At 44.6% G+C, this 140,259-nt stretch overlaps 1 protein-coding gene and 1 non-coding gene across 3 annotated transcripts; one reads left to right on the top strand and one right to left on the bottom strand.

The window, feature by feature from the left end:
• Positions 1-14,789: 14,789 nt before the first annotated feature.
• Positions 14,790-14,861, bottom strand: TRNAG-UCC (transfer RNA glycine (anticodon UCC)). Its single transcript has one exon. It is a non-coding gene; the product is annotated as a tRNA-Gly (tRNA).
• Positions 14,862-46,656: 31,795 nt separating this feature from the next.
• On the top strand, positions 46,657-132,786 carry LOC141129245 (interferon alpha/beta receptor 1-like). 2 transcript variants are annotated; one of them, XM_073617155.1, is made up of 9 exons: positions 46,657-46,844; positions 82,651-82,771; positions 85,278-85,450; positions 95,388-95,493; positions 97,804-97,979; positions 110,000-110,157; positions 116,606-116,747; positions 120,173-120,327; positions 122,867-132,786. In XM_073617155.1, the coding sequence occupies exons 1-9, from the start codon at positions 46,781-46,783 to the stop codon at positions 123,074-123,076; spliced, it is 1,305 nt and encodes a 434-aa protein (XP_073473256.1). In that variant the 5' UTR covers positions 46,657-46,780; the 3' UTR covers positions 123,077-132,786. The 2 variants fall into 2 exon arrangements, with proteins under 2 accessions (XP_073473256.1, XP_073473257.1); XM_073617156.1 differs by lacking the exons at positions 46,657-46,844; positions 82,651-82,771; positions 85,278-85,450 and adding an exon at positions 93,263-93,660.
• Positions 132,787-140,259: the final 7,473 nt, after the last annotated feature.

Genomic DNA, 140,259 nt, shown 5'->3' with positions numbered 1-140,259 from the left:
GGGAGTGTGTGTGGTGTTTTTTGTTTTTTTTTTTTTTTGTTTTTTTTATTGATGATTTTGGGCTTTTCCTAATTACTGTAGTTTGAATTTTGGACTAAATAAAGGGAAGCTCCAACTTGTTTTCAAACAATACGTTTGTGCATGAACTACCACACAGTGCCAAATTTTCAGTAACTGGTTATACATGCAGAATTATGTGACTGTAAGTCCTACTCACCTAGAGAGAGCTACCGCCCACGTCGTTTTTTTTTTTTTTTTAATTCCTTCAAATACTTTATTGTAACATGAATCCATTTACAATATCAAGTTAAAGCATGAAAAAGGAAAAGGTGAACCGACTCCAAATATCTTGGCTGCACCTCTGGATCCCGCTGCGCATAGGGGCTGTGATGCCCCGTGTTGCTGGTGTAGTGGTCCATATGACATACACCGCAATACACATCTCCATGGTGAGTACCCATCATAGTCATGAAAAATAAAGGAGAAACATTTTGGGACTTTGAGTGAGGCGATGACCTGGTAAGGTCCAGTGCCTCTTCCCTATCTAATAAAAAAGTAGGGACGGGGAAGTGGGACTTTATTTAAAGTCCCACTTCCCCATCCCTGCTTTTTTTATAGTCATGAAAAACACATCAACAGCATCCATTTAGACATGCATGTTTCTCCCTGTTGCAGATTTTAGCTGTGCAATCTGCTGATTAGTTGCTTGAGCATGCATGTCTAAAGGGATGCCAGGTACTGTATGTCTTCTTTCATATATAACGCTCAGAAAAAAAATGATTGGTGGCAGTGAAAGACAACAGCTGCGAGAGGTGGACAATGACAGTATAGATCATGATGATTGAATTTGTTCAGACAGGAAAAAAAGGTGGGTCTAAACTGCAACAGCTTTAAAGGGTTTTATTGTGGAGATGCAATTTCAAAGAATTGAGAGCAATCCGTTGCAGCAAAGAAGAGGACTTGCTACAAATGTGGAAGAAAAAAGTAAGGTTGGAGTTCAGCTTTCATATGAATTTTCAGTACTGGGTGGGCTTATCATTTAAATTATTCCACCCAAACACAGAAAAGGACTGAAATATGTCCAAGAATATTGAGAACCTTGCCTTCTGGTGATTTTGGTTGGGTGTACTGATAAACATTGGTCGTAGATATTATGTGTCATATCTGAACATACATTATTTATTCCGGTTTTTGCCACATGGAGGATTCTTGGTATCAGAAGGGAAGTGGTGAGCAGATTTTGTAGACCCTGCATGAAGAAGGAAGTAAAGTGACAATATTATTGCCTAAGTTTAAAAACGATGCTACATTATAATATGCATAAGAAACACCCATTATCTACATACCTAATAAAGGAATAGAGGGTTGGGTGCCAAGTATAACATCAAATACCAAAAAAAAAAAGGCAGGATAAAGGTTCCTGTCACAAAATCAATGTCCCCTGATGTAAAGCCAATGTCAATCACATCGTTGAGTCTTGTAGATCCACGTCAATCACCTGCTGCCCAGCGATATTTACACACCACTACTCCCATAACCAATAACAGATCCCCAGTCATCGAACCAGACAGGGGTGCTGCTTGACATCATTGACTTTATTGTGAATTAAGAAATGAATAACAAGACTCGGATTTGGAACCTTCTGAGCATCAGTATCTGTATTGGACCGTTCACTCACTGAAGTTCCGAACATTTCATATTTACATTAGTATGAATGGATTTTTAGGTCATTAACAGTATGCCTTCGATTTCTGCATGGCAATCTATTACAAGAGAATTTTTTTCTTTTGGTATTTGTAGATTTAGAACTTGTGTCAGGTTTGTATTGCTGGCTGTTTCACTACTAGAGATATTTACCCTCTCTTTTTGCTGGGACGTTTGTTTCTGGGACTGAAAATCTCAAAATGTGGTGCAAAGTTGAAAGCTCCCCAATGAGACACTTTTGGCAAATAAACTGAAGGGGGTTTTATCCAATCTCAACTACATCCATCAGTTCAAAAAAAATAGTTTGTTCTTTAGATGTACACTTGAAAGAGACCAGCTTAAATTATTTTTAGAACACTGAAAAGACTAAGGTTTCAACATGGATTTCTGAAAATTGTCTAATCTATCTGTTTAGGTGGGTTGAAAGAAATCTGCAAAGCTCTGCAATATGTTTCCAAAACAGAGCAGCCTTATTGAACCTTTTTACCATGGAGGGACACTTGAAATAATTATTTGCACATTGTGGTACGTTAGCCCTGCCACATTGGTGGTCAATGAGAGACAATCCACTTAAGCTTGGTGGTCAATGGAAAGAATGCCCTGTTATTATGGTGGTTGTTGAAAAGAATGGCCAGGTGGGACATTGGGGAGAATGTGCTTTTCATTGGTGATCAGAATAAAGGAGGAAAGGATGCTCCTTACAATGGTGGTCAGTGGAAAGGATGTTCCTCACATTGGTGGTCAGTGGAAAGGATGCTGCTTACATTGATGGTCAATGGAAAGGAAGCACCTTACATTGGTGATCAGTGGAAAGGATGCTCTTTATATTGGTGGCCAGTGGAAAGGGTGCTCCTAATGCCGCATACACACGAGCGGACTTTACGGCAGACTTTGTCCGGCAGACTTTTCGACGGACTTTACGACGGACTTTCCGAATGAACGGACTTGCCTACACACGATCAACCAAAGTCCGATGGATTCGTACGTGATGACGTTCGACCGGACTAAAACAAGGAAGTTCATAGCCAGTAGCCAATAGCTGCCCTAGCGTCGGTTTTTGTCCGTTGGACTAGCATACAGACAAGCGGACTTTTCGACTGGACTCGAGTCCGTCGAAAAGATTTGAAACTTGTTTCATTTCTAGGTCCGTCGAACTTTTGGGGAAAAAAAGTCAGCTGGAGCCCACACACGATCGAATTGTCCGACGGACTCCAGTCCGCAGGACCAAGTATGCCGTAAAGTCCAGTCGTGTGTACGCGGCATTACATTGCTTGTCAGTGGAAAGGATGCTCCTTACATTGATGGTCAGTGGAAAGAATGTTCCTTACATTGGTGGCCAGTGGAAAGGGTGCTCCTTACATTGGTGGCCAGTAGAAAGGATGTTCCTTACGTTGGTGAGAAGTGGAAAGGTTGCTCCTTACATTGGTGGCCAACAGTAAGGATGTTCCTTACATTGGTGGCCAGTGGAAAGGATGCCCCTTACATTGGTGATAAGTGGAAAGGATGCCCCCTTACATTGGTGATAAGTGGAAAGGATGCTCCTTGCATTGGTGGCCAGTGGAAAGGATGCTCCTTACATTGGTGATAAGTGGAAAGGATGCTCTTTACATTGGTGAAAAGGGAAAGGATGCTCCTTGCATTGGTGGTCAGTGGAAAGGATGCTCCTTACATTGATGGTCAGTGGAAAGGAAGCCCTCCCTTACATGATCATTGGTGTCAATGGTTTCCTACTGGAGAAAAAAAAAGAGGAGAAGCTCCAATGGACCTGTGCCACTGGCTTTGTCAAGCATTATTGGTGCCAGAACTAGGCAGGCGCCGTCAGGTGGGAGTTTGATCCACCACTGCTCAAGGAACCCCTAACAATCTCTAGAGGAACCCTAATTGAGAAAGTCTGCAAAAGAGAGTAAAGCTGGCTATAGGCCTTCAAGGCAGTCCACTGCTATAACAGCGTTCCCATAAAATATAAATATATACATTTTTTTTCTTTACATTTTTATTAAAAAGATAAATGTGATTGATGGACTGTCTGCTTCACTATACAGTAGCAGAATATACAGTGAATACATTATGGGGGAGATTTACTAAAACTGCAAAGTGCAAAATCTGGTGCAGCTGTGCATAAAAACCAATCAGCTTTCACTTTTTATTGTCAAAGACCAGGACCGTTTCACCAGGCTACGTGGAAAGTGAACTGTATCATCCATAGAGGTAAGTGCAGCAGGAACCAGGGGTGGGGTGGGGGCACGGTGGCGAGTTTGTAAGGTGTTAGTTCACCTTTTCATTTTTTTATGAAAAGGTGAGCAATCACTTTAACAGTTTAAAAAGAGCAAATAACAGTTTCCATACACATACGACCTGTCATTGGCTACAGCAGAATAAAGTGAAGGTTCTGGAGTGGCCATCCCAGTCTCCTGACCTCAATATCATTGAGCCACTCTGGGGAGATCTCAAATGTGCAGTTCATGCAAGACAGCCCAAGAATTTACAGGAACTGGAGGCTTTTTGCCAAGAGGAATGGGCAGCTTTACCATCTGAGAAGATAAAGAGCCTCGTCCACAAATACCACAAAATACTTCAAGCTGTCTTGATGTTAAAGGGGGCAATACACGGTATTAAGAACTGGGGTATGTAAACTTTTGATCAGGGTCATTTGGGTAGTTTCTATTGTCATTATGATTTAAAAAGAGTAAACACAGTTGATTGATAATAAATGGCTTCAGCCAAACACTAACCATGAGTGAAATAAATGTTTTTGTGTTATCATTTATATTCTCTGAAAAATGGCCAAGAAATCATAAATTCTGCCAGGGTATGTAAACTTATGAGCACAACTGTAACTACTTGCCGACCAGCCGCCGCAGATGTACTGCGGCAGGTAGGCATGGCTGCGGGAATCACCGTCATTGTACGTCGGCCGCTTTAGGGAGCAATAGGGGGTGCGCACGTTCTGACAGGGGAGTAGAGAGAGATCTGCTGTTCCTAGTGATCAGAAACAGCAATCTCTCTCCTCCTCCAGTCTGTACACTCCCCCTACAGTTAGAAACACCTTCCAAGGGAACACTAAACTCCTTGAGCGCCCCTAGTGTTAACCCCTTCCCTGCCAGTGACATACAGTAATCAGTGGCTATTTTTAGCTCTGATCACTGTATAAATGCCACTGGTTCCAAAAAAGTGTCAAAAGTGTCCGATCTGTCCGATGCTGGAGTCCGCGCTAAAAATCTTTGATTACTAGTAAAAAAAAAAATATATATTATAAAAATGCCATAAATCTATCCCCTATTTTGTAGACGCTATAACGTTTGCACAAACCAATCAATATATGCTTATTGCGATTTTTTTACCAAAAATATGTAGAGGAATATATATTGGCCTAAACTGATGAAGAAATTCATTTTTTTAAATTTTTGGGGGGATATTTGTTATAGCAAACAGTAAGAAATAATGTTTTTTTTTCAAAATTTTTGGTCTTTTTTTGTTTAAAGCGTAAAAAATATAAACCGCAGAAGTGATCAAATACCACCAAAAGAAAATGATATTTGTGGGAAAAAAAAGGAACATACATTTTGTTTGTGTACACCGTCGCATGACTGTGCAATTGTCAGTTAAAGCGACTCAGTGCCGTATTGCAAAAATGGCTTGGTCAGGAAGTGGGTAAATCCTTTCGGTCTGTGTGTGGTTAAATATACTGCCTGGGGGGGTCCCCTTAGGCCCCCTTCACACGGGGCTGTCCATTTTTGACTGGCTCTGCTTGCAGGGATCGATCCGTTGATCTCCGCTGAGCCAGCGGATGACAGATCCGTCTCTGCTCACTGTGCAGAGACAAAGCTGTCAGAGCCCCGCTCTCCTCTATGGGGGATCGGATGAAAACGGACTGCTTGTCAGTTTTCATCTGAACCGATCCCCAAGACGGATGGAAAATAGGGTTTCCACCTGTCTGCATTTAGTGGATCGGAGCGGATTGGATTTCAGCGGACATGTCACCGCTGATATCCATCGCTCTATAGAGGTGAATGAAGCGTCCATTCAGGTCTGCCTGAAAAACTGACAGGCAGACCTGAATGGTCTGTATGTGTGAAAGGGGCCTTAGTCTGCCTGTAAAGTTACCCATCTGTACCATGTATAGAACCTGCTGCAGCAAAACTGCCATTTCTAAAGAAAAAAAAAGAAATTTAAATAGATTTTCCTGGCTGCAAGCCATTGCCGGCAATAGAATTTTTTTTTTTTTTTTAAATGGCGTGGGGGTCCCCCTCCAGGCCACATACCCCTACTCATTCACCAAAAAGAGTGTCAAACATAAATGAAGACATGAGCCAGTTTTTTACCATTCCTTTATTAAAAAATAAATAAAATGACAGTGTCCCCCCATGTAGATCCATCGTCAATCACGCCGCCTGCCGCCGGACACGAAAAAAAAACAAAAAAAACGCTCAGCCTACGAGGAAGGCTGGCCACCGAATGCCAGCTCTGACAGGTGACAGTTCTTAAATAGGCAAGGACATCACCTGGTGGCCCCACCCCCTTGTGATGTGACCGACCCAGCATGCACTCTTACCTAATTAGGAACCATCAGATCCACATTGAAAGACATGCTAGCACAGAATCTAACAATCATTGAGGAGGAAAGAACCTACAGTGCATCTAGAAAGGATTCACAGCGCTTCACTTTTTCCACATTTCGTTATGTTACAGCCTTATTCCAAAATGGATTAAATTAATTATTTTCCTCAAAATTCTACAAACAATAGATCATTATGACAACATGAAAGAAGTTTGTTTGAAATCTTTGCAAATTTATTAAAAATAAAAAAATGAAAAAAATCACTGTGGGTGACCCATGGGTGACAGAGTCTCATTTGGCAGCAATTATCAAAACTAAAAGTGACCTGACCCTTTAAATAAAAAAATAACGTGTATTTTCAGTAAGTACACTTTTTTATTTATACATTTATCTAATAGCAATTTTTTACACATTGTTGCATGCTGTAGTTTGGTCATTGTAGTGGTTCATATATAAATGCTCGCTCTAGAGGTCATCTGTATATCAAAGCATGTGTTCTGCATACCTCTGCTGGGTTAGCCCCCCCATATCAAAATTTTTGAAAAAATCTTATGCAGTTTGTTAGATCTTTGTTAGATCAGGTTAGATCAACCGTTGTTTGCGTTAGATCTCACACAGAAGAAGCAATATTAACAGTTATTTGCTGGGGGGGGGGCTAACCCATCATCAGCCCCCCCCTTATCAAAAAATTGACCAAACAGTTAGCTATTTTGGAAGCAATTTGTTAGATCCGGTAAGATCAAGTGGTTTTAACGTTAGATCTCACATAATTAGAGACTTATTAAGTGATTAATGAGGGGGGGCTGGCCCCACCTTATCAAATATTCTGGCCAAAAATCATTCAGGCTAAAAGATATTAGTTAGATCCGGTAAGATCAAGTGGTTTTAACGTTAGATCTCACATCATTTCAGAGATATTCCACATCAAAATAGAGATATTAGGTGGTACATATGGACGGGCTGGCCCCTCCTTATCAAATTTTCTGGCCAAAAAATCACCCCAGCTAATTGATATTCATTAGCTCCGATAAGATCAAGTGATTTTAATGTTTGATTATCCATAATTACATGGAGGCGCTGATGAGCATTTTCATGTGTGCCATTGAGCATACCGAGGTATGCTGAAATTATGTGGGACATTAATCAACGGGTGTGTCCAAGCCCAGTGAAGCCTGAAGCACAGTGCCAGAAGCCAGAGGGAAACTTAGGAGGGCTCTGGTGAAGGAGCCAACCGGGTGACCATCTACGGTAGCTGGCTCAAAACCAATGACACGAAGAGACAGCAGCAAAAGTCCAAAACTTTGCAGAGGGCCCCCCATTGTTGCCTCCAAGCAGCCCAGTGTCCTGTTTCTTTTGACAAATGCTGCCTGGTGTCGCAGAGTCAATGCACACCAGACTCCCAGAACTTAGCACAGACTTAAGCCCAATCAGAACCTCGCAGAGAGGAGTGCAGATACAAACCACCGAACAGGCCAGGGCCACCACTTCCTCCATGCTCCCTGACAACCTGGTGGGACCTTCTCCTGTTGTTCCCATCCAAGTAAAGGAAGTCTACACCAAGGCCCTTCTGGATACTGGAGCTTAAGTGACCCTTCTCTACAGAGACTTCTATGACAGGCACCTCAAGCACCTGCCTTTGCAGAAGTTGGAAGAGCTGCAGATATGGGGATTTGTGACTCAGAATTTCCCCTATGATGGCTATCTACCGGTCAAGCTGACCTTCGATCCCTCCATGGCTGGGAAAGCCGAGACTTTTGAAACTCAGACAGTGGTCTGTCCTCGCCCACCAGGGGCCAGTAAGAGTTCTCTCATGATAGGGACCAATACTGATCTTGTCAGAAGGCTGTTGACACCGCTTGTTCTGGAGCCGGGCACTTCAGCTACAAGTGTGCACCCCATGCTGAGACAAGCCTACCAGCACCTGGTACAAAAACAGAAGGGAAAGATCTGGCGTTTGGACCAGTGTGAGAAGGTGTTAACAGCCTGATAAAGTGGCCTATTTACGAGCATCTGTCAAGCTAAATTGGAAGCAAGCAGGCCCTTTCATTGTTCTTGAATCAGACGGACAGAGAGAAGACATGGGAGTGGAGATAATTCCTGAGGTGGTTTCAACCAAAGGGTTGCAAAGAAGTCACGGGAAGATCTTGGTTAGTGTCCGCAACATAACAGCCTCGCCAGTGAAGATGCCGGCTCAGATGTTGCTGGGACAAGTGAATCTGGCCACCCCAGTCCGGCTATCTGATTTGGTGGGGGAAGCAAAGGATGGGATCTCTGTGGAGGAGCTCTATCCGAAAAATTCTCCCCTTTTGCCTGAATGGAAAGAAAGGGCCAAGACTCAGCTCCTGAGATGGCAGGCTGCATTCTCCAAGAGTGAATTTGATGTGGGGTGTGCAAAAAGTGCCCAATACCGGATCCATCTCTTCGAGTGCATAAGCCGTTCAGGGAAAGAGTTTGATGGATTCCTTTAGGGGACTTGGAGGATCTGCATGAACAACTGGCAGAGTTGAAGAGGGCAGGTATCATCTGAGAGTCCCAGAGTCTATACGCTTCCCCAATAGTGGTGGTACGGAAGAAAAATGGGTCACTGAGGCTGGGTATTGACTACTGGACGCTGAACTGAAGGACAATTCCCGACCAATATACCACCCCAAGGATAGAAGATGCCTTGCAGAGCCTGTCAGGAGCGAAGTGGTTCAGCATGCTGGATTTAAAGAGTGGGTATTACCAAATCACCATGCACCCTGAGGATTGGGAGAAGACCATTTTTATTACCCCGCAGGGGATCTTTGGACTTGACCGTATGCATCAAGGCCTGTCTGGTGCCCCACCTTCCAAAGACTAATGGAGAAGACCGTGGGTGACATGAAACTGATCGAGGTGTTGGTGTTCTTAGACGACATCATCGTTTTCAGCAAAACCCTGGAAGAGCACGAAGAGTTTCTGCAGAAGGTCCTTAAGAGACTCCATGGTGAGGGGGTTGAAGCTGTCTCTGGAAAAGTGCAAGTTTTATCAACCCTCGGTCAACTACCTTGGTCACATTGTGTCTGCTGATGAAGTGGCCTCTGACCTCCTGGCCAAGGCCTACCAACGTGACTGAACTTAGGTCATTTCTGGGATTCTGCTCTTATTACAGAAGATTTGTCAAGGGATTCGCTAAGACGCTGACCCTGATCTGGCGAAGCCTGTCAGACCAGCTGGAGGGCCCAGAAAACCCAGAGAGTCTATTCAGGAACAATGGACTCTGAAGTGTGAAGAGGTTTTAGGCAGCTGAAGTGAAGCCTAACAACCGCTCCAGTCGTGGCCTATGCAGATCCAACCAAGCCATACGAGCTACACTTTGACGCCAGAGATGGGTTAGGTGGGGTGCTATATCAAGAGCATGACTGCCATCTACGGCCTGTTGCCTACGTGAGTCGGAACTTGGCCCCTGCTGAGAAGAACTATCCCATGCACAAACTTGAGTTCCTGGCCTTGAAGTGGGTGGATAAGCTGAGGGATTACCTGTATGGAGCGGAGTTTGTGATCAAGACCGACAACAATGCTCTCACCTACATCCTCACTACCACCAAGTTGGACGCCACGGGTCACAGATGGTTGGCTGCTCTGTCAGGGTTTATTTTCAGCTTGAAGTGTCGACCGGGGTCAGGAAATAAGACGCTGATGCTTTGTGAAGAAGGCCCCATTGACCCTCCAGAAGAATAGGCCCAACTGACACCTGAAGGGTACGAGCCTTATGTCAAGGAGCAGAACATCAACCTGGAGTAGGATCCAGGACCGAAGAGGTTGGAGTGTTAGGTGTCCCCAGATGTTAGTGCAATGTCGCCCAAGTCGGGGATGAAGGTCTGCCCAAGCTGTCAAAGACCTGCGCAGGGACCAGTTGGAGGACCCTCCCTGTAGCTTGGCATTGAAGGCCTTGAAGAGCCAATACCCTGACCTGCTCCTCACTGACTCCCCGAAGGAAACCCATCTGCTGCACCGAGAGTGGGATCGGTTTCAGGTGCACAGAGGGTTGGTCTACCGAAATGGACCCTCTGACGATTCTGAAGAAAAATGGCAGCTATTCCTACCTAAAAAACATACGAAGACAGTATTAACTGCCCTACTATTAGGCACCATGAATCAGACCGAGACAGAAGTATAGTTAAATCACACTTGTTTAATAATAATAAGGGTAAACAACCCCTCCCCCACCTCTGTACACAACCCCTCCCCCACCCCTGTACACAACCCCTCCCCCACCTCTCTACACAACTATACAACCAATCACCTGTCCAAGATCTACAGGTTACTGACCCCCCAATCTATGGATTGGTGATTGTCCATCCAGTCCTGAGATTTACACAGCTCTGTCATACAGCACACAGACTCTGAAAATCACACCCAACTTTTTCTGCGGCATATGCATCCCATACATCCCATACAAGCATGTGGGCTGGATGCGAGAGTTGGATCAGCAGGATGAGTGTGCCAGGACAGGTAGATGTGTCTCATCTCTGCTTCCTTTCACCACTCTGCATATCACGAATATCTTAGATGAGAAGAGGGTACAGCGGTGGGGAAAATGAGCAGGAGGGTACAGCGGTGGGACAGATGAGAAGAGGGTTACAGTGGTGGGACAGAAAAGGAGGAGGGTAGAGCAGTGAGGCAGATGTGAAAAGAGGTGAATTGGTGGGACAGATGAGCAGGGGGTTACAGTGGTGGGGCAGGAGAGCAGGGGGTACAGAGTTGAGACAGATATGCAGGAGGTACATTGATGGGGCAGATGAGAAAGCTGGTTACTGTGGTGGGGTAGATGAGCAGATGGGTTCAGATGAGAAGGTGATTCAGTAGTGAGACAGAAGGTGATGGGGATATGGCGGCGGAGCAGATGTACAGGGAGGTACAGTGGTGGGGCAGATGAGAAAAGGGGTACATTGATGGGGCAGATGAGCAGAGGTGTTACAGTGGTGGGACAGAAGAGCAAGGGGGTATAGTGGTGGGAGGAATGAGAAGGGGGTTCAGTGATGGGACAGAAGAGCAAGGAGGTACAGTGATGGGGCAGATGAGCAGGGGGTTACAGTGGTGGGACAGATGAGTGGGGGGGGGGTTTAGTGTTGGGCCGGATGTTAAGAGGGTTACAGTGGTGGGAATGTTGAGCAGGGGGGTTCAGTGTTGAGACAGATGAGAAGGGGGATCAGCGGTAGGACAGAAGAGCAGGGGGGTACAGCGGTGAGGCAAATGTGAAAGGAGGTGCATTGGTGGGACAGATGAGCAGGGGGTTACAGTAGTGGAGCAGAAGAGCAGGGGGAACAGAGGTGGAACAGATGTGCAGGAGGTACAGTGTTGGGGCAGATGAGAAAGGGGGTTACAGTGGTGGGGCAGATGAGCAGGGGGTACAGAGGTGGGGCAGATGTACAGGGGGGAACAGTGAAAGGGCAAAGGAGAAAGGAGGTAAATTAGTGGGACAGATGAACAGGGGGTTGCAGTAGTGGGGCAGATGAGCAGGGGAACAGAGGTGGGACAGATGTGCAGGAGGTACAGTGCTGGGGCAGATGAGAAGTCTAACACATAAAATCCCAACAAAATGCATTTATGTTTTTGGTTGTAACATGAAAAAATTTGGAAATTGAATGGGGTGTGAATACTTTTTCAATGCAATGTATTAAGCTTATGATCTACCACAACCTCCAAATCCTTCTCTACTATGGATCCCCCACATAGCCAGGAAGGGAATCACATGGTTCCTATCATAGGTTCATAGTGATCGTGGACCAGGACATAACCATGCAGGGACTACATGGCCCCTATAGTAGGTTCATATTAATCTACAACTAGGACATAGCCAGGAAGGGATCACATGGCCCCTATGATTAGTTCATAGTGATCTCCGACCAGGACATAGACAGGAAAGGATCACATGGCCCCTATGGTAGGTTCATAGTGATCTCCAACCAGGACATAGCCAGGAAGGGATCACATGGCCCCGTTGGTTACAGCATTTGTTCACACCTGGCTAAAACCTTTGCACAGGGACAAAAGTAGGGGGGCCAACTATAAAATGCAATTCTATATCCATACCCATACCCAGGGTGTGCTACGTGCAGAGTACTGAGTTCAGGGTGTGCTAGGTGCAGAGTACAGGGTCCAGGGTGTGCTATGTGCAGAGTACAGGGTCCAGGGTGTGCTACGTGCAGAGTACAGGGTCCAGGGTGTGCTACGTGCAGAGTACAGGGTCCAGGGTGTGCTACGTGCAGAGTACAGGGTCCAGGGTGTGCTACGTGCAGAGTACTGAGTTCAGGGTGTGCTACTTGCAGAGTACTGAGTTCAGGGTGTGCTACTTGCAGAGTACTGAGTTCAGGGTGTGCTACTTGCAGAGTACTGAGTTCAGGGTGTACTACTTGCAGAGTACTGAGTTCAGGGTGTGCTACGTGTAGAGTACTGAGTTCAGGGTATGCTATGTGCAGAGTACAGGGTCCATGGTGTGCTACGTGCAGAGTACAGGGTCCATGGTGTGCTACGTGCAGAGTACAGGGTCCAGGGTGTGCTACGTGCAGAGTACAGGGTCCATTGTGTGCTACGTGCAGAGTACAGGGTCCGTGGTGTGCTACGTGCAGAGTACAGGGTCCGTGGTGTGCTACGTGCAGAGTACAGGGTCCGTGGTGTGCTACGTGCAGAGTACAGGGTCCGTGGTGTGCTACGTGCAGAGTACAGGGTCCGTTGTGTGCTACGTGCAGAGTACAGGGTCCGTTGTGTGCTACGTGCAGAGTACAGGGTCCGTGGTGTGCTACGTGCAGAGTACAGGGTCCGTGTTGTGCTACGTGTAGAGTACAGGGTCCGTGGTGTGCTACGTGCAGAGTACAGGGTGTGTTACATACAGAGTCCTGGGTGTGCTACGTAAAGAGTCCAGATTTCAGGAGTGCCAAACTTCAGCTGAAAAAAAGCCTGGAGTAAAAGTATACGGTGCAAACACTGTCTGCAGCCATGAAAGATACAGCCACAGCACCTGTGATCATCATTATCATGCTGATGATCACACTGTACAGCCTATATACAGTACAGTCACATGAAGTACAGTGTAATCATCAGCATGATAATGATGATCACAGGTGCTGTGGCTGTATCTTTCATGGCTGCAGACAGTGTTTGCACTCTATACTTTTACTATTCTCGTCAAAAGTAGTAACAGCAGTATATTGTAGCAACATCCGCAGTCTGAGTCTTACTCTAGTACTATACTAGCCTGCTGGCTGAAAGAAAAAAATATATTTAAGGATTGTAAAGAATGTATGAGGCTGCAGAAGAGTTGGAAGTAAGCTGGGAATGAAAGGATGTCACGCACACAGTGTGTGGACTCCTAGTTTGGAATGCCCAAATCTGAGACTGGAGGCTGCAGGATGTGTTCAGTGCAGATTTATGGGAGTGGAGACCAGAAAGTAACAGCAGATAGTGAAGTGGAAAGGGGAGGGGGATGAAGATCGGTGTGTCTGATCACTGCATACTGCATAGTCTTATCAGGAGAATGTGGAGCCATGTAGTACACAGAGGGAAGGAAAGTAAAGCTGGGGGTGAAAGATGTCCATGTATCAGGAGAAAGTGAAAGTAACTTTTCTCCTCTCTCACCTTGATCATTGCAGGAATTTCTGCAGCTTCTGGAAGCCCGTGGGATGAATTTGCAGTGAAGGACAATGCACTGTGTGTACCCATTGGCTGAGGAGGCAGAAGCACTGCCCCCTGCTGCCTTCCCAGCCAATAGGTAGCCTAAGCTCATATAAGTGCCTTCCTCCCTCCCAACATCATATGGGACCTCTCAAGAACCGACCTGCTTTACAATGCAGGCAGATCGGGGACAAATGTATTTTGAGCCGGTATCCAGTGTCTGCAGTTCGGCTCCTGCAGCTGATAGGTTACACTAGCCTGGCTGCTTTGAAACTGACTGATGCTCGGGGGGGGGGGGGGGGCGGTTTGTCCCTGCATGGAGCAGCTAAGAGCCCGAGAGCCGGCATTGATGTCTCTCTCTCCCCTCCTTCCTCTCCCGCCTGAAGCCTGAAGGCTCTAAAGAAGGGACACCATCGAAACGCGTTAGCCAGCGGCGGTTCGTGCGTCCTCCTCCTAGGACCTGGAGACTGCTACCAGCGGATTTTTCACTTTGTGACTGCTTACAGTGCGATTATTTCTTTCTACCTTTTGTGAGTAGTTTTTAATCTTGTTTTTAATAAATCATTTTCCTAAGGATAATGCACTAGGCCGGTGCGCTCTTTTTCTTTCCTATCATTTACTACTAGGATAATCCCATCCTGGAGAGCAGCAAGGCTGAAATTCACTGTCCTTTTTGAAACCTTGAGATCTTCTAGCCTATACACCTGTGCGCAAAAGTATTTGCTTCTGTAGTTCCATTTTTTTAGTTGGGGGGGCACATAGGGGGGCACAGTATAATGTTGGGGGGGGGCATGCCCCATCTGGCCTCCCTAGTGACGCCACTGATTGTATATACAGCTATTATGAGAAGGGGGGTAACACTTACCAGGTGAGAGCAGCCATCTTGTGAGATTGCGTTGGCCAGGAATCGAACCTGGGTCAGCTGCTTGGAAAGCAGCTATGCTTACCACTGCACCACCAACGCGAGGTAGCATGTCTTTAGGGTGTGGGAGGAAACCGGAGTACCCGGAGGAAACCCACGCAAACACAGGGAGAACATGCAGACTCCATGCAGACAGTGTCCTGGTCAGGATATGATCCAAATACCCCAGTGCTGCAAGGCAGAAGTGCTAACTACTAAGCCTCTGTGCTGCCCGATCTTAAAGTAGAACTTCACCTATAAAGGGAAGTTCCGTTTTTCATCCTCTTCCTCTTTCGTTGGCCGGGAATCAAACCCAGGTCAGCTGCTTAGAAAGCAGCTATGCTTACCACTGCATCACCAATGCGAGGTAGCATGTCTTTGGAGTGTGGGAGGAAACCGGAGTACCCGGAGGAAACCCACGCAAACACAGGGAGAACATGCAGACTCCATGCAGACAGTGTCCTGGTCAGGATATGAACCAAACACCCCAGTGCTGCAAGGCAGAAGTACTAACTACTAAGCCTCTGTGCTGCCCAATCTTAAAGCAGAACTTCACCTATCAAGGGAAGTTCCACTTTTCATCCTCTTCCTCATTCGGCTTTAAATTTCCTAAAGGAACTGGAGATACAGGTCCATATTGTAGTGTTATGAATCTTTCATATTCTGTCCTGTACGGAGGGACTCTGAATGGTTCTCATTCCATTCACCCTACCCATTGAGCCGTCCATATTTCCCCTTGGGTTATAATATTCTTAAGGCGGAGGTTCACACAAAAATGGAACCTCCGCTTTTCGGAACCCCCCCCCCCCCCCGTCCGGTGTCACATTTGGCACCTTTCAGGGGGGAGGGGGGTGCAGATACCTGTATAACAAGGCTTCACTTCCAGATTCCCTTGCCGACATCGCGGGCGCCCTGGACAGGTAAGTGTCCATATTTTAAAAGTCAGCAGCTGCAGTATTTGTAGCTGCTGACTTTTAAAAAAAAAAATTTGGCGGAACTCCGCTTTAAGTGACCTAGAGATGCAGATCCATTTTGTAGAGTGACCTAGAGCTGCAGATCCTTTTTGTAGAGTGACCTAGAGCTACAGAGTCCTTCAGCTGTTGTAGGCCTCAGTGGTCACTTCTCCAATATTGGTGATGTCCTTTGTGTGGAATGGGACAAATACATGTCCTCTGGTCTCTACTCCATGGATAAGCTCTGTCTTATATAAGAGGGCATGAGCTAGCCATGGGTGTAACCTGAAATGTAGACAGGCAGGGACAGGACAACTCACTTGAATGTGGAAGCCTGGCTCTTCATAGATGGTAGAGAGTCCATTCCCAGTATGGTGGATTGGGCAACAAGGATGCCCTGATAGTCCATCATCATTGTCTATGATTGTCTGTCAGTGGAGCTGCTACCACTAGTAGCTCCACCTACTGTGCCCAGCCTCTGCTGTTTTTATGGGCGTCTGAATGGTGACCACTTGAATGGGGCACCAGCGCTACTTCTTTGATGCTCACCTAAAAGGTATTTCTACTTTTGAAGCCATATTGGGATAATACCTACTTTATATCTGTTACATGTTCTCATTCACAGAATAAAACTTAATAAAAATAGTAAAGTTTGCTGCTCAACTTTAAAGAGGGAATCACGTGTGAAAAATTACAAACAAAACATGGCTCCTACAAATCTGATACCAGAACCCCAGCCAAGCATGCAGCCCGGCAGGTCAGGAAAGGGGGGGGATAAGCGTGCACCCCCTCCACTCCTGAGCCATACCAGGCCACGTGCCCTCAACATGGGAAGTGGACCTTGCAAAGGGGGACCCCCCTCCCCCCTGACAAGGCACCTCTTTATTTTGAGGTCATGCGGCCTGGTATGGGCGAGGAGAGGAGGGCGCGGTGTATGCTCACCCCCCTCCCCCCCTTTCCTGGCCTGTCAGGATGTGTGCTTAGGAGGGGGTCTGGATTTTGGGAGGCCATGCTTTTTTTTTTTTCCATGGGGTTCCGGCTTTAATTGTGATCAGCTATTTTTACAATGTTCTTAAAGTTATGCTATGTGAATGGGAACAAGTAAAAAATATAAAGTAGGTGTAAAAAATGTGGCTGAAAAATTGGAAATAGGTGATCTCAGTAGAAGCGTTGGTGCAGAGATCTGTCTTGGTACAGTCGTACCTGGTCCCTGGGAGGGCCGATTACCATTTCCTCAAGATAGCTGAGATGGCAGATGCCAAAAGGTCATGGATGTTTCTTCGAGCCGCACCTGGTCCTTGGGGGGGCTGATGGTAAGATCCTCTGTTTACTGAAGTGGCAGCTGCCACCGGTGTGGGGACCTGTGTCGGTACAGCTGTACCTGGCCCTTGGGAGGGCTGATGGGAAGACCATCTGTTTACTGGATAGGCAGGCGCCACCAGTGTGGGGACCTGTGTTGGTACAGAGGTACTGGGTTCCTGGGAGGGCTGATGGGAAGACTCTTCAGTTGCTGGAGTGGCAGCCACCACCAGTGTAGGAACCTGTATTGGTACAGCCGTCTGGTCCCTGGGAGGGTTCCTTAGACTTTTTGTTGAGTCTTCTAGGAACAGCCAATTGTCTTGTTTGTCCAACTATATTGATAGTGATTCAGAAGCTGCAGAAAGGGAAATAGAGGGCTGATGGAAATCCCCTCTGGTTACTGGAGTGGCAGTCGCCACCAGTGTAGTAACCTGTGTTGGTACAGCCGTACCTGGTCCCTGGGAGGGTTCCTCAGACTTTCCACTGAGTCTTCTAACACTATCCCCACACAGAAAACTTGAACTATGCAGAAGAGAGAATGTGGCACTCTTGTTGGTAAAGATAGCTGGTGGTATTGCTCTCTTGAAGAAAGGAGCTGATGAGAATCTTTCAAGAGAGTGATGATGTAGTGGACTCCGGTGATGATGGCTTGACTTGAAGATCTTCTCCCTCATGTTCACTAGCAAATCATCTTCTGATCCCTCCTCCTCATCTCCTAGTTTAAAATTTCTTCCAACGTTTTGGCCATCTTCATTCTCAAAAAAGCTGCACCCCTCCTATTTAGGTGCAATCCATCAATGCTATAAAGATGGTAACCGACTGAAAAGTCAGCCCAGTTCGCCATGAAGCCAAACCCCTCCTCCCTGCAATAGTTCCTCAGCCACATGTTAAGCTCCCTAAGCTCCTGCTGCCTCTCTGGTGTGGCTCGAGGTACAGGCAGTATTTCTGAAAATACTGCCTTGGAGGTCCTTTTCTTCAATATAGCCCCTAAGTCCCTGAAATCATTTTTTAGGGTGCCCCATCTTCCTCTAACTTTGTCGTTAGTTCCAATATGTATCATGACAGCTGGTTTCTCCCCAGCCCCATCCAACAGTTTGTCCATTAGATGTGCAATGTCCCGAACACAAGCACCCGGTAAACAGCATACTGTTCGGTAACAATAGTCTTTGTGACAGATTTCCCTCTCTGTCCCTCTAATTATTGAGTCCCCTACCACCAGTATCTTCCTGTTCTTTGCTGTAACTTTGCGCCCATCTTCACTGGAGGAGATGTTCCCAATGTTCCTCTGGCATTTTGGTGGAGTCTCATCTTGAACGGCACATTCTGGGTTAGTCTGAGCGTTAGAGTCACATTCTGGTGGGTTCTCAATGTGAGCTTCACATTCTGGTGGAGCATCAACCAGAATTTCTTCCAGCTTTTTGGTCACCTTCTCTCCCAATAGAGCGGCACCCTGCTCATTTAAGTGCAGTCCGTCCCTGCTATAGAGACGGTAATTTACAGAAAAGTCAGTCCAGTTCTCCATGAACCCGAACCCCTCCTCCCTGCACCAGTTCCTCAGCCATTTGTTAAGTACCATAAGCTCCTGCTGCCTCTCTGGTGTGGCTCGAGGTACAGGCAGTATTTCTGAAAATATTGCCTTGGGGGTCCTTTTCTTCAATATAGCCCCTAAGTCCCTAAAATCATTTTGTAGGGCGCTCCATCTTTCTCGAACTTTGTCATTGGTACCGATATATACCATGACAGCTGGGTCCACTCCAGCCCCATCCAACAATCTGTCCATGCAATCTACGATGTTCCGAACCCGAGCACCGGGTAAACAACATACTGTTCGGAGATACCAGTCTTTGTGACCGATAGACCTCTCTATCCTTCCAATAACTGAATCCCCTACCACTAATATCTGCCTATCTTTTCTTGTAACCTTGCCCCCATCTTCACTGGAGACATTCCCCTGGAATTTTGGTGGAGTATCAACGTGAATGTTGCATGCTGCTGGATTCTCCGTGTGGAAGTCGCACTCTGGTGGAGTGGCCATGTCACGGTCGTCCTCTGGTGGAGTGGCCATGTCACGGTCGCCCTCTGGTGGAGTGGCCATGTCACGGTCGCCCTCTGGTGGAGTGGCCATGTCACGGTCGCACTCTGGTGGAGTGGCCATGTCACGGTCGCACTCTGGTGGAGTGGCCATGTCACGATCGCACTCTGGTGGAGTGGCCATGTCACGGCTGCTCTCTGGTGGAGTGGCCATGTCACGGCCACTCTCTGGTGGAGTGGCCATGTCACGGTCGCACTCTGGTGGAGTGGCCATGTCACGGCCGCTCTCTGGTGGAGTGGCCATGTCACGGTCGCACTCTGGTGGAGTGGACATGTCACGGTCGCACTCTGGTGGAGTGGCCATGTCACGGTCGCACTCTGGTGGAGTGGCCATGTCACGGTCGCACTCTGGTGGAGTGGACATGTCACGGTCACACTCTGGTGGAGTGGACATGTCACGGTCGCACTCTGGTGGAGTGACCATGTCACGGTCGCACTCTGGTGGAGTGGCCATGTCTACGTCGCACTCTGGTGGAGTGGCCATATCTACGTCACACTCTGGTGGAGTGGCCATGTCTATGTCGCACTCTGGTGGAGTGGCCATGTCACGGTCGCACTCTGATGGAGTGGCCATGTCACGGTCGCACTCTGGTGGAGTGGCCATGTCACGGTCGCCCTCTGGTGGAGTGGCCATGTCACGGTCACACTCTGGTGGAGTGGCCATGTCACGGTCGCACTCTGGTGGAGTGGCCATGTCACGGTCGCACTCTGGTGGAGTGGCCATGTCACGGTCGCACTCTGGTGGAGTGGCCATGTCACGATCGCACTCTGGTGGAGTGGCCATGTCACGGCCGCTCTCTGGTGGAGTGGCCATGTCACGGCCACTCTCTGGTGGAGTGGCCATGTCACGGTCGCACTCTGGTGGAGTGGCCATGTCACGGCCGCTCTCTGGTGGAGTGGCCATGTCACGGTCGCACTCTGGTGGAGTGGACATGTCACGGTCGCACTCTGGTGGAGTGGCCATGTCACGGTCGCACTCTGGTGGAGTGGACATGTCACGGTCACACTCTGGTGGAGTGGACATGTCACGGTCGCACTCTGGTGGAGTGACCATGTCACGGTCGCACTCTGGTGGAGTGGCCATGTCTACGTCGCACTCTGGTGGAGTGGCCATATCTACGTCACACTCTGGTGGAGTGGCCATGTCTATGTCGCACTCTGGTGGAGTGGCCATGTCACGGTCGCACTCTGATGGAGTGGCCATGTCACGGTCGCACTCTGGTGGAGTGGCCATGTCACGGTCGCACTCTGGTGGAGTGGCCATGTCACGGTCACACTCTGGTGGAGTGGCCATGTCACAGTCGCACTCTGGTGGAGTGGCCATGTCTACGTCGCACTCTGGTGGAGTGGCCATGTCTACATCGCACTCTGGTGGAGTGGCCATGTCTATGTCGCACTCTGGTGGAGTGGCCATGTCTACGTCGCACTCTGGTGGAGTGGCCATGTCATGGTCGCACTCTGGTGAAGTCTTAATTTGAATGTCACTTTTTGGCGGCGTCTCAATGTGATGATCGACAGGCCTGCCGTGTGAGCCTTGTCTGCAGTAAATACTGGAAACATCTTAAAAAAAAAAAAAAAAGAGAGAGAAATTTAGATTTAGCACCTTCAACTACATTTCATATATTTTTCTTTGTACAACATCAAATTATAGAGAGAAAAGTTCAAAACTCTTGTGCCAGAGACAAAGAATAAACTTGACATGACAGGGACACAAGGATGACTCTTGTTGGCCTTCGTATAAAAATGGTTGTTGCCTGCCACTCAAAACTGCCACCGAAAACGGCGATCTGAATACTTTGAAGTGCAAAGGAGGGATCGGGGGTCTTTTAGACCCCCGATCCCTCCATAAAGAGTACCTGTCACCACCTATTACTGTCACAAGGGATGTTTACATTCCTTGTGACAGCAATAAAAGTGATCAAAAAAATATTTTTTTTAAAAACACAATTTATTAATATAAAAATAAATAAAATAAATAAGAAAAAAATGTAAATTTTTTAAAGCGACCCCATCCCCGCGAGCTCACGCAGCGAAGTAAACGCATACAGAAGTCGCGCCCGCATATGTAAACGGTGTTCAAATCACACATGTGAGGTATCATCGCAATCGTCAGAGCAAGAGCAATAATTCTAGCACTAGACCTCCTCTGTAACTGTAACCTGGTAACCGTAAAAAAAATTTAAAGCGTCGCCTATGGAGATTTTTAGGTACCGTAGTTTGTCGCCATTCTACGAGTGTGTGCAATTATAAAGCGTGACATGTTTGGTATCTATTTACTCGGCGTAACATCATCTTTCACATTATACAAAAAAATTGGGCTAATTTTACTGTTTGTTATTTTTTTTTAATTCATGAAAGTGTCCCTTTTCCCAAAAAGTTGCGTTTAAAACACCGCTGCACAAATACAGTGTGATATAAAATATTGCAACAATCACCATTTTATTCTCTAGATTCTCTGCTAAAAAATATATATATAATGTTTGGGGGCTCTAAGTAATTTTCTAGCAAAAAATAAGGATTTTAACTTGTAAACACTTAGTAAAATGTCAAAAAAAGGCTTAGTCGTGAAAGGGTTAAGGTTAAGTATAAAAATGGAGAAATAATGCACTGGACTGCATCAAAAACACATCAAAAACATGCATGCAGAAAAGCACCTGGAACTCATTCCGGACTGCGTTTCTATGGTGTGAATCGGCCCCTAATGTACACGGGATGTTTTAAAACCTTGACAGATAGTAACCGACATTTAAAAAAAAGTACCTTTTGCCGCGCAAACGCCTGTAAACGCATCACAGCAAAACACAAGTTACCGCAATTACAAGCTGTTACAGGCATTTGGCGTTTCAAATAGCTCTGAACATCGCATTTTTTTTTTTTTTGCTTTCCAAAATGCTTCAAAACTCAACTGTTTAGAAAGGACTATACATGTACTGATAAGATAAGATGTACTGATACTGATAAGATAACAGAGAAGAGTTCAGGCAGCTGAAAAAAACGCCCAACGTCCGTTTACCAGCAGCAGTGTACATGAAGACAGTCGTTTTTTTTTTTAATTTGAAATTTGTCAGTTAGAAGCAATCCCAGGTTATATGACAGAACTCTTCTGTATAACTAATGTAATAAACCCAAATATAGAATACTGGGATAATTATTAATTAGCAGAATGATGATGGGAATAATTACTTTGCTTTTGCATTTATAATTAAAACTGGTGATGGGACACAAGTGTTTGTCAGTTACATCAGGCAGCCAATGAGATCTAGGCATTCCTCCCACACACCTGATTCATGTCTCCTGCTGCCCAACTGCCAGTTGAAGGAGTGAGCTGAGATTATATTTAAATAATAAAAATGTATCCAGTATAGAATTCTCTCCATTTTATTACATTATAGAATGAAATCCTACATACCTGAAAAAATTCAAATATGAATATGGTCATATCACATGACTTTCTTTTTTTTTTTTCTAACTGACAAAAAAAATTCAAATTTGTAAATATGTTAACCCTTCATTGCCAGGGACAATTTTGACATTTCTCACACACTTGTTAAAATAATCATGTTTTTTTAGCAATAAAATGGCTTATAATACCCAAACATGATATGTTTTCTGAAAATAGAGATTTGGAGATTTAAATGGTGGTTGTTGCCATATTTTATACCACACGATATTAGCGCAGCTGTTTATTAAATGCAAATTTTCAGGGAAAAATACGCTTAAATGCATTTTAATGCACACAAACACCATATAATACCTATTTTTTTTTTTTTTTTTATAAAATATAAAAAATTAGGTTACGATGAGTAAATAGATACCCAATAAGTCAAAATTTAATAATTGTGCACGTCTGAGAAACAATTTATTTTTATTTTATTTCATTTAAATATATTTTTTTACACTTTAAAAAAATAATAATTTTTTTATTCAAATTTATTGATATATAACAAAAAGAAAAAAAAAAGTTTTGACCAGAGATGAACCTGTAATCAATAAAGTGTATCTCATAAAATTTGAATATAATCAAAAAGTTAATTTATTTTCAAAACTCAACTGCTTAGAAAGGACTATAAATGCCCCCTCTCGTGTACATGTACTGATAAGATAACAGAGCAGAGTTCAGGGGCAGCTGAAAAAAACGCCCAACTGATCCTAAACGTCCGTTTACCAGCAGCAGTGTACATGAAGACAGTCGTTTTTTTTTTTTTAATTTGTCAGTTAGAAGCAATCCCAGGTTATGTGACAGAACTCTTCTGTATAACTAATGTAATAAAACCAAATATAGAATACTGGGATAATTATTAATTAGCAGAATGATGATGGGAATAATTACTTTGCTTTTGCATTTATAATTAAAACTGGTGATGGGACACAAGTGTTTGTCAGTTACATCAGGCAGCCAATGAGATCTAGGCATTCCTCCCACACACCTGATTCATGTCTCCTGCTGCCCAACTGCCAGTTGAAGGAGTGAGCTGAGATTATATTTAAATAATAAAAATGTATCCAGTATAGAATTCTCTCCATTTTATTACATTATAATTGAATGAAATCCTACATACCTTCTGCGTGTCTCTGTCTTGGTTTTAGGTGAATGCAGACAGTGTTTAGAACTGCCCTGAACCCCCGCCTGATAGCCTTACACACCCCCCTACGAGGGGCTTTGGGCTGTGCGGGGGGCTGGTTTTCCGCTGTTAAGGTTGCAACCATTTTTGATTGCATAATTGGGTCTCCTTTGATGATAAACAGAAGATCCGCTGACTTTATCGCACTTCTCTCGCTATGAAAACGCGCTATTATAAAATAATAAGCAACGTGTCTCAGAGCAACAGAACTCACGTCCTTTCCACACAAGAGAAATTCTGAGAGTGAGCCCAGCTCCTGCCAGAGCTCCTTATATCAGGACTCTCCCACTGTGACATCATCAAGTCACATGTGACATGCCCATATATGGGCATGTCACATGTGACATGCCCATATATGGGCATGTCACATGACCTTTTTCTAACTGACAAAGAATTCAAATTTGTAAACATGTTAACCCTTCGCTGCCCAGGACAATTTTGACATTTCTCACACACTTGTTAAAATGAACATATTTTTTAGCTAGAAAAATGGCTTATAATAGCCAAACATGATATATTTTCTGAAAGCAGCGACCCTGGAGAATTAAATGGTGGTTGTTGCCATATTTTATGTCACACGATATTCACGCATCTGTTTATTAAATGCAGATTTTCATGGGAAAAAATACACTTGAATGCATTTTAGTGCACACAAACACCATGTAATACCTATTTTATTTTTATAAAATATAAAACATGAGGTTAAGATGAATAAATAGATGCCCAAAAAGTCAAGATTTAATAATTTTTTAAATTTTTTTCTAACTGACAAAAAAATTCAAATATGAATATGGTCATATCACATGACTTTCTTTTTTTTTTTTTCTAACTGACAAAAAAAATTCAAATTTGTAAACATATTAACCCTTCACTGCCAGGGACAATTTTGACATTTCTCACACACTTGTTAAAATAATCATGTTTTTTAGCAATAAAATGGCTTATAATACCCAAACATGATATATTTTCTGAAAATAGAGATTTGGAGATTTAAATGGTGGTTGTTGCCATATTTTATATCACACGATATTCGCGCAGCTGTTTATTAAATGCAAATTTTCATGGAAAAATACACTTAAATGCATTTTAGTGCACACAAACACCATATAATACCTATTTTTATTTTTATTTTTTTATAAAATATAAAAAATTAGGTTACGATGAGTAAATAGATACCCAATAAGTCAAGATTTAATAATTGTGCATGTCTGAGAAACAATTTATTTTTATTTTATTTCATTTAAATATATTTTTTTACACTTTAAAAAAATAATCATTTTTTATTCAACTTTATTGATATATACCAAAAAGAAAAAAAAAGTTTTGACCAGAGATGAACCTGTAATCAATAAAATGTATCTCATAAAATTAGAATATAATCAAAAAGTTCATTTATTTCAGTTTCAATTTGGTTGTTTTGCAGGCAGGCTGGTAAGTGTGCTTGGAAATATTTTGTTTGTGATGTGTGTTGCTCTTCCATGTGTACCTTATTGCAAAGCCTAGTTATAGGTTGGTGTGGTTGCCACTTTTTTGTACAATACAATGTAAATACCTGGAAAGGTTAGACCTACAAATTAATTAGCAATAATGCAACTAACATAAAAAAATATATCTGGTGCTGGCCGGGTATGCTTTAATACAATAACAATTATAAGACCCCTTTCACACTGGGGTGCTTTGCAGGTGCTGCAGCGCTAAAAATAGCACCTGCAAAGCTCCCTGAAACAGCCGCTGCTGTCTCTCCAATATGAAAGCCCAGAGGGCTTTCACACTGGAGAGTTGCGCTGGCAGGACGCTAAAAAAATGGGGCAGCGCAGCTATACCGCCGGCATAGCGCTCAGTGAAGCGCTCTCCTATGGGACACCCGTGTGGGCGTGCTCCCGAGTCCTGCTTCTGCCTCTATTGACACAGAAAGCAGGACTCGCCCCCCCCCCCCCCCCAGGCCAATGACCATGCCATTTTTCTGCGATTCGGCACTGCGTTGCTTTAACTGGCACTTGTGCGGTCGTGCGAAGTTGTACCCAAACAAAATTGACACCCTTTTTTTTCCACAAAGAGAGCTTTCTTTTGGTGGTATTTGATCACCTCTGCGGTATTTATTTTTTGCGTTATAAACAAAAAAAGAGTGGCAATTTTGAAAAATAAAAAGCAATATTTTTTACTTTTCGCTATAATAAATATCCCCAAGAAAATATATAAAAAAGACAAATTTCTTCCTCAGTTTAGGCCGATATGTATTCTTCTACATATTTATGGTAAAAAAAAATTTGTAAAAAAGCGTATATTGTTTGGGTTGTGCAAAAGTTATAGCAGCTACAAAATAGGGGATAGATTCATGACATTTTTATTATTATTATTTTTTTTTACTAGTAATGGTGGTGATCAGCGATTTTTAGACAAAACTGCGACATTGCGGCGGACAGATCGGACACTTTTGACACTTTTTTGTGACCAGTGACATTTATACAGTGATCAGTGCTATAAAAATGCACTGATTACTGTATAAATGACACTGGCAGGAAAGGAGTTAACACTAGTGGTGATCAAGGGGTTAAATGTGTTCCCTGGGAGGTGTTTTTAACTGTTGGGGGAGTTTACTGACTGGGAGAGGAGAGAGATCGCTGTTCCTGATCACTAGGAACAGACGATCTCTCTCTACTCCCCTGTCAGAACGGGGATCTGTTTGTTTACATTGACAGGAACCCCGTTCTGGCTCTCTGTGAAGCGATCGCGGGTGCCCGGCAGACATCGCGGCCGCTGGTCACGCACATCGGCTCTGTCGCCGCGGGCGTGCGCGTGCCCACTGTGTCTATTACACAAACTGAAGAATAATGACGGCAGCTGGTCGGCAAGTGGTTAAATAATCTAATTTCTTCATCAATTTAGGCCAATATGTATTCTGCTACATATTTTTGGTAAAAAAAAATCCCAGAAAGCGTATATTGATTGGTTTGAGCAAAAGTTATAGCATCTACAAAATAGGGGATAGATTTATGGCATTTTTATATATATATATTTTTTTTGTACTTGTAATGGCAAAGATAAGCGATTTTTAGCTGGACTGCAACATTGCGGCGGACAGATCGGACACCTAACTGACACTTTTTTTGCTAAAAATATGCGCTGTCAGTGTATAAATGACACTGGCAGGGAATGGGTTAACATCAGGGGCAATCAAAGGGTTAGCTGTGTTCCCTCAGTGTGTTTCTAACTGGGGGGAGGGCTCACTGCATGGACACTCTGATCCGTGTTCCTGATTAGCAGGAACACTAGGTCAGAGTGTCCATGCCTGTCTGCTTGTTTACATCGGCAGACCACCGTCCTGTCTCTGGACAGAATCAGCAGGCCCGGCGGACATCGTGTCCGCCGGGCCTGCTGATTGGCTCCCCCTGTGGCCAATCAGCGTGCGATCGCGGCTCCGGTGACGCACGCGCGCCCCCTAGTGGCTATTGACAATATCACGTACAAGTACGTGAATTTACGCACTAGAGGCGCTTGCCGCAGTATATGTACGGCAGGTGGTTGGAAAGTGGTTAACATGAACTTTAAGACCCCTTTCACACTGAGGCGCTTTTCAGGCGCTTTCACGCTAAAAAAAGTGCCTGAAAAGCTCACGAAAACCTATTTTCATTAAAATCAATGAATGCTTTCACACAGTGGCAGTGCGCTGGCAGGGTGGTGAAAAAACGCCCCTCTCCATTGAAATGAATGGAAAGCGCTTCAAAAGCGCCTGAAAAGCTCTTCAAAAGTTCACAGTGTTTTACTGGCAGTTTACAAGTGTGAAAGGGGCCTAACAAAAAGAAAAAAAAAGTTTTGACCAGAGATGAACCTGTAATCAATAAAGTGTATCTCATAAAATTAGAATATAATCAAAAAAGTTAATTTATTTCAGTAAGACCCCTTTCACACTGGGGCATTTTTCAGGCGCTTTTGGGCTAAGAATAGTGCCTGTAAAGCGCCTGAAAAACGGCTCCCCTGCGATGCGCTGGCAGGACGTTAAAAAAACTCCTGCAAGCAGCATCTTTGGAGCGGTGTGTACACCGCTCCTCCACCGCTCCTGCCCATTGAAATGAATGGGCAGCGCGGCCAAACCGCTGCTAGCGGCCGAAAAAGGGTTAAAACCGCCCCGCTAGCTTCCGAATACCTCTGCAAAAACGACGGTAAAGCGTCGCTAAAAATGTGAAAGCGGCCTAATTGCATTCAAAAAGTGATACATTTTATATAGATGTGTTACACACTGAGTGATATATATAGCTTACAGCTAGTAACACCCCAAAATTCAGTATCTCAGAAAATTTTAATATTACATATAAACCAATAAAAATATAAGACCAATAAAAGAAAGGATTTTTAATACAGAAATGTTGGCTTAGTTAATAGTCTGTCCATGTACAGTATAGTATAGTAATGCCGCGTACACACGGTCGGACTTTCCGGCATACTTGGTCCGGCGGACCAGAGTGTGCCGGACAATCCGCCCGTGTGTGGGCGGCGGCGGACTTTTCCGGCGGACTTCTTCCCAAAAGCCCGCCGGACCTAGATTTTAAACATGTTTGAAATCTTTCCGTCGGACTCAGTTTCGGGCGGAAAGTCCGCTCGTGTGTGTGCTGGTCCGACGGAAAGCCCGCTCGTGTGTAGGCTGGTCCGACAGACCAAATACGACACGAGGGGATGGTATTGCATCTCGCGCTCGCTGCAATAGGAAAAACAAATCTTCCTATTGCGGCGAGCGCGGGGCATACCAGGCCCTTAGGTCTGGTATGGATTATAAAGGGGAACCCCGCTACGCCGAAAAAACGGCGTGGGGTCCCCCTAAAATCCATACCAGACCCCGATCCGAGCACGCAGCCTGGCCGGTCAGGAAAGGGGGTGGGGACGAGCGAGCGCCCCCCCCCCCTCCTGAACCGTACCAGGCCGCATGCCCTCAACATGGGGGGTGGGTGCTTTGGGGGAGGGGGGCGCCCTGCGCCCCCCCCCCAAAGCACCTTGTCCCCATGTTGATGAGGACAAGGGCCTCTTCCCGACAACCCTGGCCGTTGGTTGTCGGGGTCTGCGGGCGGGGGCTTATCGGAATCTGGGAGCCCCCTTTAATAAGGGGGCCCCCAGATCCCGGCCCCCCACCCTATGTAAATGAGTATGGGGTACATGGTACCCCTACCCATTTACCTAGGAAAAAAGTGTAAGTAATAAAACACACTACACAGGTTTTTAAAATATTTTATTAAACAGCTCCGGGGGGGGGATCTTCCTCCGGCTTCGGGGGTCTTCTTCCGGCTTCGGGGGTCCCTCCGCTTCATCTTCTCCCGGCGTCCGGTTGGTTCTTCTCCGCTCTCCGGCCTCTTCTCCCGGTGTCGCAGGTCTTCGGCCGGCCCCTCCGCTCTCTTCATGTAGCTCTATTGCGAGCGGAGGTCCGGACTTCTGGGCTTCTGGGCTTCTTGGCTTCTCTTCTCTTCCCCCAGATGTTGACACGACGCTCTCTCCGGCTGGACTGGTCTCTGAGGGCTGCGTTGTGACTTATATAGGCGGAGACCCCGCCCCCATATGATGTCACAGTCCCTGGGCATGCTGGGACTGTGACGTTTTAGGGGGCGTGGTTGACCACGCCCCCTAAAACGTCACAGTCCCAGCATGCCCAGGGACTGTGACATCATATGGGGGCGGGGTCTCCGCCTATATAAGTCACAACGCAGCCCTCAGAGACCAGTCCAGCCGGAGAGAGCGTCGTGTCAACATCTGGGGGAAGAGAAGAGAAGCCAAGAAGCCCAGAAGCCCAGAAGCCCAGAAGTCCGGACCTCCGCTCGCAATAGAGCTACATGAAGAGAGCGGAGGGGCCGGCCGAAGACCTGCGACACCGGGAGAAGAGGCCGGAGAGCGGAGAAGAACCAACCGGACGCCGGGAGAAGATGAAGCGGAGGGACCCCCGAAGCCGGAAGAAGACCCCCGAAGCCGGAGGAAGATCCCCCCCCCGGAGCTGTTTAATAAAATATTTTAAAAACCTGTGTAGTGTGTTTTATTACTTACACTTTTTTCCTAGGTAAATGGGTAGGGGTACCATGTACCCCATACTCATTTACATAGGGTGGGGGGCCGGGATCTGGGGGCCCCCTTATTAAAGGGGGCTCCCAGATTCCGATAAGCCCCCGCCCGCAGACCCCGACAACCAACGGCCAGGGTTGTCGGGAAGAGGCCCTTGTCCTCATCAACATGGGGACAAGGTGCTTTGGGGGGGGGGGGCGCAGGGCGCCCCCCTCCCCCAAAGCACCCACCCCCCATGTTGAGGGCATGCGGCCTGGTACGGTTCAGGAGGGGGGGGGGCGCTCGCTCGTCCCCACCCCCTTTCCTGACCGGCCAGGCTGCGTGCTCGGATCGGGGTCTGGTATGGATTTTAGGGGGACCCCACGCCGTTTTTTCGGCGTAGCGGGGTTCCCCTTTATAATCCATACCAGACCTAAGGGCCTGGTATGCCCCGCGACGGGGCTAGCAAGGTGTCAATCTCGCCGATAAAAGCGGCAAGATTGACATCCTTTTCTAGTCCCGTCGCACCTGAGTCACGTTCAAAATGAACGGACTTGTCCGTGTGTGGGCAAGTCCGTTCATTCTGAAAGTCCGCCGGAACTCCGGCGAAAGTCCGTCGGAAAGACGGGCGGACTTAGCCCGCCGGAAAGTCCCGGCGTGTGTGGGCAAGTCCGTCCGTTTTAAAGTCCGGCGCACCTGGCGGACAAAGTCCGTCGGAAAGTGTGCCGGACCAAGTAGGATAGAAAGTCCGCTCGTGTGTACGCGGCATAAGTCCCAGCATGTCCCCATAGACCTCTACGGAGGTTTCTCTGTGTATGAACTACAAGTCCCAGCATGTCCCCATAGTTCTCTACGGAGGTCTCTCTTCCGTCGCCGCCATATTGCTACACCCCACACTCGGCCACAGTAAACATACAGTGAGAAGGTGGGAAGTGGACATCTTGTTACACCCAACGGAGTTATACATTCCACTGTTATTTTTAACAGTAAACTCAGCTTATATCGTGAAATACAGTATTTACAATTCTGTCAGACTGTGTAGATGTTGATTTTTTAAAGCAGCGGTGTTCTGTCGGATTATAAAACCTGTGAGATCAGCAGGCTTGCCGGTGCTTTCAAAAATCAACATCTAAACAGTCAGACAGAATTGTAAATACTGTATTTTACGATATAAGCTGAGTTTACTGTTAAAAAATAACAGTGAAATGTATAACTCCGTTAGGTGTAACAAGATGTCCACTTCCCGCCTTCTCGCTGTATGTTTACTGTGGCCGAGTGTGGGGTGTAGCAAGATGGCGGCGACGGAACATCACTTCCGTTACACATTCTGACGGGTCACCAATTCTGACGAAACACTGGCTATTGCCTTCAACAAGGATGGCGCCGGAAGAATGATGACATCACTTCCTTTCCAGGAATCAAAGTCAGTGTTTCTCAACTCTAGTCCTCAAGGCGCCCCAACAGGTCATGTTTTCAGGCTTCCCATTATTTTCCACAGGTGATTTGATCAGTTTCACTCCTATAGTAATTACCACAGCCGTTTCATCTGAGGGAAATCTTGAAAACATGACCTGTTGACCTCTGCCGGGTTAGCCCCCCCATATCAAAATTTTTGAAAAAATCTTATGCAGTTTGTTAGATCTTTGTTAGATCAGGTTAGATCAACCAATGTTTGCGTTAGATCTCACACAGAAGAAGCAATATTAACAGTTATTTGCCGGGGGGTGCTAACCCGTCATCAGCCCCCCCTTATCAAAAAATTGACCAAACAGTTAGCTATTTTGGAAGCTATTTGTTAGATCCGGTAAGATCAAGTGGTTTTAACGTTAGATCTCACATACTTGGAGACATATTAAGTGATTAATGGCCCCCCTTATCAAATTTTCTGGCCAAAAATCATTCAGGCTAATAGATATTCGTTAGATCCGGTAAGATGAAGTGGTTTTAACGTTAGATCTCACATCATTTCAGAGATATTCCACATCAAAATAGAGATATTAGGTGGTACATATGGACGGGTTATCGGGTTTAATAAAAAAAAAGTAAAAAGAACAAACGTAGTCAAAACATAGCCAAAGTTCAGTAACCGGAGTGGATAGTCAGCCAAGCCAGAAGTCAGGGATCAATGTAGTGGATCAGCAAGCAGAATCTGGAGCCAGAAGGGATGTCAGAAAAGCAAGTCTTGAACAGGATCGCATGAGATTTTTTCTGTGATGTTGACCAAGGCGATGGCAGAAATCCTCTGGACTGGACGGCTTAAGTAGGCAGGACTGACGAACAGGATATCATCAACAGCTGAGTAACTGTGGAGAGATAGGAGCTGGCAATTAGCCAACAGCTGAGCGGCCAGCTTAGAGAAGGAAGGGCTGAGCCCAGCCCTGACAGTGAGTTGGGATTGTCCAGTGTCCACCACCAAATCTGCGGTGGAAGGATCAGTTACTTCAAGAGTCCTTTTTGCAATGAGCATGACCTCCTCAGAGCTTTCACCCAAAGTATCATATGTTAGTCTTTTGGGCGGGTGAATAACCCTTTGCTCTCGCTGTTCTTTAGGTTCTGGGGTTACAAGCACACTGGTATCTTCTTCTTCCTGCATATCAGCTGCAGCTTCCTCAATGAAGGATGGAAAGTCTTAGGGGTCTGTTGTCAGCAGGGAAGATTGAGGTTCTTCCAACTCTTCAAAAGGGGGACTTTGAGGTACAAACTCAGGAGCCTCTGGCCTGAGAGTCAACTCAGTCACCTTGGGAGGAGAAGAAAGGGGGGGTGTCAGGCCCTGCCATTTGAGATGGCCACAGACAATCTTTTTCTTGCTGTTTTCATCTTCAGTAAGGGGTACAGAATGAGATCTAGTCACTGCCCGGGATCTTTGAGGGCCGTGGGTGTGGACTGTAAATCTGGCTGTGGTGGCACATGAACTGCTTCTGACAGAGGCAACAGATGAATGGGATGCCAAGTCTTCAGCGGGCCTGTGCTTCCCTCTGGCCGGATTTGATATACTGGGTGTCCTGGCAGATGCTTGCAAACGACATAGGGCTGTGACTTTCAGCGGTTAGCCAACTTGTGCTTTCCAGGGACACCCAGGTTTCTCAGCAGTACCTTGTCATCTGGCTGTAGGTCCTGCACTCGTACCCTAAGGTCAAAGTTTATTTTGTTTCTCTGTCCTCTGGCATATGAGGCAGCTTGAGCCTTATCATAGGTGGTTTTCAGACGTCCCTGCAGGCGATCCACATACTCTCTGTGGGAAGTTGCTGAGGTATGGTCGAGGGATGTGCCAAAGGCCAAGTCTACCGGCAGCTGGGCCTACGGTCCGAACATCAAACTATAGGGAGAGTAACCTGTGGCATCATTGGCGGTGCTGTTATAAGCATGCATTAAAGCCACTATATGCTTGCTCCAGTGCTGCTTTTGTTCTGAATTTAGAGTTCCAAGCATATCCAGGAGGGTTTGGTTGAATCTCTCTGTTTGAGGATCACCTTGAGGATGATACGGGGTGGTTTTAGACTTCCTGATACCCAACAGGTCTAAAAGTCTCTTGATGAGACTACTCTTGAAATCTCTCCCTTGATCAGAGTGGATGCATTGGGACAGACCATAGTGCACAAAGAATTTCTCTGCGAAGATCTTGGCCACCATGGATGCTTGTTGGTCCCTCGTGGAAAATGCCTGGGCATACCAAGTGAAATGGTCAGTCACTACCAGCATATTTCCCTGCCTGCTCAGATCAGGCTCCAAGCACAGAATGTCAATGCACACCAGCTCCATGGGTCCCTAACTCTGAATATAGTCCATTGGGGCAGCTCGGTGAGGCAAAGTCTTACTTTGGATACATCTGATGCAGGAGTGGCAATAGTCCTCAACTTCAGCCTGCATGCAGGGCCAGTAGAACTGGTCCCTCACCAGGTGAAAAGTCCTCTTGGGCCCTAGGTGGCCATGGTTGTCGTGTAGGGCAGTTAATACTGTCTCCGTATGTTTTTCAGGTAGGAATAGCTACCATTTTTCTTCAGAATCGTCAGAGGGGCCCCTTCGGTAGACCAATCCTCTGTGCACCTGAAACCGATCCCACTCTCGGTGCAGCAGATGGGTTTCCTTCGGGGAGTCAGTGAGGAGCAAGTCAGGGCTTGGCTCACCAAGGCCTTCAATGTCAAGCTACAGGGAGGGTCCTCCAACTGGTCCCTCCGCAGGTCTTTGACAGTATGGGCAGACCTTCATCCCCGACTTGGGCGACATTGCAATAACATCTGTGGACACCAGCGGCTGATACTCCAACCTCTTAAGGCCTGGATCCTACTCCAGGTTGATGTTCTGCTCCTTGACATAAGGCTCGTACCCTTCAGGTGTCAGCTGGGCCTATTCTTCTGGAGGGTCTCTGGAACAATTGGGCCTTCTGGACAAAGCATCCGTGTCTTGTTTCCCGACCCCGGTCGATACTTCAGGCTGAAAATAAACCCTGATAGAGCAGCCAACCATCTGTAACCCGTGGCGTCCAACTTGGTGGTAGTGAGGATGTAGGTGAGAGCATTGTTGTCGGTCTTGATCACAAACTACGCTCCGTCCAGGTAATCCTTCAGCTTATCCACCACCGCCCACTTCAAGGCGAGGAACTCAAGTTTGTGCATGGGATAGTTCTTCTTGGCGGAGGCCAAGTTCCAACTAACGTAGGCAACAGGCCGTAGATGGCATTCATCCTCTTGATATGGCACCCCACCTAACCCATCTCGACTGGCGTGAAAGTGTAGCTCGTATGGCTTGGTTGGATCTGCATAGGCCACGACTGGAGCAGTTGTTAGGCTTCACTTCAGCTGCCTAAAACCTCTTCACACTTCGGAGTCCATTGTTCCTGAATGGACTCTCTGGGTTTTTTGGGCCCTCCAGCTGGTCTGACAGGCTTCGCCAGATCAGGGTCAGCGTCTTAGCGAATCCCTTGACAAATCTTCTGTAATAAGAGCAGAATCCCAGAAATGACCTAAGCTCAGTCACGTTGGTAGGCCTCGGCCAGGAGGTGACAGCTTCCAGCTTCTGGAGGTCGGTGGCCACTTCATCAGCAGACACAATGTGACCAAGGTAGTTGACCTGAGGGTTGATAAAACTGGCACTTTTCCAGAGACAGCTTCAACCCCCTCATCATGGAGTCTCTTCAGGACCTTCTGCAGACGCTCTTCGTGCTCTTCCAGGGTCTTGCTGAAAACGATGATGTCCTCTAAGTACACCAACACCTCGATCAGTTTCATGTCACCCACAGTCTTCTCCATTAGCCTTTGGAAGGTGGCTGGGGCACCAGACAGGCCTTGATGCATACGGTTAAATCCAAAGATCCCCTCCGGGGTAATGAAAATGGTCTTCTCCCGATCCTCAGGGTACATGGGGATTTGGTAATATCCACTCTTCAAATCCAGCATGCTGAACCACTTCACTCCTGACAGGCTCTGCAAGGCATCTTCTATTCTTGGGGTGGTATATTGGTCGGGAATTGTTCTTCGGTTCAGCGTCCGGTAGTCAATACCCAGCCACCCATTCTTCTTCCGTACCACCACTATTGGGGAAGCGTATAGACTCTGGGACTCTCGGATGAAACCTGCCCTCTTCAACTCTGCCAGTTGTTCATGCAGATCCTCCAAGTCCCCTAAACGAATCCATCAAAATCTTTCCCTGAACGGCTTATGCACTTGAAGAGATGGATCTGGTATTGGGCACTTTTTGCACACCCAACATCAAATTCACTCTTGGAGAATGCAGCCTGCCATCTCAGGAGCTGAGTCTTGGCCCTTTCTTTCCATTCAGGCAAAAGGGCAGTATTCTTCGGATAGAGCTCCTCCACAGAGACCACATCCTTTGCTCCCCCCACCAAATCAGATGGCGGGACTGGGGTGGCCAGATTCACTTGTCCCAGCAACATCTGAGCCGGCATCTTCACTGGCGAGGCTGTTATGTTGTGGACACTAACCAAGATCTTCCCGTGACTTCTTTGCAACCCTTTGGTTGAAACCACCTCTGGAATTATCTCCACTCCCATGTCTTCTCTCTGTCCGTCTGATTCAAGGACAATGAAAGGGCCTGGTTGCTTCCAATTTAGCTTGACAGATGCTCGTAAATAGGCCACTTTACCAGGCTGTAACACCTTCTCACACTGGTCCAAGTGCCAGATATTTCCCTTCTGTTTTTGTACCAAGTGCTGGTAGGCTTGTCTCAGCACTGATCTCACACTTGTAGTTGAAGTGCCCGGCTCCAGAACAAGAGGTGTCAACAGCCTTCTGACAAGATCAGTATTGGTCCCTATGATGAGAGAACTCTTACTGGCCCCTGGTGGGCGAGGACAGACCACTGCCTGAGTTCCAAAAGTCTCAGCTTTCCCAGCCATGGAGGGATCGAAGGTCAGCTTGACTGGTAGATAGCCATCATAGGGGAAGTTCTAAGTCACAATGCCCCATATCTGCAGGTCTTCAAACTTCTGCAAAGGCAGGTGCTTGAGGTGCCTGTCATAGAAGTCTCTGTAGAGAAAGGTCACTTAAGCTCCAGTATCCAGAAGGGCCTTGGTGTAGACTCCCTTTACTTGGATGGGAACAACAGGAGAAGGTTCCACCAGCTTGTCAGGGAGCATGGAGGAAGTGGTGGCCCTGGCCTGTTCGGTGGTTTGTATCCGCGCTCCTCTCTGCGGAGATTCTGATTGGGCGTAAGTCTGCACTAAGTTCGGGGAGTCTGGTGTGCATTGACTCTCTGACACCAGGCAGCATGTGTCAAAGGAAACGGGACACTGGGTTGCTTGGAGGCAGCAACGGGGGGCCCTCTGCAAGGGTTTGGACTTTCGCTGCTGTTTTTTCGTGTTATTGGTTTTGAGCCAGCTACCGTAGATGGTCACCCGGTTGGCTCCTTCACCAGAGCCCTCCAAAGATTCCCTCTGGCTTCTGGCATTGTGCTTCAGGCTTCACTGGGCTTGGACACACCTGTCAATTAATGTCCCACATAATTTTAGCAACTCCTCACTGGTACACGTGAAAATGCTCATCATCGGCTCCGATATAGACACTAGTATAGATATCCGTGCATCGCTACCAAATATCCATAACATCCCTGTAATTATGGATAATCAAACATTAAAATCACTTGATCTTACCGGATCTAATGAATATCAATTAGCCGGGTGATTTTTTCGGCCAGAAAATTTGATAAGAGGGGGCCAGCCCCCCACATTAATCACTTAATAAGTCTCTAATTATGTGAGATCTAACGTTAAAACCACTTGATCTAACCGGATCTAACAAATAGCTTCCAAAATAGCTAACTGTTTGGTCAATTTTTTGATAAGGGGGGGCTGATGACGGGTTAGCCCCCCCAGCAAATAACTGTTAATATTGCTTCTTCTGTGTGAGATCTAATGCAATCTCATCCTTATGTACCACCACCTAATATCTCTAACGTTAAAACCACTTGATCTTATCGGATCTAAGGAATATCTATTAGCCTAGATGATTTTTGACCAGAAAATTGCATGTGGGGGTGCCATCCGTCCTTATGTACCACCTAATATCTCTATTTTGATGTGGAATATCTCTGAAATGATGTGAGATCTAACGTTAAAACCACTTGATCTTACCGGATCTAATGAATATCTATTATCCTGAATGATTTTTGGCCAGAAAATTTGATAAGGGGGGGCTAACCCGTCCATATGTACCACCTAATATCTCTATTTTGATGTGGAATATCTCTGAAATTATGTGAGATCTAACGTTAAAACCACTTGATCTTACCGGATCTAACGAATATCTATTAGCCTGAATGATTTTTGGCCAGAAAATTTGATAAGGGGGGGCCAGCCCCCCTCATTAATCACTTAATAAGTCTCTAATTATGTGAGATCTAATGTTAAAACCACTTGATCTTACCGGATCTAACAAATAGCTTCCAAAATAGCTAACTGTTTGGTCAATTCTTTGATAAGGGGGGGCTGATGACAGGTTAGCCCCCCCCAGCAAATAACTGTTAATATTGCTTTTTCTGTGTGAGATCTAACGCAAACAATGGTTGATCTAACCTGATCTAACAAACATCTAACAAACTGCATAAGATCTTTTCAAAAATTTTGATATGGGGGGGGGGGGGGGGTGCTAACCCGGCAGAGGTGGAATCAGAGGGCCCTGCTTGTTAGGGCTTACAATCTAAAAGAACATCTATTATTTAATTCAATATTTGCCACTTGGAGGATTCTTGGTAGTAGAAGGGAAGTGGTGAGCAGATGTTGTTAGCCCTGCATGTAGAAGGAAGTATAGTGGCCACATTATCACATAAGTTGAAAAACATTGCTACTGGCAGCTGTGGAAATGTAGACTTTACATATTTTGAATAAAGGAGGAACTGATTTGACATGGAGAGCCTGCAGGAAGCATGTCGCTTTACAAAGATTGTGTAATATGAACCGAGGGCTGGAAAAAAGGGGTATAAATACCACAGCGCTGACAGGCCTAGATGATTACAATAAAGTGCAAATGCTGTGCATAAAAAATTAAGTAAAAAAACACATCCAATAATACAAAAATTATCAAGCATGTAGCCAGTGAAAACCTGAAAATAACGTGCAAATAGACATAAATGATCTAGTTGCAAAGTTCCTTTCACAGGTTCTTTCCGCAAATGCTACTGTGCAATAAAATAGTGCAAATTGATACTAATCATGTGACCAGTGAAAGTTTAAAATGACGTACAAATAAGCATATAGCAACTTTCAATTAACCACTTCAGCCCCGGAAGGATTTACCCCCTTCCTGACCAGAGCACTTTTTGCGATTCGGCACTGCGTTGCTTTAACTGACAATTGCGCGGTCGTGCGATGTTGTATCCAAACAAAATTGACGTCCTTTTTATCCCACAAATATAGCTTTCTTTTGGTGTTATTTGATCGCCTCTGCGGTTTTTATTTTTTGCGCTATAAACAAAAAAAGAGCAACAATTTTGAAAAAAACTCAATATTTTTTACTTTTTGCTATAATAGATATCCCCCAAAAATATATAAAAAAAACTATTTTTTCCTCAGTTTAGGACAATATGTATTTTTCTACATATTTTTGGTTAAAAAAGAAAAAAAAAAAATCACAATAAGCGTATATTGATTGGTTTGCGCAAATTTTATAGCATCTACAAAATAGGGGATAGTTTTGTGTCATTTTTATTATTAATTTTTTATCAGTAATGGCGGCGATCTGCAATTTTTATCGGGACTGCGACATTATGGCGGACACATCGGACACTTTTGACGCTATTTTGGGACCATTGTCATTTATACAGCGATCAGTGCTATAAAAATGCATTGATTACTGTAAATGACACTGGCAGTGAAGGGGCTAACCACTAGTGGGCGGCGAAGGGATTAAGTGTGTCCTAGGGAGTGATTCTAACTGTGGCAGGGCTGGGCTACAAAACACATGACAGCGATCATCGGAGCAGTGATCTCTGTCCTGTCACTAGGCAGAACAGGGAAATGCTTTGTTTACAAAAGCATCTCCCCGTTCTACCTCTCCATAACACAATCGCGGGCACCTGGCGGACATCGAGCACCGCTTCTTAAAGGGGACGTACCTGTACGCCCGTTTGCCCACCAGTGTCATTCTGCCGACGTACATCGGCGTGCGCTGGTCGGGAAGCGGTTAATAAGTTCCTTTCTCAAGTTCCTTCCAGAAGTGCTGCTGTGCTAACAAACATACAGTGCTGTAAACAGGTGCCCACAGGATCCACCCCCCCTCCCCCTTATGGTTGAACTCACCAGATCCAATGGACCCCCAAGCAGTACTGTGTTGTGGGTCTAGCAAGCTGAATGTGGTGAGCGGGGTGATGAAAACGCCAACTCTTGGGTGCGATCCTTCCTGGGGTGTTTTCAGGCACAAACATATGGAGAAAGAGCCTGCATGGTGAAGTACGTCTTGTTTAATTCAATAAAATCAATCTTTACAGAGTTCCAATCTTAAAAACAATCTTTACAAGGTTCCAAAGTAGAGGGCAAACAGATAAGACATCAATTAATAGCCCATTCGTTGCAGAAATCAATAGGTTCTCTCACAACCTGACTGCAATCAAACAAGCTTTGGACGTGATATCACCGCGGTGCCGCAAGCTGGACTGACGCGTTTCGCCTCTCCCACAGGGCGTTATCAAAGACAAGTGACATTCTTTATGAACCGAGGGCTGATTAGGGGCGTATAACATAAAATTCTGCCTTTTTTCCATGCCTGGGAAGCCGCCCATAGACATGAATTCTTGTGCTGGGGTATATGCCGCTACTCATGTAAACTTGCGTAAACCGTACACACGTATTTCCTGAACACAGACTTGCGCTTTACGCAGGTTGATGCAAGAACTGGCGTATTCCCCCGCACAGTTGTGCACAGCCATTCATGTCTATGGGTGGCTGTGGGAAGCACCTGGGCTTCCCGGGTGAAGAAGAATGTCAGAAATGTACGCTGTATACCCCTAGTGTGCCCGTGTGCATGGGGCCTTACTGATCACATATCTGCAATGAAATCAATCCTTACAGATTTGTCACTAGACTGGCTGCTGATAGGACAGCAGGGGATCATTATTCTACTCAGTCTATGCTCTTCTGTCAGCAAGCTTCCAGTGTTGCTCTGACAGCACTGTACAGAGCAGCAGAGCCTAATTTGCAGCAATGCCATACCATGCCAAAATGTCATACACTGATCAACCATAACATTACGACAGGTAAAGTGACGAACATTGATCATCTCGTTACAATGGCATCTAAAAGTGGGTGGGATTTATTAGGCAGCAAGTGAACATGTTGTCGCGAAAGTTGATGTGTTGAAAGCAGAAAAAATGGGCAAGTGTACTAATTTGTGCGACTTTGACAACGACTAAATGTGATAAAATTTAGATATGTGGTACAGCGCTCCTAGGGTTGAAGCTTCTTCTTTAACCACTTGCCGACCGCTGCAGGCCGATGTACATCGGCACAATGGCAGCGGTGGGCAAATGGGCGTACCTGTACATTCCCTTCAATTGGCGGAACTAGCGGGTGCCCGCGCGCCACGCACAGCGTGACTGTGCCCGCGGGTCCCGCGGACTCGATGTCCGCCGGTGTCCCGACGATCGTGTTACGGAGCCGCAGAACGGGGAGATGCCTATGTACACAAGGCATTTCCCCGTTCTGCCTTGTGACATGACACAGATCACTGCTCCCTGTCATTAGGAGCAGTGATCGCTGTCATGTCAGTGGTAGCCCATCCCTCCAAAGTTAGAATCACTCCCTAGGACACACTTAACCCCTTGATCGCCCCCTAGTGTTTAACCCCTTCCCTGCTAGTGTCATTTACACAGTAATCAGTGCATTTTTATAGCACTGATCGCTGTATAAATGACAATGGTCCCAAAATAGTGTCAAAAGTGTCCAATGTGTCCGCCATAAAGTCACAGTCACGATAAAAATCGCAGAACGCCGCCATTACTTATAAAAAAAAATTAATAATAAAAATGCCATAAAACTATCCCCTATTTTGTAGACGATATAACTTTTGCGCAAACCAATCTATATATGCTTATTGCGATTTTTTTTTACCAAAAATATGTAGAAGAATACATATCGGCCTAAACTGAGTAAAAAATTAGTTTTTATATATATTTTTGGGGTATATTTATTATAGCAAAAAGTAAAAAAAATTTTTTTTTTTTCAAAATTGACGCTCTTTTTTTGTTTATAGCGCAACAAATAAAAACCGCAGAAGTGATGAAATACCACCAAAAGAAAGCTCTATTTGTGGGAAAAAAAGGAAGTCAATTTTGTTTGGGTTCAACGTCGCACGACCGCGCAATTGTCAGTTAAAGTGACGCAGTGCCGAATAGCAAAAAGTGCTCTGGTCAGGAAGGGGGTAAAATCTTCCGGGGCTGAAGCGGTTAAACGAAAGCCGAACATTTTAGCGGCGCACAGCAAATTTTTGTTTTTTTAGAATACACTATAGGATTGTAACCGACCTGGGACACCTTTGGGCACTCCAAAGAGAATAGTAATGTGGGTGAATAGTGCCCCCTCACCCTCCTGTCAGGCCCTGTTCCCTAGCCACATTCCTGTCTGAATATTGTGCCCGGGTTTTAGGCGGATTAAAAACCGGACACATGATTTAAAACCCGGACTGCCCGGGTGAATCAAAGGTGGCAACTCTAAGCGCTCCCCAATAGTATTGCATAGTAAAATACACTGATAATATATAATACGACAAACTAAGAGCACACTACATGTGAGGCCCTATACAACATTGGAACCAAATACATTGTGTGGAATATATAAACAACAAAAGACACTTATGCCGCGTACACACGGTCGGACTTTTCGTCTACAAAAGTCCGACGGACTAAAGCTGGCTGACAATCCGATCGTGTGTGGGCTTCCCCGGACTTTCAGCGGACTTTCAGCGGACTTTTCCAGCCTCAAATCTGACGGACTTTAGATTTGAAACATGCTTCAAATCTTTACGTCGTAACTCCGCCGGACCCAGAAATCCGCTCGTCTGTGTGCTAGTCCGACGGACAAAAACCCACGCTAGGGCAGCTATTGGCTACTGGCTATCAACTTCCTTATTTTAGTCCGGTGTACATCATCACGTACGAATCCGTCGGACTTTTGTGTGATCGTATGTAGGCAAGTCTGCTCGTAAGAAAGTCTGCCGCAAGTCCGCCAAAAGTCCGACAAAAGTCCATCGAAAGTCTGTCGGACAGGCTGTCGGACTTTTGTAGACGAAAAGTCCGACCGTGTGTACGCGGCATTAGAATAAAACACACCACTGTGATGCCTAAACCAGTGATCATCAGTGATAGGCATTTCCAGTGATAAAAAATAAGTAAGCTTGAAACACAAAAAGTCCAATATAGTGAAGAGGCTAGACCATGGGTCCCATAAAAGGTTCACAGCATTTCCAGTGCCCACCACCATCCAAACTATACGCTCACCTTCATTACTGACCTTCCACAGGTCAATATGCGCCTTCCCCTTTAGGGAGCTAAAGAAACCTCTTGAGGGTGGTTGGATCGTTAGTGATAAATAAATGTCCTGTGACAATCTTATCAGTAGTACTCATAAAGAAATCAGAAAACTTACATAGTGCTGAACCTTTTAAAACCACTTTAACCACTTAAGGCCCGGAAGGCTTTGCCCCCTTGATGGCCAGGCCATTTTTTGCGATACGGCACTGCGTCGCTTTAACTGACAATTGTGCGGTCATGCAACGCTGTACCCGCTGTTTTTTTTACCACAAATAGAGCTTTCTTTTGGTGGTATTTGATCACCTCTGCTGTTTTTATTTTTTTTGCTATAAACAAACAAAAAACGACAATTTAAAAAAAAAAAACATTTTTTTAAAAACTTTTTGCTATAATACATATCCAAAAAATAATGATAAAAAACACATATTTATTCATCAGTTTAGGCCAATATGTATTCTTCTACATATTTTTGGTAAATAAAATCCCAATAGGCGTATATTGATTGGTTTGTGCAAAAGTCATCACGTCTACAAACTATGGGATAGATTTAGGGACTTTTCTTTTGTATTTTTTGTTTTTACCGGTAATGGCGGTGATGTGCGATTTTTAGCGGGACTGCGACATTGCGGCAGATAACTCTGACCCCAAATGACACTTTTTGGGGACCAGTGAAATTATTATATTGATCTGTGCTATAAAAATGCAGTGATCAATGTAAAAATGGCACGGGCAGGGAAAGGGTTAACAGTAGGGGGCGATCAAGGGGTTAACTGTGTTCCCTAGGTGTGTTCTAACTGTAGGGGGGATGGGCTGCCAGGGACAAGACAGGGATCACTGTTCCCAATCACTGGGTACAGAAGATCTCTGTCATGTCATCTGGTAGAACGGGAAATCGCATTGTTTACAAAGGCAGATCCCTGTTCTGCCTCTGTTCTAGGCGATTGTGGGTCACTGGCGGACATAGAGTCTGCTCGACCTGCGGGCAGGCTCCTGCAGCGTGCAACGGGTGCGAGCATGCACTGCCGGCGGAACGCGCCCCCAACTGTGCCTGCGTGAGCCGACATAAACCTATGGCGATTTGCGCAGGAGAGCCAACCTGCTGCTATAACGACAGCGGCTGGTCGGCAAGCAGCTAATAAAAACCATAAGAAATGACAACTCACATTTTTCAGTACACTAGCTCTGGTGCACTCAGATAACATGTGTAGCACAATAAGGGTGTGCAGCCCCCTTAAGGATCGCTTGGATGTAGTACTGGCAACCACCAAACAGGGTGCACTCTTCCTCTGAGGGCGCGCTGACGTCTCCAGGCCCTGCCCCGACTAGTTTTGTCACACTTCACGTGACTTTATCAAGGAGAAACCAAGGACCAAATTGTAATGGCTGCAGGGCTGGTGCAAGGATTTTTGACACCCTAGGCAAAACCTAATTTTGCCGCCCCCCCTGACTTCACCCCCTTTGCCCTGCCCATAAAATGCAGCCTCACCAGCGCCCATCAATGCAACCTCACCTGTGCCCATCAATGGGCCTCACCAGTGCCCATCAATGCAGCCTCACCAGTGCCCATCAATTGCAGCCTCACCAGTGCCCATCAATGCAGCCTCACCAGTGCGCATCAATGCAGCCTCACCAGGGCCCATCAATGCAGCCTCAAAATTGCCCATCAATGCAGCCTCACCAGTGCCTATCAATGCAGCCTCACCAGTGCCCATCAATGCAGCCTCAACAGTGCCCGTCAATGCAGCCTTAACAGTGCCCATCAATGCAGCCTCACCAGGGAGGGAGGGGAGGGGGGTACACACACATCAGTGTGATGACAGATCTGTCTTTATACACCAAATACTTTTACATGCAATAATGCAATCTCAGACAGTGACAGTGTTTCACTCACCAGGTCTGGGGCTCTGCAGACTGCTCTGCATCTATCTGACAACGCGACCCTGCCAGTTCGTGTGCGAGGAACAATTTTAAACCCTGCCTGCCTCGGTGCCTCCTCCAGGTAGGCTCCGCCTGTCACCAAGCCCAGAGTGCCGCTGTCTGTCGCTATAGCACTTGAGTGATGCTGCCGGCGTTGTTCGGGACAGACCAGGAGGGAAGGCGCCCTCTAAGACAGGGGGAGCGGGGCCAGAGGACACAGCATTAGGAATTACATATGGGCAGAGAGGCAGAGCTGGCTGTGGTCATGACCAGCAATCACAGGTCACTGATGACTGATCAGAAGAGCACAGCGGCGCAGGCAGGGGATGTTTGCTTTCATTCATTCGGGAGTCGGGACACAGACACAGTCCCCTGCCGCCGCTGTGCCTCTGACGCTATGTGCGGACGGAGCCTACTGAGACTTAGTTGCTGCAGAGAAAGGAGAGTAGGAACAACAGCGGCCAGGCGCCCTAGGCTGCAGTGCGCCCTAGGCGGCTGGCTAGTTTGCCTAGTTGTAGCGCCAGCCCTGAATGGCTGAACGACTGGGTGAGAGCATATCCAAAACTGCAGCTCTTGTGGGATGTTCCTGGTCCACAGTGGTCAGGATCTAACAAAAGTGGTCCAAGGAAGGAAAACCAAGGCCCGTGTAGTCCAATCCAATAGAAAAGCTACTGCATCTCAGATTGCTGAAAAAATTAACGCTGGTTCTGTTAGAAAAGGTGTCAGAACACGCAATGCATTGCAGTTTGTTGTATGTGGGGTTTGGTAGCTGCAGACCAGTCAGGGCGCCCATGCTGACCCGTGTCCACTGCCAAAAGAGCCTACAATGGGTAGATGAGCATCAGAACTGGACCATGGAGCAATGGAAGAAGGTGGCCTGGTCTGACATATCCAGAAATGGTGGACACAACAAGTTCAAGGTGGTGACTTGGCCTCCAAATTCTCCCAATCTCAGTCCAATTCAATCTGTTGATTGTGCTGGAAAAACAAGTCCGATATATGTAGATTTCCACATGACAACTTACAGGACTTAAAGGATCTGCTACTGACGGCTTGGAGCTAGATATTATCACAGCATCCCTTTAGGCTGGGTTCACACTTGAGAACGCAGCAGCTCACAGCAGGGGTCTGGTGTGTCCCCGTTCACCGTTTCCGGTCCGATTTCAGCCCAAATTTTTGGCTGAATTCGGACCTGAAACGGACCAAAAGGCGCACAGGACTTCTGTGCAATTTGCACCGGAGCCGCTGCAGAGATGTGTGAACCGCCTCCATAGAGAGCCACGCACAATCTCCTGACATGCAAATTGGATGTAGTTAGAACTACAGAACACCTCCCCCTCTTCATACCAGGGAGGGGGAGGTGTTCTGTAGTCCGCAGAGAGACCTGATTACACTGCAACAGAAGCCCTGAGCACAGGAACTTCTGGCAAGATCAACAGGTATTTTTTGCATTTATCAAAAAAAAAAAATTATATATAGTTATATCTCTATATATCTATCTATATATAGGTAGATATATATAGATAGATAGATAGATAGATAGATAGATATAGATAGATAGATATCTATAGCTATCTATATAGATAGATAGATATATATCTATCTATCTATATAGAGAGAGAGAGAGAGAGAGAGAGAGATCTCCATAGATAGATATATAGATAGATAGATATATCTCAAAAAAGCTTTCAGTTTTTTTGACAGAAGAAAAGGGGAGAAATCAGTACAGCTCATTGATAAAGTTTATTTGGAAGTATTATACATGATTATGTAAAACGAGGTCATGAACAAAATGAACACTAGTGTGGTCACTCAGCTCAGCCAACACACCCTTTTATATCAAAACATCCCCACTGTAACAAACAAATTAAATTCACTTCACTGCGCCTTTACATTTCTATGTGTCCTCACTGCAGGAGCCATTTTACTGAAGCCCTAGCTCTATGCAACGGATAGAGCCGGGCGCAGGTAAAATGGCCGCCGCCCCTGGATGCGGGCAGACACAAAGGGGAAGCAGGGGTGGGCGGGGCGATCGGCGCTGATGGTGGGACTGCGGGACGGAGAGATGTGATCGGAGCTGGAGATGTGACCAGAGGGGAGAAGAGGCAGCACTATGATCGGGGGTCCCGGGATCCTACTACTCCCCCTGCTGGCCGGGCTGGGATCTGCAGTGTCAGGTCAGTGCGCTGTGTGTAATGCAGACTCTGTGGTCATCCATGGCACTAAAAGGGGCCCTACACTGACACAGGGGCCCCACAGAGAGAAGTGCAGGGTGTCAGTCTACAGGGGAATAGAGAACAGTGTCTACGGATGACCATATACACCAGTGGCGGCTGGTGCTCAAAATTTTTTGAAAAAAAAAAAACATCAATTGCATCCACTGTGCCCATTAAATTCTGCCACTGTGCCCATCAAATGCTGCCAACCAATCACACCAGCAGGGAATGACATATGGGGGGTACACTGTGTACAGAACACCTCCCAGGTTGCCATATTGCATTTTATAGAAATTACAGAGCCACACTTTGAAAAGAAAAAGTCATTTTTATTAAGGAAAAGTATTTTTTTATCAAAGGAAAAGGAAAGTAATTTTTAATAACATTCAATTATAATATGACTTGTGTCGCAACTGTATATGCTGTATTTATTCGTTTTTTTCTCTGCTAACTTTTTTTTCCCACAAAAGTGGAGTTACCCTTTAAAAAAGAAAAAAAGAAAAAAAAAGTGCAATAAAATAGTAAAAAAAAAAAAAAAATGGCACAAATGTAGGTCCAGCATGTAAATGGTGGTTGCACAACACACATGAGAGATCGCAGTGGACATCAGAGTCAGAGCCGTAATTTACCAAAGCTCACATTTCATTCTAAGGCTACGTTTCCACAAGTGCGACTTCCAAGTCGCATGACAAGTCGTACCCCATGATTTCCAATGAGTACTGTTCATATCTGTGCGACTTCAAAGTAGTCCCTGCACTACTTTGGTCCCACTTTGATGCGACTTGAGGTCCATAGCCCTCAAGAATAAACAGGCGTTGCTTCAAATCGCATTAAAATTGCGGCAAAATCACGAGACTTTCAGGTCGCAATAGTGGAAACCTGGCCTAAAAGGCTTTTAAAGCGTCACCTATTGACAATTTTAGGTACTGTAATTGGTCGCCATTCACAGGCATGCGCAATCTTAGATTTTGACATGTTTGGTATCTATTTACTCAGTGCAATATCGTCTTTTATATTTTACCAAATAATTGGGTATTCTATTGTGCTGTGTGCACTAAAATCTATTTAGGTGCTGTTTTTATGGAAAATTTGCATTTGATAAACTGCTTTACAAATATTGGGTGACATAAAAAAAACTGCAACAGCCACCATTGTATTCTCCGGGGCTTCTGCTTTCAAAGAAGATATAATGTTTGGGAGTTCTAAGTAACTTTCTAGCTAAAAAAAAAAAAAAATGCAGATTTTGTCATGCTGGTAGGTTGATTGGCTCCTGTCTAAATTGGCCCTAGTATGTGTATATATGAATGTGAGTTAGGGGTCTTCGATTGTAAGCTCTTTGACGGCAGGGACTGATGTGAATATGCAATGTAAATGTAAAGTGCTGCGTTCATTGTTGGGATTATATAAAATAACTGTAATAATGTATGCGAAAAAAAAATAAAAAATTGCTCTGGTAGGCAAGTGGTTAAATGAGATTGTACAGGGATTGTAGTGTGTATGGAACTGCTGACCTTCCTGTGTGCGGAGTCCCCTCTGCTCTCCTTATCCGTGTGCTTCGCTCATTATGTTGTTTGTAGTGCGACGCCGCACCGATTCCCAAAAGGAGTTCCTTTACTACTTTTGGCGACTTTGGGATGCGATTTTTCAATAGACGTCTGTGCAGAAAACCGCGCAGATGTCTCTGAAATCGCGCCCCCGATGTCGGGACTGACATGCGGGACTGAAATCGTGCAAGTTCAGCTGAACCACCCTATCTGGTAAGTGGCGCTGTTTGCTTTAACCGCTTCAGCCCTGGAAGAATTTACCCCCTTCCTGACCAGAGCACGTTTTGCGATTCGGCACTGCGTCGCTTTAACTGACAATTGCGCGGTCGTTTTTGACACATTTTTGGGGACCATTGTCATTTATACAGCAATCAGTGCTATAAAAATGCACTGATTCCTGTGTAAATTACACTGGCAGTGAAGGGGTTAACCACTAGGAGGCGGGGAGGGGTTAAATCAGTACTAGGGAGGTGTTTCTAACTGTAGGGGGGAGGGGCTGTGTGTGTGACATCACTGATCTCTGCTCCGATGAGCTATGATCAGTGACACTTGTCACTAGGCAGAACGGGGAGATGCTGTTTACATCAGCATCTCCCCGTTCATGCTCTCCGTGAGACGATTGCGGGTATCCCCGCGGCGATCGAGTCCGCGGGACCCGCGACCCAACTCACGGAGCTCCCGGCCGGCGCGCACGCAATGACACGGCGGGGATTTCAAATGGACGTGTATGTACACGCCCATTTGCCCAGCCGTGCCATTCTGCCGACGTACATCGTCGTGCGCCGGTCGGGAAGGGGTTGATCATTGTTGAACAAAAAAATTGTTTTCTTTAATGCCCTATGAAGTTTGTGTCCGTGTGCCACAATTTACAGCAGTTTATGGATTACATTGCATAGGATTGTTTCTTAGAGTGGAGTTCTGCCGATTTCTTTTTTTTTTTTTTTTAAGTCAGCAGCTACAAATACAGCAGCTGCTGACTTTTAAAATAAGGACACTTACCTGTCCAGGGCGCCCGCGATGTCGGCACCCGAGGCCGATCTCTCCCTCGGCTCTCGGGTGCTGCCGCCGCCATCTTTGGTAAGGGAATCAGGAAGTGAAGCCTTGCGCGACTCGCGCTGCATGATTCCACTGGTCCCTGCTGTCTCCTGGGACGTGTGTGTGTGTGTGTGTGTGTGTGTGTGTGTGTGTGTGTGGGGGGGGGGGGGGGGGGGGCACCGGACGTGGCGTAGATACCCGCGGGTGGCTTGGGTATCTATGCCCGGAAGTGGGAGCAAAATACCTGTTAGGTATCTGCTCCCCCCTCCCCCTCCCCCCCTGAAAGGTGCCAAATGTGACACCGGAGGGGGGGGGGGGGATTCCAAAAAGCGGAAGTTCCATTTTTGGGTGGAACTCCGCTTTAATTCATCACTAGAATATTCTTGAGTGTTTAATCATAGTATTTTATATATTAGTCACAAGTAGCTATTTGCTAACTTTTTTTTTTCACTTTTTTCACAAATTCCTTTTTTATTCACTTTCTTTTGGTTGCGCATTTTTTCTCTTTAGGGCCCTTTCACACTGGGGCGGCGGCGGTAAAACGCCGCTATTATTAGCGGCGTTTTACCTTCGGTATGTGGCCGCTAGCGGGGCGGTTTTACCCCTCCGCTAGCGGCCGAGAAAGGGTTAAATACCACCGCAAAGGGCCTCTGCAGAGGCGCTTTGCCGGCGGTATAGCCGCGCCGTCCCATTGATTTCAATAGGCAGGAGCGGTGAAGGAGCGGTATACACTCCGCTCCTTCACCGCTCCGAAGATGCTGCTAGCAGGACTTTTTATCCCGTCCTGCCAGCGCATCGCTCCAGTGTGAAAGCCCTCGGGGGTTTCACACTGGAGACAATGCAGCGGCACTTTCGGGTCGGTTTGCAGGCGCTATTATTAGCGCATTAGCGCCTGCAAACCGCCCCAGTGTAAAAGGGCTCTTACACATTCTTATGAGATGGTTATTCTGTTTTTTTTTTAGATGCTACACCTGTCTGTTTAAATATTCATTTTGTATATTTGTATCATTTTCATATATACACCATTGGGGTTTAGCGCAGATTGTCTCCTTTATCTACGATTTCATTCCCGCATGTCAGTGTGAACCTCGGCTGAATCGCACTTTTGTAAACACACCGCTACTGGATCGTATTGTACCGAAGCACTGCATTTGCGACCTGCATTTGAGGGTGTCGTTAACATTGCACTGGCCGCCCGCCGTCGTTATAAGGCGGCTGTTTGAAGAGGAATACCGTTGTTATGGCAGCAGACAGCTTGCATAACCCCGGTATCCTCTTCTTCAGCAGGAGGTCCGTTTTCAGATAAAAGTGGTCTCTGCGGCGGATTCGCCGCAAGATCACTTTTATCAGGGGTGGGAGTGTTTTCAAATTACTTTTTTTTTTTTTTAATTGCATGTTAGCGTAAATATGAGATCTGAGGTCTTTTTGACCCCGGGGCTCATATTTAAGAGGTCCTGTCATGCATTTTTTCTTTTACAAGGGATGTTTATATTCCTTGTAATAGTAATAAAAGTGACCCAAAATATTTTTTTAAAAGGACATTGTCAAAATAAATAAAGTCAAATTTTTTTTTTTTAAGGGCCCCGTCTCGACAAGCTCACGTGCAGAAGCGCCCATATGAAAATGGTGTTTAAACCACACATGTGAGGTATCGCCACGATAGTTAGAGCGAGAGCAATAATTAAGACTTCCTCTGTAACTCAAAACTGGTAACCTGTAGAAATTTTTAAACGTCGCCTATGGAGATTTTTAAGGGTAAAAGTTTGTCGCCATTCCACTAGCGGGCGCAATTTTGAAGCGTGACATGTTTGGTATCAGTTTACTCGGCGTGAGATTATCTTTCACAATATAAAAAAAAATTGGGCTAACTTTCCTGTTGTCTTATTTTTTTTTTAAATTAAAAAAAGTGTATCTTTTCCAAGGTTGCTATCTTTTGTAAGACCGCTGCGCAAATACAGTGTGACAAAGTATTGCAACAACCTCCATTTTATTCTCTAGGGTGTTAGAACCCCCAAACATTATATATATTTTTTTCTAGCATAAAAAAAGGAAAATTTATTATCAAATACTTACCGTAATTTTCCTTTCCTGATGGACTCCATGGCAGCCTACGTGTGGGGTTAACCCCGCCTCCTCTCCAATGCTATAGGACCCCATTCCCATAAAAGAGTACTCACCACTAGCTACTGCGTTCCGTAACTAGCCTACTCTATGACCAATGGGTGGGAACTCCGTCTGCCATGGAGTCCATCAGGAAAGGAAAATTACGGTAAGTATTTGATAATAAATTTTCCTTTTTCCTGACAGACTCCATGGCAGCCTACGTGTGGGAAATAACTAGCCGACCACACGGGTGGGTATGTTGAGTCAAACCAAAAATTTTAATTTGCCCTATCAACCGATAGGATTCTCAAAGCAAAGTTTACAGAGGACAATGAAGCAGGCTCAATACAATAGTGAGACATGAAAGTATTGATAGAGGCCCACGAGGCCGCCTTGCATATGGTGTCCGGGGCCACGTGTCGAGCTGCCGCCCATGAAGCCGCCATTCCCCTGGTGGAGTGAGCTGTCACCGCCTGTGGAGGAGCCAAGCCCTTCGCCCTGTATGCTTGTTGAATAGTCTGAACAATCCAAGTAGCGAGTGTCCTAATCGAAGCTTTTTTCCCTTTATTGCTTCCTGAGTGTAAAATAAATAAATGGTCAGAACGTCTGAAGGGAGAAGTTATTCTCAGGTATTCTTTAATTGCTTCCCCTACATCCAGAGGATGAATTTCGGAAGATCCTGGAGACTTAAACGTGGGAAGGACTATTTCTTGATTATCATGGAACACTGAGGACACTTTTGGATTTAAACCCAGCATAGGGACGAGTACTACCCGGTCTGGGAAGAACGTCAGGAAGGGTTCTTCACAACCCAGAGAGCCAATCTCAGAGACCCTTTTTGCCGATGTGACGGCTACTAAAAAGACCACCTTTGCCGAGAAGTCCTTAATAGAGAGCGGGGAAGGCCCGCTAGTACTGAGTCCCGAGATTGAATCCAGAACTAGTGGCAGATCCCATTTGGGGAACCTGGATTTTCTTTGGGGCTTAAGCCTTGAAGCGCCACGAAAGAATTGCCGGATTAACGGATTATTTGCCCAAGAGGACCCTGAGAAGGCAGACAGTGCAGATACCTGGACTCTAAGCGAGCTGATGGATAATGGTAGGTCTAAACCTGTTTGAAGGAAGCTGAGGACGTCTTGCACCTCCGGGTGTCTACAAGACCTGCCGTTAGAAGAGCAGAAATCCACAAACTTGGACCAGATCCTACTGTAGACTTTATTCGTGCTAGATCTTCTTGAGCTCATAAGAGTTGAGATCACTGAGGGAGCGCAACCAAGCGAGATTAGCCTCTCCCTCTCAAGAACCAGACCATCAGTCTCAGTACTGCCGGACATGGGTGCAGAACTGACCCCTGAGAAAGAAGGTCCGGCCTGAGAGGGAGAGGCACCGGGTCCCTGAAGCTGAGCTGGACAAGGAGAGGGAACCATGGCCTGTTCGGCCAGTATGGAGCTATCATCAACACTTCGGCTGTTTCCGAACTGAGCCTCTGCAGGAACCTCAGGATGACTGGAAGCGGTGGAAAGGCATAGGCCTTGTTGAATCTCCAGAGATCCGTCAGTGCGTCCGACCCGAGAGCCTGGCTGCAATGACCTCTGGCATAATATTTCTTCAACTTGCAGTTGTGGCGTGAGGCGAATAGATCCACCTCGGGTTCGATCCCCAGTGATGAGACCCATCTGAATGTCTCCATATTCAGGGACCACTCGTTGTTGTCCAGCTTGGTGCGAGAAAGGAAGTCTGCTTGGGTATTTTGGACCCCTGGGACAAACACTGCCGAGATATTGCATAGGTTCTTCTGTGCCCAGGAAAGGATGGGCTCGACTTCCCGAAGGAGAATGAGGCTCCGGGTACCCCCCTGCCTCTTCACATAGGCGACTGCCGTTGTGTTGTCCATTCTTAGCAATACTGAGTTCCCTTTCAGTAGGTGAGAGAAGGACTGCAGTGCACACCAGGCCGCTCTGAGCTCTAGGACGTTCGAACCCGGGACTGGCAGGCATGGATCCCATTTGCCCTGTGCAAGGTTCGAACCGCAGAGGGCTCCCCAGCCCGTCCCGCTGGCATCGGTCGTAACCGTGATCCAGGCGATGGGAGCAATGGAATGACATGTCAGTAAGTTCTTGCGTTGGAGCCACCAGAAGAGGCTGTTTCTCATTGATGATGTCACCCGGATGACCTGATTCTTGTCCCCTGTTTCCCATTGCTGCAGGAACCCTGACTGGAAGGGACGTAATCTCCACAAGGCCCATTTGACCATGGGAGTCGTGGAGACCATCGTGCCGATGATTATTAGACACTGAGAGGCCTTCAGGTGTGAGGCATGTAGAGCCCGAGCAATTCTGTCCCGGACCACCGGAACTTTCTGTAGTGGAAGAGAAATAGTGCTTCTTACGGTGTCGAACTGTGCTCCCAGATATATTAGGCGTTGAGTCGGAATTAGGTGGCTCTTTGCAAGATTCAGAAGCCACCCGAAGCTGGATAGAGCGGAGATCACCTGCTCCCGGTGGGCCAGCAGCCGCTCCCTGCTTTGAGATAGAACCAGGAGGTCGTCGAGGTAGTGGTAGAGCCGCACCCCCTTTAACCTTATGAGGGCCACCGTGGCTAAGAGGATCTTTGAGAAGACCCGGGGGGAGGTTGTCAACCCGAAGGGGAGGCAAATAAACTGCAGATGCTCCTGCCCTACTTGGAAACGTAGGTACTTGTGAAGCCGCTCCTCTACTGGGACGTGGAAGTAAGCGTCCTTCAAATCGATGGAAATCATCCAATCGTTTGGCTGAATGGCTTGCTGAATGGTCGACAGAGATTCCATCTTGAACTTTCCTTGCTCTATAAACTCGTTCAGGTAGGTCAGGTCTATGACCGGGCGCCAAGAGCCACTCTTTTTTCGAACTAAGAAAAGGGGAGAATATACCCCCTGAAACCATTCGTCCCTGGGGACATGAACAACTGCTCCTTGAGACTTCAGAAGGTCCACATAGGACAGAAGAGCTTTCCTTTGATCTTCCGACCGGGGAAGAAGAGTGGAGACAAATCTGGGGGGAGGAATATTGGAAAAGGTCCATCTGTGACCTGTTGAAACTGTTCTTATCACCCAAAAGTCCGAGATCGAGGCCACCCAGACGTGCCGGAAGAGGCTTAGCCGTGCCCCTACCCGACCCGCCTGGGCGGGCGTAATCTCAAAAGGACTTTGCCTGCTCACGACCACTGGATGTCTGGCCTTTAGCGGACTTGCGAAAGGAAGCTTGACCTCTGCTCCAGTTCTTCCTGAAGTCCCTACCGGGCTTGTAAGAGCGAGCTTCCCTGGAGCGCTCTGGGGAACGTCTTCTAAACTGAGGTTTCTTCCGCCCAAGAAGGCGTCTATCCTGGGGAAGGAAGCCCGACTTGCCACCCGTAGCACGTGACATGGCATCATCGAGTTTATTGCCAAACAGTGAGGATCCCTCGAAGGGAATTTTACACCAGGCCTGTTTGGAAATAGGGTCAGCAAGCCAAGGACGTAACCATAATGCCCGTTTGGCCGTGACTGACGATAGCATAACTCGCGCCAACAGGCGTATCAAATCAATGGATGCCTCCCCCAAGAAGACTGCCGCTAGCTTTAATTCTGCGGCCGCTGAACTTCCCGCCAGTTCTTCCGAAATTCCCTTAAGGAAGGAATCCACATTTTCCGCCCAAGCCTCCATGGCTTTTGACATGGCTGCCAGAGCAAACGCTGGTTTACAGGCCGTGCCTGCCAACCCATAGATTCTCTTCAGATCCTGGTCAATCCTTCTCTCGAGACCATCCTTGAAGGATACCGTATCCTCCAGGGGAAGAGTGACATGTTTAGCCAGCCGCATCAGGGCAGCGTCTACAAGGGGAGCATTCTCTAGGTATTTCACCTCTTCCGACTTGAAGGGGTACAATCTGGAGGTTTTGTTAACCATAGAGGATTTCCTATCCGTTTTGCTCCATTCCTCATCTATAATATCTTTCAGCTCTGAAAGGAGCGGAAAGTTTGAACGTTCTTTTCCGAGGTGTTTGAAGAATTTCTTCTGCTTGGCCGGGGGAGTAGCGGGATCCTCCCATTTAAGGGCCTCTTTGATTGCTTTAATTAAAGGTGACACCATGTTGAAGTCAAAGCCTCCGATTTCCTCTTCCTCCCGAAGATCATCATCTGAGGAATCAAGAGAGGCCGCATAAGGCTGGGGCGTGCCCGGGTCTTCACGGGCCTCATCAGCCGGGGGGCCAGACAGTACCGTAGACTGGCTCAGCGTGTGGGGTGAATCCAACTCTTTCAGGGATTGCTGTACCACACGTTTAACTAGAGATTCCAAATGCTGGGTCTCTGTTTCCTTTTCCCTGACCGCCCGGGCATAGCACCGGTCACATAGTGATTTGCCCTCCGGAACTCTTGTTCCACATCCCCAGCAGGCTCTACGATCAGAGCGGCTGTCATGGCGGTGGGAGCGGTGTCTGGAGGAGGAATGAGATCGTCTCCTCTGGTGGTGGTCTCCAGAAGCAGAGTCTCGTCTGGATCTTGAAGGAGACTGGCGTTGTGGCCTGGCAAGGTCTTTAACATTCTGGACCGGAATCTGAGGGTCCGATCTAGAAGGGCTGGAAAAAAAAAAAAAGCACAATAGGGAAGGGAAAATGATGGGACCGTCATCAGAAAACGCATGTACCATGCGACTGACCTTCCACCCCTCCCCTCTTAAGCACATACCTTGTGCGAGAGGGCTGGCCACTTAAAGGCGGTGAACTATCCATAATTTGCTTCTTCTATAAGAAGTGCGATACAATGCAGCTGGTCTGCAAAAAAGAGAGAAAAAATGGCCTAGATGGGCCAACAAACCAGTAAGAAGGAGTCCGTTGCCCCTAAAGAGTCACAACATCTCATCATATATCAAGGAGAAAATTTATTTATATATATTATATATATTTTTTTTTTTTTTTTTTAATTTATTTTATATTATATTATTTCCCTTTTTTTTTTTTTTTTTTTTAAACTTTGAATATAAAATATATATATTTTTGTTCGTTTTTTTTTTTTTTTTTACAAGTATATGCATTTTTACATTTCCACGCACAAAGTATACCAAAGTGCTCAAAACACTCACCTAAGGTTGACCAGTGCTGGGCATGGGGAAGACCGCTGCACTCCCGTTCACTGCGAGGGAAATCCCACTGTGAGGGAGTCTCAGAGCGGCATTTAAAGCTCCCCGCCCGTGACGTCACCGCCCATGACGCGCCTGCGCCATGGGTCAGCGATCGTACCGCGCAAGCGCGGTTCCAGGGCATTATGCCGTACTGCGCATGCGCGAGCCAAGCCTCGGTCTCGAGGAGGCTATTGCGCATGCGCGAACAGCGAGAACGCCGTACCCGGAAGTAGTGAAGCAGGCTGGAACGCACCAGCGCTCCAGCCGCCATGAGGGGCGGAAAAGGACCCAAAACGACCGGTCTCGCTGATATAGAGACCGGAGATACCTGGGGAAAGACAGGATACATAGAAAACACTGCCATGGAGACAAACATGCTTCCGACCTTGCCAGCCGTTTGGTACGTCCAGAAGTTTTCAGCATACAGAGGCAACCATCCCTCCACCACAAGGGGAAAATCTTCAGCCTCAAACGCTACTCGCCCGCCCGTGGCTGGGCCCTGAGCTGCACCGCAAGAGGTATGCCATAATCCTGGATCCGTCCGACCGGACGTGAACAACTTGAATAGGTCCATTGGAGGAGGACAAAAAAGGAACGCAGTAGCTAGTGGTGAGTACTCTTTTATGGGAATGGGGTCCTATAGCATTGGAGAGGAGGCGGGGTTAACCCCACACGTAGGCTGCCATGGAGTCTGTCAGGAAATAGGATTTTAACTTGTAAAAACCTAGTCTGAAGGTAGCACCTGTGATGCATTTTCCAATAATCTCAATGAGTCCATCAATAAAAAAACTATATATGAAGAATATTCTTTTCATACAATGTAGCACTGTTGAACAATCCCGGGCCAGTTAGTCCCCATCTATATCAGTTAATCTCGATTTTTTTTTTTTATTTTTTTTTATTAATTTTATTTTTTTTATATGTTATTTGTTTTTAACCCTAACTTCAATTGTGGTAGTCATCACTGTATTACAAGTGATGCGGTGAGGATTACATTTAAATTGTTATCTGGTGTGATAAGTATGTGTGGAATATTTTTTTCACCAGCCAAGGTAATTTTGAATGGTGTTGTTTGTTTTTTGTTTTTTTTCCCTTTTTTGTTTTTCATTTTGATCTGTATGTTTTTGCCTTAGAAGGTTGTTTTTCACATTGCAGCACAATGTCACCATCCTGAGCACATGACATTCAACCACCCACCTTTATCACACTTGCATTTATTATGCATTCACATAACATAAACACTCTCACTAATGTTGTCATTTCATTTCTTTCATTCACAACTCATTTCCTTTTATCTTAGGCCTCATGCACACGTGACGCTGGTGCAAACTCTGCTGAACACATGTTTTTAAAAGCTGAAACCGGCGTTTAGAAACACCCGTTTTGCCGCGTTTGCATGCCGCCTTTAGCCGCGTTTATCCGCGTTTTACCACGTTTGCGTCTAGAAGCGTCTGCAGAGCAGAGAATGACATTTTGCGACCCAAATTTGGGGCCCCGTATCTCGGGGCCACTTAGTGCTAGGAAGCCCAAATTTGGTGTGCTAACACAGTGGAACTAGCACTACAACATATTTGGGGTTCCTAGCACCAAGTGGCCCCGAAATATGGGGCTCCAAAGTCGGGTTGCAAAATGTCAAGCACTTCTGCAGCAGAGAATGACATTTTCTGACCTGACTTTGGGGCCCCATATCTCGGGGCCACTTGGTGCTAGGAACCCCAAATTTGGATATGTTATAGTGTTAGTCCAACTGTGTTAGCACACCAAATTTGGGGTTCCTAGCCCCCGAGATATGGGGCCCCAAAGTCGGGTTGTCAAAACGCTTATAAACGCAAACGCAGCTAAACGTGGTACTGGCGTTTAGCCGCGTTTGGCGTCTGAAACATGGAAAACTTTTGCATAGGAACCCATTTTTTTGCTTCTGGAAAAACGAGGTTAAACGCAACTGCCTAAAAACGCCAAAAAACAAGACTGTGCACATGGACACATAGGATAACATTGAATTGAATGTCCAACAGCGTCTCGTGTGCATGAGGCCTTAATTACAATTCACATACAATTGTATTTTACACATGTTTTTCATATGTCACACATACTTATCACACCAGATAACAAAATAATAATATTTGATATAATCCTCACCGCATCACTTGTAATACAGTGATGACTCCCACAATTGAATTTAAAGCGGGGTTCCACCCAAATTTTGAACAATATCTGTATGTATTCTCTTCCTTGCCTAGATGCTGACATGCCGTTTAAAAAAAATTAAAATCGCCGTAATTACCTTTTATTTTTCTATTCTTCTTTGCACTTCCTGGTTCTCCTCCCGTGGGAGTAGGCGTGTTTCTAGCCTCTCCCAGACTCCTGGGAGCTAGTCTCAGGCTTCCCAGGATGCCACTGAGCATGTGCGGGGACGAGCAGTGTATGCTGGGAGCACAGCATTCACCACATCCAGGAAATAAATGCTTGTGGGCTTCAAATGCCCACAATGAAGATGGAAACCGCCTGCAATGAATAATATAAGTTATTCTTTCCGATGAAATCTGACACAGGCGGACATATTACACACAATATGTGAGTATGTAATGCTGAGAAGAAAAGTTTGTGAATGAACTCAAAAAAAAAAAAACGATAGATAGGTGGACCCCCGCTTTAAGGTTAAAAACAAATAATAATATATAAAAAAAAATTGAGATGAACTAATATAACCGCCTTCTGAATGCCCATGTTTTTGGACAGCCAAATGGGCATTTTCAGTGTAAATACCATGCGCCAACTTGAATGGGTGTTCATGTCCACCAAATGTGACCGGGGGGAGGGGTATAATTTTTTTTCCCATTCGGTTGTCTTTTGGGGGGCAACCACAAGTGTAAACAAACCCTAAAGCTGGGTTCACATATATGTGAATTTTATGTGTTTTTAGGAGCATCCAATTCGCATAACATGAATGTGAACAGTTTTCAATGGAGCCAGTTCACACATGTCCGGGGCGGCTGCGGTGCGGTTTGAAAAAGGGTCCTGTACGTTTTGGGTCTGGTTCAGGTGCGAATTAAGGTAAAAATTTGCATCTGATAAATCCATGTTTTTTCCTCTTGCCTTCCAGGTGCAAGCTACTACCCGACCACCCAGTTGGTATGGGTTGAACAGTTTAGATACTTGAACATCCAGGTTGGGAGAGACCCAGCTAGGTTTTCTGACCTTAATATACTTCTGCTGTTGTCCCAACTTCGGGCGAAGAGTGCTGGGTGGTCTTCTATGCCACTGAACCTGTTGGGACGCATTCATCTTCTCAAAATGATCTTTCTCCCAAAATTCCTCTGTCTTTCGAAATTGCCCAACCTGGATGCCCAACTCCATTCTTTAGAGCCGTGAAGCGGTGTATGGGAGACTTCATTTGTTGGGGGGGGGAGCCCTTCCCAGATTTGCAAGGTCAATGCTAATTCTCCCGGTATGTTGAGAATCTTTGAGTCTATTTCTGGGCTGCTATCTTGGCAACTGTTAGGTGGTGTTTTTTTTATGCAATCCAGGGCAAATGCGGTGGTGTGTCTGGTTTCTGGTATCGTACGAGAAAATTTTTCGTGTTTGTCCGATCTAATAATATCGAATAAACTGTCATGATCGGCTCTCGAAAGCTCTGTACTAACGTTTCGATTATTGTACGATCGCATCGAAAGCGGTATTACAGAGATCGGGGTCGCGCCATGTCCTAGCAACACGGCGCGGCCGTTCTGGGATGCCGTTGTCCCAGAACGAGATCCGCACCTCCCCGCTGTCATTTGACGGTGGGCGGGCGGCAAGCAGTAAAAAATCTTCTAATTTTTCAATTTATTTGTAAATCTCTCCATAGCTTCCTCCCCACTGTATCTCAAATATTCTATGTTGTATGTCTCCTCCACTCTGCTGATCCAATCCCTTATTTTGGGGCTCTCTATTTCTTGCCACTTTTTAGGTATCAAACTTTTAGCAGTGTTCATCATATGGGGTATCACTGAATCTCTCTATTGAATTTAAAAAAAGAAATTGCGCTAGGTGTATAAAAATTGTGATTAAGTAAAAAAGGTGAAAAAGTCCTGCTGCTATGCACTATAACCCCGATATAAGGGTACCAAAGACTAGATATAATATAAAGAGTGCAGCGCTGGACATATAACGTAGATGGAAAAATTGTTATTAAACCATGTACTAAAATTTGATCAACAGAATATACAAATAATGACCTATAAAGGTAGTGAATTACTTATGACCATAAACATATAAATAGAAAATAGTGAATTACTTATGACTGTAAACGTATGAAAGAGCATAAAAGTCCAAAGCAATAATTAATCGTGCAATGTGAATAAGCATATGAAATTACAAAAAACCTTGAAAATAAAACTTTTAAAGTGCAAAAAAGTCCAAATCAATAAATTTCCGTGCAATGTGTATTTCAGGGGTGCATCCTCGATGATCGGTGTTGCCCACCACCAGATAGGTGAATGAATAAAAGGCTTACCAGAAAGCCTGTGACCGCCCTTATTCAGGGGGGTCAGAACAGGCTTAGTAGATATGGGAAGACCACCACATGGATACTCCGTTTGATAGATGGATCAATGGACCAGGGCTCCTTGCTAGGTAATTCTCCAGCCAACGACCAATGTGAATACTCTCCCAGCTCCCGTCCTCTCCTAGGGCAGACTTGAAGCTTCCACAGATTCAATATAGGGAGATGTGATATGTAGTTGCCAGAAAGAGATAAAGAAAAAGAGCTCCGCTGGTGCAGATAACTTTGGGTTTCTTTTATTGGCAAAAAATTCCGATATCAGGCATTAAAAAGCAAAAAAAACGAGCAAGATAAGAAAACGACACTACCGCCGTTTGTTTAAAAATCGCGCATGCGCGGTGCGTGCAATGTTGTGACCCTACGGCCGTTTCGTCACAACTGACGTCATCAGGGGTACGCACCGACGCACGCGCATGCGCATTAAATACACAGGCGTCTAGACGGAGGACGCTATGATTGGTTCATACTAGGCTGTGCTTCATATAAGAAATCAGCTGTACAGAAACCTAACATAGGCATAAACCTCTCTGGCCAATCAAGCAAAGGGAACACCAAGCCGACAAACCACGTCTCATCAAGACAACAGCATGTAAACACTCAACCGATGCCATCTAGTGGTTTTTTTGGAAATTTCCCCAAAAATCCAACACGTAACCAAGCTGCATTATAAAGAATGTTAAAGTGGATTGATTAATTAATTAGAAAAATAAAAATAACATAAACATATATATAAAAAATATATATAAAAATATAAAAAACAATTAATTAAAGTCAGGTAACATTATACCTCTATATATGGAATAGATTTATACAGTATATTAGGGAAAAGAGGAAAGGAATAAAACTGAAGCTTGTTAATGCCCATTATGAAAACAACAACATAGCCTACTCCTTACAATAATTATAGGACAATGATAAATAAAAAATAAAGAATATAAAATACTACCCCTATTCAAAATAAGAGTTAAATTAATATATAAAAAAATATATAAAAAATATATATACCCGAGTGGGACATCAACTTATCCAACAACCTCATCTTTCAACTGTTGTTGATAAAACAGTTGATGTCCCACTCTATATTTAAACCATTCGGGGCATGGGAACCAAGCCTAAAGATCCAGTTGGTTTCAGATCTTGATATGGTTCGCTTCCCATTGCTGCCTCGCCAATGTGGAACATATTTTTCTATCCCTATAAAGGTAGTACCACTAGGGTCTCTATTATGCACTTCGTCATAGTGTCTAGAGACACTATGTTTATCGAACCCTTGTTTGATATTAGTAATATGTTCCCCCAACCTTACGCTAAGTTTCCTGGTGGTGCGCCCCACATACTCCAAACCACAGGGGCACCTGAGAAGGTACACCACACACTTGGAGGCGCATGTTATGAGAGAGTTAATAGGGTAAGTGACTCCTGTGCCTGTTGATGTAAATTCTGTGAGCCTTCTCTGGCATACTGCGTTCACTCTACAAACCCTACATCTTCTACAGGTAGGGCTATTCAGCAATACCCTAACCATATTAGAGGTAGGGGTCGGAGCAAGGGATCTCTCCCCCAAACACACTATAATCCATCTCCATCTTGGAGGCAACATAGGGGTGATGAGGCCCACTATGATTATGATGGTGGGCATTACCTCCGCAACCAGAGAGTCCATCGAGGTAGACAGAGATATGGTGAAGGAACAGCTGAACAGGAACAACAAGGTCAGGAAAGGGGAATTAGTAACAGATTTTCCCCTCTGGCACAGACTATGGAGGGATCCATATCTAGTCCAAATGGCAATCAACATATTTTTGGTCCTCCTCAAAGCCAACAAGAAAATAACCGCTTTAGACGGGATTTTCAGGTGGTAGGCAGAGGAAGAACCAAACGAAACGGCGACGCAAGAGAGGGTGCAGAGGGGGGAGGAAACTTCACCCCAAAAAGAAGGAGGCTATAGACACGAATGGGATTATAAATCTAAGTACCAAAGAACTTTCCACACAAGAACTCTTCACCCTAAATAAAGGTTTAAAATTCGTGCCACCGCGGAATTTGAATAAATTCCAGACATTCATAGATGTGCAGAAATATACTCGTAAACTCAACATTAAACGGTATATCTTAAGTAATCCATCTAGACAATTAGCCAGAGAGGCTTCTACAGTGGTGCATTCGGGTTTGTCGAATGCATCACTGTTTAACCCTCCTGGAAACTCAGCACCGAATGTCGCCATATTTAGGGATTTAGTACTGAAAGATTTAACCAATCTAAGAATGAAAACAGTACAACCTGAATATGACGTTAGAATTGGAATTGAGGCTCTATGCAGAAGGAAAGACATCATTATACGCCCCGCAGATAAAGGCGGAGCCATTGTCATCCTGGACAAAGACTCTTACAATAATGAGATGCAGAGAATCCTTTCTGATGCAGACACCTACTTACCCCTGCAATCTGACCCAACTCTCAGTTTTAAACGGGAGTTGAAAGGTTTGATTGACAAGGGGTACAATATGGGGATTCTCAATAAAAAAGAGAGGGAACATCTTATTCCTCTGGCCCCTAGGTTGCCAGTTATGTATATCTTGCCAAAGATTCATAAGACTTTGGTTAACCCTCCGGGAAGGCCCATCATCAGTGGTATAGATTCCATCACTTCACGTGTTGGTAAATATATTGATTTTTACCTGCAGCCACTGGTGATGGGCACCCCCGCTTTCCTTAAGGATACCAAACATGTCCTTAATATATTGGGTAGCATAGAGTGGAAAGATACTTATATGCTAGTGACGGCGGATGTCGCGTCGCTTTACACATCCATATCCCATCGATTGGGTCATGAAGCGGTGCGACATTTCCTTTATCGTGACTCCAACATCTCCATCACACAATGTAATTTTGTGATGGAGCTATTGGACTTTTCGATGGCACACAATCATTTCTGGCATAACAACAAGCATTACCTACAAACAAGGGGAGTGGCCATGGGAGCGAAATTCGCTCCATCTATGGCTAACCTCTTCATGGCCAAATGGGAGGAGGACATAGTCTTTTGTGATAAACCTTCCCAACTGATTTTGTGGAGAAGATTCATTGACGACGTCCTATTTATTTGGGACGGCGACTCTGAATCTTTGTCCAACTTCCTCCTTTCCTTGAATGGAAATGATAGGGGTATAGCTTTAACCTATGAGGCTAGCTCGGTACAGATCCATTTTCTGGATCTATTAATTACTATAGTGGATGGGAGAATTACTACATCCACTTTTTTTAAATCTACCGATAGGAACAGTTTTATTCCCCTTAACTCTTGCCATCATCAATCGTGGCTATCCGCTGTCCCTAAGGGCCAATTTTTACGTCTGAGGCGGAACTGCTCAAATCAAGATGAGTATTTTAGAGAGGCCTCATCCCTTAAATTGAAGTTCCTGGATAAAGGCTATGAGGCAACTATGCTAGAAACTTTAATCGCGGAAGTCGGAAATAGAGAACGTATGGAACTTCTAAGAGATAAACCCCCTCAGGTTAACAACGGTGAGGACTTTAATTTGGCTTTTCTTACCACTTATTCCAGCCAACATTGGGCCATTAAGAAAATTATTAAAAGACACTGGCCGGTCATTAAAAACGACCGTGTTCTTGGCCCCTTACTGCCTAATAATCCCCGTATCTTATTTAGAGGGGCTATGAATTTAAGACACACTTTGGCACCTAATGTCCCTGATCCACCTCAGCGGTCGACCTTTTTTGGCGACCTAAAGGGTTTCTCTCCCTGTAGAAGATGTAGGGTTTGTAGAGTGAACGCAGTATGCCAGAGAAGGCTCACAGAATTTACATCAACAGGCACAGGAGTCACTTACCCTATTAACTCTCTCATAACATGCGCCTCCAAGTGTGTGGTGTACCTTCTCAGGTGCCCCTGTGGTTTGGAGTATGTGGGGCGCACCACCAGGAAACTTAGCGTAAGGTTGGGGGAACATATTACTAATATCAAACAAGGGTTCGATAAACATAGTGTCTCTAGACACTATGACGAAGTGCATAATAGAGACCCTAGTGGTACTACCTTTATAGGGATAGAAAAATATGTTCCACATTGGCGAGGCAGCAATGGGAAGCGAACCATATCAAGATCTGAAACCAACTGGATCTTTAGGCTTGGTTCCCATGCCCCGAATGGTTTAAATATAGAGTGGGACATCAACTGTTTTATCAACAACAGTTGAAAGATGAGGTTGTTGGATAAGTTGATGTCCCACTCGGGTATATATATTTTTTATATATTTTTTTATATATTAATTTAACTCTTATTTTGAATAGGGGTAGTATTTTATATTCTTTATTTTTTATTTATCATTGTCCTATAATTATTGTAAGGAGTAGGCTATGTTGTTGTTTTCATAATGGGCATTAACAAGCTTCAGTTTTATTCCTTTCCTCTTTTCCCTAATATACTGTATAAATCTATTCCATATATAGAGGTATAATGTTACCTGACTTTAATTAATTGTTTTTTATATTTTTATATATATTTTTTATATATATGTTTATGTTATTTTTATTTTTCTAATTAATTAATCAATCCACTTTAACATTCTTTATAATGCAGCTTGGTTACGTGTTGGATTTTTGGGGAAATTTCCAAAAAAACCACTAGATGGCATCGGTTGAGTGTTTACATGCTGTTGTCTTGATGAGACGTGGTTTGTCGGCTTGGTGTTCCCTTTGCTTGATTGGCCAGAGAGGTTTATGCCTATGTTAGGTTTCTGTACAGCTGATTTCTTATATGAAGCACAGCCTAGTATGAACCAATCATAGCGTCCTCCGTCTAGACGCCTGTGTATTTAATGCGCATGCGCGTGCGTCGGTGCGTACCCCTGATGACGTCAGTTGTGACGAAACGGCCGTAGGGTCACAACATTGCACGCACCGCGCATGCGCGATTTTTAAACAAACGGCGGTAGTGTCGTTTTCTTATCTTGCTCGTTTTTTTTGCTTTTTAATGCCTGATATCGGAATTTTTTGCCAATAAAAGAAACCCAAAGTTATCTGCACCAGCGGAGCTCTTTTTCTTTATCTCTTTCTGGCAACTACATATCACATCTCCCTATATTGAATCTGTGGAAGCTTCAAGTCTGCCCTAGGAGAGGACGGGAGCTGGGAGAGTATTCACATTGGTCGTTGGCTGGAGAATTACCTAGCAAGGAGCCCTGGTCCATTGATCCATCTATCAAACGGAGTATCCATGTGGTGGTCTTCCCATATCTACTAAGCCTGTTCTGACCCCCCTGAATAAGGGCGGTCACAGGCTTTCTGGTAAGCCTTTTATTCATTCACCTATCTGGTGGTGGGCAACACCGATCATCGAGGATGCACCCCTGAAATACACATTGCACGGAAATTTATTGATTTGGACTTTTTTGCACTTTAAAAGTTTTATTTTCAAGGTTTTTTGTAATTTCATATGCTTATTCACATTGCACGATTAATTATTGCTTTGGACTTTTATGCTCTTTCATACGTTTACAGTCATAAGTAATTCACTATTTTCTATTTATATGTTTATGGTCATAAGTAATTCACTACCTTTATAGGTCATTATTTGTATATTCTGTTGATCAAATTTTAGTACATGGTTTAATAACAATTTTTCCATCTACGTTATATGTCCAGCGCTGCACTCTTTATATTATATTGAATCTCTCTATTGCCTGATTGGGATTTCCACCCCGTGGAACAGACTCGTCCACGGCTCTTCAGGTATTGCTATGTTGGTGATCTCCCCTATATATTGTAAAATCTCCTTCCAATATTTCCTAATATTTGGGCATTCCCACCAAATATGGGCCACGGTTCCTACTTCCTTACAGCCTCGCCAACACTTCGCCAACACTCCGACATTTTCCCTAATTGATATTTACATGCTTTATCAGGAGTTATATACCACTTTGTCAGGCATTTATAGTTAATTTCACCGTTTTATATCTACAGATGAACTGTGTACCAATTTCAAAATTTTCCCAATATTTTGCTTCTTTCCACGTGTCCCCAATTCTTTCTCCCGTTTTTTTATTTTTTTTTAATATATGGCGGGATATCCAGCCCCTCTGCTGCTATTAGATCCGGGATATGCTGTTTCTAGTTTTCTCCGCTGTGCATAACTGCTCAAATGGTGTGAGATCATCCCCAGATCTTATTGGTTGCGGCACAGTCGCTTCAGCTGGAGATATCGCCATTCGTTGACCTCCTCCATCAATTCTTTTTTGTGTTTTTAACTTCTTGTAGTGTACTAATTCTCCCCTCTTTTTATTATGTCTCTAAGTTGTGGATTGTTGTTTTTAATCCAGTTCCCACCTACTGACCTTTTCCCTGGTGTGAAATAATTATTATCTTTTAATGGAATTAGTGGTGAATTATATTTCCATTTACATTGTTTATGTATCGAACCCCAAATTCTAAGTGCATTCCATGTCATTATGTGTGTATTCTCCCCTAGTGCCCTACAATGTGGTGGGATCCATATAATCTTGCCTAAGCGTGCATTACATATTGTGTTTTTTAATTTTACTCACTTTTTGTCACTTTTTTCTTTTGCCCATTCCACCACTCGTGATAACAGCACAGCATTATAGTATTTTTAAAAAATCTGGTACATTTAGTCTCCCTTAATTTTTATCTTTCCTTAGTACCAGGAATGAAATTCTTGGTTTCTTATTCTGCCAAATAAACTTAGTAATTCAAGTTTTGAACACTTTAAACTATGCCTGGGATAAAGCAATAGGTAGCATTTGAAACTTGTACATACTTTTTGGTTATATTGCCTTCTTTAGGGTATTTATACATCCTATCCATGAAAGGGGTCTTATTGCTATTTTTTTCATTTCCGTTTTTTATTACCTCTAATACCCTGTACACACGGCTGGACTTTCCGACGAAATATATGCGATCGGAGCTTGTTGTCGGAAATTTCGAGCATGTGTGGGCTCCATCGGACTTTCTCCATCGGAATTTCTGACACACAAAGTTTGAGAGCAGGCTATAAAATTTTCCGACAACAAAATCCGTTTGCGTAAATTCCGACCGTGTATGGACAATTCCGACACACAAAGTGCCACGCATGCTCAGAATAAATTAAGAGACGAAAGCTATTGGCTACTGCCCCGTTTATAGTCCCGACGTACGTGTTTTACGTCACCGCGGTCAGAACGACCGGATTTTCCAACAACTTTGTGCGACCGTGTGTATGCAAAACAAGTTTGAGCCAACATCCGTCGTAAAAAATCCATGGATTTTGTTGTCGGAATGTCCGATCAATGTCCGATCGTGTGTACAGGGCATAATAGTGGGATAGTTTGCTTGATAAATTTTCCCAAGGGATGCTGTTAATTTTATACCTAAATATTTTAATTCAGTTTTCCTCCATGGGAATGGGGATTCTCGCTGTAGGTTCTGGTTCTGTTCTTTCTGTTTGCTTATATTAATATTTAAGCTTTCTGATTTGGCGGGGTTTATTTTAAAGTTTGAAAGTTCTCCATATTGTTTTAATGTTTTCAGAAGATTCGGCATTGTAATCCTAGGGTTTGAGATATAAAACAAGACACCGTCAGCAAATGCTGTTAATTTATGCTCCTCCTCCCCTACCTTAATGCCTGCTATATCTGGGTTGTTACCAGGGGCGGACTGACCATTGAGCCACTCGGGCGCTGCCCAAGGGCCCTGGGCCACTAGGGGGCCCCATCAGGGTTGCCAGCCTCAGTCAGTAAAACCAGGGACAGTATGGACCAGGGACAGCCAATAGACATTATGGACCAGGGACAGCCAATAGAAACATGTCTGTGTATACTGTGTGTACATGTATGTGTATACTGTGTGTGTGTATACTATGTGGCCCCATAACCTCTGATTGCCTGGGGGCCCCATAATCTCCTATTGCCCGGGGGCCCCATGACTTGTCAGTCCGCCCCTGGTTGTTACGGATTGTTGCTAAGAGGGGTTCCAATGACAACACAAAAAGAAGTGGTAAAAGGGGACACCCCTGTCTCGTCCCATTGTGCATTTCGAAAGGGGGGAGGCAGTTCCATTGATGTTTACGGTTGCGTAGGATGTTTATATAATACTTTGATCCATTGAATCATCCTTAAGCCTATTCCCATATTTTCCAGCGTATTTATCATAAATCCCCAGTCTACTCTGTTGAATGCTTTTTCTGCGTCTATCGACAGAAGTAGACCTGGGGTAGTTCCCTTTCAGGATTTTCTGAAAAAAGAGCAGCGTTCTCACCCTGTTGTCTTTCCCTTCTCTTCCTGGGATAAAACCTGTATGGTCAGCATGTACCAGATCAGTCATTAGGTCTTTCATCCTTGTGGCCAGAACTTTTGCGAATAATTTTATATCTGCATTCAACAGTGATATTGGTCTATAACTTGAGCATAAAGTACTATCTTTCCCCTCCTTCAGGACTGTTCGAGGCCAGCAAGGCTTCGCTGCTCATCTCATACATTGTTGCCAAACCGTTCATATATAGGCATAGTTTTGGTGTAAAGATTTCTTTACATTTTTTTAGATAGTAAGTCGTGAACTCATCTGGACCTGGGCTTTTTCCCAAGGCCGATTCTTTTAGCTCCATATTTATCTCTTCCTCTGTTATAGGGGCTGCACAGTGGTGAAGTGGATAGCACTTGCACCTAGCAGTAAGAAGGGTTGCTGGTTCGAATCCCAACCATGACACTACCTGCTTGGAGTTTGCATGTTCTCCCTGTGCCTGTGTGAGTTTCCTCCAGGTACTCCGATTTTCTCCCACACTCCAAAGACATGCTGGTAGGTTAATTGGATCCTAAATTGTCCCTAGTATGTATGAATGTGTGTTAGGGACCTTAGAGTGTAAGCTCCTTGAGGGTAGGGACTGATGTGAATGTACAATGTTTATGTAAAGTGCTGCGTAAATTGACGGCGCTATATAAGTACCTGAAATAAATAAATAAATATAGGTCTTTCTAGGGTAGATATTCTACTCTCTATTACTTGGGGTAATTGCCTTTTTTTAAGTATTCTTTTATTTCTTTCTATTTTTCCTGTTGCCCCTTTTGGTTTACTGAGTATAACGTCCCATAGTAATTCTGGAACATTTTCGCTATTTCTTTTGTTGGGTATACCATTTCCCCTTTTTTTATTTTGTAATTTACAGATTTTTTTTTTCTCCTCAGCATTCTTGCTAGATGTTTACTGACTTTATTTCCCCACTGGTATCTTTCTTTTGAGATTCTTTTAAATACCCTTCTCGTATCTTGTTCTATTAGGTCCTTTAATTCATCTCTTTTCATTACTAATGCCTGGTACAGCTCCTGATCTCGCCCACTATGTTTTTTATGTCTTTGCTCTAAATCGTATATTTCCTTTTATTAATTTTTCCATATTTTTTTTATTCTTAACTTTTTTTTTTCCTTGCTCCTATGGAAATCAGGATCCCCCTGATGTAGCCTTTATGTGCCTCCCATAAGGTGGCATCCGATATCTCCTTTGTGTCGTTTATAATTAAATATTGTTCTATTTCTTTTTTTTTTATTATTTCTTCTTCTTTCTTATCTTGTATTAATTCCTGTCTCCATGAGTTGGGTCGTCTTTGAGCTCCTGGTACCTGCATTTTCATCATCACTGGGGCGTGGTCTGACAATGATGTTATTTCTATATTTGTTTCAATTACCAGATCTAATAGCTTGTGTTCTACCATTTTATAATCAATTCTAGAGTATGACCCGTGCATCGGGAAGTAAAATGCATAATCTTGTGTCCTAGGATGTTGCACTCTCCATAGATCTATCATTTGACACTGGTGTAATTTCTGCTTTATCATTTTCATTTGGGCATTCCTAGTCCCCTGTGCACGGGACGTACTATTTAATCCAGGTTCCATACAAAAATTCAGGTCTCCGGTCATTATCACCTTTCCTGTTTTAAAGTCCATTAATTTTCCCATGACCTTCTTTAGGTAATTTGTTGGATTCCTATTGGGGCAATAGAAATTTACCAATGTGCATTCCATTTCGCACAGTCTACTCTTTAGGAAGAGATATCCTATCCTCCCATATGAACCGAACACCTCTAGCTATTCCAATTGCTACACCCTTTGCCCTCTTTGTTGTCGATTTCCCATAATACAAAGGTTGGGAAATCTTTTGAGTATAGCTTCATGTTTGTTTCCTGGGAAATATGTGTCTCTTGCAGGAAAACCACCTGGCCTTGTATTGCCTAATCTCCTTAATGATTTTGTTGCTTTTTGTCGGTGTATTTAATCCTCTGACATTATATGTCAAAAAATTTATTGTTGTCATCACTTATTCTGCGAACTCCCTGCCCCTTTTTCTGGACACCTCATCTCTTTTATTTGCCATCTAAGGATACTCTGGTTAAAATGGGGATTGTCCGCTAGAGATTGATTTTGCCTGTAGGGGGTCCCGGTTTTACCACGGATTACTTCTGCTCTTTCCTGCAAGGTAGCCCCCCCCCCGCCACATTTCAGCCCCAGAATCATAGGTGGAACACCACTCCATTGCCCTCCAATGATTCTCTTATCCTTGGGTGAGACTCTCACCATGCCCCCCACCCCATTTGAAGGGGGGGGACGGACCGGGGGCGTGCAGGTGGCCCGAATGTCCCGGTTCTCCAACCTCCTCCATCAACATTTCTACCATCTCACCTTTGCTTACTTTTTCCCACTTCTCCGTTCACCCGCCTTCCCCATAACTCTCTGCCCTCTCTCCCCCCTCGCCACTCTGCTCATCTTAGGCCACTTTATCCTATCTCAGTCTCCCTTGGCCTATTGCTGAGCAGTCTCTTCATGTATCTTTTATTTTTAGCTTCTTCTTGCAACTCTCCACTGTTTTCTGCCACTGTTCGTCTTTGTTCTGTGAAATTATTCCTTCTTCTGACCATCCTGGGATGGCCGGGACTTGCATATCTAGTCTATTACAAAATTCCTGTAAGTCTTCTGGGAACTTTAGCCTCGATCTTCCTTCCTTCTTGGCTTTAAGGATGCCGGGAAGCCCCAACTATATTTAATATTCTTAGCTTGCATTTGTGCCAATAGAGGTTTTAGGAGTCTTCTTCTAGCCAATGTTTCCTGGGATAGATCTGTAAAGATTTGCAGGTCTGCTCCCTCATATTTTAAAACAGGTATGCCTCTCAGTCTGCCCCAGATTTTTGCTTTTATCTCCTTTTTTTTTTCCCCCTAAACTTAAAGGGTAAGTCCACCCTAACACTAAAATCTCTACATCTACAGACATCCATGATCTAAGACTTACCTATCTAGCCCTGTATGAAGAAATCGCTATACATACCTTTTCTGAAGCCGATCCGATCCCACGTTGAGCTGTCAGCGGCAGCTTCGCTGTGGAGGCGGTTGCAGAGGAGGCATCTGACAACGGAAGTCACATAGTAGCTCTATGGATGACGTCACATCCCATTAATTTCACAGCCATTGTCAGCAGTGTCCTCTGCAGAGCTTCCGCCACTGGAGACCGGACCAGCTTCAAAAAACTTATGTATAGCGATTGCTTTTTTACAGGGTTAGATAGGTTAGTCCTATGCCGCGTACACACGATTGGACATTCCGACAACAAAATCCATGTTTTTTTTCAGACGGATGTTGGCTCAAACTTGTCTTGCATACATACGTTTACACAAATGTTGTCGGAAGCTCCGAACGTCAAGAAAAATGAGGTTCAATAGCCAGTGCGGCTCTTCTGCTTGATTCCGAGCATGTGGGAAAACTTTGTGCATCGGAATTGTGTACATATGATCTGCATTTCTGACAACGGATTTTGTGGCAGCTGTTTTTTTTTTTCTTTTTGGGGGGGTGGCAAGCCAACCCATTCCCCCATTGGGGTCAACCACACCAACACCAACCCCCCCTGCTCGAATGGTGTTGGGGAATCTCGCGGTTGGTCATCCAGCCCTGCACTTGCCCCATTTAGGTTCCGGGCAGGCAAGCGCTCTTACGGGCGACGGGCGGGCATCTCCTCCTCATCACGGCTTCCGCCGCGCGTCTCCTCCTAGGCATCTAATAGGGTCGTTTTTCCTTTCAGTCCCACTTCCTGATTGGCTGGCAGGAGGATCAGTGTTTTGTTTGTTTGAGGATCAGTTTTTGAAGCCTATTAGAGCCTTTAGCTCTAATCACATGCTTAAAAATAAAAATAAAATAAAAACACCCCCCTATTGGAATCCATGCTTTCCTGCATGTATATTAGGGGCCGGATGCATGGATGGGGGGGGGCAGCGCCCGTGCACCCCTAATGGACGGGCCACCACTGCTTTAAGCCTGCATTCACATCTAGTAAGTTCTTCTGAAAGTGCTTATATAGATGTTTTTGTGCACTTTTCATGTGTTTGCATGTGTATCTTTGTGCATGTGTAGGAAGCTCCTGGGTCAGAGGAGAACAATTGTTCAGACGCAAAACGTCACACAATTACAGGCACTTCTATTGAAGTCTTTGAGGCCAGAAACATATCAGGGCTCCAAAAAACGGCTCATGTACCCATTGAGTGTAAGGATGTGAATAGCCTGTACTGAAATAACACGGATATCTGTTTCTGAGTGTTGTTTGCTTTTAGGTAGGTGCAAAAATGCTCAGGTGGGAATGTGGGATAAGGCATTTTGACACTTCCGGGAGTGTTGGATCCCTGTGACCCCCCCCTGCATGTTGAAGGTCTATCTTCCATCCCATACATCACTACAGGACATAGTGACACAGGGGGGGTTGGAGGATGGAACTATAAAGCGTGGCAGGGGACACAGCCTTCCAAATCTCCAAGAAGAGTCCAATGCCAAATAGTTTCTAGAAGCTGGAACGAAAAGGGAAAGTAGGAGATAGGCCATGGCTTTTTTTCTTGCAGAGCTTGAATTTTTTTTCTTGAGCATGACCGGGTCTCTTTTAAGCAGTAAATTCTATATAGAATAGACAGGTCCTCTTTAATGATGGTTAGGACAAGTACTAATGCGCTCTTTGCTGTATTTTCTGATGCAAAACAGTCAGACAGCCGTTTAGGACCTCTGGAAATAGATTGATTTCTGATGGATGGGTGATGAAGAGGTGGACACGTTTCTACTAGTTGGGCATCTGAATATTTCGCTAGGCTGTCTCTGTGTTCTTCCCACACTCTGCTCCAGGGACTCGTCACACATTGCACAATTTTGTACTTTTTTTCTTTATGGAAATCCCCAGAGGACACTTTCACTTTCCTTCTCTGTTTGCCGTTCTCTGATATGTGGAAAGTAACGCTTGATGGAAATTCTGGCCAGGCATCACTTACGTAATGGTCAGTATGTTTGTAGAAGTAATTTGCTTCATATTACCACGGCATTGTCTGTTCGCTTGTTAGGAATGACTGATACAAAATGGATTTTAATATATTTTTAATATATTTTAAATATATATTAATATGAATATATACTAAACACACACTGCTCAATTTACCTTATCCCTTCTCTTTTTGTATATGGATGATGACACTGTATTTTAATAAGAAAAAAATATTTTTTTTTTAATGCAGCACTACCCAATAAGGGGCCACTGGTATTAACTGGTTCTTTCATGAAAGTACAAAGGTCGGCCACCACCGCAAGCACCAGTCCATTCACACCAGCCCCAGTAATACAGTCTAAGGCGGGAATCACGAAATGGCAGACCGCAGTCCGGGTCTGGACCCAATCAGTGTGCCACCCGGACCACAGCGGTCGTGCCATTTAGGCACCTGGTGTTCTGTCAACCGTCACAGCTATTCTCTTCGCAGGACCAACAGCGGGAGGCAGGACAGTTCTGGAGGGAGGGAGCTGCCCGAGGTAAACAAGCCAGTGATTGGTTGCTAGGATAAAGAGAGGTCCAAGAAACAAATCACTAGCTTGCAGCTCCCGTCATCCATTCAGAGCTGCTGTGCCTCCCGTCTGTGCAAGGTAGGGGGATGTGAAAGGGGGGCTGAGGACATTAGTGTGAAGAAGGGTAATGTGTGAGCTGACAACACTAATATGGCAGGGGGTACTGAGTACTGCAATGTCAGGAGGGGGTTTAGTACTGTAATGGGGGGGGGGGGGCTGAGGACAGTAATGGGGGGGGAGGCTGAGGAAAGTAATGGGGGGGAGGCTGAGGAAAGTAATGGGGGGGAGGCTGAGGAAAGTAATGGGGGGGAGGCTGAGGAAAGTAATGGGGGGCTGAGGAAAGTAATGGGGGGGAGGCTGAGGACAGTAATGGGGGGGGGAGGCTGAAGACAGTAATGGGGGGGGAGGCTGAGGACAGTAATGGGGGGGAGGCTGAGGACAGTAATGGGGGGAGGCTGAGGACAGTAATGGGGGGGAGGCTGAGGACAGTAATGGGGGGAGGCTGAGGACAGTAATGGGGGGGAGGCTGAGGACAGTAATGGGGGGGAGGCTGAGGACAGTAATGGGGGGGCTGAGGACAGTAATGAGGGGAGCTGAATACTGTAATGGGGGGTGCAGAAAGTGATTTGGGGGTCTGAAGACAGTGTGGGGGGGCTGGAGACTGTAATGGGTGGTGCGGAAAGTGATTTGGGGGGGTCTGAGGACAATGTGGGGGGGACTGGGGACTCTAATGGGGGGCTTAGGAAAGGGAGGTTATGAGAACGTGACTGTGAAATGAGGGGGATGGGGATCTTGATGTGAAGGGAAGGGAACTGTGATGTGCAGTGGGCACTGTGGACACTGATGTAAGGATGGGATTGTGATATGGGGCTCAGTTCAGGTCTGTGCATGCGCATGTCACAGGTAGGTCAGCCCATTCATTTGAATGGACTGCACTACTCATGAGAAATACGGGAAAACAAGTCCCTGACCTTTTTTTTTTTTTTTTTTTTTTTTTTTTTAATTGAGCAGCACCAAGCTACATGCTGCTGCAAGACCATGTGGTTTGGTGCACGCATGTGCTAAGGTGTGGTGTGTTCCTCTGCGGTTCAGGAGCATGTGCAATTTCACCTACGTTTCCCAGCTGCAGAAATGGAAACCTGTGATGTCATATCACAAAAATGCGATTCGGACCTCTGCTGGGAGAAGATTTTACTAACCAGACCTCCGTGAAATTTAATTCAGTACCCCTGGTCTAGAGGATTTTTTTTTGCTCCCTGTCTGTGCCAGAAACACCAGCAAACTAATGGTTTCTTCTTTACAAGTGGACTGAACCCTACAACACAATTGAAGGTCATCAACATACAGAAGTAGGACCATGTCGCTGTGCTTTGGTTTCCACTGAGATGCATTGGGATAATGCAGCATTATATTCTGAGGGGGAGCCTACCATACCCTGGGGTAGCCTCTTCCATGTATACTGTTGCCCGGCCACGATAAATACAAAATGCTGACACTGTGCTAATGGGAACAGAAAAATATGCTTTGGCCAAATCAATAACAGAAAAACAAGGAGCTGTAGGAGGAATTTGAGATAGCGGAGTGTGTAGATTTGGAACAATAGGAGTATCTATTAACTTATTCACTTCCCATAAATCATGTACCAACCGGTATGCAGGTGGTTGTCCTGGTTCACCTTTCTTTTTTTACTGGAAGTAGAGGGGTATTTGCATTTGAAGTACATTTTGGCAATACATCCTTTTCCAGATATTTGTCAAGTTGTAATTGTATCCCTTCTATCTGTTGTGGATTCAAGTGATACTGGGGGTTGTGTGGAAGGCGAGCTTCTTCCTTTAGTTTGATATGTATAGGTGTCACTTTCAACAATCCAACATCATATTTGCCAGTTGCCCACAGAGGTTCAGGTACTTGGCTCAAGTCGGGTATGTCAGTTGTATCTGTACACTTAGCCAACAGTATGGCAGCAGCTGCTTGATTGAACACCTCAGCAGATAAGGGGGTGGTGACTTTTATTTTGCCAGGAGGGGGTTAGGGCTTGGGATACTCCAAAAAGCTTGGCGCTTAATGTTTAGAGGACGTTCTTCTCCTTGAGTAATAGTGTGTCTTGAATAGTCTGAGGCTTCACAGCTGAAGACCATGGAGCAGGTCTTTTGGCATTTGGTTACCTTGCACTGATGTACAACTACTAGTATGCAGCGCAGTTCCCGAAACCCTGCACAGTCACAGAAATCCGTTTTTAAGTCTTTACTCACAAGTCCCCAGGACAGCTGCTACCTTCCAGCCTTCTCTACACACGGTCTAGTGAGTGAGATGACGCCTCTCAATGCCAGATCATCTGTGGTGAGGGTCTCCTGTCTGCTCCAAGTATAAACCATCTAGGCCCACAACCATGACATTGCTGAGGTCTCTAGAGCAGCTGTACAAATCTTAGGCTGCCCAAGGACAGCAGCTCCTATGGCTCTGGAACCCTCATTACTAGAAGGAACCCTACTCTCCAGTGCTTCAGACTATTTACCACCATCCAAGCCTCCTGGATACTCCTCTCCGGCATTTGGCTGGAGCATTATAAGTATCCAGGATGGTTATCTGAATTTCCTGCCCTATGTTCTGAAAGTTTCTTAAAGAGATAGGGGGGAGCAATTGCACTCCCAGCCTGGGAAGCCCTGAGCAGACCAGGATAAACAATCACCTATCCCTTCATTAAAGAAGGAGCCAAAAATGAAGCATCCTACGCTTGGAGGGTGCTACATCCATAATCAATATACAGCGGTCATGTATCCCAGCTCATTTGCAAGGAAACAGTAGTGGGAGGAGCTTCTTCTTCTCTGCTGCTGGTCACATGATTAAAAGAAAGCCTTTGCAATACAAAGGAAAAATACATAATTAATATCATGCAAATATAAAATCAAAGTGCCGGGCTCTTAAGCCAGAATGGGCAATTTTTGGGTCATGATCTGCCTCTAAGTTATAGGTTTAAAAGGAATATCCTCTGTGGGTTTTCCTCCATCTGCTAACACTGGTCAGATCCTAAAGAAGTCTGCTTTAATCCCGGAGGTTTTAGATTAATCACAGCAGATGCGGGGCACCCCCTATGCGGATGTGCAGAATCACGTGTGTGTATACTGTACATACATGATTCTGCACAGAATGGCCACCCTGTAGCAGTAAATCTGCTATAGCGCGGTCTTTAAAGCGGAGTTCCAGTCCCCCAATTCATTTTTTTTAAATACTCCACTGTAATTGGGTCCACTTCAGATGCAACATTTTAGATCATGTCATTAATGTGGTCCTTTTATTTGATGTTTAAATAGTTGAAAACTAACCTGATCTCTGAAGCAGGCAGGGTCCATCTCTGCTGTAGGCATCTGACGCCCTCTTGTATTTCCGGGATTCAGTGCAGCTGGCTACCCAGCATGCACCACCCGATCTCACGCCTGTGCAGTAATGCCACTGCGTGGCACTCTTTCATCCTGACACTTTGCCATAGCAATGGCGGCGTAGGCGGAAGTCCATGCCCCATTGCATATAGCAGCCTGTCAATCGGGACATCCCGGTCCTCCCGATCGCACCATTTCTGCTAGTGAAATTACCCGAGGTTACGGTATTAGGCATTTCCCATGGACTCCTGGGATAGATGATGCCGATATCCCAGGAGTCTATGGGAGTTGCCTAGTTACGTCATCGCCTAGGTGGCTGAAGCCGGAACTGCTCCAGAAAATAAGGGGAAAAAAGGTATTTTAGAAAAAAAAATGAATAAATAAATTTGCCATTTTAAATAGAAATGAGGATGGGCATTGGATGGATTAAAAGTTAAAGCCGTTGTAAACAGCAGGTGATTAAAAAAAAAATCCCTGCAAGGCAATGTCATAATGTGCTAAGGTGCATCTCATCCTAGCATATTATGATAGACTTATCTGAGAACAAAGCTCTTCCCCCAGTCTTCCCTCTGGGTGTGCGGCCTCCAGCTACATGAGTGGCCGGGGCGCGATGACGTCACTCCCTCGCATGCGTATGGGAGCCGCCGTTTCCAGCATCTGGAAGTCAGGCACGGTAAGCCGGACCTTCCAAACGCATGCGTCTGTGATGTAATTGGCTGCATGCACTCTGAATATCTCCTAGACTGTGCAAGTTTAGGAGATATTCACGGTACCTACAGGTAAGTCTTATTATAGGCTTGCCTGTATGTACAAGTGGTAGTACAGAGTTTACTACCACTTTAAAACATTGGGTGGAACTCCGCTTTAAGTGGTTAAAGTTATATGTGAGCCAAACCGCTAAAATCTCCTATAAGTTTTAATACAATTTTAAATGTTGTTTTCTATATTTTCAAGTTTGCAGCTTTCATTAAAAGAAAGAATACCTGGTGATCCTGCCATTAGGGTCCCTGTTCAGGCACTTCCAGCAAACAAGCTATACAAAAATATCGCAACCATTCCAATTTATAACTAACCTTTGCAGTAAGGTGCACATTGAAAGGCAATGCACATTGCAAACAGACACAAATTTCCCAGCACTTCCTGTTATATTGTGACAACGCTCTGGCCCTATCTCCCAGTGGTGCTCCTGTGTTGTCACTTGGGCTTCAAGTGGAGACTACGAGTGGCCATTTTAACACACATTACATGGTTAATTGTCACCATCAGAAAACCCACTTTGAGAAATAGAGCGACCTCCGGAGTATTCTAATGGGAGGTGGCGATAAAGAGGCTGCAGGAGATTGGCAACACTAAGATAGATTAAAAGATTTAAAAAAAAAAAACAGAAAAACAAGTATTTTAATGAAAAAATAAAAATAAATACATTACAGTTTATGGTAAATAGTACTTTAGCAAACTAAATGTAATTTTGTTAAGTTTACATTTGCTTTAATCCTGCCGCTTATAGACTTGTAGTTGCTCGGTAGAAAAGTGTTTAGCTTGTGAAAGTCTTCTGCACACATCTAGGGGTCTATTTTTTTTTATATTTTATATATTTATTTATTCATTATATATAATTTATTATTAAATTAAATATATTTATTAAAATATACTTATATATTTATTAATTGTTGGATGAATATTACAAGCATTCACCTAGCCCTCATGAATTCGGACTATATTTTATGTAATACTTTGATTTCCTATAATTGTCAGCGCTATCTAGTGGCCCTAATGCAGTATTTTTCCTGTAATAGTTTAGGAAAATACCATTCTGGCCACTAGATGGAGCTGACAATCATAGGAAATTAACTTATTAACTACTTAAAGTGGGGTTCCACCCAAAAAAACAAAAATACCTGAAAAATTCTAAAACAAAAAACAAAAAAAATTTGGTTTTTTTTTTTTTTTTTTTACTTACCTCTAAATGCCTATTGCTAGGTGGTCCCTCGTAGTCTGCCTCTTCCTTTGTCTGGGCTGGTGACATCACTTCCCCCTCGGCACAGGAAGGTCTCGGCTCTGCTCCCTCCCTCCTGTCAATCATCTGGGACCCATTACAGGTCCCAGGTGATTGAGCGGCCAATCACGGCGCGCGTCACCGCTCGCGCATGCGCAGTGGGTGCCAGGCTGTGAAGCCACAGCCCGGCGCCCACAGTTGAAATGCCGGTGCCGACGAGCGGAGGGGGGGACGAGCGAGGCTTCGATCCCCCTGCATCCCTGGACCCAGGGACAGGTAAGTATCCAATTAAAAGTCAGCAGCTGCAGTATTTGTAGCTGCTGACTTTTAATTTTTTTTTTTTTTTTTTTAATGGAGCCCCTGGGTGGAACTCCTCTTTAAGGACCGAGCCTCTTTCTTAGATTTGTTGTTTACAAGTTAAAAACATATTTTTTTTTGCTAGAAAATTACTTAGAACCCCAAAACATTATACATTTTTTTTTCTAACACCCTAGAGAATAAAATGTCGATCATTGCAATACTTTCTGTCACACCATGTTTGCGCAGCGGTCTTACAAGCGCATTTTTTTTTGGAAAAAAAATACACTTTTTTGAATTAAAAATAATAAGACAACAGTAAAGTTAGCCCATTTTTTTTTATATTGTGAAAGATAATGTTACACCGAGTAAATTGATACCCAACATGTCATGCTTCAAAAATTGTGCCTGCTCGTAGAATGGCGACAAACTTTTACCCTTAATTCTCCATAGGCGACGTTTAAAAAATTCTACAGGTTGCATGTTTTAAGTTACAGAGGAGGTCTCGGGCTAGGATACCTCACATGTGTGGTTTGAACACTAGTTTCATATGCAAGCGCTACTCACGTATGCGTTTGCTACTGCACGCGAGCTTGGCGGGACAGGGCGTGTTTAAAAAAAATTTTTTTTACCTTTTTTTTTTTTACACTGTTCTTTAAAAAAAAAAATTGTGTCACTTTTATTCCTATTACAAGGAATGTAAACATCCCTTGTAATAGAAAAAAATGGAAAAAAAGCATGACAGGACCTCTTAAATATGAGATCTGGGGTCAAAAAGACCTCAGATCTCATATTTACACTAAAATGTGATTTTTTTTTTTTTTTAATGGCCCTTTAAGAGCTATGGGCGGAAGTGACGTTTTGATGTCGCTTACGCCCTGCAATGATATGGAGATGGGTGGTGGGGGCCATCTTCCCCTCACTCATCCTCATACCCAACAAGGACAAGGATCCGATCGCCTCCGCCGCTACCAACGGCTCCAGTAAGCGGCGGAGGGCACCATAGAGAGGCGGGGGCCCTCTCCCGCCACCGATAAAAGTGATCTCGCAGCGAGTCCGCCGCTGTGACCACCATTATCGGAAACCGGACCGCCCGCCGAAGAAGAGGATACCAGGCTTATGGCAGCTAGCTGCTGCTATAATAAAGATATCCCTCTTCAAAGTTAGGGCGTATATCGGCGTGCGGCGGTCCGGAAATGGTTAAAGGGATTGTAAAGTCAGAAGGTTTTTTTTTATCTTAATACATTCTATGCATTAAGATAAAAATCCTTTGTGCAGCAGCCCCCTAACACTTACCTGTCTCTGCTGTCCAGCAATTTCCTTGAGTCTCTGCCGTCCGAGATCCTCCCTCCTGATGGCTGAGACACAACAGCGGCGCCATTGGCTGTCGCTGCGGTCATTCAAAGTCAGCTAGCCAATCAGGGGAGAGAGGGGTGGGGCCGAGTCGGGGGTCTGTGTCTGAATGGACACAGAGAGCTATGAGTTGGCTTGGGTGCCCCCATAGCAAGCTGCCTGCTGTGGGGACACTGAACAGGAGGGAGGGACCAGGATCACAGAAGAGGAACCCGAGAAGAGGAGGATCTGGGCTGCTCTGTGCAAAACCATTACACAGAGCAGGTAAGTATAACATGTTTGTAAAAGCTATTTTTTTTCCCCATAGAAATAACAATCACTTTAACCAAAATATGGTCAGAATTCAGAAGGGCTAAGTGAACGCTTGTGATATAGACCCCATGTTGCCTTTTTGTGATCCCTGCTGGCTCTGTACCTAGCAGCCTTTGTTGCTCCTCTCATTTTGAGTGTGGCTTTCAGCTTCTGCTCTCTGTACCTCGTGCGGAGATCTTCTCCTTCAATAGAAGATGTCTCCTAATTTTTCAGATTTGGAACCATCAAGTAACATTTGGATCATGAATCAGAAAGGAAATCTTTCAGCAACCTGGAACTGGATACCTATGGACTATGACAACATGGAAGTGAATTTTACTGTGTTTTATCAAGAGTATGTTCAGCATAATTGTTACAGTCATGTTTAGACTTAAAGAGCACCTGTATTGACATGAGACAAAGTGGGGTAAGGAGAAGTAGGCATCGCCATTTATTTTCCCATTAATAAAGGTTCGCCATCCGTCCATCGGATCGCGTGAAAACGGACAGGCAGACCATTTTCATCCGGTCTTCCCATAGAGATCAGCGGGGCTCTGACAGGTCCATTCCCTGCACAGTGAGCAGAGACGGACCTGTCATCCGCCTGCTTAGTGGGGATCAACGGATCGATCTCCTGCTGAGCGGATCGCCCTGTGTGAAAGGGGCCTTAGATTTATTAAAGTGAACCTATTAGTCATATTTTAAAATGTAAAAGTGGCCTGCCTGTTTGCTCAGATGTCACTTTTTTAGCAAGGTCTCCCATTCTACTAACAAACTTATAGTGCTGTGAAAGAGTATTTACCCCCTTCCTGAACAAAATGAAGGTTTTGGAGTGGCCTAGTCAAAGTCTGGGCTTAAAGGAGTCATAAATGCAGAAGGATTTTTATCTTTCTGCATTCTATGCATTAAGATAAAAATCCTTCTATGTGTAGCAGCCTCCCCAGCACCCCCTAATTACTTACCTGAGCCCCATCTCTCTCCAGCGATGTCCATGAGTGTCTTAGCCGTCCGGGACTCTCCTCCTGATTGGCTGAGACACAGCAGTGGCACTATTGGCTCCTGCGGCTTCCAATCAAAGTCAGTTAGCTAATCAGGAGAGAGAGGGGCGGGGCCACAGCTCCTTATCTGAATGGGCACAGGGAGCTGTGACTCGGCTCGGGTGCCCCCATAGCAAACTGCTTGCTGAGGGGGGCACTCGACAGGAGGGAGGGGCCAGGAGCAGCGAAGAGGGACCCGAGAAGAGGAGGATCCTGCTGCCCTGTGCAAAACCAACTGCACAGAGCAGGTAAGTATAACATGTTTGTTATTTAAATTAGAAACAAAAAAAAACGAGACTTTACAATCACTTTAAATCCGATTGTGGCATCACCTTAAACAGGCCGTTCATGCTTGAAAACCCTCCAATGTGGCTGAATTAAAACAATTCTGCAAAGAGAGGGCAAAAATTCCTCCACAGCGATGTTAAAGACTCATTGCCCGTTATCCCAAACCATAGATTGCAGTTTTTGCCGCCAAGGGTGGCACAACCAGTTATTAGGTTTAGGGGTGATTAGGTAGGTTTGGGCAGCTTTTTTCCCTTAAATAAAATCATCATCTAAAAACAGCATTTTTTTTTAATCAGGCTATCGTTGTGTAATATTAAATTTTGTTTGATGATCTGAATATTTAAGTGTAACAAATATGCAAAAAAAAAAAAAATCAGGAAGGGGCATATACTTTTGCACAGCACTGTATAGTGGTGGTTACTGGAGGAATGTTCCCTTACATTGGTGGTCAGTGAGGAAAGGCCCCCTGACTTTGGTGCTCAGTGGAGAAACATCTCAATACATTGTTGGGTCAGTGGGAGGCATGCCTCCTTAAGAATTTTTGGGCGTTTCCCCGTTGCTCAGGTGTGTATGTAGCTTAACAAATGGCTAAGAAGATCATTTGTTGCCAAAGCTCCTCACTTGAAAGTAGAGAGGAGAGGCTAAGGTGCTTCCATGCCACCAACTTGACCGAGTGATGTTCAGTTGCCAGATTCAATCCATAACGACATGAGGCCCTTATGCCAAAGAAGCATATGGAAAGAGACAACTTGTGATTGTATGTATATTGGAAAGTAAATGGAAAAGGGTTTCAGTATATCCCTCTTGTACACCCCAAATAGGGGAACGTAAACGAGAGAGGTTAATGGCATCTGTCAGCAGGTGTGTTGCAGGGGTCTTGCTGAAGGTCTTAGAGGGTAGACATCCACGGGTGTGAAATTTCAGAGTATACATCTATTCACATGAGACTAGAAAAGGGAGAGAGGAAGAAAGAAAGGAAGAAGAAAGGTAAGAGAAGTAGGGGAGAAACGTAGAGAAGAACTGGGTGTGGGTAGGGAGTATACTGTCTGAACCCAGTATTTGGAAGGTCCTTAGTCAAAAAAAGCCAGTTTGAAAGCGTGAGGAGTCCAAAAAGAGTATCCAGGTAGACCATGTGGCCATGTAGACATAGAATATGTCATGATGTTGTGCTACCAGTTCCTCCAAACGCTGTATACGAGTGAGTTCATCAATCCACTGCGGTCGTGGAGGCATCCACTGGTTGCAATGAATGGACTGTCCTAAACGCAATGCAATGTGGTCACTTTGAGCTACTTAGGTGTGAACAGAGCCAAAATGACATGATCAGTAGACCCATATATATAGGCAGCCTAACATATGTAAATCTCAACTTCTCATTTAAAAGTCAAGCCTTGCCCCTTCCATCTTTCAAGCCTACTTATTGGCTCTTCAATTTAAAGAGGTGGAAGAGGGATTGGGGCTTAGCTCTAAAACGTTATGTATGTTAGACCATTCTGATTAACCTGATGATTAATCACCTTTCATATTGGTTTAAAGGTTTGGGATGGCAGCCAGTGAAATCCCTGGATGTGTTCACATTGATGAACAGGTGTGCAATATTCCTTCTGAATTACTGGATTTCAGTAAAAATTACACGCTGCATGTGAGAGTTGAAACGCCTCAAGGAAACATGGAGTTTGGTTCTGTAAACTTTCAGCCAAACACCACTGGTAAGCAAACTCACCATAGATTGGAAAATTTCTTGTCAAGCACAGCATTATACAGCAGCCCACCTTAATCTAAACTGGCTCTCAAACTAGTAGAACAACAGTGTTCATGGTGCTCCTGCAGCAACAGTTTCTCCAGGTGTTGGCCTAGTCCGTGCAGACGGGCATATACCCCTAGTGTGGCCATCGACCTGTTTCTCCCTACCAGCACAGTTAGGGTCATGTATAAGGGGTTTTCACTGCTACTCTTGTATGGGGCCCAGGCCAGCAGGGGGGCCCAGGCAGTTGGGTGAATTGGATGTGGGCACAGCGGGGGCAAATACTGGAAAAGTTCCCCTATATGGCTCTCTCTGCAGCAGCTGAAACCTGCCTTCTACTTCTCTCCCTCCTGCTGGCTTTTAGCTGCTGCAGAGAGAGCAATACAGGGGATCAGTTCCAGTAATTGCCCCCCCACCACACCGATCATCCTCCCTGTTTACCATACATTTTCCTCTGCTGCCCAAGCCCCCCTGTGTGCCCCCCCCAAACCCCCACAGTGCTGCCAGGTTCCCGCCTCTCCTTCCCACCAGCAGCTACAAGCACACAATAAGATCCTTCAGGATGGAGAGTGAGGGAAGGGTCTGGTAAATGTCACATTTCCCAGCCCCCTCCTTTCCTGAATGAACACAATGAGTGTTCCATACTGATCATTCAGTGTTTATTAATAGCTGAAGCATAGTCAACTGTTTTTTTGGGCGGGAGTGGCTGTCAGGTTGGCTGTACAGGGCCCTGTGGTTTCAAACAGCAGCCCAGAGCACAGTGGCCTCCGGAGAATGGAGCCCTGCATTCTACTCGGCTACCATACCATAAGACCTGTGCACTCCTGCACAATCAGCAGGTGCTGGTTACCATCAAAGCATAGACACAGGTTTGGAGGCTCATCCCATCCAATCCTCTACAAAGCCTCCAGGGCCCAATCCAGCAATCCTTGAGAAAGGCCAATTTCCTCCAAGTGAGACACACATCCCAGAACCCCTCAACCTGCAGTAAGAACCCTTTTGTTGACACATTCTTTCTACACCATGATGCAGCCAGCCCTGTCACAGTATAGATCTGTTCGTATCCAACTCTTAACAATTTTATGGGTGCTATATCATACACACCAAGTTTCTGGGCCTTTCCTCAACCCTGCCTAATTGCTCATTCTAGGACTATCCTGCAGAATGTGATGGTACATGTGCATAGACAACTTGTACACACATGCTGGGGACAGTTTGAGCAGGAGTCAATTAACCTGCCAATATATATCTTAAAGTGGATGTAAACCCTCACATATAACCAGTGAAGTGACTGGCCTCAGATATACACAAGGAAGAAACAAATCCTCCTACATAGGTTGTACATGTATATCTGCTGTCTTCAGCTTTCTACACTCTTTAGAAAGTGCAGATCATGTTACAAATCTTGTTTCCTCTTCCAGCAGTGGGTGTGGAGTCTGGGCTTACACTGTGTGTGAGGTGATTGGAAGAAAGGCACAACCCCCCCACCCCCCCAACATAGGCAGAGGAACAAAGAAACTTGCAGAGCTGCAGTCTGAATAGAGCAGCTCCCTGCAAATCTATCTCTAAGTTCCCTCCCGACACAAATTGCCAGCTGCTTTAATCTCCTGTGTCGGAGAGCTTGTCATCAGAGGAACGGAGCAGCAGAAAGACACAGCACTCAGAGCTTTGGAGAGAGATAAGTAAACATTACAGATATATGTGCCTAGATCAGATTCATGAATGGGGTTTACAACCACTTTAGGAGTGTGGGAGGAAACCAGAGTACCTGGTGAAAAGCCATTTAAGCACAGGTAGATCATGCACACGCCATGTAGATTTCAACCAGGGACCCCAGTGCTGCAAGGCATAAGTGCTAAACCTTTTATTTTTCAAAATGTATTATTTATTATTTTTTCTAGCTTTACACATAATGACAATAGTTGATGTTATAGCTCTATTCTCTTTCATAATTGTATTGGTGGTTTTTTTTGAGCCTGACTGCTTAGTGAATTTCCTTCTTCCAAATACATGCTGCAAAGATACTATTATTATAAGTCCATATTACAGAATATTGAAGCAGGGCTTACAATATTCCTAAATAATCTTATATGTTGTCAATTTTACCAGAATGGCCTCCAGCCCCAAATCTTTATTTGGTGCTTGATGATGGGCTTGTTAGAGCCGATATTTCCACTCCAGTACATCCCGTATATGCAAAATATATTTTAGTTCTTCAACACATGAACAGCGGTAAAGAGGTAAGGGGTTTTGTTTTTTTTAGGGGCTTTCTTTATCATCATGAATAGATATATGCTGCTTCTGAGCTCCCTAAGGTGACTTAAAGAGAAACGTCAGTCCCCCAATATTTTTGCCCGCTGCCATATTTGAATAGCTCACCCATGTACAGATGTGCCAAAGGAAACGGGCAAATACCTGCAGCAAATTTAAACATGCGTAAGGGTTTCCCATGCATGCATACACAACAATTGTATCTGGAACCTCGATACCTGCAGCATATGAGTGACTGTTCAGATGTGCCACAGGTCTCTTCCTGGTCCCAAAGACCTGCAGCACATCTGCGCACACGTAGAATTCCGTAGCGTGCATTTGCCTGTCAGTTAGGCTCGATTCACATCTATGCATGTTGCTTTTGAGCATTTCTGCAGTGCTTTTTGCGGTGCTTGCCGCGTTTTTGAACATGCGCTTTTGCCGCGTTTCGCGTTTTTGTTTTTTTTTTTACAGTGTTTTTTTTTTTATACTGTATACAGTGTTAAAGAAAAAGAAAGGAAAAAAAATGTAAAATGCGTAAAAAATGCAGTAAAAACGTGGTACTTGCGTTTTTGGATGCGGGTCCATTGAATTCTATTACATGCAAAACGCTGCATTTTGCATGAAAAAAGTCCCCGACTCTTTCCAAAAACGCAGAGACACAAAATGCATTGATGTGAACATGTTCCATAGGAACCCATGTTAAAAAAAATTCCCATGCATTTCTGCAAAATGCATCAAAAAACGCATTAGTGTGAATAGAGCCTAAAGCTGCCTCCTGAGATTTGTGACATGGACATCCCAGGAGGAGGCGGGTGGAACGGGAGCACTACATCATTCCCACCTATGCAAGATCATTAACTTTTTTATAAAGTAGGGAATCAATATCCTATTGTGGGAGAAGCCAGAAGGAAAAAAGTAATTTTTTTAAAATTTAGGTAAAGGTCTACTTAAGCCTGCCATACCCGGCTCGAATTTTGGACGATTAAATAATGAATTGCATAAAATTTGAGCCAAGGGTGCGCCATCTTGACACCACGCAGCTTGACGAAAGTCGACTGAACAATTGACTTTTTGTCTAAGGATTTAAGGCGGCCTGGTTCAGCAGGGACCATTCGAGATTGGAAGCTTGTATGGGCAGGCTGATTGTACCCAAGTTGATCCATCAACTTGGGTACAACCAGCCTGTCGGATTTTTCTACATACGGTTACTGCCAGAGGCTATAGCTGCTAGCAGTAACCATTGCATTCTGCCGGCTGGGAAAGCTCCTTGTGGCCACCACTGGCAGAATAGAATAGCGCAGAGGGAGGCATTCCCCCATCAACACTGACTGTGTTGATGGGGGGGGGGGGGGGGATCTAACGATTTTTGTTCGGGTGGAAGGAAGGAAAATCATATTATCTACGGCCAGCCTTACGTTAGTAGATTTCATATTTAAATTAGGAGATGAATGGATTGTTAGGTCATTACCAAGGCACCTTCAATTTCTACATGACAATAGGTCACTGCTACACAAGAGAAATTATCTCCCTTTTTTAATTTCTTTTTTTTTTTTTTTTTTGTATTCAAAGTATTAGAACTTCTGTCAGGTTTGTATTGCAGGCTGTCTAATGCCGCGTACACGCGGTCGGACTTTTCGTCTACAAAAGTCCGACGGACGCCGACGGACTAAAGCTGGCTGACAATCCGATCGTGTGTGGGCTTCCCCGGACTTTCAGCGGACTTTTCCAGCCTCAAATCTGACGGACCTTAGATTTGAAACATGCTTCAAATCTTTACGTCGTAACTACGCCGGACCCAGAAATCCGCTCGTCTGTGTGCTAGTCCGACGGACAAAAACCCACGCTAGGGCAGCTATTGGCTACTGGCTATCAACTTCCTTATTTTAGTCCGGTGTACGTCATCACGTACGAATCCGTCAGACTTTTGTGTGATCGTATGTAGGCAAGTCCGTTCGTAAGAAAGTCTGCCGCAAGTCCGCCAAAAGTCCGTCGAAAGTCTGTCGGACAGGCTGTCGGACTTTTGTAGACGAAAAGTCCGACCGTGTGTACGCGGCATAAGGCTAAGGACACTGTTCGAATCTCAGCCAGTTCAGCAGGAACCAGCCGAGATTCAAACCATAGAGGGGAAGGCTAAATGTACCAAGTTAAACGATTAATCAGCTTTGGTAAAACCAGCCTGCCGGGTTCTCTTGCATTTATCACTAAGAGCCCTTGCACACTGAGGCGGTTTGCAGGCGCTATTGCGCTAATAATAGCGCCTGCAAACCGCCCCGAAAGTGCCGCTGCATGTATTCCTGTGTGAAAGCCCCGAGGGCTTGCACACTGGAGCGATGCTCTGGCAGGACGGTAATAAAAGTCCTGCTAGCAGCATCTTCGGAGCGGTGAAGGAGCGGTGTGTATACCGCTCCCTTACCGCTCCTGCCCATTGAAATCAATGGGACGGCGCGGCTATACCGCCGGCAATGCGCCTCTGCAGAGGCGCTTTGCGGTGGTTTTTAACCCTTTCTCGGCCGCTAGCGGGGGGTAAAACCGCCCCGCTAGCGGCCGCATACCGACGGTAAAACGCCGCTATTGATAGCGGCGTTTTACCGCCGACGCCGCCCCCGCCCCAGTGTGCAAGGGCTCTAAGGGCTGCTATAGCCGCTAGCGATAATCACTGTCTTCTCCCGGCAGGGACGGCTTCCCCGCCCCCCCCCCCCACGCCAGGAGCAGACCATTGCTCGGCAGGAGGGATTTCCCTGTCAGCACTGTCTGTGTCAATGGGGAAATTGTGCGAATTGTTGCAGGAAAGAAATGCTGCGTACACACGAACGGGATTTTGGTCGCAAAAAGCTATGATGGCTGACACTACGACGAGCTGAGAAAATGAAGTTCAATGCTTCCGAGCATGTGTCGAATTGTTTCTGAGCATGCGTAGGAATTTTGCGCGTCGGAATTGCTACAGACGACCGTATTTTCTGGTAGGATCTTTTTCCGACCGAAAAATTGAGAGCAAGCTCTTAATCTTTTGCTGGCTGGAATTCGGCCAGCAAAAGTCTGATGGAGCATACACACCGTCGCATTTTCCGACCAAAAGCTCTCATCGGTCTTTTGCTGGCTGAATTTCCGATCGTGTGTACGCGGCATAAGAGAGATTTACCATCTGTATTCGTTCTAAGAACCATTGTTACCAGGAACATGCATCCTGTTCAGTCTATGTCTGCCTTTGTTAGAAGAAAGATGTGGATCAGAAACATTTGGGAACTATGAAGGATCTCTTTATGAAGGCAATGGGGGTTATTTACTAAAGGCAAATCCACTTTGCACTGCAAGTGCACTTGAAATTGCACTTGGAAGTGCAGTCGCTGTAGATCCAAGGGGTAGATGCAAGGAGAAAAAAAAACAGCATTTTATCTTGTACATGATTGGATGATAAAATCAGCAGAGCTTCCACTCATTTCAGATCTACCCCCCTTATGCCGTGTACACACGGGCGGACTTTTCGGCATCAAAGGTCCGACGGTCTTTCCGACTGACTTTTGACGGACTTCCGACGGACATTCGCACGAACGGACTTGCCTACACACGATCACACCAAAGTCCGACAGTTTTGTACATGATGACGTACGACCGGACTAAAATAAGGAAGTTGATAGCCAGTAGCCAATAGCTGCCCTAGCGTCGATTTTCGTCCGTTGGGCTAGCACACAGACGAGCGGATTTTTCGACCGGACTCGAGTCCGTCGGAAAGATTTGAAACTTTTGAAATCTAAAGTCCGTCTGATTTTCGACCGAAAAGGTCCTCTGCAGGTCTGATGAAGCCCACACATGGTCAAATTGTCAGACGGGTTCGTCCCGTCGGACAAGTTTGGTCGAAAAGTCCGGCCGCGTGTACACGGCATAAGATTTTTTAGCGACTGCACTTCCAAGTGCACTTGTAGTGCAAAGTGGATTTGCCTTTTGTAAATAACCCCCAATGTGCCATTCTTCCTTGATACATCCACAATGTTGATGATTTATTGAAAGACTTTATTGAGACAAGGATGATGGGCTGACCAAAGATGTTTCAGATCTTCAGTGCCTTGAAAAAGTATTCATACCCCTTGAAATTTTCAACATTGTGTCATGTTGCCATCAAAAATGTAAATGTATTTATTTGTATTTTATGCGATAGACCAACACAAAGTGCACATAATTGTGAAGTGGAAGGAAAATGATAAATGGTTTTCCAAATTTTTACAAATATGTGAAAAGTGTGGGGTACATTTGTATTCCGCCCCCCTGAGTCAATACTTTGTAGAACCTCTTTTCAGTGCAGTTACAGCTGCAAGTCTTTTTGTGGATGTCTCTACCAGCTTTGCACATCTAGAGTGAAATTTTTGCCCATTCTTCTTTGCACAATAGCTCAAGCTCTGTCAGATTGGATGGAGAGCGCCTGTGAACAGTAATTTTCAAGTCTTGCCACAGATTCTCAATTGGATTTAGGTCTGGACTTTGACTGGGCCATTCTAACACATGAATATGTTTTGATCTAAACCATTCTATTGTAGCTCTGGCTGTATGTTTAGGGTCGTTGTCCTGCTGGAAGGTGAACCTCTATCCCAGTCTCAAATCTTTTGCAACACGTTCTCTTCTAAGATTACCCTGTGTTTGGCTCCATCTATCTTTCCATCAACTCTAAGCAGCTTCCTTGTCCCTGCTGAAGAAAAGCATCCCCACAACATGATGCTACCACCACCATCATGTTTCACAGTGGGGACGGTGTGTTCAGGGTGATGTGTAGTGTTTGTTTTCTGCCACACATAGCGTTTTGCTTTTAGGCCAAAAAAGTTCAATTTTGGTCTCATCTGACCAGAGCACCTTCTTCCACATGTTTGCTGTCCCCCAAATGGCTTACTTATGACTTTCTTTCAACAATGGCTTTCTTCTTGCCACTCTTGCACAAATGCCAGATTTGTGGCGTGCAAGACTAATAGTTGTCCTGGGGAGAATCTGTCCAACCTGAGCTGTGGATCTCTGCAGCTCCTCCAGAGTTACCATGGACCTCTTGGCTGCTTCTCTGATTAATGTTCTACTTGTCCGGCCTGTCAGTTTAGGTGGACGGCCATGTCTTGGTAGGTTTGCAGTTTTGCCATACTCTTTGCATTTCCGGACGATGGATTGAACAGTGAATGCTTCATAAGATGCTCAAAGCTTGGGATATTTTTTATAACTTAACCCAGCTTCAAACTTCTCCACAACTTTATACCTGACCTGTCTGGTGTGTTCCTTGGCCTTCATGATGCTGTTTGATCACTAAGGTTCTCTAACAAACCTCTGAGGGCTTCACAGAACATACTGAGATTAACATACACACAGGTGGACTCTATTTACTAATTAGGTGACTTCTGAAGGCAATTGGTTCCACTAGATTTTAGTTAGAGGTATCAGAGTAAAGGGACTGAATACAAATGTACACCACACTTTTCAGATATTTATTTGTAAAAAAAATGTTGAAAACCATTTATCATTTTCCTTCCACTTCACATCACAATTATGTGCCACTTTGTGTTGGTCTATCACATAAAATCCCAATAAAATATATTTAAGTTTTTGGTTGTAACATGACAACATGTGAAAAATTTCAAGGGGTATGAATACTTTTTCAAGGCACTGTATACATGAATGGGGCCATGCATGTAATCCCTACATCACCCAATGTTCATGCTAATGGCTTATGTTTGTATGGGGTGGGAGCAGCACATTACTTACAAAATTGGTTATTGATTGCCAGAACCTTCTTTGTGTTTTAGAAGACAATGAAACCCCCCCTGAGCTCTTGTCAGATATTGTATAGTGAACTTCATGATGATGGGATGTATTGTCTGAGGGCTCAGGTCTATGATTTGCAGGTGAACAAATCCAGTCCCTTCAGTTCAGCACGCTGTTTTAAAAAGCCAAAAGGTAAGTTGTATGTGACATGGCAAACCGAAAACACTTAAAGGGGGACTCCTGTTAAACTTTCTGTGGTATTAGAGCGTTCGGTCACTGATTCTCTGAGTTTGCAGATTTGATTGCACAGTTGTGTTTTGTGCCAGAACTCTGACATTAAATATTACAACTGTTTTCTTGGAAGTGTATGTTTTTTTTTTTTTTCTTTTAATGTATTGAATATAGTAAAACATGGTTAACCTCTTAATGCCAGTGTAGCGCATACTGTATATGCGCGGTGGGTGGGCCTTAATGCTAAGTATGTAGTGTAAGAGCCTGCTTAGTTGGATATAAATCAATTGGAAAGTTTTTATTTCTTATACACAGTTTTGGTAAATTGAAAGTTGATTGTATGAATGGATAGATTGTAGCATGTATTGTATGGTGACCTTAGTCTATGTTTTACACACAATACCCAATAATAATGTACTGAATCCTTGGAGAACCTGTATTTACTGATGAAGAATTAATGACAGTCAACATTTTTATAGCTTCTATACAAATATCACTGTATTTAAAACTGAAATTCAGGTATGGAATATTTTACATACTTACATTAATCCAAGCTGTACCAATGTAGCTACCGTATTTATCGGCGTATAACACGCACCCCAATTTAAGAGGGAAGTTTCAGGAAAATAAACCACTTTGAAGCAAAATAATGGTCAGTGAGCATCAATGCAGCCTGATTAGTGCCCATCTGCAGCCTGATTAGTGCCCATCTGCAGCCTGATCTGTGCCCATCTGCTGCTTCAGTGCAGCCTGATCTGTGCCCATCTGCAGCCTGATCTGTGCCCATCTGCAGCCTGATCTGTGCCCATCTGCAGCCTGATCTGTGCCCATCTGCAGCCTGATCTGTGCCCATCTGCAGCCTGATCTGTGCCCATCTGCAGCCTGTTCTGTGCCCATCTGCAGCCTGATCTGTGCCCATCTGCAGCTTCAGTGCAGCCTGATCTGTGCCCATCTGCAGCTTCAGTGCAGCCTGATCTGTGCCCATCTGCAGCTTCAGTGCAGCCTGATCTGTGCCCATCCGCAGCCTGATCTGTGCCCATCCGCAGCCTGATCTGTGCCCATCCGCAGCCTGATCTGTGCCCATCTGCAGCCTCTTCTGTACCCATCTTCCCCCATCAATGCAGCTCACCATCTCTCATCTCTCGCAGGAAATCACCGAGCAGTCATCTGTTTAGAGGGCTCTCAGTTGGCAGTCACATACACAGTTACGCCTCCGCCATCCGCATTGGACCAACTCCTGTGATAGACAGAACAATGGTCCAATGCCGGTGGCGGAGGCAGAACTGTGTGTGTGAGTTGCGAGCCGACTGAGAGCTGAGCGGAGAGCCGAGTGGAGAGAAGATGACGGCTCGGTGAATTTCATATAACTGGACCAAAGACACCTGAAAGAAAGGAATGGATGCCGATTTTTTTCTTTTTTGTTTGTTTTAGAAAGGAGCACCATAGCTGCTTGAAAAAATTGACTTCAGCAGCAGTGCGACCCAGTCCATATTTTTGAGTGGGCCGATAAATAGTGTAAATATCCTCTCGCCTACCGTATAAAAATGACTTAAGTGTTTTCTTCTTTATATTTTTATAAAAAAAAGGTGATTGATGGACCATCCGCTTCACTATACAGTAGCAGAATACAAGAACAATATGTTTGCATATAAAAACCCGATTTGATTGGTTTATATCTCACTTCACAGTACTTCCAGAGAATTTACGAGTGGAAGGAATAAACACAATCTACCTGCTAAAATGGGACTGGGACTATCACAAAAACCCGAATGTGACATTTTCAGTGCAAACAAGGTATGTAAAACCCAACCAATGTTCATTTTTATAATCCCTTAAAGCCTCACTCTCAACTTTTTTTTTTTTTTTTTTTCTGAAAAGGTCCTTCAGGTGGTTAATAAAAAAAAAATTCAGCTCAGGCTGCAATACTTACCTTGTTTTCTGTGCTGCCCCCTGCAGTGATCCCTTTCCACAACTAGATGTCCTCAGTCTTCATAGTGTGGGTTTGATTTGCTAAAACTGGAGAGTACGAAATCTGGTGCAGCTCTGGTAGCCAATCAGCTTCTAAAGCCTAGTACACACCTCCGTGTTTTTTTTTTTACTGACAGCTCAGGTCAGAGCCACTGTACTAATAATCCAACGTTAGTACAGTGCTCTCCCCTGCTGTGCTATTGTGTTCTGACAGGGGGGCACCCCCTCCCTGCCAGAACACTAAAGGCAGCTCTCTCAGCCATTGGCCGGCGTCAGACTGGCTGCCATACACACGGGCCGAATGTCGGCTGATTTCTAATAAACTGGCCCACATTCGGCCTATGTGACTGGCCCCCAGCCCCCGTTTTACTCACCAGCGCCCTGTATTTCCCTCGCTGGAGACGCGCTCTTCCCCTCTCTCCATTGTCTTGGCTCTTGATTGGATAGATTGATAGCAGTGCAGCCATTGGCTCCCGCTGCTGTCAATCAAATCCAATGACACCGGGGGGCGGGGCTGAGTCCGGCATTTGTGCGTCTATGGACGCAAATGCTGGACTCGGGAGCGCGCCCGCAAGGTAACCCCCCGGTAGAGAGCTTCTTCTAGGGCAGTGATGGCGAACCTTGGCACCCCAGATGTTTTGGAACTACATTTCCCATGATGCTCATGCACTCTGCAGTCTATTTGAGCTTCATGGGAAACGTAGTTCCAAAACACCTGGGGTGCCAAGGTTCGCCAACACTGTCCTGGGGTGTTATACAATGCGGGGAGGAGCTACCAGCGCCGTCGGGGAACCCCAGAATTCGAGGATCGGAGCCACTCTGTGCAAAACGAACTGCACAGTGGAGGTATGACATGTTTGTTATTTAAAAAAACAAAAAACGTAGTTTTACAATCACTTTAACTTCAGCTTGTTCATTTAAGCTTTGACAAAAAACTTGGGAGCTGATTGGTTTCTATGCAGAGCTGTACCATAATTTGCACTCTTCAGTTTTAGTAAATCAACCCCGATGTGTCTTCAATCACAGTCTTTAGAGGTCTTCAGTGTTCACTGTGTTTTCTCAGTCTTCCCAACATCACTCATCCCGGGGGACTGAGGACATACTGTGAGTGTAATGATGCAGTGATCAGTGCTGACATAATTACATCTGAAGCTTCAGGCTCACTACAGACATCTGAGAAAGGCAGCGATCCAGTCATACAAACTTGGAAATAGATCTTAGGCTGTTATTTACACAAAGGGCGTATTATAATACCAACTTTGCTATGTTTTCCTGCAAACATTTCCCTTTTTATGCAGTTTTAAAAACTCAACTCCAGCAGCAGATAGAAATGGATATCTTTAGCACCATTAAATCTGATGTTTAATCTGTTTTTATTTTGCCTATCCTCCTCGCCCCCCCCCCCCACCCCCCCCCCCCCGATCAATGTGCCAACGACATTTTTAAATAAAACCATTTTTATTATTTACCTTATTTATTAACATTATTACTGGGTTTCTGTTCTTCTCTGCACAATGGTGGCAGATCATGGCTGGTAGGAGGAGCTAGGGTGCTGTACATGACTTCCTAGACACATCACAGCACCCGTTTTATGTAATGAGGGAGCTGGAACAGACAAAGGTGGGTGGGAATGAATAAGGAATTATAACAGGGAGATCTTACTATTGGAGTAGACAAGAAACATAAGCCAGATACTGATTCAGTCCATCAGGTTCCACCTATAACTTTTTTTTTATCATTACACTTTTAAACTGCTTTTTTCTTTTCCTCCATTCACCTTATGTTCATAGGTGTGCGCAGCCTAATGCATTAGGGTGTGCACCCTTAAGCTCAAACATACATGCATGTGTATGTATCTACATATATATGACCCCAGCACATTGATCTCTCTGCTGGCACAGTGAAAGAGAAAAGGATAAACACTTCTCTTATGGCAGAGCCGGTAAGAGGGAGATCTTTCCCATGTTCCTGTTGCTACACAGAACGATAACAATAATGCGCATGGGGGGATTAGGGTGTGCCTGGGCACACCCGACACACCCTGTGCGCACGCCTATGCTTATGTTTTATGAATACTTTATTCCTTGTGTGGAACTAAGAATATTTTCCTCCTTGTTTTTTTTTTTTTTTTTAAAGCTTCAATTCTCAGAATAATTGGAGTATACTGAAAGGATGTGAAAATATCACCACTCCGGAGTGCAATGTGTCCAGCTTATATTTCTATTTAAATTCGAAGTTACTTGTTTCAGTTTACAATGCCAAAACAGATGAACACAACTCCAACGTGGTCGTTTTTAATCCCATGGAAGAGAGTAAGTTGCCATAAATATACCTGTAAAGAAATTCTCTGGTAAATTTGCTTGTGCTTTGTGTATCACACTTAACCAGTCTTAGGGGTCTATGTATAGAACGTTCGCAGTGCGAATGCCTAACTATTTGCATGGCCACCACAAATGTCTGCCATATGCCATGTTTGTAATACTAATATCCCTTAAGCCCCATACACACTATCAGTTTTTCTGCTGAGTTTTTCCTTCAGATTTACCAAAACCATGTCGTGCAAGGGTCTGCCTGATTGCATACACATTGAAACTCCTAAGGTTTGACCTCATATTATATGGTTTGGTAAATCTGAAGGACAAACTCAGCAGAAAAATTGATAGTGTGTATGGGGCTTAATGATCATCAGCTCCATCTAGTGACCATAATGTAGAATTGTTTAACCACTTGATCACTGGGCACTTAAACCCCCTTCCTAACCAGACCAATTTTCAGCTTTCGGTGCTCTCACATTTTGAATAACAATTACTCAGTCATACAATACTGTACCCATATGAAATTTTTGTCCTATTTTTCACACAAATAGGGCTTTCTTTTGGTGGTATTTAATCATCGTTGGTTTTTTTATTTTTTGCGCTATAAAAGAAAAAAGACCTGAAAATTCTGTAAAAAATGAATTTTTTCTTTGTTTCTGTTATAAAATTTAGCAAATTAGTAATTTTTCTTCGTAAATTTTGGCCAAAATTTATACTGCTACATATCTTTGGTAAAAATAAGTACAACTTGGTGTATATTATTTGGTCTTTGTAAAAGTTATAGAGTCCAAAAGCTATGGTGCCAATATTTGAAAATTGATCACACCTGAAGTACCGCCTATCTAATTTCTTGAGACCCTAACATGCAAGAAAAGTACAAATACCCCCCAAATGACCCCTTTTTGAAAGGAAGACATTCCAAGGTATTTAGAAAGATGAGTTTTTTTGAAGTTGTCATTTTTTCCCACAATTCTTTGCAAAATCAAGATCTTTTTTTTCTTTTTTTTTTCACAAAATTGTCATATTGGCAGGTTATTTCGTACACACAGCATATGCATACAACAAATTACACCCCAAAACACATTCTGCTATTAGGCCCCTTTCACACTGGGGCGGTTTGCAGGCGTTATTGCGCTAAAAATACCGCCTGCAAACCGCCCCTAAACAACCTCCGCTGTTTGTTCAGTGTGAAAGCCCGAGGGCTTTCACACTGAAGCGGTGCGCTGGCAGGACGGTAAAAAAAGTCCTGCGAGCCGCATCTTTGGAGCGGTGAAGGAGCGGTGTGTTCACCGCTCCTAAACCGCTCCTGCCCATTGAAATCAATGGGACAGCGCGGCTATACCGCGGCTATACCGCGGTAATACCGTGGCCATAGCCGCGCTGTACGAGCGGGTTTAACCCTTTTTCGGCCACCAGCGGGGGTTAAAACCGCACCGCTAGCGGCCGAATACAGCCGCAAAAACTACGGTAAAACAGCGCTAAAAATAGCGCTGTTTTACCGCCGACGCCCCCACCGCCCCAGTGTGAAAGGGGCCTTACTCCCAAGTACGGCGATACCACATGTGGGAGACTTTTACACAGCCTGGCCACATACAGAGGCCCAACATGCAGGGAGCACCTTCAGGCGTTTTGGAGCACCCAGGCCAATTCTGACATTTCTCACCTACATGTAAAAATCATCATTTATTTGCTAGAAAATTACATAGAACCCCAAAACATTATATATGTTTTTTAGCAAAGACCCTAGAGAATCCAATGGCGGTTGTTGCAACTTTTTATCTTGCACGGTATTTGCGCAGAAATTTTTTGAACGCGTTTTTTTGGGGAAAAAAACGGTTTTGTGCTTTAAAAAAAAACAAAACAGTAAAGTTAGCCCAATGTTTTTGCATAATTTGAAAGATGAAGTTATGCCGAGTAAATAGATACCTAACATTTCACCCTTCAAAATTGCACACGCTCATGGAATGGTGCCAAACTTCGCTACTTAAAAATCACCATAGGTGACGCTTTAAAATTTTTTACTGGTTACATGTTTTGAGTTACAGAGGAGGTCTAGGGCCAAAATTAATGCTCTCGCTCCAACGTTTGCAGCGATACATGTGTGGTTTGAACACCGTTTTCATATGTGGGCGGGACTTACGTATGCGTTCGCTTCTGCATGTGAGCACACGGATAGGGGTGCTTTAAAATTTTTTATTTTTTTTTATTGTTCATTTTACTTTTTTTTTTTTTTTTTTTTTTGACACTTTTTTCCTAAAAAAAAAAAAATTTTGATCACTTTTATTCCTATTACAAGGAATGTAAACATCCCTTGTATTAGGAATATGGCATGAGAGGTCCTCTTTACAGTGAGATATGGGATCAAAAGGACCCCATATCTCACCTCTAGGCTGGGAAGCCTGAAATATTAAAAAAAAGATCCTGGCTTCGATCGTAGCGGTGAGTCGGTAGAAGCACCGGAGGGGGGGACGTCCCCTCTCGCCTCCCGTAAGAACGATCAAGCAGTGGAACAGCCACTATGATCATTTCTATGGTGTAGGGAATCGCTGGCTGAAAATGCGATGCGCCGGGTCCTCTGGATCCGGCGGTCACGGATGTTCTAGGGTGCGCACCCCAGGGGGCACGCGAGAGCGGGATTCTGGGAGGAAGTCCACTCTTAATAAGCCGACCGCGCTGCAGCCGTCTTTCAGCTATGGGCCGGTCGGCATGTGGTTAAATATTTTAATAAAAGAAAATGATTGCATTATGGCTACTACCATGTTTCCCCAAAAGTAAGAGCTACTGTGATATTCGGGGAGGACTGCAATATAAGCCCTACCCTGAAAATAAGCCCTAGTTTAAAGTAGTTGTAAACTGCTACAGTAGAATCTTCTCTATTACAGTAGTATATAATGTAAAAGGTGTGTGCTTCTGTAATCTGAGTCAAATACCTTTGATACAGGGGCGCTCAGCTGATCTCCCGCTGCTCTCCTCTTCTCCCAGCTGTCAGTAGGGGATCTCAGCCCCCCTGCAGGGCTCGGAGCGGTGGAAGACAGCTCAGCCGTGCCATAGAAGCGCCGCTGCTCTCCTCTTCTCCTAGCTGTCAGCGGGGGATCTCGTCCCCCCTCCCTCTGCAGTGCTCAGAGTGGGAAAGACAACTCCGGCGGGTCACGAAGGTATTTGACACACTTAGATTACAGAAACACACATATTTTACATTATATACTACTGTAATAGAGAGGATTCTAGCATTTTGCGACCACTTTTACTCTGTTAACACTGGGGATTCCTGACAGGCAGGGAGGGAGAGGGGAAGAGGTTCGAACCAAAAACCGGAAAGAATGCTATCGCCATCGCCCCACTGCAGCCCAGGTTCTTCTTTCTCAGTGGAAAATTACAAAATCCCCTTTCCTCAATGCTCTACCCATGCTTCAACTTGTAAGCCTACGTTCAGTCCTTCCTTTCAGTTTAAGACTTAAGGCCTACCAAGTCTCCCCCAAAGCCTCTTCCCAATGAAGGGACACCCTCACTCCTAAGAGATGTTTTTTTCAGTTTGCCTAGCAATGGTGGAAACCAAGCAAAAGGGAGCCATGGCAAAAGCTGTCCTGAAGACCCACACAAGACTAATGCCGTGTACACACGGTCGGACTTTCCGGCATACTTGGTCCGGCGGACCAGAGTCTGCCGGACAATCCGCCCGTGTGTAGGCTCCGGCGGACTTTTCCGGCGGACTTTTTCCCAAAAGCCCGCCAGACCTGGATTTTAAACATGTTTTAAATCTTTCCGTCGGACTCAGTTTCGGGCGGAAAGTCCGCTCTTCTGTGTGCTGGTCCGACGGAAAGCCCGCTCGTGTGTATGCTGGTCCAACGGACCAGATACGACGCGAGGGCAGGGTATTGCATCTCGCGCTCGCTGCAATAGGAAAAACAAATTTTCCTATTGCGGCGAGCGCGGGGCATACCAGGCCCTTAGGGCTGGTATGGATTATAAAGGGAAACCCCTACGCCGAAAAACCGGCGTGGGGTCCCCCCTAAAATCCATACCAGACCCCGATCCGAGCACGCAGCCCGGCCGGTTAGGAAAGGGGGTGGGGACGAGCGAGTGCCCCCCCCCTCCTGCACCGTACCAGGCCGCATGTCCTCAACATGGGGTGTCGGTGCTTTGGGGGAGGGGGCGCCCGGCGGGCCCCCCCACCCCAAAGCACCTTGTTCCCATGTTGATGAGGACAAGGGCCTCTTCCCGACAACCCTGGCCGTTGGTTGTCGGGGTCTGCGGGCGGGGGGCTTATCGGAATCCGGGAGCCCCCTATAAGAGGGCCCCCAGATCCCGGCCCCCCCACCCTATGTGAATGAGTATGGGGTACATGGTACCCCTACCCATTCACCTAGGGAAAAGTGTCAATAATAAAACACACTACACAGGTTTTTAAAATCATTTATTAAACAGCTCCCGGGGGGGGGGATCTTCCTCCGGCTTCGGGGATCCCTCCGGTTCATCTTCTCCCGGCGTCTGGTTGGTTCTTCTCCGCTCTCTCCGGCCTCTTCTCCCGGTGTTCCAGTTCTTCGGCCGGCCCCTCCGCTGTCTTCAGGTAGCTCTCTTGCCAGCGGAGGTCCGGACTTCTGGGCTTCTTGTCTTCTCTTCTCTTCTCCAGATATTGACACGGCGCTCTCTCCGGCTGGACTGCTCCCTGAGGGCTCCGTTGTGACTTATATAGGCGGAGACCCCGCCCCGGTATGATGTCACAGTCCCTGGGCATACTGGGACTGTGACGTTTTAGGGGGCGTGGTCACGTTGACCACGCCCCCTAAAACGTCACACCCCCCATGTTGAGGGCATGCGGCCTGGTACGGTTCAGGAGGGGGGCGCTCGCTCGTCCCCACCCCCTTTCCTGACCGGCCGGGCTGCGTGCTCGGATCGGGGTCTGGTATGGATTCTAGGGGGGACCCCACGCCGTTTTTTCGGCGTAGGGGTTTCCCTTTATAATCCATACCAGACCTAAGGGCTCGCAAGGTGTCAATCTCGCCGATAAAAGCGGCAAGATTGACTTCCTTTTCTAGTCCCGTCGCACCTGAGTCACGTTCAAAATGAACGGACTTGTCCGTGTGTGGGCAAGTCCGTTCATTCTGAAAGTCCGCCGTAACTCTGGCGAAAGTCCGTCGGAAAGACGGTCGGACTTAGCCCGCCGGAAAGTCTGGTCATGTGTGGGCAAGTCCGTCCGTTTTAAAGTCCGGCGCACCTGGCGGACAAAGTCCGTCAGAAAGTGTGCCGGACCAAGTATGCCAGAAAGTCTGACCGTGTGTACGCGGCATAAATCTTCTAGTGATAAGGCTTCACTTGCAGCAGAGCAGGACCCAATTTTTACACCAGTCTCTGCATCCTATTCTAGCTCTATCTGAGGCATGCAAAAATGGCCTACCTGATTAAAGAAGACTTTTCTGCATCTATGTAACAATTCCTCGGCCAACAAATTACTTTAATACAGTCATCACTGTCCAGGGCTCAAAAACTTCTCTACGTTCTTTACCTGAATTGGATTCCAATATGCCTGCCCTAGAAGAAGCAGGCATAGAAGGGAATAGAAAGGACTTGGAGGTGGTGTTAGAGGAGGTCGTGGAACATTTCTCACCCCCCAGCTCCTATGAACCTGTTGTTAGGGCTACAAAGTCAAAGTGTTACTAAACCCAGTGTGTATATGCAGCAAAGCATGCTTGCTATACTCTCTGTGGAACCTAAGGGGTTAATCCTCTGCATTGTGTAAAAAGGGTATTCGATCCTGTCTCCTCTGATCATCTCCTTCTTTCACTGACTCCAATATAAATCCTGATCTTTGCAGAGCCAAGGGACAGGCTTGCACATGCTCGTTTTGGTGTGTTTTTTTTTTTTTTGGGAGAGTGCATGTGATTAGCACAGGGCCAATCAGCACTATCCAGACAGAGGGTCAGGAGTCCTGCATTCTCATAGAACAATCGTGGGAGAGTGAAAACGCCTCCTACAAGCTTTAACCAGACACTTATAGAAGTTACAGGACTGCTCTGAGATGGCAGGCTGAAGTGTGTATGGGGTGAGGTTTTGATAAAAATAGATTAGCAGTCAACTTGCCGTCTAAGAGCAGAGCTGTGCACATTACTTTCTTCCTTTGCCAATGTGGAGTACATGCCCATCCCTGCCTCATACTTGCCCATTCGTGCCTCATACATGCCCATCTGTGCTTCATCTGTGCTTCATCCGTGCCTCATACATGCCCATCTGTGCTTCATCCGTGCCTCATACATGCCCATCTGTGCTTCATCCGTGCCTCATACATGCCCATCTGTGCTTCATCCGTGCCCATGCATGAGCTATGGATGAGCACGGATGAGCTATGGATGGGCACAGATGAGCCCATCCATAGCTCATCCGTGCCCATCCATAGCTCATCCGTGCCCATCTATAGCTCATCCGTGCCACATCGGTGCTCGCCCGTGCCTCATACATGCCACATCAGTGCTCATCTGTGCCTCATACATGCCACATCAGTGCTCATCTGTGCCTCATACATGCCACATCGGTGCTCATATGTGCCTCATACATGCCACATCAGTGATCATCCGTGCCTCATACATGCCACTACAGTGCTCATCCATGCCTCATAAATGCCACTACAGTGCTCATCCGTGCCTCATAAATGCCACTACAGTGCTCATCCGTGCCACATCCATGGCACATCAGTGCTTATCCCGACGGTGCTTCCTGCATGATGGGCCTTTGTATGTGACCAGGCTGTGTAAAAGTCTCGCACGTGGTATTGCCATACTCAGGAGGAGTAACAGAATGTATTTCAGGGTGTCATTTTTTGCTATGTACATGCTATGTGTTAGAAAGAAATATCTTACGGTATAACTTTGTGTTTAAAAAAAAAAAAAAAAATGCGTTATTTTCTTTCCACATTTTGCAAAAACTTGTGGAAAAAAAATGACGCGTTCAAAAGACTGATTGTGCCTCCTAGATTCCTAAATTGGGTCATTTTTGGGGCATTTCCATTGTCCTGGTGCTCCAGGGCCTTCAAAAGTGTAAGAGGTAGTCAAGAAATTTAAATGTGTAATTTATGCCCCTAGAATACCTGACGGTGCTGCCTGCATGTTGGACCTCTCTGTGTGGTCAGGGTGTAAAGTCTCACACATGGTATCGCCATACTCAGGAGGCGTAGCAGAATGTGTCTTGGGGTGTAGTTGCAAGTATGCATATGCCATGTGAGAGAAATAACCTGTTAATATGACAATTTTGTGATAAAAAAAATAAAAAATCTTCATTTTGCAAAGAATTGTGGAAAAAAATTAAAACTTCAAAAACTCACCATGCCTCTTACTAAATACCTTGGAATGTCTACTTTCCAAAAGGGGGTAATTTGGGGGGTATTTGTACTGTCCTGGCTTGTTAGTGTCTCGAGAAATGAGAGAGGCCGTCAGTACATCAGGTCTGATCAGGTGTGATCAATTTTCAGTGATTGGCACAATAACTTGTAGACTCAATAATTCATACACGGTTAGAAAATAGTTCAAAAAAGCGTTCGATACATTCGATTGTTCGACTTTTGAAACGTTAGTGGGCTAATTTTGAATATCAAAATGGGAATTTTAATGGAAAAAGGAACCGCAATGTCGGATTTTTTTTCCCCCCTCAAAACGATTGTTTTTTGAAAGATTAGTAGTGTAATCCATCAAAAATTGTTTGAAAAATTGACAGCACAAGACTCGTGGCCACTCATTAAAATTAGAAGAAAAGAGGTTTAACCCTAAACTACGTAGAGGGTTCTTTACTGTAAGAGCGGCAAGGATGTGGAATTCCCTTCCACAGGCGGTGGTCTCAGCGGGGAGCATCGATAGCTTCAAGAAACTATTAGATAATCACCTGAATGACCTCAACATACAGGGATATGTAATGTAATACTGACATATAATCACACACATAGGTTTGACTTGATGGACTTGTGTCTTTTTTCAACCTCACCTACTATGTAACTATGTAGCACATGCGCGTGTTAAAATGTAACCTCGGAAGTCAATTCAACAAGCAACGAACAGAAAGACCTTTTTTGTTGCCTCCTTATCCAGTGCCAGTATTGCCAGCATTCCTCTTCCTCTGAGCATCCATAGCTGGACCACAATCCACGACTAATGCAGCGTACACACAGGCGGACTTTTCGACCGGACTGGTCCCACGGTCTATCCGACGGACTTTCGGAGGGACTTTCCCAACGAACGGACTTGCCTACACACGATCAACCGAAGTCCGACGGATTTGTACGTGATGACGTACACCGGACTAAAATAAGGAAGTTGATAGCCAGTAGCCAATAGCTGCCCTAGCGTCGGTTTTTGTCCGTCGGACTAGCATACAGACGAGCGGACTTTTCGACCGGACTTGAGTCCGTCGGAAAGATTTGAAACATGTTCCAAATCTAAAGTCCGTCAGATTTTCGACCGAAAAAGTCCGCTGCAGGTCCGATGACGCTCACACACGGTCAAATTGTCTGCCGGACTTGGTCCGTCGGACCAGTCCGGTGGAAAAGTCCGCTCATGTGTACACGGCATAAGTCGTGCATGGCAACGATATGACGTGTTTCAGTGGCAGGATTCCCAAAGGTCAAAAGCTAGTTGCATATTTTCCGTTGACTGTATAATCGATTGAGGTAAAATGAACTGTTTGTTATCGATCGATAATTGGGCGACATCTGTTGCTACAATGATGGTGTTATCACATGCATGTTCGACAGATTTTTAAAATTCCGAACGTTTTTGACTAATGATTTTCTGTGTATGGCCAGCATAACTTTCACAAAGACCAAATAATATACACTGATTTGGGTTATTTTTACCTAAGATATGTAGCAGTATAAATTTTGTCCAAAATTTATAAAGAAAAAATACTAATTTGCAATATTTTATAACAGAAACAAAGAAAAATGCATTATTATTATTCTTTATTTTTTTTACAAAATTTTCGATCGTTTTTCAGTTATAGCGCAAAAAATAAAAAACCCAATGAGGATGAAATGCCACCAAAAGAAAGCTCTGTTTGTGTAAAAAAAAAAAAAAAAAAGACAAAAATTTCATTTGAGTAATTATTCAAAATGTGAGAGCACTAAAAACTGAAAATTGGCCTGGTTAGGAATGGGGTATAAGTGCCCCGTGGGCAAGTGGTTAGAGAATAAGTTCACCTTCGGGAACATGTTACATGTTCCACACGCTTTTAGGGTAGAAAATGTAACATGTGCCTGCTGCTGCAGCTTTCCCCCCTAATCCCCACACCCACTGTCACAATTTGAGAAGAACGTGGCCGTGGGAGGCTTTGCCCACATGGCCGCATCATTCATTCACAGAGTGCTGTGAATAAATAGACTACACCTACCGACGGCCTTTGCGGCTGACGGCTTGTAGTTCTCTATGAACAATAAGGCTGCTTTCACACTGGGCGGTGGGGGCGTCGGCAGTAAAACAGCGGTACAGCGGTATTCGGCCGCTAGCGGTGCGGTTTTAACCCCCGCTGGCGGCCGAAAAAGGGTTAAAACCGCTCGCGGTATAGCCGCGCTGCCCCATTGATTTCAATGGGCAGGAGCGGTTTAGGAGCGGTGAATACACCGCTCCTTCACCGCTCCAAAGATGCGGCTTGCAGGAGTTTTTTTCTTCTCCTGCCAGCGCACCGCTTCAGTGTGGAAAGCCCTAGGGCTTTCACACTGAATAAACAGTAGCAGCAGTTTTAGGTCGGTTTGCAGGTGCTATTTTTAGCGCAATAACGCCTGCAAACCGCCCCAGTGTGAAAGGGGTCTTAGACCCCTTTCACACCAAGGCGTTTTTGCAGCATTTTAGCGCTAAAAATAACGCTCATAAAACGCTCCCCATGCATCTCAGTGGACCCTTTCACACTGAGGCGTTGCGCTGGCGGGGCGTTGAGAAAAGTCCTGCAAGCAGCATCTTTGGAGCAGCTTTTGGGCGTTGAAAAAAGCGCTTCAAAAACACCCCTCTCCATTGAAATGAATTGAAAACGCTGTAAAAACGCCTGAATAACGCCTATAATCCACCCTGAGCTGGAGAAAATTCACATTATCTCACAAAAAGGTACACATGCAAGCAGAAAAGAGAGCATCTACAACAACAGGACTGAACTTGTGGGAAGGTCAGAATGATTAAACAGACCATCAAAGTGCCAAAAAAACAAAATTAAAGTGCCAAAAAAAAGAATTAATCCCAGAAAAATGAAGATTTGAAGTAAAACAAGACACTGCTTGTTACTTTACAAGACACTGCTTGTTTTACATGATATCACAAAGGATAAACATGCAAGCAGAAAGATGGCGTCAATAACACATGCTTCAATAACGCTTGAAAAACGCTGTTAAAACGCCTGCAGCGTTGCGTCAATTTTAACGCTAATGCCCCTAAAACGCTGTAAAAACGCAGTAATAACGCTAAGGCGTTTTAGGGCGTTTTTGAAGCGCCTTGGTGTGAAAGGGGTCTAAGGGCGCTGGTGAGCATCCTCATTGTTCATCGATTGTTCCTGGACTGAGGTAACTGCCTGCCCGTATCGAAGGTATGAGCAGACCGCTACATTGACAGCCTACAGGAGTCTTGCACTGCACCCGCGGTCTACTGTTTGCAGGTGCAATACTTTACATGCTCCTAAGAAAAAGAAAAAAATGCACATTTTTTAACTGCAAAAAAATGTGCATTTATTCATTTTTTAAAGGTGAACTTATCCTTTGACCAAATGGCCTTTGAAGGCTAGGTCTTAAGGGGCAGACGGGTCTCTGAGTCTGTCATTTCTACTTTGCCAAAAGTAAGAAAAACCTCTTTCAGAAAGATCTATTATACCTGGACATCCGTCTTTACCTGGTGTGAACGCAGGCATTTCAGTCCCAGAGATTACTCTGTACTTGTATTCTGGTCTTCCTACAAAATGGTCTTGACCAGAACCTGGCCTTAATCACTCTTAAAGGACAGGTTTCAGCCTTGTTCATTCTTTTCCAAAAACCTCTGGCCTCACTTTTCTTTGTCAAAACCTTTATTCATGGTGTATCTCGATTGCTTACAGCACCCAGTGCTTCCTTAGGACCTCAGTCTGGTTTGCTCTGCCTGCAGAAACCATACTTTGAGTTTGAACCCATCAGAGATGACCCTTTAGATAGAAGATCTCTCCTTCAAAGTGGCCTTCTTGGATGTTTGTCAGGCGCATCTCTGAACTAGCAGATCTCTTGCAAAGATCCATTCCTCATTTTTAACAAGGACAAGGTAGCCTTACGCCCAAGGCCGTCCTTTTTTCCTAAAGTGGTATCAGTATTCCACATCAATGAAGACATAGTAATTTCCTCATTGTGCCCTACTCCAAAGCACCCAAATGAAGTTACTCTTCACTGCCTGGACAGAGTCTTTAGAGACTGCCTCAATGCAGCAGCTTCTATCAGGAAGATGGCTTCTGTATTCGTCCTACCCATAGTACCTTGCAGGAACATCCTGCTTCCAAGTCCACCATTGCCATTTCATGGGCGCACGCAAATTTAGGATCTGCATGTTGGATATCTATTTACTCAATGCAACCTCATCTTTTATATTTCACCCATAATAGAATGGGTCATTTACTGTGTTTGTGTGCCTTAAAATTTAACTTTAGTATATTTTTCACTGAACTTTTTCATTTGCTAGACCTTTGTGGTAATATTGTGTGACATAAAAAATTGAACTACTACTATTTTATTCTCTAAGGTGTCTGCTTTCAGAAACTGTATGATTTATGTAATCTTCAGGTCTAACATGATTGTCCTTTTTTTTTTTTTTCTTTTTTTTTTTTAAGCGTGTATAAAAAAAAACAAAAATGGATTTGGCAGCGAAAGCAAAAAGGAATTTTGATTTGCTTCTAAATTTTTTATCTCGGAGTTCGGTACTGGACAAAGGCCACCCTCCTTTCTTTTTTTGTGTTACTCTGCATTGCTTGCAACAAAACTCAGACTGACTCACCTTTCCAAAGTAATATGTTGTATACTTTGACATATTTTCTTCTTTTTAAAGCTTTGATTGGACCCCCCACAAACCTGAAATTGACTATACAGGACAATGATTTACACATTGCTGTTGAATCACCTGAAGGATTTAGGCACGAAGGTCTCCGTGGATACTGTACGTGGATGTATCACCTGAAGACTTGGAAAAATTCAACACCTATGGAAGTAAGTCATGTGTTAAAGGATATATTCACCTTTAGCAATATGTTACACCTGTGTTTAGAGGGTAACATGTCGGTAAGGACCGAACACCCCTGTGACAACAGGTGGAGGTTCCTCTCCCCTGCAGCTGCTGTCACTTTTAAAATCGGCGAGGCTGCGTGCTCCACCAGCACAGTCAGGTCATTCATTCACAGATCTCTGTTTAATAAATTACAAGTTCTGTCTGCCACTGTGGCACAAGGCTTGTAATTCTCAATGGACTACAAATGTGCTGATCAGTGTACTCTTAGTCCAGGGATGCCCAACCTTTTGATGAGTGAGGGCCACTTTCAGCAACTAGGTATCCAGTCACGGGCCTAAATGAGCATAGCGGGTGGATGACAGGTCCGCGTCCGCTCTGCATATGCAGAGCAGACACGGACACTGGCTGCTCTACTCTATTATTTTAAGTGGATTGGATTGGCGATAGGCGGGTGTAAACCGACACAAGTCCGTTTACATCTGCCGCTCTATAGAGGTGAATGGAGGGTCCGATTGGGTCCACCTAAAAAAAAACAACAGGCGAACCTGATCGGATCGATCATGTGAAAGGGGGCTGAGGCTGCATTCACACTGATGCACTGCAGTTTACCTGCACCTCAATCTTTACTTCTTCCTAAGGAGTCCTGCAAGTATCGCTGGTTGCAGCTGTCCCCCAGGCGGGTATGGCTGGTGGCTGCTGCTGGCCGTCCTCCAGGGTGGGTACTGCTGGCTGGTACTACTGGTGCGTACTGATGGTGGGTACTGCTGCCTGGTTCTCAACCCCCCCATCCCTTAGCATTAGTGTGACAGGAGCCAACACTGGAGAAAGCATGCAGCTGCAGTAGAGAGCAGAACTGATGCTTCCTGTATCACTCCTGTCACAGGCAGAGTACATTTGGTATCACTCCGCCTGTGACAGGAACCGGCACTATACAGGAAGCATTGGCTCTGCTTCCTCTAGTGCCAGCTCCGTTTTTAACGTGCGATAGCGCTGAAAGCTAAAATTGGCCTGGGCATGGAAGGGGCCAGTAAGCAAGTGGTTTAAAGTGAACTTTTAGTTCAGGGGTTTGCCCCCCAAATGGTTAAGCGTCACACTGAGTGGATCTTCTATAAGAGAAAATGCTTTATTTAAACTTTTTCTCCGTTGTTTTAAAATCACTTCTATTATAATATACTATACAAATCAGGCAGTTAATCTGTTCCCTATCTCTTCCTGTCCTGAGAGCCAAATAAGATGTCCTTCTACCAGAATTCAGGGACCCCCTGGGAACAGGCAGGTCAAACAGGCTTATGGGAATTTTCCCTATAATAATGCTGCAGCCAAATCCCAACAGCCATGGGGATGATATCTCAGCGAAAATCCCAGAGTGGTTGCCACGACTCCCAAAAATATGATACATATGGATAAAAAAAACACTAAATATCATAAAACCTTAAGACAGATCCTTTATTAAAAACGAGTACTACTCACAAATATGAAAAGAACACGCGCTGTTCTCCAACAAACAATCCCGGTCACAGAAAATGACATCCGCCTTCACTTCTGGGTAGCACGATGACGTGGTCAAGGCGCTCCGCCCTACGTGTTTTGTCATGATAGGACTCCCATAAGCCTGTTTGACCTGCCTGTTCCCAGAGGGTCCCTGAATTCCGGTAAGAGGACATCTAATCTGGGTGTTGGTGATTGTCCTCTATGATGGAGGGAAGGATTCTTTACCCATCTTCAATCCTTGGCAGTTGGAACCATATAGCTTTCACTATTATTTCTGTGGGACCTTTTTTTCACGTTGGACATTTATATGATACAATTTATTTATTGATGACTTTTGATACCGCAACATGTATACACATCTGTTGACAAATATCTCACTATTGCAGATTTTGCAGATGTTTGCAGATTTTTACTTGATTTTTAACACAAGCGCTGTATTCTTTTCTATCTTTATGTCTGCCTGAAGTTCAACTGTAAATAATCTTTACAAGCGGTATATGTCTTTAATACATGGACTTGCTTACCTCTGTAGCTGCAAGCACTATGGAGCAATTCATCAATGTTCTCAGCAGAAGTCCTACAGCTGGGTTCAAGTCCATGTCTTAGCAGCTCGGCTCACCCTATTCTCCCTTGCCAGCAGTACTTGGCAGCCTCACATCTTTCTAATGTAAACACAAAGCAGGTACACAGGGAGATGGAGCAGGACTGAGAAAAACCCACTAAGGACCCATTCACACCATTTGTGTTGGGGTGCGCTGGACAGTTTTATCCAGCTCAGTCTCAATGCAAAAAAAAAAAAGAAATTTTACTTGTTTCCTATGGTGCCAGTTCACACCACTGTGTTGTGGTGGCGTGCATACTTTTTTTTTTAATTTTTTTTTTTTTTTAGCAGCAGAAACCACCGTATCCCAACACTGCTGTAGGAATAAAAATGAATGAAATTTTACTTGTGACCCTTAAATAATGTTCTAAACAACAACAAAAAAATAAGCCGGGTTCAACACTTCATCACTGTGTCCTCCTAACTCACAATAGCGACTGTGTGTTCAGAACGGCTGTTGGTGTGAATCACCCTTTTGTGCCTTTATTGTCAACTTTGACAGTGAATTACACCACAATGCCCGCAGCTACAGAAGTCTGAAAGGGCTTGTTTTGCAGCACTTTTACGTAAATGCTTGAATATCCTTAGCATGGCCACAGAGTCATTTTAAAGTGTTACCAAACACACACCGTTTTACATTATCCATTCTCTTTATGCATATGGATGATGGCACTTTATTTATTTTAATTAGCCGCTTGCTTACCGGGCCAATTCTGACACTTCTCTCGTATGTGTAAAAATCTGAGTTTTTTTGTTGCTAGCAAATTACTTATAACCCCCAAACATTGTGTGTGTGTGTGTGTATATGTATCTATATATCTCCCTCTCCATACATATATAAATGAGCAGGGCCCTCTGATCCCTCCTGTATTGATTTGTATTGTAATGCAGCGTACACACGGGCGGACTTTTCGTCCGGACTGGTCCAACGGTCTATCCGACGGACTTTCGGCGGACTTCCGACGGACTTTCCCAACGAACGGACTTGCCTACACAAGATCACACCAAAGTCCGACGGATTCGTACGTGATGACGTACGACCGAACTAAAAAAAGGAAGTTGATAGCCAGTAGCCAATAGCTGCCCTAGCGTTGGTTTTTGTCCGTCGAACTAGCATACAGATGAGCGGACTTTTCGACCGGACTCGAGTTCGTCGGAAAGATTTGAAACAAGTTCCAAATCTAAAGCCTGTCAGATTTTCGACCGAAAAAGTCCGCTGCAGGTCCGATGAAGCCCACACACACAGTCGAATTGTCCTCCGGACTCGGTCCGTCGGACCAATACGGTCGAAAAGTCAGCTCGTGTGTACGCGGTCTGAGTGTACTGTCTCCCCTCATGTTGTAAAGCTCTGCGCAAACTGTTAGCGCTATATAAATTCTGTATAATAATAATATAATATATATATATATATATATATATATATATATATATATATATATATATATATATAATCTCTCTCTATATATATATCTATATCTTTATATCTCTATCTCTCTATCTCTATCTCTATCTAGTGTGTGTGTGTGTGTGTATAATATATATAATATATTGAAGTGCAGCGCTAAGTTTAAGCACAAAATGACCCTGTGCATAGAAAACGTATATAAAATGAGTACAACACAATATAATAAGTGTGCAATATAACCTAAAACATGAATGACATATATTCAAATAAAATGCAACTATGCAGTGCAATATAATATTGTGCTATATACAACCAATTGGTATAATGCAGTCCTATGCGACAGTGTATGGTGAAACCAAAGTCCCATCCAAAATGCACAAAAGTGCAAAAAAGACAGTGTAAATGAAAAAAATATATATGAAAAAATAACAAAAGTTCATATATAGCTGGAATCCAATATAGTGACTTCAAAGTGCAACATATAACGTGGATAGGGTGCTCAAATCTGTGTTTCCCGTCACCTCATTAAGATGAAAGGCTTACCAGAAAGCCTGCGACCTTCCTTACTCAGGGGGTAAGGAAGAAAAGAATAAAGATATTCTTTTCTATTTTTATGTCTGCCTGAAGTTCAACTGTAAATAATCTTTACAAGCGGTATATGCCTTTAATACATGGACTTGCTTACCTCTGTAGCTGCAAGCACTATGGAGCAATTCATCAATGTTCTCATCAGAAGTCCTACAGCTGGGTTCAAGTCCATGTCTTAGCAGCTCGGCTCACCCTATTCTCCCTTGCCAGCACTACTTGGCAGCCTCACATCTTTCTATTGTAAACACAAAGCAGGTACACAGGGAGATGGAGCAGGACTGAGAAAACCCACTAAGGACCTATTCACACCATTTGTGTTGGGGTGCGCTGGGCAGTTTTATCCAGCTCAGTCTCAATGCAAAAAAAAAAGGAAATTTTACTTGTTTCCTATGGTGCCAGTTCACACCACTGTGTTGTGGTGGCGTGCATACTTTTTTTTTTTTTTTTTTAGCAGCAGAAACCACCGCATCCCAACACTGCTGTAGGAATAAAAATGAATGAAATTTTACTTGTGACCCTTAAATAATGTTCTAAACAACAACAAAAAAATAAGCAAAAAAGGCAGTGTAAATGAAAAAAATATATATTAAAAAATAACAAAAGTTCATATATAGCTGGAATCCAATATAGTGACTTCAAAGTGCAACATATAACATGGATATGGTGCTCAAATCTGTGTTTCCCGTCACCTCATTAAGATGAAAGGCTTACCAGAAAGCCTGCGACCTCCATTACTCAGGGGGGGGCAAACCGCGCTTTTAGTAAAATCAAAGATTCACTGATGGAAGGCTCTGGCGTCCCCCTCCGGAAGGATCCATAGACATCCAATGGAGTCCCAGTGATGTGGGCAGCAGGAGATGATAATATAAAAAAAGAAGAAAGGCTCCAATGGTGTAGAAAGTCTTCCCAAAACATTTTATTAAAAGAAGGGAGTTGCAATATAAAAACTCCAAAATTCATTGACAACATCCTTTTGATCTGGGATGGAGACGTTCAGTCTGCCCATGTCTTCCTGTCCCATTTGAATAACAACAATAGGGGTATAATTCCCAGCCATGAGATGAGTCCCACGGAAATTAATTTCCTGGATTTGAAAATTTCAATCCAAGAAGAGAGAATTGTAACATCTGCTTTCTTCAAACCAACGGATAGGAATGGTTTACATTCCTTTGGACTTCTGTCACCATCATTCCTGGTTGTCAGCTGTCCCTAAAGGTCAGTTTTTGTGTCTAAAACGGAACTGCACCAATTCAGATGAGTTCTTTAGAGAGGCCTCCATTCTAAGAACTAGATTTTTAGCTAAAGAGTATGACAGCAAGGCTTTGGATTCTTTGATAGTAGTAGAGATCAGCAATAGAGATTGTCAAGAACTATGTGAGAAACCCCCTCTAGTGGACAACAAAGACGATTTTGGTTTGGCTTTTTTCACTACATATTCCAGCCAGCATTGGGCAATTAAAAAGAATTATTAAGAGACTTGAAGGGATATTACCTTCAAGTCTCTTGCTGGGAAACATCCGTGGGAGGAACTTCTAGTTCTTTGCTGCTGGTCACATGTTTAAAAAAATAAGTCTTTGAAATACAATGTAAAAAAACATAATATCAAAAAAGTGTTCTAAATTGTCATACAAATACATATTTAAACTCAAAGCTTTATTATTTTTGTGCAAAAACATGATGTGGATTATCTAGGGGTTCTGCCAATCGCAGCCGGTTTCATGCCTCTAGCCTGTGTCTATTGTTTGTATGTGCTTAGAATTACAGGGAGGCGATGCCTCCATCAATCAACATGTAATATCTCCCACCCCCATTGTGTTTAGCTGTCTATTGGGCATGGAGGAGGAGAGAGGGAGTGTATACACCCACATATATGACTCTATAGTCATGTAGGCTGCACAGATAAGAAAATAGAGGAAATTAACAGCTTAGAAGGGAACTGAAACTGGAGGATGCTCCGTAGTTGTGACAATGGCTGGTCTACACAATCTCAGGCTGCAGTGGGAACAGTGAACAGCAGAATCAACCAGATTTTTTTTATTTTTTTTTTGCAGAATACAGAAAATGAATCCCATAGTGAGCATGAACAGCATGTATTACACCATATATTGATAGTTTGTTATGATGTGGGTTTAATGACACTTAAGGCACAGGAAGAAAGGAGATACTGTGGAGAACAGCACAGTAAAGGAAGAGAGAATTGCGACAAAGAGCTGTTTTTTTTTTTTTTCATTTTAAAAACATTTTTTTTGGCCAGGCCTTTAATGATATTTGAGTGGCAATTTTAGATGTGATGTGGCACTTTTTTCATTGTTTTTAAAAAAAATGCATTTATTTTATTTTGCAGGTTATCACTATGGAAGATAAAGTACCTCACTTTACGATAAAAGCTGTGAACCCCTCCACAACCTATTGTGCGAAAGCACATACACGATGTGCAGATCGCAACAGAACCGGGCTTTATAGTGAGACTTACTGCATTCCAACAGGTACATATCCACGTGCTTGTGTGTGTGTGTGTGTGTGTGTGTGTTTAACTAAATGCATCTATACTACATTTTTACTGCATGGTACATGTACTGTAATTACCAGCTACAAAAAAAAATAAAAAATTGTCATTCCTTGTTTTTAGATGCAGTAAAATGGCCAAAACCTGTATTTTCTTTGCATGTTAGGCCTCATGCACGTAGGCAGTTTGAGTCTTCTGATGTTAAAGCGGAACTACGCTGTATCTGAGCACCGCAAACCAAAAAACACTATTTGATTAATTTTATATTTAAAGCCAACTCCCCTATCCATTCATGTCTCCGTGTTTTTTATTTTTGCTGAAAAATGACTGTGAAAAATGCCCTCCTAGCATTTCCAGCCACGGCCATCTTGAGTAAGGGCAGATGATTCATGTAGCATTTACTGCATGGAAAGTGGTGTGGCAACCAGAAACAGCGACTGGTGCGCATATCCGGCCTGGGTTTCCGGCCCCAGGCTTTGGCGTGCGTTCCAGGCACACGCTATTTTGGACTGACCTCAAGCTCCCTGCGTTCCAGCAGGGACTGAAACACATATGGAGTAGGGGAATATACAACGTTTCCTGCTCATCCCACATAAAGTCCTCACTATGGTATGTCACAACATTACTCTTGACACATGGTATTATTTACATTCATGTATATTGATATATTACAGTTTTTTTTTTTCTACATGACACAACGTCCATTACTGTGGTTGTTGACACCAACACAGCCCGGGGACGCCACCCATTTTTCTATCGGGGGTCCCTTCCGTATCCCTGCCCCTTTTTCATTAACTGTTCCTCCCATCCCCATCCTCAGGGAGGGGCCTTGGCTTTCACGTTATGGGTGTGTCTGCATTGTAAATGAAGGTATAAGTACTGCTAAATAACCATTTGTAGTTTGGCTCTGAAGAACTTTCCTTCGAAACGCGTCAGCCAGCAGGCACCAAGGTCAGGTGTCGTCCAAACCCCCACCTTGCTAGAGGTTCCAGGCAGTCTGGGAGTGTTCAGCCACATGGTGGGGCTTGATGAGTGTTTTTACCATCTATGTTTGTGAGTAGATATTGTATGTACACTGCAGCTCTCCTTCCCGTGTGCAGAAATACGCCCGCTACTTACGTTGGAAGTCTCAAACTGCTCATGTGCATGAGGCATTAAAATTTATTTATATAAGGAGTGTTAGGGTATGGTCAGGCAGTATTACATACAGTAAGTACATGCAATTTCAGAACGATAGGGGAATGTACTGTATAGCATTCTTATATGTAATTTCTTATCACTTGTTTATGCTTATAGTTTCTCATTGCCATACTGAAAATATGTTAAAAATGCGTACATTTTTAGGACATGCTACACGCTGATTTGGTTGTGGGGCTTTTTGATTGCTTTACTCCTTGCTCTACCTTTTGAAGAGCAAGAGGCACTTAAGTGATTTGGTAACCGTTTATGGGCCGCAGTGAAATGCAATGGTTCAGAGTTTTTTTTTTTTTTTAACAATTTCCTCTTGCAGTTGCTGAATGCCAGCAGGAGGAAGAGGAGGAGAAGCCAGCTTTCAGCCTTTGCAGGAGGAAAATGGAGAGAATTGGTTCCGGTATAAGCCACCCTCGCCATCCCTCCTGTCAAAATGTAAAACAGAATGTGACAGGGAGGCCACGTGGACCCTCTGGAGCATGGGGCAGGTTGCTATTGCGATCCCTGATGCTACACCAGTGGCTGGCGGTGTGTGGTAAAAACACATCTCAATTATGGGGTTATACGACCCCCCAAATTGCAAATGTAAACAAGCCCTTACTGCCCTGTGCCCCCTATAAGGCTACTTTCACACTGATGCGCTGCTGTTTACCCACAGTGCAGGAACAGTTCAGTGCATCTGTGTCTAAACTGTGCTTTGCTATAGACTTCTATTATATCTTGCAGGTGTGGTGTACTTTTTGAAAGTGCACCAATTCCGCAGAATATAATAGAAGTCAATGGCTCAGTGCAGCTAACCCACAGGAAAGCCACAGGTGCACTGCGCTGCACCTGCGGATCAGTGTGAAAGCAGCCTAATAAACCTTTTTTATGCTAATACATTATGTCTATTGCAAATGTGCAGTGTATGTGATGTTTAATACACTGACATTTTCCTTTTCCAGCTTCTGCTGGCATTGCTCTCCAGGCTGCTAAAAAGGTCCCAGGCGAAGTACAATTTGCATCACTCCCCCTGGGACAGGAACCAGCGCTACAGAGGAAGCATTGGCTTATGTGGCCCCTGCTTCCTCCTCTGCCAGCACTGGCTCCATGCACTCTGATGCTCTGGGATGGTGGAACCCAAGCCCTGCTCCATAGAAGCCATGGTTTCCATACACTTTCCTACTCCATAGAAGCCATTGTTTCCATACACTGCCCTACCCCATTGAAGCCATGGCTTCTATATACTGTCATACTCCATAGAAGCCATGGTTTCCATATACTATCCTACTCCATAGAAGCCATGGTTTTCATACACTGCCCTACGCCATAGAAGACTTTGCATCCATGCATTTCCCTACTCAATAGAAGCCATAGTTTCTATACACTGCCCTACTCCATAGAAGCCACGGTTTTCATACACTGCCCTACTCCATAGATTTAATAATATGGGGAGGAGCTTCGCTATTGTAAATTAGTGGTGTTGAATCAGTACAGGGGGCATGGCTTAACCCCTGTCTCCCAAGCTACGTTTTTAAACATCCTAGTATTTAAAGGGTTAAAACATGCTCACGGCTGCTTCTGCAACATGCATTGCATAACTTCCAGGTTCATCATTCCCCAGTTGAAGTAGCCAGGGAAGCAGCTAATCAAGGCCAATCTGTGAATGATTATCTGTGTTGGAGGGCAGGGGAAATATTGGACCCCTGATGTCTCCATAAGGAGTACCTGTCACCTGACCATGCTATCATATAGGGGGCTTGTTGGCCCCCTTATGATTGAAAAAAGATACATTTGGAAAACATGACATGTTTTGTATCTATTTAACCCCATATTTTATACTTTACCAAGAAATTAGGTATCGTTTTGTGTGCGATTAAAATTATTTGTAGTGCATTTTTGCTGAAAACATGCATTTCATAAATCATTGTGTAAAATAAAAAGTTGCAACTGCCACAATTTTATTCTACAGGGCCTCTGCTTTCAGAATATATAATTGAGGGTTTAAAGTAATTTCTAGCAAAAAAATGCAGAAAAGTGGTTAACATCAACCATCCATTTAATCATTTTATCATCGTCATTGAAAAACCAAAAAATAAATAAACAAATAAATAAAACAAACGCACTTCTACTTTAAAGAATATTTTGTGTTTCAGCACTACAGTTGATCTTTAGATGGTAACTCACTTCACTGGTAACACTACTCAGCTGGTTTTGTGTGCCTTTTATTTTTAGATCCTCGGTCTTACGTGAAAGAGTGGATCATAGGGTCTGTTTTTGGGGCAATTATTGTGATCTCGGTCAGTCTCTACATCTGTCTCTGCCCTTTGAAACGGTACTTGAAGCATGTATTCTTCCCTAAAAGCAAGCTGCCATCAAGCATTGAGAAGGTAAAGAGAAAATAGATGTAGGGGTAGCAACTTCCAGATTTTGTTTTTTTTTCCTTTATTATGAAAATAACTAAAAACATAAAATATAAAAATATTTATTTAAAAAATAAGTGTGTATGTACAGTATGTGTGTATATATAATGGATATACAAAGTCTACACACTCCTGTTAAAATGTCAGGTTTTTGTGATGTAAAAAAAATGAGACAAAGATAAATAATTTCAGAACTTTTTCTACCTTTAGCCCTCATTCACACAAGGCGGACTCCGTTTCCATGGAGTCCGCCTCTTCCGCTGGCTCAGCGGGAGATCAGTCCGTTGATCTCTGCTGAGCCGGCGGATGACAGGTCCCTCTTTGCTCACTGAGCGGGGAGGGGCTTGTCAGGCGCCGCTGCCGCCTATGGAGGGATCGGATATAAACGGACAACATGTCCTTTTTCATCAGATCTCACCTGATCCGATCCGCCAGCGACTGATCTGGACATAGGGCCATCCGTCTGCTTTTTGCGGATCGGACCCGTCGGATGTCAGCGGACATGTCTCTGCTGACATCCGCCGCTCCATAGGCTAACATGGAGCGCCCGTTCAGGTCCGCCATCAAAACTGACAGGTGCACCTGAACGGTCCGATCGCTTGAAAGGGGCCTTAATGTGACCTATAAACTGTACAACTTAAATGAAAAACAAGCCTGAAATCTTTTAGGGTTGGGAAGCAAAAGTAAAAAAAATAAAATCATGTGGTTGCATAAGTGTGCACACCCTCTTATAAACTGGTGATGTAGCTTTTTTCAGAATTAAGCAATCCCATTCAACCTCATGTTAAATAGAAGTCAGTACACACCTGTCCTCATTTAAAGTGCCTCTGATTAACCCCAAATAAAGTTCAGCTGTTCTAGTAGGTCTTTCCTGACATTTTCTTAGTCGCATCCTACAGCAAAAGCCATGGTCCGCAGAGAGATTCCAAAGCATCAGAGGGATCTCATTGTTAAAAGGTAACAGTCCGGAGAAGGGTACAAAATAATTTCCAAGGCATTAGATATACCATGGAACATAGTGAAGACAGTCATCATCAAATTGAGAAAATATGGCACAACAGTGACATTACCAAGAACTGGATGTCCCTCCAAAATTGATGAAAAGACGAGAAGAAAACTGGTCAGGCTGCCAAGAGGTCTACAGCTACAATAAAGGAGCTGCAGGAATATCTGGCAAGTACTGGCTGTGTGGTACACGTGACAACAATCTCCCGTATTCTTCATATGTCTGGGTTATGGGGTAGAGTGGCAAGACGGAAGCCTTTTCTCACAAAGAAAAGTTTCCAAGCCTGGCTAAATTTTGCAAAAACACGTCTGAAGTCTCCCAAAAGCATGTGGGAAAATGTGTTCTGGTCTGATGAAACCAAGGTTGAACTTTTTGGCCATAATTCCAAAAGATATGTTTGCAAAAACAACACTGCACATCACCAAAAGAACACAATACCCACAGTGAAGCATGGTGGTAGCAGTATCATGCTTTGGGGCTGTTTTTCTTCAGCTGGAACAGGGGCTTTAGTCAAAGTAGAAGGAAATATAAACCATTCCAAATACCAGTCAATATTGGCACAAAACCTTCAGGCTTCTGCTAGAAAGCTGAACATGAAGAGGAACTTCATCTTTCAGCATGACAACGACCCAAAGCATACATCCAAATCAACAAAGGAATCTCTTCACCAGAAGAAGATTAACGTTTTGGAATGGACCAGCCAGAGCCCAGACCTGAATCCCATTGAAAATCTGTGGGGTGATCTGAAGAGGGCTGTGCACAGGAGATGCCCCCTTGCAATCTGACAGATTTGGAGTGTTTTTGCAAAGAAGAGTGGGCAAATATTGCCAAGTCAAGATGTGCCAAGCTGATAGACTCATACCCCAAAAGACTCAAGGTGCTTCAACAAAGTATTAGTGTAAGGGTGTGCACACTTATGCAACCATATTTTGCTTTTCAATTGCGTTGTACAGTTTATAGGTCACATTAAAGGTGGAAAAAGTTCTGAAATTATTTATCTTTGTCTCATTTTTTTTTTACATCACAAAAACCTGACATTTTAACGGGTGTGTAGACACAGATTATTCTCTATATATCATTGTCTCCTTACAGCCTGATGTTTATAGAGGTCAATAGCTCAAACAAAAATTTCTTCACATACTTCTTCCACCTGCTGTGTTTGGAGGGGTCATGCAGAGTTTCAATCAGGAGCAGGGAGCCTGAAAGCCTAACTCCCAGGTTTTAGTGAACCTTAGTGGATGCAGATCTCTGAAGGCAGTCTACCTGTATGGATAGTGCAGCACGACCCATGTATGGGAATACACTGTAAATTGTAGAGTGGTGCTTAGTAAAATATAGTGCAGGTGTTGACAGCCCATTCAAAATAAACAGGCTGCCTTTATGAAAAGTGCCAGTATGCACCGCACCTCAACACATGGAAACACACATGAGAATGTGGATTGGCCCTCCTTCACTCACACAGGACAATATTTTGATGTTCTGTTGTTTTCTCTTTTATAGGGTCTGCAGGACTCTCCTCAAAACTACATTAAAAACTTCTTTCTTCTCAATGAAGAAGAGACAACTGACAAGTGCTATATTATGCAGAAAAGTCCGGTGGACGCCGAGGTCACCATAGATAAAAACAATTCAGGTGCTAAAGGCCGCGACTCCGGGAACTATTCCAATGAGGATGAGGTCACAGGCGACTCTGCTGCCAACAGTCGGTGAATTGACCCCACTGTGTGCGTCAGCTGAGGACTCCATATTTTTATGTACAAGTCTACTATCTCATTTGACAGGATATGATCACTATCATTGTTTTTATGCTGACATTTACAACACCTCTACCTGAATTATCCAGAATTCGTGTTCAAGAGAGCCTGTCATTTACCCCAGCAGGTGACATCTGAACACATTTGGTGTGGGCGTACATTTCATGTTCTGAATTAACAGGACTTTACTGGTTTGGCCCATAAAATGTATTTTCTGTTTTTATATAATTCTTACAAGGTATGCACCATATAGGGTGTATTCAGATCCATTAAGTCCTTATTTTAGTAGGGTTTACACTCAGGCCTGGACTGGCCATAGGGCACACCAGGCATTCGCCTAGTGGGCTGCACGTCCTAACAAGAGCTGGCTAATGTGACAGAAAGCTCCAGAGGGTGAGAACCATGACAGAAAATATGCGATTATATCACATATATCATGAGCCTGGCTCTCACCCGCGGGTCTCTGTCTGCCGCAAGCCATGTGGGCCTCTAGGGATTGACATAGACCATCTGAGTCTTCCTGGACCGGTCGTCCCTTTGGCCTTACTGCAGAATATGATGCCAGTGCTCAGTGGTAGCTGCCTGTAAAAACCCAGTGGAGGAAGACAGAAAACAGAATCTGTTATGCGTTGTACGTAGCCAGATTCTGTGTTCTACTTCCGTATCGGGTCTGGTGTGGGCCTCCAGGGAGGGATGGTGACATGGGCAGGAACTTACTCTGCACAAGTAATCTTCCCGCTGCAGTGTGTCACCTCTCCCAGCGCTCAATAGAGATGCCGGTGGTCATAGTGGATGCCAGTATTCAAGGAGGGACAGTAGGCTGGTAGCCTAGGCAGCCCGTCGGTGGAGGTATCTGGCTACGCACATTGCGTAGGATACACAACATGCGTAGGATACACTTCGGGCGTAACCAGATACTGTCTTCATTCTTTTTCTCTGGTGCTGTACTGGTCTGCCACCCTCCAATAGGCCCGCATGGGTCTTGGTCCTCCTCACACAGTAAGGTTTTGTGAGAATCATCTTCCCTGCCCACAATGACTGAAGGAGGCTAAATCGAACTAAAAGACATTGAGAAACTTTGTAAGTTGGTGTTAAAAAAAAGGGCTGCTTAGTCTAAAAAAAGTTTGTCCCAGCCCGGGCCTGTCTGCATCTAAGGTCCCTATCGCAGTTAAAGTGCACATCTGTAGGCAACACTTTTTGCTTTGACTTTGGGTAGAGTAGGGCGTGGTCCAAACTCGTCAGATTTTTTATTGGTTCCTGTTGACCCAGGGTTTTTCTCAATCATGTAATCACTCTGATTGGCTGTTACTGTAGTCACATGATTGGGAGCCTGTCCCTCTGCCTCCTGATCATAACTAGAGACCAGGAGTTATCTCTGACAGCCTGATCGATGTGCTAAGAGCGCACTCTCAGCACATCTTGGCCGCCATGGATGCATATGTGCGGCCTGTGGACAATACAGCCCACCCTCTGTGCCGCCCCACATATGTGTTATGTGGTTGGCAAGAGTTTAGGAAGTTTTCCCTTCACTTGCCTCAGGCATGCAACCGAAAGTGAAGGGTGAATCCTCCTCTTATTTGTCATTGGAACAAGTGTCCCTATTGGATGGTTCCCCTGATTTCCTGGCTGGCGACTACTGGGTTTCCCTTTCTCTTCCTAGTCAGTGCTGTAATTGTCACCAGGACAAATAAAGAAGATGAATCTCCTTAGCAGGGAAGTAGAGAAAAAAAATCATGACCGAGGTTGTAACCCTTCCTTACTCCATCCAAAACAAAAACTGTTGTGGCCATAGGTAGACTTTACTGTATTTGTATTTTTTTTTTTATTTTGAAATGGGAAACATGGAAATCCTACAAACTCCATGTAGTGAGAACCATGGTGGCATTGGATCCAGCACTGCAATATCTAAGGACTAACCACTAAGCTGGTGTGCAGCCCAGCAGTCTTTCCACTGTGATTACATGGCAGATATATATAGTTACAAATGGCGCACAGTTCTGTGTGTAGGTCAGCAGAGGGTGCTGTCCATTCTGTGAAGTGTACCGGTTTATTTTATCCAGCGGCTTTCCCTGAGGGATTGTCCACTCTGGATGCTTTGTGATACAAAATGTAGCAACTTTCACGGACCATATAGAATCCATTTTTCCGTAGGTTGTGCTCACACCAATGGGTATTATTACAGTGTGTCGGAAATAAAAACATTTGCATGATTTAGAACGATCTGCAAAATTAAATATAACATTTATGATCCGGTCTGTCAGTAGCATGAACACCGCTAACTTCCCCCAACATCGTTTTATCACTTTTTGATCCTGCCAGTATATCTTTTTTTTTTTTCCACTACCTTTTAAAAAGCTAGCTGTCCAGCAAAAGTCTCGGTTTCAGGGGATTGGGACAATGTAGTGTCCTGGTCGAGATTCAATCTAAAGACCCCAGTGCTGCAAGACAGAAGTGCTAACCACTATGCTACTGTGCTGCAACTATTCAGGAAAACTATTCCATAGAATCGGAAATGCATTGCTAAGCGCAGAGCAGTATTACAAAAATACATGCATCCATCATTTAATCAATCAGTCTGTTTCCAGCACACGCAGGTATTTATTAGAGTGGTGATCAGAATTGCTCAACGTATTCTACCATGACAAGTGGCGCCTGATGGGGGGGCAGCAAACAAACAACCTCCCCCCCCGATCGTCCGCCCCCCCCCTACGCGGTTGGTTGGGTCTCTCGGGTCACCCCGCACCCCACCCCTCATTTGGTCGGTCATCCAGCCCCGCACTTACCCCATCTAGGTCGCGGGAGGGCATCGCTGTTACGGGCGGCAGGCAGCGGCTTCCATCGAGTCTCCTCCTCTGCATCACGGTGGCTTCCACCGTGCGTCTCCTCCCTCCTCCTAGGCGTCCAGTAGGATCGCCTGTCCTTTCAACCAATCAGGTGACGGGTCTCAGGTCCCGCTTCCTGATTGGCCAGGAGGAGAATCAGTGTGACAATAGCGAATATTCATTCGCTATCGTCACACAAGTGGGTGTGCTCGGGGCGCAGTGCTCTGCGCCCTGAGCCCATCCTTTATTTAATCCTATTAGAGCCTCTACTTTTGCGCTTCAAAAAAAATCCGTCCGGCACCCCGCATGTAGATTAGGGGGCCGGACGCATGGGTGGGGCGCCCCTTATTATGGACGGGCCGCCGCTGACCTCACATAGTAAAATCAGTCAAGAGCTCTCCAAATCAAAGTGGTCTCTGGTTTACAATTACTTAATCAGATTAGTTGCATCAAATGATTGATTGAAAGATTATATTGGTTGATCGAGCCTTATTGGAGACTCTCCCTAGGTGTACACCTGTACATGGGTGAATTGCCTTCGCTCAGTGGAACGTATTTAAATAGAACATTGCCAGAATCACAGTGATGTGAAGCTTACAAATCCCAAGGTCCTCCATCCATGTTATACTGTGTAGGTCAGGGGTGGGCAACCTCGGCCCTCCAGCTGTGGTGAAACTACAAATCCCATCATGTCTCTGCCTCTAGGAGTCATGCCTGTGATTGTTAGGGTCTTGCATTGTCTCATGGGACTTGTAGTTTCACCACAGCTGGAGGGTCGAGGTTGCCTACCCCTGGTGTAGGTGAATGAATCCCCTGCTGGGCTATTGAGTGGATGCAGCTGCCGTTTGGCCGACAATATTCAGCCCGGCTCCTCCTTTTTTTTTTTTTTTTTTCCAAACAGCATCTTTTTTTACCCTTGAAGCACTTGTTAAGAAATCAATACCCTTTCATCATATTGTGTTGTTGATAACAAAGCCACCTTTTCCTTTTTCAGCGTTGCTCATTTTTAATGTGGTAAAAAAACACAGTTTTGGAGTTTTCTATAATTTCCCTGATCTGCTGGTGTTATTTGTAAGTGGCAAATTCTGTGGCGCCATTTTGGTGCGTTTTTTTTTTGTATCTGAACGTGACTCTTTATAAGAGTTGTAGTACGAATATTATTTCCATACAGTAACACCATGACTGATTAACAAGTCATTAAAGATTCTTCTAGCTGGGGCACATTTCTTTGCTTGTACTGTATTTTTTGTTTATTGGATATTTTTACTTCTAAGCATTACATTATCGCATGCAATGTATGTACTGTATTTTCTTTACAGCTGAACTCCAGTAGTCGGGCCTCCTGCACACTGGACATTTTTTGCTATATCTCCTAGACACCTTTCCTCCTGGCAGCAAAAAACACCTGCTGCCTGTAAAAGTATAATGCATTAAATCGCATCAAGCGCTTGGGCATTAATTCATTTCATTGGCCAGAATAATGATTTATTCCTGCCATTGAAATGACTTAACGTTCAAGCGCTAAATGCGCCCAACGTTGACAATTTTTTACACACGTCAAGTTTTATTTATTTTTTTTCTGCCAAATGGGAGCGCTGACTATGGCTGGGCCATTGAAGCCTATGGGTGACGTCACGAGTCCCAGATATCACAGCTGTTGTCAATCGCTCCCTTACACATGGGAGGCGGAGTTGCAGAATCACATGACCGGACTGCCTACACAGAGTAGTCAGGATAGGTAGGAGGAGGGGGAGGGAACATTTTTAAGAATTGCGCCTTCATAAAAAAAAAAAAAAGTCAGCAGCTACAAATACTATAAATGCTGACTTTTAATATTAGGACAATTACCTGTCCACGAATCCAGTGATGTCCTTACTCAAGCCGATTATTCACTCTTGGGTTCTGCCGCCGCCATCTCTGCTAAGGAAAACTGTAAGACTTCACTGCCAGTTCCCTACTGCGCATGCGGGGGAAGGAGGAGGAGGGGGGCTGAGCTCCTGAGTGAGTTCGCCGAGGCAAACTCAAGCTGAAGCGGGATCAGGTACCTGTCAAAACCAGGTGCCCCCCCCTGAAAGGTGGCAACAGATGGGGGTAGGAGGCAAACAAGCGGACCTGAACGTGATTGGGTATCTCCTTTTTTCCAACCCCCTGTACAGCAGAGTTCAGTCTGTGAGGGGGAGAAGCAGTTTAAGGGAACCAATTATCTGTGTGGCAGTGTATGTGCTAACAAAAAAACACACTGATGGGTGGAGAGAGCAGAGAGGTGAGCTCATCAGTCCGTTGCTTCTCTTTTCACTGCCCAGTCACCGGCTGGGGGAGGGAAAAGACCTTTAAGTTTTACTTTATCGACAACAGAGAGAACTCAGGTCTCTTGCCCTGCCAGACAGGGCTGTGCAGTGTGGCAGAGCTGCATACATTTCAGAACTGGATGAACAGAACTTCAAATCCTGTTGGCAGGTCAGACCGCTCTCATTTTTATTTACCTGATTTTGCTGGAGTTCAGCTTTAAAGACACGCTGTAGTGTATGTGCGCTGTACAATTTATTATTGTCATTTTTACATGAAAGTATGTTTTTGGTGCTTCTCTGTGCCATGTTTTCATCATTGGATTTCACATGTTGATTTCAGATTAGTGGCTATCAGTGTATTAGACAGTATATTGCTTCCTAAACAGCTGCTGAGATCCAATCAATTACAGGATAAGTCACAAAGTATTCAGTAAATAAATATATATAGGAACCTGAGCTGACTTGTAAGCATGGCGATATACAGCCCAATCCCGGTCCTGATAGCAAAACCCGATGGAAAGAATTGGGGTGCTTCGGGATCTTCTGGGGAGCTATGAACTCATTTGGCTCCCAGGCCTTGAGTAATACACACAGCGATTTCTCCGTATGACACGGCCAATCCTTGGAAGTTATCTGACCAAAAGTCAAATTGTCACCTGGTTATTGGCTTGTCGTGGGAGGTGATACAGGTCCATAGATCAAGTATAACATGGACTTTTTAATGTACCTGTTACAAAATATATTGTTCCCTCACTAGCATTTTAAATGTAAATACCATCACCGCCTTTCTGCTTCACGTGCCCATGGCAGCCAATCACATGACTGTGTGATTGCCAGTGTAAGGGATTAGTAGTCATCTCACCATACACTATACAATCTGATTGTATAATCTCCTTTAGACCTAACATAGACTACAGTGCCTTGAAAAAGTATTCATAACCCTTGAAATTTTCCACATTTTGTCATGTTACAACCAAAGACATAAATGTATTTTTGGGGGATTTTATGTGATAGACCAACACAAAGTGAAGTGAAAGGAAAATGATAAATGGTTTTCAATTTTTTTTTACAAATATGTGAAAAGTGTGGGGTGCATTTGTATAGCGCCCCTGAGTCAATACTTTGTAGAATCACCTTTTGCTGCAATTACAGCTGCAAGTCTTTTTGGGGATGTCTCTACCAGCTTTGCACATCTAGAGAGTGACATTTTTGCCCATTCTTCTTTGAAAATTGTCCCAAGCTCTGTCAGATTGGATGGAGAGCGTCTGTGAACAGTAATTTTCAAGTCATGCCACAGATTCTCAATTGGATTTAGGTCTGGACTTTGACTGGGCCATTCTAACACATGAATATGTTTTGATCTAAACCATTCCATTGTAGCTCTGGCTGTATGTTTAGGGTCGTTGTCCTGCTGGAAGGTGAACCTCCTCCCCAGTCTCAAGTCTTTTGCAGACTCTAACAGGTTTTCTTCTAAGATTGCCCTGTATTTGGCTCCATCCATCTTCCCATCAACTCTGACCAGCTTCTCTGTCCCTGCTGAAGAAAAGCATCCCCACAACACAATGCTGCCACCACTATGTTTCACGGTGGGGATAGTGAGTTCAGGTTAATGTGTAGTGTTAGTTTTCCACCACACATAGCGTTTTGCTTTTAGGCCAAAAGGTTCAATTTTGGTCTCATCTGACCAGAGCACCTTCTTCCACATGTTTGCTGTGTCCCCCACATGGCTTTTCACAAACTGCAAACAGGATTTCTTATGGCTTTCTTTCAGCAATGGTTTTCTTCTTGTCACTCTTCCATAAAGACCAGATTTGTGGAGAGCACGACTAATAGTTGTCCTGTGGACAGATTCTCCCACCTGAGCTGTGGATCTCTGCAGCTCCTCCAGAGTTACCATGGGCCTCTTGGCTGCTTCTCTGATTTGTGCTCTCCTTGCCCAGCCAGTCAGTTTAGGTGGACGTCCATGTCTTGGTAGGTTTGCAGTTGTGCCATACTCTTTCCGTTTTAGGATGATGGATTGAACAGTGCTCCGTGAGATGTTCAAAGCTTTGGATATTTTTTTTTATAACCTAACCCTGCTTTAAACGTCTCCACAACTTTATCCCTGACTTGTCTGGTGTGTTCCTTGGCCTTCATAATGCTCTTTGTTCACTAAAGTTCTCTAACAAACCTCCGAGGGCTTCACAGAACAGCTGTATTTATACTGAGATTAAATTACAGACAGGTGGACACTATTTACTATTTAGGTGACGTCTGAAGGCAATTGGTTCTACTAGATTTTAGTTAGGGGGTATCAGAGTAAAGGGGGTTGAATACAAATGCACGCCACACTTTTCACATATTTATTTGTAAAACAAAATTTGAAAACCATTTATCATTTTCCTTCCACTTCACAATTATGTGCCACTTTGTGTTGGTCTATCACATAAAATCCCAATAAAATCCATTTACGTTTTTGGTTGTAACATGACAAAATGTGGAAAATGTCAAGGGGTATGAATACTTTTTCAAGGCACTGTATGTAGTACAAGGGCCTGCCTAATGTTATATTGATTGATTGGATTATTTAGGTAGGTCCTCATATCACTATAGCTTTGGTAAATCTAAAGTTCATTTTACAGAGATTGTATGGCCAGATTGTAATGAGTGTGGTGACCATACACGTCTCAATAGATGATCCGATTCTTTTTCAATCAATCTCTTCTGATAAGAATAATTGATCTACAGGCAACAACCATTCGATTGATATGCCACACAGGTTATGAATCGCATCTGTTTCCACGAGTTAACCTCATACATTCTGAGTAATCGAAATATGATCATATTGAAGAATAAAGTGTGCTGCCGGTCAGTGCAAAACGATCAATAATATTCCAACCTGCCTGACTCAGTTTGATTGAATCTTATCAGATTTGAGTCTAGATCGATTAGAAGTTTTGGCTGTTTGTTTTCAGATGCAGATGTTTTGATTGAATCACACATCGATCGAATAATAACATTGAAGCGTGTATGGCCACCATAAAGCAGGCTACACATTATACAATTTTTTTTTTTTGTTGTTGTGCAATTTCCTTTTTAGATTTACCTTCAACTATGTAGTGCAAGGGCCTGCCTGACCACATACAAATTGAAAGTGTTTGTGTGACCTCATATTACAGTAATACCTTGGATTACGAGCATAATCCGTTCCAGAAGAATGCTTGTAATCCAAAGCACTCATATATCAAAGCGAGTCTCCCCATAGGAATCAATGGAAACTCAGCTAATTTGTTCCACAGTGACTGCTGGTATATGCAGTACTGCATCTAGCCAGAGGTACAGGGGCGCCGGAGACACTTGGAAACGGAGTGTCACCAGCGCCCCCGCACCTCTGGCCAAATGTGGTACTGCACACCCCAGCGACTTGAATCCTGCTTGTCTTGCAACACAACACTTGCAAATCAAATCAGGATTTTTTTTTTTAAAAATAGCTTGTATTGCGAAACGCTCGTAAATCGCATTACTCGCAATCTGAGGTTTTACTGTATATGTGGTTTTGGCAAATTTAAAGGAAAATTGTACAAGATCATTGTATAATGTGTACCCAGTTAAAAGCTGGATACACCCTATATAATTTTCTGTAGATTTTTTTTTTTTCCTTCAGATTTACCAAAACCATATAATATGAGGTCAAACCTTAAGAGTTTCAATTTGTATGCAATCAGGAAGGTCCTTGCACTACATGGAAATCAGGCAACAAAAGTTGTATAGTGTGTATGGGGTCTTATAGGGCGTACACACGGTCGGACTTTGGTCGGACATTCCGACAACAAAATCCTAGGATTTTTTCCGAGGGATGTTGGCTCAAACTTGTCTTGCATACACACGGTCACACAAAGTTGTCGGAAAATCCGATCATTCTGAACGCGGTGACGTAAAACACGTACGTCGGGACTATAAACGGGGCAGTGGCCAATAGCTTTCATCTCTTTATTTATTCTGAGCATGCGTGGCACTTTGTCCGTCGGATTTGTGTACACACGATCAGAATTTCCGACAACGGATTTTGTTGTCGGAAAATTTTATCTCCTGCTCTCCAACTTTGTGTGTCGTAAAATCCGATGGAAAATGTCCGATGGAGCCCACACACGGTCGGAATTTCCGACAACACGCTCCGATCGGACATTTTCCATCGGAAAATCCGACCGTGTGTATGGGGCATTAGAGTTCACATTGGCCAACCTTTCCCTCTCACCTGCTAAATAGGGGGTCAGGTCCGTCAAAACAGATGAAACCCCCCCCAAAAAGTCGATCTGAGACAACTTTTTCCTAATCTGTCTGGGAAATGAACAAACTCACTTCTGTTTTTAGGCAAAATTGCACTAAATTGTAAATATGTAAATACATTTTCTTCCCTTTTTTTAAAAAAAAAAAAAAAACATTGACTTGGATATAATGAATACAGGAATGTAACCCCTGATATTAATATTCTAGTCTTATTAACTTTTCCTTGTTTTTGTACTTGTTTATTTTTGCACAATTTTATTCCAATAAAGTGTTATCAATTGTCAATGTAACCTGCTTTTATTGTCCTCTTTGTGTTGCTCCAAAACAGGCCGTGTTTTCTTGGTTTCTATAAAACTGGATTAAACGCAAAAGCAAACATTTATTATATTTGCAGCTTACCACTTCTTAGATGTGGTGGCTGCATTTGTTTTCTTTTTTAGGCTTTCTTCTATTTTCATCTGGTGATCTGGCCAGTAAGTCAGTTGTGGTTCAAAAGAAAAAGCTGTCCTGCAGATAAGGCAGTTAAAGGGTTGAGAGAAATTATTTATCATTGACAGGAGTGCTTACAATGATCAGCTTTTATTTATGTAAAACCCAAAAGAAACAAAACTGTTGCTGTAACTTCTAAAAAAAAAAAAAAAAAAAGTGTGAGCTGGAGTTTGGCTTCAGTTTCCTAGTGTATCTAAATCTGCTAGTACATCTAACATTCCCCTCCCGCTTATGCTCCTTCATCCAGAGTGGTGGCACACTAATACAGGAGGTGTGTTACTGGCCAGTACACCAGGGAAAACAGGGGGAAAAAAAAAAACGAATGCAGCTGCCACAAATGATTGGTAAGCAGCAATATATTACACTTTTGGTTTTGGGTTTAATACCACTTTAGCCTACATTCACATTGGTCCGATTTGGCAAATCGCATGCCAAATTGGCGGCTATTGTCGGCAATGGCACCATCCGAAGTCGGGGCCGTACCGATTCCCAAAGGTAGTTCCTGTACTACTTTTGGCAACTTCGGAGGGCGATTTTTATGAACATCTCTACATGAACACGCACAGACATCTGTCAAATCGCCCCCAAAGTCGGACTGCATCGCCGGGTTGAATTTGCACGATTTCTAACCCACAGCAGTGTGAACCTAGACTTAATGTCAGTCAAAGCCCAACTTTTTTTTTTTTAAATTCTCTTTATTGATTTTTAATAGATTTACAAAAACAGAACCTTGGGGCATTCCCCGGTTCAAATAGTACCATGTAAATCGGTACCTAACAACAGGTTATCTGCCTAAAACAGTGCTGTTATCGACAGAAAAACAGATAAAATACAAAACAAAAACTAAAAAACAAAACAAAAACTAGATATCACTGCTCAACCACTCCAATTGGATAGATTATGAAAGGAGAATATGTAACTCGTCTACGATGAAGGTGAGGTTTCCCAAGAGGGGATTCTGGTACTAGGCCTAGGACATTAAAGGTTCAACTATAGGGGTGTCACAAGGGTCTTAGCAAGTGTTAGCACAGAAGGGGGAGTTAATGGGTGTCAGATATACCGTCTACTCTTGAGCGGCATTAGTGGAGGCAGAGTCAAGCCATAGTTTCCATATTTTGTCAAACTTAGCAGTACACCCACGGGAGTGGTATGTGGCTTTATATAATGGTAAAAGCCCAACTTTTAAAATAAAAATAAACTATATTACCAAAAGTCTTGGGACGCCTGCCTTTACACGCACATGAACTTTAATGGTATCCCAGTCTTAGTCCGTAGGGTTCAATATTGAGTTGGCCCACCCTTTGCTGCTATAACAGCTTCAACCTCTTACATTCACATTATTATTTCAACACTCTTGTTTCTCACTATGGAATAAAACAATTTTCAAGGATTTAGTGCCACTCCACTCATTATTGAAATATAACAGCTTCAACTCTTCTGGGAAGGCTGTCCACAAGGTTTAGGAGTGTGTCTATGGGAATGTTTGACCATTCTTCCAGAAGCGTATTTGTGAGGTCAGGCACTGATGTTGGACGAGAAGGCCTGGCTCGCAGTGTCCGCTCTAATTCACCCCAAAGGTGTTCTATCAGGTTGAGGTCAGGACTCTGTTGCAGGCCAGTCAATTTCTTCCACCCCAAACTCTATCATCCATGTCTTTATGGACCTTGCTTTGTGCACTGGTGCGCAGTCATGTTAGAACAGGAAGGGGCCATCCCCAAACTGTCCCAACAAAGTTGGGAGCATGAAAATGTCCAAAATGTCTTGGTATGCTGACGCCTTAAGAGTTCCCTTCACTGGAACTAAGGGGCCAAGCCCAACCCCTAAAAAACAACCCCACACCATAATCCCCCCTCCACCAAATGATTTGGACCAGTGCACAAAGCAAGGTCCATAAAGACCTGGATGAGTGAGTTTGGGGTGGATGCACTTGACTGGCCTGCACAAAGTCCTGACCTAAACCCAATAGAACATCTTTGGGATGAATTCGGAGCGGAGACTGTGAACCAGGCCTTCTCGTCCAACATCAGTGCCTGACCTCATAAATGCTCTTCTGGAAGAATGGTCAAACATTCCCATAGACACACTCCTAAACCTTGTGGACAGCCTTCCCAGAAGAGTTGAAGCTGTTATAACTGCAAAGGGTGGGCCAACTCAATATTGAACCCTGCAGACTAAGGCCCCTTTCACACATGCGGACAGTATGTCCGTATTTCATCCATCCGTTTTTGGATGAAATACGGACATACATGCATCCCTATGGGATAGCGGGTGTCAGCGGATGTACATCCGCTAACACCCGATATCATCCGGCCCCGCTCTCGTCCGATTCTGCAGACGGAAGAAAATCTTATTTTTCTATCCGTCTGCAGAGCGGAACGGAGGAACACGGACAGACGGTCCGTGTTCCTCCGATCCCCCATAGGGGAAAACGGAGATCTGACAGGGCGGTCCCTGCACAGTGTGCGGGTCCCGCCCTGTCATCCGCCGGCTCAGCTGGGGAAAAACGGAGCGATCCCTGCTGAGCAGCGGATGTTCACGGGTCGGATCAACACGGAACAGTCCCGTGTGAAAGGGGCCTAAGACTGAGATGCCATTAAAGATTATGTGCGTGTAAAGGCGGGTGTCCCAATACTTTTGGTAATATACTGTAGTGTATATTGCCCAGATTTTACTGCCATACACACCTCCTCTCCAATGCTGTCCGCTGTGAGTCCAGGGCAGAGGGTGGAGCCTTGATGCTCCAGAATCAAAGGAAGTAGGTTGAATGATGCTGGGTGTCATGCAACCTGGGTAGGGAGTGGTGGCCACCTTCTGGTCATAAATGGTTACATGATGCAGGTTTTTGAAACATTAGGCTTCTTTTTTCTATATTTGTAGTTAATCAGTAAAGAATATTGCTTACATTTAAAATTTTACGCTTAAAGTAAGGGCTAACAATGGGCAATTCTTGAAAATTATTCAAAGCCTCACTTTTCCTCGTCCCCTGCAAACAGACGGCTCCAGCTCTTGGCTAGGTGGCCACCACTCCCTATCCAGGTTGCATGACACCCAGCACCATTCAACCCACTTCCTTTGATTCTGGAGCGTCAAGGCTCCACCCCCTGCCCTGGACTCCCAAGATGATCTCTGAAAAGAATTAGAATCTGCCCACCTCCAGAGGAAGAAAAGGGCAAAGAGGATCTATTCCAAAACTTTTAAAATGAATGGCGTGGCTTAAGATTATATCATGTAAAACCTCATGTATGTCACTCCAATTTCCATATTACATAAACTTTTAGTTTTCCAATCCAAACTACAGACTTCCTCCTGGTTCCCAGCCCATGACAGTGCTATCCAGCACATAGTTTTTTTCCCTTGTTAATAGATCTGGCAGAACATTGAGTATTTCCTGCAGGAACATGGGCTTATTCAAATACAAACTCCAAGCAAACCGCTATATACCCAGTCTGATTCCAACTGCACCACCGATTACGGGAAGAGGATATAAAGGCATATTTCAAGCACATATACTATCAGTTTTTTTTTTTATATTTAGGGATCATGTAAAATGCACATCTTACTGCATCTCAACCTAGCCCACAAGCCATACATTAACTCATGGCCCAACGCACTACTGCAGTATTGGCAGTGCATCATTGTGGGAAAAAAAAAAAGTAGTAATGTTCTTTTTTTCTCCCAGGATGCATCTGTGAGGCCCTGACTACATCACCAGTGCCTCACTCATCTAGAAAGTGGAAAATGATTTTCCCATTGAAGTCAATGGAAACCAAAATAATTTGTTCCGCATTGACTTCAATGGGATGCAATACCGCATGCGGCCAGAGGTGGGTGGGGCGCCGGAGAGCCTCGGAAACAGCCGAAAAGGCCTGAGCACACTTCTGCTGGCCTCTGCAAACCTCGGAAAGACACCGTTCACGAGCCTTTCCGAGGTTTTCCGAGGTCGGCCGAACTGTCCTCGGGCCTTTCCGTGCATTTCCAAATGGCTCCCCCCACCTCAGGCCAAAAGCAGTACTGCACACCGCTTTTGGCCTGAATCCTGCTGGTTTTGTGAGACAACACTCGCAAACTGAGTTAGGATTTTTAGAAATACAGTGCTCGGTTTGCGAAACGCTCATTAACCGCGTTACTCGCAAAACCGAGGTTCCACTGTACCAGCGAATGTGAGAGCGGAGCTACGTGCAGATATCATTTTTACTGAAAGGGGGAAAAAGTCTTTGGTGAGATATATATATATATATTATATATATTTTTTGCCCTTCTGCTTTACAATGACAGAGCAATGGACAAAACTATAGCAAACCTTGTCTGGTCTGGCAAAAATTTACAACGGCAGCCCTGGTGATAAAAGAGGTACAGAGCTCCCCCCTCTGGGGGCCTGTGTCTCCTACATTTCCTCTGTTCTAGCACCCTTAAAGTGATGCTAAGCCATATCCTTATTCTCTAAAGATTTTCATACACATCCACTATTTAATGGCCCTGTAATCTATTTTTCATAAAATCATTTCTTGATGTGTTTTTTTGCTTCCTCGAAATGTCCTATGATCTTCTGAATCCCTACTTTTCCCCCTCACCTCCGTTTGTTTGGAATAAGCTGTGCCTGTTATTTGTGGTCATGTTCTATGCACACTACAAATCCCATAGTTATGCCGCGTACACACGATCTGACTTTCCGACGGGAAACGTTGGATGTGAGGCTGTTGGCGGTAAGTCTGACTGTACGCTCCATCGCACAATTGTTGTCGGATTTTCCTCCAACAAATGTTGGATAGCATGTTCTCAAATTTTCCGCCAACAAATGTGTGTTGTCGGACTTTCCGATCGTCTGTACGCAAGTCCGTCGGACAAAAGTCCAAAGTACAAACACGCATGCTCGGAAGCAGAAGCGGTCGGTCTTGTAAACTAACATTTGTATAGAAGAATTAACATTCGTGACGTGGCAAATTATGAAATCTCCAAATGCAGTGCACAATTCTCTTCTTCTTTAATGGGATAATAATGAAGCTGCTTTGCTGGTGATACTGATGGAGTTATTGCAAACAAATTTTCAAATGCTTTTTTTTTCTAGTGACATCAAGAATAATATTATGGGTTTTTTTTTGTTTTTTTGTTTTTTATTTGGGCAAGTTACCACAACACCATTATCCTGTGGTTTTTAAGAACAAAGATACAACTATGTTGGTGTCCCTTGTCAATTTTACATTGTATTTTATAAAATGTAACTGCCTCCTCCCAACCTGCCATTGATGTAAAACACATAGCCAAGTTTTTTTATTGTGCATTAAAAAAATAAAATTAGACATGCTATCTGCCAATAGAACTTAACCAAAAAGTGCATTCTATGCATCCAAAAATATAGAAACTATACCAAATCAAATCATTATTCAACCAAAAAATAATGTCAATGCAATAATTCCAAGGCCAATAATAAATAACACGTTATCTCCTCCGATTCCACAACACGTCTGGTTGACGAACGGCCGCTCAGAAACAAACTGAAAAGCGCAAAATGAAAAACGTGAAAAGCGTGAATCAACACTCACCAAATTTCTACTAACAAGAAATTAGCAGAAGGAGCCCAAAGGGCGGCGCTAAAGAGCTGAAAAACCTCGTAGTACGTCACTACGTTCATAATTGTTGGCCAACATATGTGTGACCGTGTGTATATGAGACAAGTTTGAGCCAGCGCCCTTCGGACAAAATTCCACGGTTTTGTTGGCAAACGATCTGATTGTGTGTACGAGGCATAAGAGAAATAGTGTCAGGGAATAGGCCGTGGAAGTACTGGCAATCTTGCCTTGTAGAAGAAATGGGTGCTATAGACGCATCATGTGACAGATGGTTTGGGTCGGTTAACTTGACTGTAACTCTCCTCTGGCTAGGTTATATACTTAAATCCAGTAATTTTTTTAAGACATATAAGACTTTTATTTGGTCCAAGGCAGTGGCGGTGCGTCCATTAAGGGCGCGCGGGCGCCGCCCCCTCTCTCCAGCCACCCCCCTCTATATATCATGGATAGATTAACATGAATCTATCCATAGCCCCTGCAGCCACCTTTTATTTAGGCGTCCGGACCTTTTTCGGACGCCGGGCGCCTGAATTACAGCAGCGGGGGTGGTTTTTTTTAAGCACCTGAATAGAGCCAAAGGCTCTAATAGGTTTCAAAAAAGGTGGACTCTTGGAGCAGAGCATTGCGCTCGGAGTCCACCCAGATGTGTTAGAAAAGCGAATGAATATTCACTTTTCTAAAATTGAACCGCCTCTCAGCCAGTCAGGAGGCGTGGGTCTAATACCCGTTGGCTGAAGGCACAATCGACCCCATTGGTCGCCTAGCAAAAGGCAAGAAGGAGGACACAGGAGCCACTGCCTGATCCACGTTACCCATCCCACAGCTCGCCGCCATCACCCGCTGCCTGACCCGCCACCAGCATGGGTAAGGGGCGGGCGGGTGTCACAGTGGCTGCATATGATGGGGCACAGTTGGCTGTATATGATGGGGCACAGTGGCTGTATATGATGGGCACAGTGGCTGTATATGATGGGTACAGTGGCTGTATATGATGGGCACAGTTGGCTGCATATGATGGGCATAGTTAGCTGCATATGAAGGCACAGTGGCTGTATATGATGGGCACAGTTAGCTGTATGTGATAGGTACAGTGGCTGCATTTGCTGGGCACAATTGGCTGCATATGGGCACAGTTGATGGGCGCAAGTGGCTGCATATGATCATATGATGGACACAGTTGGCTGCATATGATGGGTACAGTGGCTGCATTTGCTGGGCACAATTGGCTGCATATGGGCACAGTTGGCTGCATATGATGGGTACAGTGGCTGCATATGATGGGCACAGTGGCTGCATATGATGGCACAGTGGCTGCATTTGCTGGACACAGTTGGCTGCATATGATGGGGCACAGTTGGGTGCATATGATGGGCACAGTGGGCGCTTCTAGAAGAATGGTTAAACATTCCCATAGACACACTCCTAAACCTTGTGGACAGCCTTCCCAGAAGAGTTGAAGCTGTTAAAGCTGCAAAGGGTGGGCCAACTCAATATTGAACCCTATGGACTAAGACTGGGATGACATTAAAGTTCATGTGGGTGTAAAGGCAGGTGTCCCAATACTTTTGGTAATATAGTGTATATCTGCGTGGGGCAGTCAGTAAGTGGATAACATAATTAACTCTGTCTGTACTATGCTCACAGTTCTTCATTATCCGCTGTAAACTAGATTTGTTCTCTGTCCTAACAAAGGGTTAAAAAATGTAG

Source organism: Aquarana catesbeiana, linkage group LG02 (assembly GCF_042186555.1).
Source record: "Aquarana catesbeiana isolate 2022-GZ linkage group LG02, ASM4218655v1, whole genome shotgun sequence".
Taxonomy (NCBI): domain Eukaryota; kingdom Metazoa; phylum Chordata; class Amphibia; order Anura; family Ranidae; genus Aquarana; species Aquarana catesbeiana.
This window is presented reverse-complemented; position numbering and strand designations above follow the sequence as displayed.

Coding starts and splice junctions, on each gene's coding strand:
- LOC141129245 (XM_073617155.1), top strand. CDS start 46,781: ATGATCGGGGGTCCCGGGATCCTACTACTCCCCCTGCTGGCCGGGCTG. Junction 110,158..116,605: donor AAAATTCAACACCTATGGAA/GTAAGTCATGTG, acceptor TTTATTTTGCAG/GTTATCACTATGGAAGATAA. Junction 120,328..122,866: donor TGCCATCAAGCATTGAGAAG/GTAAAGAGAAAA, acceptor TCTCTTTTATAG/GGTCTGCAGGACTCTCCTCA.